Source organism: Anomaloglossus baeobatrachus, chromosome 9 (assembly GCF_048569485.1).
Source record: "Anomaloglossus baeobatrachus isolate aAnoBae1 chromosome 9, aAnoBae1.hap1, whole genome shotgun sequence".
Taxonomy (NCBI): Eukaryota; Metazoa; Chordata; class Amphibia; order Anura; family Aromobatidae; genus Anomaloglossus; species Anomaloglossus baeobatrachus.
In genome coordinates this window covers 112,214,617-112,358,795 of record NC_134361.1, presented here as the reverse complement: position 1 = coordinate 112,358,795, position 144,179 = coordinate 112,214,617, and the positions used below count along the sequence as shown (strand labels likewise).

Here is a 144,179-nt window from a genome sequence, read left to right as displayed (position 1 = left end):
TATTATTACTACACCCACTACATATTGGGATATGCATTATAATAATAAAAATAATAATAATTTATTTTATTATTATTCCTGCTACATATCGGGCTAGGATATTGTAGATAAGCAGCTTCCCCAGGTATTAAAGGGGTATTCTTATCAGTGATGGTCCCATTGTGGTTTTGTGCGGTCTGCCTCTCACTGATTACACAGTATGCAGTATATACAGTATTTAGCTCCATTATATGTAACATTCAGTGCTGCTTCTTGCATATAACCTGTTTGTGTCTCCTTTGCAGATACCGTAGCGAGAAGATGACAATGAGCTATGCCGAGTACCTTTCCCACCGTCAGCACCACCACTTTCAAAATGGCATCGGGCACCCCCTCCCACCATACAACCATTATTCCTGACACTGAGCCGCATGACCAGTCACTAGACCTCTCAGCAGAACTCTTCCCAGGGGACCCCGCTCCCTCTTGGTCTAGCTATCTCTATTACTGTACAATTTTATGATGATTGTTTCCGTTGTCCTGTTTAGACTTTGCTTTTCATGGCAGCGCTAACCAGGGCAACGGGTGGGAAGACATATTAAGTACCCACAATATATTTTTTTTCTATTTTTTATTAGAATTGTTTTGAGCTACTGAGTTTTTTTGCAGCATATACATATATTTTCTTTTACGTCTTACATTATTTTACCGTTTGTGTTTTTGCTAACCTATATCCCTATTGATCAGGGTTTCTCAATGAATGTGGATGGAAGGACGTGTTAAATAATGAAGGATCTGTGATTGCCAGGATAGGCGTTCTCTGTGTGTGCTTAGCTTTAGTCTAGTACATATCACTTTTTTTTTTCTCAATCAGTAGTCTGCTTTTGTCGCTTTACAGTCTTGGGTTTTCTAGAAGAATGTTGGTTTTTCTTGGCATTTCCATTTGATTTTCAAAATCTCGTTGATTTTTTTGTTTGCTAGTTGAGAATTTATGGTCATAAATTTGTCTGGTTGCTAATTTATCAGATGGATATTAAATGGATGACTTTTTCCATCTTTGTGTTTTGACTATGACCTACATTGGTTTTACAGATAATGGCAGCACAAGACATAGATGCATATGATGGAAACACTAGAACTGTGTCGGTCAAATGTTTTTAAACCCTACCTCAGAATCGCCTTGCAGTGTTAATGACTTGCATTTACATGATTGACTGTGTTTGGTTAACCAAATTGTTCTGTAATTGCTTTAATGAAAAAAAATGTTCTACCTATCCGGTGTGATTTCCATCATCTGTCACATCCCGAGTCTGCATTTCCACCTTACAATCTTTGTAAATGCCAAGGGTGTTGGATGCTGCTGAAAAATCTCTTTGCTAAGTTGTATTGATGGCTAATTTTTAGGAATTTCTAGCTTCGATTCAGACCGGACAACTATTGGGGTAGTGGGCTGTGGTCTAGATGAACAGCAACAAGCAGAGACTTTGAGTTTTGTTACTACCATGGAGCGGCACTCTTCTTACTTTTCCTGCTTTTGGTTTTCTGTGAGGCTGTGCTATATATTATAGGAGCTGGACACTTTCTTATTAACTTTATAGAAATCAGCAAACTGTTTAAAAATAAAGTTTTGCGACCTTTCTGGAGTCTGCTGTTCTGCCGACCATAAACATCCCTGTCTTCGCTGGTTTATTTGTTGCCCCATCTACATAGTGGCATGCCCCACCGGTTAACCTCACCGTGATGTCTATCCCATTGCTCACCTCTGGTGTCTACTGAATGACCCTTTTTTGGTAAAATGCGCAGTGGAAAATGTCTCTCACTTAAGCTATTTTGCTGCTCGTGCGCATGCGCCGATTTCTCAGTCCGGCACATACATAGCGTAACCAATAAACTGAGTCAAAAGGAGGTTTAGTGAGCTCACTGATCTTCCTATGGATCCTCGGGCCAGGGACTATGTGGCTGGCATCCACCACATAAGACAAAATTTAGAAAGGAAAAATCCCGTGGTCCGTCTTTCATAAAAAAATTCTTGTCTTTATTGATTCGTATTAAAAAAAATTCATGTACATATTCTGGACAACTGTCCCGACTGACGCGTTTAGGACTACATCCTTTCTTAAAGGCCTTTGAGAACGTACATAGTCTGAAATGCATCAGGCAGGACGGTTGTCCAGAATATGTACATACATTTTTTTTTTTTTTTTAATATGAATCAATGACAAGAATTTCTGAAAGATGGACCATAGCATAATCAGTGTCTTCTGTAATATCTTGGTAAAGCACTACTTCTCGTGCACAAAGAAAGAAGGGCAAGATGCATAATCTACTGCGCATGCGCTAAATCTTTAGAACATTTCCAGTAGACCCCAAAGAGCATGAGCATGCATTGAGATGTGGATATGGTGACCACCCAAGGGGCATGAGGAGCAACACATGACCAGTGAATACAGGGCTGCTTATGGGCCTTGGATAAAAGACTGAACATGCAATACAGGTATATTAGTAATCTTTATAACTGGCATTATAAGAAAGTGGCCAATCTGTGTAAGGAAATGTTGGGACTCTACTTTTGGAGGATGGTAAGCAGGGTGCTGGCTCGTGGCATAGAATATGCTTTTTATAGAAATCGAACTTTACTTTTCTCCAGCACAAGTGCCATTAGCCTTATCATAGCTTTACAGATCTCTCGGGCACATGTGGCGCAGGTGGTTCACTGTCGGCGCAGGTGGTTCACTGTCGGCGCAGGTGGTTCACTGTCGGCGCAGGTGGTTCACTGTCGGCGCAGGTGGTTCACTGTCGGCGCAGGTGGTTCACTGTCGGCGCAGGTGGTTCACTGTCGGCGCAGGTGGTTCACTGTCGGCGCAGGTGGTTCACTGTCGGCGCAGGTGGTTCACTGTCGGCGCAGGTGGTTCACTGTCGGCGGCGTCTACTGTAAGACATGTTAAGCAAAGCTCAGCTGGCTGCTTTTTATAGCAGACCTTGCATGCTGGAAACAGCATTGGGGTCACTGGAGGCAAATGAAATCCAGGTATTGATGCTCCCGGCAGGAGGTTTCTAGATGTGCTTGTCTGTTATGGTGGCCAGGGTCTGTAACCTTATTGTAGCCAGAGCGGCTTATCCTTTAGCATCATAAGCCACTCCTGCTGCAAAGAAGGTAAGCTCTTCAGCAGTTCCTTCATCCACATCATTTGCTTAAAAAAATGGTCATCCTCGCTGCTGCTGACTTCAGTGGCAGGGATCGTTTCCCCTGTTTGGATGCCTTAAATAAGTCACATGCTGCCAGCACATTCTGCAGAGGAGACATTTTGGTGTCTGAGCAGCTTCCAAAGTTTCAGACCAATACATTGTAGGTTCTCCTGGCAACAGGAGTTACCGGGATGTAACTTTGTTTTTTGTTCCTTTCTCTCCGTTCCCCCCATACTCAGGTGCACGGAGTAGAAATCTTTTTTTGATATATTTTTTTTCTACGCTTTGTATCATGTACCATTGAGGAGGAGTTTGAGTGGTTTCTCTTATAGAGTCTTCTACCCATCTCTTCTCTCTTTAGTCTGTTGTTTTACACCCACTAAAGTGAGCACAAGTGAAATCATGGTTTTTGCTGCAAAAAAATGTTGTTTTTTTTTACCAATACTGGCACAGCAAAACGTTTTTTGCTTTTGTTGGCGCAGGTTGCAACATTCTGTCATGAATGAGCTTTAGAATTTTTCCTTTATATTTTTAAACTCTATGTATTTAAAGGTGCTAATCATCCTTGCACAAGGTCCCGTGACTGGTCATGCCAACTCCAAGATCATATCAGATTTTTACTAATTCTCGATATATGCAGATGTTCTACAGATGTTTCTTACTTGTGTAATAATGAGATATTGATGAAATGCCAATCCTGCAGGTTTTGATAGTACAAGGTCAGCAATACTTCCCAGCATGGCTTAGGGGAGATCGAAAAGAAAAAAAAACAAAAAACACAAAGGATTGTTTGTGTGTCCTTTTTGTATACAGCTTAGTGCAAATTGCATCTGTCTCTTAGTAGCTGTTTAATTAACTTTAAAAAAAAAGTTTAAAGATTGGTATACAACTGGGATGGTGTATTGGTTCTGCAGGTGAAATTTAATACACAAGGCCCAAGTCAATGGAACCCCTAAATGTTCAGGGGTGAATAGAAGTAGCCCTAATTAGTGATGAGTGAACACCACCCTGCTCAGGTGTTCAGTGCTCGTAGCGGGCAGTCGCTGGAGACGTGAAATACTAGGTCTAGTGATGAGCGAGCACCACCATGCTCGGGTGTTTGGTGCTCGTAACGAGTAGTTGGTGGAGACGTGAAATAGGTCTAGTGATGAGTGACAAGGGCTCGAAACAAGCAGATGGATGCTTGGATGGGCGCGAGTTGTGTATCGAGTATAATCGAAGTCAATGGGGAACTCTAGCATTTTTCCAGATCTTCTGGAAAAATGCTTGCGTTTCCCATTGACTTCTATTCTACCCTGTACTCAAGTCGTGCTCGCTCATCACTAGCCCTAATATTTCACATCTCCACCTTTTGTGACGCACAGTCACGGTGCCCACGCTGCGGAGAACTACTGCACTGCTATCCAGAACTATTTTTCTGGAGGTCCTATTTCTCCCAGTCTGGTCCTGCAGGGTTAATGATTGGATTTTTATTTATTTTTTTTAATTTTTTCTTTTACCTCCTGAGAAGGGAAATTACCAATCCCAGTTTCCATTGAGGTCTTTGAACAGACAGCACCCTCCATCTCTTCTTCTTGGTGCACCTTGAGTTTCATTTGATGGCATAACTGCATTCACTTTTTAATGGAATTGGGCTATAAAATCTCTTAGAGTTGATGAATTATAGCTAAACTGTACCATATAATTTTTTAATTTCTAGTCAATTAATCTTATAGCACCTCAATAGGACTGTGGTTTCACGAGTCCATGGAAATACTCATACATTGCATTTTCTACCAGAGAATCCAGCTATGCAACTACTTTTTCTTTTAAACTTTATTTTATGTATGCTATTTCTTTATTATGCCACATTTTTTAATTATTTTTCCACAACTATTAGCTGTTTTAGATGCACAGTAAACCATGTAGCTGGAATAATTAAATGTTTCATATTTTAATTTAATCTCTCAGTGGATGTGTGCATTTTAATCCCCGTTCTTGTTTCATGTATGCATTCTTGAACTGATCTGTCACCATTTAGTTCTAGGTGGTCCTGTGGCCTCCATCTTTGGCTATACAGGCCTAATCTACATTTGCTGCCGGTTATAGAAGATTTCTATATTTGTTTCTGACGTTATGCCTTTTTTTATGCACCATCTAGAATTTTTTTTTTCAGTACAAAACACCATGCTGCTATGAAAAAAAAAAAAAGCTGCTGTCATGCAATGGAAATACGACCCCTTGGTTCATACAATGCATACATGAAAAACACAGATAAATGCGCACAACCCCTCCGTAGGCAGCAGGAAGGAGCTAACCACCCCCCACCCCTGGTTCTCCCAGACCAATACACCTCCCACTTGTATAACATTCTTCTTAGTGCTCGTCTTCAATTGTGCAGGTTTCTTAAAAAATTAACTAAATCTGTCTGAGATAGATTTCATCTCTTATGTGTTAGACCAAACCAAAGAAACCTCTGGCCATACTTTTTAATGCTGCTCCTTAAAGCCTTTTCGTTCTATCAAACAATCCTGCAGGATTATAATATGTTCATTTTTTTTTTGTACAGTTTCTAACAATGTTTTTTTTTCTAGTGTTTAAGTGAATCAAGTTTATTTGAGGAGACTGGAAAAATGCATCCTCTGTACAAATAAACTGATTTCTTTTTTTGTTTTTCTCCCCCCTGTTCATTCTTTTGTCTAAGGAGCCCTTCTTGTGTGCCTCTGAGAATTAAAGGGTTCCATGTTACATTCATTCTTAAGACCAGCAAAGATTCTTTCTACAAGATTCTTTTTTTTTTTTTTTGTTTGTTTCATTTTTATATTACTGTTCCGGGAAAAAATAAATAAAAATAGTAAAATATAAAATAAAAAAAAAAAATTATATATATATAAATATAAACACTTTGCGCTGGACCCAGTAACTAAGCTGGTTGAAAAACGCACTGAGAAAATGAGTTTGTTTGAAACTTTTGTATAAAACATTCAATGACTGTTTTTGTATATCAAAGTTGATTCTTTTTTCAGAAATTTTTTGGGATCTAGTTTCTAAGTTTAGTGTTTTTATATGTTACGGAATAAATTGCTTTGACTATATCACCAGCTTGATGTCAATGCATTGGTGATCACCTTCACAGCTAAAGATCCTCGGAATGCATTGTGGAGCAATGTCTTGTGGGCTTCTTCAGCTACGAAGGACCTATATAAAATGGGCCACGTGGCTGCCTGGCGTAGCTGCGCCCCCATAATTTCTCTACTTATTAACTTGATTACAAATTACAATAATGACATCACAGAGTACATGCCCCTCTCCTTTCCATTATACTAGATCCTTCCCTCCACATATAGTTGCTATTAGTGTGAAACTGTTATAATGGGCATTTTATTATGATAGGTAAGGTTAAAAAAAAGGTAAAAATGGAGAAAAAAGGCAAAAAAAATCTAAATATAGAAGGTTATTTGTGGGTCTGTGAGCTATGGCTGTGGAAAGATATTGTAGTAGTTTTAACACTATTGTTACCTTTTAAATTACCCAAATAAAATATGGAAAAAGACCGATAGCTGCTGTTCTGGACTTTTATTGTATGACCTTCGCTTGGGCTTCTGAATGTTTGAGACTTTATGTAGGATGCTAAAAAGATCGGGCAAAATCGACATGTTCTGGCTGTAGTGAACAACCTCTACAAAAGATACTAAGGTGCCCATATACAGTGCCTTGCAAAAGTATTCAGCTCCCTTGAATTTTTCAGGCTTCAAACAAAGACAAAAAAAAATTTTTTATTGTGCAGAATCAACAAGTGGGACACAATTGTGAAGGTAAAATATATATATATATATGTATTGCTTATTTTAAATTTTTGTAAAAAATAAACTGAAAATTGGGGCGTACAATATTATTCGTCCCCTTTACTTTCAGTGCAGCAAACGCACTCCAGATGTTCATTGAGGATCTCTGAATGATCCAATGTTGTCCTAAATTACTGATGATAAATATTAGGCTACTTTCACACTTGGGTTGAACGGCATCCGGCACAATCCATTGTGTAACGCATGTGACGGATGCCTTGCAAAAAGTGTGATAATAAAGGCCACGGATTCCAGTGAAATAACGCGTTGCGTTAAGTTTTCTTTAGCCGAGAGAGCGAGCCCTCATCTTCACCGCACACATCTCGACACTACAGCCCTCATTTTCACCGCACTCACCCCGACATTACCGCCCACATCTTCACCGCACACAGCCTGACACTACCGCCCACATCATCACCGCACGCAGCCCGACATCACCGCACACATCCTGACACTACAGCCCACATAATCACTGCACACACTCCGACACTACAGCCCTCATCTTCACGGCACACACCCTGACACTACCGCCCACATCATCACCGCGCACACACCGGCACTACCACCCTCATCTTCACTGCACACATCCTGACACTACAGCCCTCATCTTCACCGCACACACCCCGACATTACCGCCCACATCTTCACCGCACACAGCCCGACACTACAGCCCTCATCTTCACCGCACACACCCTGACATTACCGCCCACATCTTCACCGCACACAGCCCGACACTACCGCCCACATCATCACCGCCCACAGCCCGACATCACCGCACACATCCTGACACTACAGCCCACATAATCACCGCACACACCCCGACACTACAGCCCTCATCTTCATGGCACACACCCCGACACTACAGCCCTCATCTTCATGGCACACACCCCGACACTAACGCCCACATCATCACCGCACACTGCTGACACTACCGCCCACATCACCGTACGCAGCCCGACATTACCGCACACATCCTGACCCTACAGCCCTCATCTTCACGGCACACACCCTGACACTACCGCCCACATCACCGCACACACACCGGCACTACCACCCTCATCTTCACCGCACACATCCCGACATTACCGCATACACCCCGGCACTACCGCCTACATCACCTCACACATGCACGCACTGCCGCACTCATCACTGTGCACACACAGGCACTACCTCACCCATCATCACCGCACACGCAGGCACTACTGCACCAATCATCACCGCACGCACTACCGCATCCATCACCGCACATGCAGGCACTACTGCACTCATAATCAACACACCTACCCACCCCTAAGTGAATCGCGCTGTCAGCAGGGACATCACTGAAGTTGCAGCGTGGAGCTCACAGGAGGAGCGGTGTTCTACTGCTGCTCCTGTCAGCTTCATGTAGCAGAGCTGGATGCGTCGCGGGACCTCGTATGGATTACGCTGGACCTGGAGGAGTATTTGGGGATTTTAATAAAGTGGTGAGAGGGTTTTTTGTCTTTTATTACAAATAAAGTATTTTTTTCAGGTTTGTGTTTATTTACTTTCACTTACAGGTTAATCATGGAATGTGTCTCATAGACGCCTGCCATGATTTAACCTAGGACTTAGTGGCAGCTATGGGCTGCTGCCATTAACTCCTTATTACCTCGATTGCCAAGGCACCAGGGCAATTCAGGATGAGCTAGGTAGAGTCCCGGGACTGTCGCATCTAATGGATGCGGCAATTCTGGGTGGCTGCTGGCTGATATTTTTAGGCTAGGGGGTGCCCCATCCTGAGAATACCAGCCTTCAGCTGTGTGGCTTTACCTTGGCTGCTATCAAAATTGGGGGTGACTGCACGCCGGTTTTTGTTTTGTTTTTTTTTTTTAAATTATTGTACTGCATGATATAGACCCACCCACCGGCGGCTGTGATTGGTTGCAGTGAGACAGCTATCATTCAGCGTGGGGGCAGGTCTGACTGCAACCAATCATAGGTGGTGGGGGAAGCAGTGTATACTAGATGGAATAATGAGCGGCCGGCTTTTTCAAAAGAGGAAAAGCTGCTGGCACTTTGTGACAACTGTGCAGCGTCGCGCCAGTGTTTGGTGAGTATGAGAGAGAGAGGGGGGGAGAGAGACCAGGAATCATTTTAACGATTTTGATCGTTCTGCTGGGCATGCTGAGCATGCGCAGTAGAACGTGATGAAATCAGTCAGCGGATTCCGCCGCATAGCGGTGGAAACCACCACCATAGACAATCATTAGACACCATGGCGGATTCCAACGGAATCTGTCAAGGTGCGCTATCTTAACGACACAAACAACGCTACATGCAGCGTTCTGCCCGACGCAGCGTCAAAATAACGATGCTGCGTCGTATGCAACGCAAGACCATCTGTTGGTATCCGTAGCTAATAGAAGTCTATGAGGAATATAACGGTTTCCTGCAACGGTTACTATAATTCCGCAAGGCTGCGGATCGCAACGGAAGCCGTCCAACGGAAGTGTGAAAGTAGCCTAAGCCACCTGTGTGTAATCAAGTCTCCGTATAAATGCACCTGCTCTGTGATGCTCTCTGTGCTTTAAACAGAACACAGACTATCATGAAGACCAAGGAATACAACAGGCAGGTCCATGATACTGTTGTGGAAAAGTTTAAAGCCGGATTTGGTTGCATAAAGATTTCCAAAACTTTAAACATCCCAAGAAGCACTGTACAAGTGATCATATTGTAATGGGAGGCGTATTATACCACTGCAAATCTACCAAGACCTGGCGTTTCTCAAAACTTTAATCTCAAACAAGGAGAAGATTGATCAGAGATGCAGCCAAGAGGCCCATGATCACTCTGGATGACCTGCAGAGATCTACAGCTGAGGTGGGAGAGTCTGGCCATAGGACAACAATCATTCGTACACTGCACAAATCTGGCCTTTATGGAAGAGTGGCAAGGAGAAAGCCATTTCTCAAAGATATCCATTAAAGTGTTGTTTACAGTTTGCCACAAGCCACCTGCGAGACACACCAAACGTGGAAGAAGGTGCTCTGGTCAGATGAAACCAAAATCAAACTTTTTGGGCAAAATGCCAAACCATATGTTTTGTGTAAAAACAACACAGCTCATTACCCTGAACACACCATCCCCACTGTCAACCATGGTGATGGCAGAATCATGGTTTGGGCCTGCTTTTCTTCAGCAGGACAGGGAAGATGGTTAAAATTGATGGGAAGAAGGATGGAGCCAAATGCAGGACCTTTCTTGAAGAAAACCTGTTTGAGTCTGCAAAAGACCTGAGACTGGGACGATGATTTGTCTTCCAATAAGACAATGATCCCAAACATAAAGCAAAGTCTACAATAGAATGGTTCACAAATAAACATATCCAGGTGTTAGAATGGCCAAGTCAAAGTCCAGACCTGAATCCAATCGAGAATTTGTGGAAAGAGCTGAAAACAGCTGTTCACAAACGCTCTCCATCCAACCTCACTCAGCTTGAGCTATTTGCAAAGGAAGAATGGGCAAGAATTTCAGTCTTTCGATGTGCAAAACTGATAGACACATACCCCAAGCGACTTGCAGATGTAATCGCAGCAAAAGTATTATCTTAAAGGGGCCGAATAATATTGCACGCCCCACTTTTCAGTTTTTTTATTTTTTACAAAAATTTAAAATAAGCAATAAATTTAATTCAACTTCACAATTGTGTCCCACTTGTTGTTGATTCTTCATCATAACATTACAATTTTTATCTATGTTTGAAACCTGAAATGTGGTAAAAGGTTGAAAAATTGAAGGGGGCCAAATACTTTCGTAAGGCACTGTACATCAGATAAGTTCGAGCCTGCACTTTCCTACCAACACCCATGGTGTAGAGAAGTCCTGATTCTGCTGTAGTGTTTTATGGAGGAAATGGGCATGAGGATTGTTGGATTTTAATAAGCTGTCTTTTTTTCCCTTAGAAGAAAAGAAACGTGAAAAAATTAGTTCTAATTGATTACCAAAATTTGTGTAGTACTTTAATGGCGCACCACCTTTGCAACCAACCTCTGAATACTCGTCACATGAACTCTCACCAAGGAAGAGTCCAAACCTCTTCTGGCTTTAATATCTGCTCCAAAAATATGCAGGGTGCTTCATAGTATGGGCTTACAAGCCAAAAAATGAGAAGGCAAGCCTTTTATTACTAAGTATTAGATGGAGTGGTGTAAAACTGGTGCAATCTAAGCGTGTTCTGTGGAGTGACAAATCTTCTCTACCTAGGAGTCTGATGGTCAAGTCTGGCAAAAATCCGTTACCTGCAAAGCGTGTTTTGTGGAGTAACACTCTTCTTCTCTACCTAGGAGTCTCATGGACGAGTCTCGATTTGGCAAAAATTCATTGCCTGACTCCATTGTCAACTATTTGTGAATTTGGTCTATTATTTTCATTAAAGTGAAGTCTTAATGTTTCAGCCTACTCAATTTGAATAATTGTTGCTTCCAACGTTGAAGTTTTTGAAAGTCTTTCTGTTCATCATAACTCGGGACATGGTGAGGAATTTGGTGTGAAAGAACATGACCGGTCGCACAGAACCCTGACCTCAACCTCATCCAAAACCTAGGGGTGAACTAAAACGTCAATAGCTAGTCAGGACCCCTCATCCAACGTCAATCTGATCTCACAAACTCTCTTCTGGATGAGCGTGCAGATATACCCACATACACTACAAAATCTTGCAGAAAACCTCCCAGAAGGGTAAAAGCTATTAGGGTTTATTCACGTGAAATTTTTGCGGCATATTTAGCATATAAAATACTCAGTGTTTTGCAGTACCAGCCTAATCGATAAGATTACAGAAATCTGATATGTCCATCCGCCGTGCAGGTGGCACGGTGGCTCAGTGGTTAGCACTGCAGCTTTGCAGCGCTGGGGTCCTGGGTTCAAATCCCACTAAGGACACCATCTGCAAGGAGTTTGTATGTTCTCCCCGTGTTTGCATGGGTTTCCTCCGGGTACTCCGGTTTCCTCCCACACTCCAAAAAAACCATACAGGGACTCTAGATTGTGAGCCCCAATGGGGACAGTGTTGCAATTGTATGTAAAGTGCTGTGGCATTAACAGCGCAATATAAATGAATAAATATTATCCTCGTTTCTTTTCCATGCATATTTCGAGCCCTGCTGCATTTCTGCCAATACTCTCCACGTGTCAGTTCTTTCAGCGTTTTTGCTTCACATTTCTACCATTCAAATGAAAGGATGAAAACCAACCTAGATCTGTGCATATTACATGTACAGTAATTTTCTTGCCACCACTTTGGTTATTGGTGCAGAGAAATGCTGCAAAATTGCAATGTGTGAACATATTTTTTTTTTATTAGTTATTTTTACACCGTGATAGAGATGCAGGATCCAAATAGTTTCCTGACAACCCCAGGCCTGGAGTCTGTGCATGGATATTTGGTATTTTGCGCAGTTCTGGATTTTTACAGTCACTTAGAAGGTTATCTCCGGCACACTAATAATTTCCAATAGACCAAAAAATGAACGCAGTAGTTGGATATCAAAATCTTTCTTTTATTTTGTTAGTGCAAAACGTGAAAAAAAGGGGGTGCTGTACAATTGTCCGCCAGGTGTCGACGTTTCGGCCTACAAGCCTTCATCAGGTCGGACAGGCTTGACCTATACTGGAGTAATAGTTTGGTGAGTGTGTAAGATGGCCGCAGGGATATGGAGACCTCCGTGTGGAGACAACCTCTATGGGGTCCCTTGGTGTTGCCGGTATACAGGGTCAGGTCTTAAGAATATGTGTGGTTTCTAATGAGAAGATCCCGGTAGTAGTATATGTCTCTTGCTGGAGCGTCCAGGTATTTAGAAGGTATGGCAACCAACCAGAGGTCAGGTAGCTCCGTTTAATTTTGGTACTATGGTCTGGTATATGGTCCGTTGGACTCTGAAGATGTTGGTCTCTTGGGATTATTGAGGGCAGATCCTGTGGTTTGGAGGCAGGGTCCACAGCTCATGCTAGGAATCAGGGGATTGCGCCTGATTATTATTTGGCTAGTGACTTCAGTGGTATAGCCAGGAAAAAGGTCCGTAGGATTAATAATCATGGGAGAGTCATGTAGAGTGCAGCTCCTGTAGTATAGGGACAGGGTCCAGGACTCGCGTTTGCAATCTGGGGGATGAGTGATCCCACAGGATGAGCGATTCACCTCTGCACTACAGACTCATGCCAGCTACCCTAATTCCCTCCATGCCCATGGACTTTTCCTCCAGGCCATACCTATGAGGGCACTAGCTAAAGCAGCAATCAGACTCCTCACCCTGATTGTAAACGTGAGTCCTGGACCCTGTCCCTATACTACAGGAGCTGCACCCTACATGACTCTCCCATGATTATTAATCCTACGGACCTTTTTCCTGGCTATACCACTGAAGTCACTAGCCAAATAATAATCAGGCGCAATCCCCTGATTCCTAGCATGAGCTGTGGACCCTGCCTCCAAACCACAGGATCTGCCCTCAATAATCCCAAGAGACCAACATCTTCAGAGTCAAACGGACCATATACCAGACCATAGTACCAAAATTAAACGGAACTACCTGACCTCTGGTTGGTTGCCATACCTTCTAAATACCTGGACGCTCCAGCAAGAGACATATACTACTACCGGGATCTTCTCATTAGAAACCACACATATTCTTAAGACCTGACCCTGTATACCGGCAACACCAAGGGACCCCATAGAGGTTGTCTCCACACGGAGGTCTCCATATCCCGGCGGCCATCTTACACACTCACCAAACTATTACTCCAGTATAGGTCAAGCCTGTCCGACCTGATGAAGGCTTGTTAGCCGAAACGTCGACACCTGGCGGACAATTGTACAGCACCCCCTTTTTTTCACGTTTTGCACTAACAAAATAAAAGAAAGATTTTGATATCCAACTACTGCGTTCATTTTTTGGTCTATTGGAAATTATTAGTGTGCCGGAGATAACCTTTTAAGTGACTGTCTAATTTCTCCTGAGCACCTATGGGAGGTGATGCGAGGTCTTTCCTTTTTCATTAACTGGATTTTTACAGTCCGGGTTCGCCCGTCACTAGTGGCAATTTTTGAGAATTTGTCAATTGAATCACCTATACAACACACAGATCTTTACAGCGATCCAAACACTTGATTCATACTGTCCACACCACAGCAGCACGATTCTGAGCTCGTTGGTCAGTTATGTTTTACTCTCAAATGCTGCAGCAGTTTAGAGAAAATCTGCATTTAATGGGAAACTGACATGTTTATTTTATTATATTAAACCGCCCCTAATGTGTTTTAAATGATCCAATCTACAGCACTAACATGGTTTTAAAAAAAAAAAAAAAAAAAATTCCATGTATTTATCTTAATAAACTTTATATTTTTAGTTAACTGTAGTATATACGTTAGGTTTCAGTCATAGGGGCGTCGCTTTTGCTGGGTTTAGTCACTGCCATTCAGGTCCAGGAGACAATAGGCTGAGGCACGTATCTCAAGAGAGGAGATGCTGGGGCTGCCGCTGTGGTCTTCATCTGTGGGATGGGAGAACATTACGCACTAGCGTCAGAATGTCACCCTTCAATGCATGTGCTACAGTGTTCAGTAGTAAATGCGTGTGTGTGACCACAGTGTAAGAAGGGTTTAAAGAGCTAAGGAAGACACCGCTACCTGCCAGCTCAAGCACTGCTATGCGTGGGAATCTATCCATTGGCCAGCGGGAGGTCATTGCAGACTGGAGATTCTCCCCCCCCCCCCCCCCCCCCTTGCCTTATTGCATAGCTGTAATGCCTATGTGCTGGTACCTTTGGCAATGATTATGGGTCTCCAGTGGCACTCAGTAATATGGATCTGCCCAGCTCAAGACACAACAAGCTCCAATTTGTGTGAATTTGTTCTCTAGTAGCTTTCCACAGGCCCTTGAAACTAAATGGTGGAGATTTGCTAAGCTAAATGAACCAGAATATGATCATAAAGGGCTATTCTCAGATTTGAAAGTCATCGGCTATCTGCCGGAGATTGCTGAGGCTTGAGGCTGATCTTCCGTACTGACCCAGGACTGACTGGTGTGGGAGAGCGCAAGGTCGACCACAACTCCATTCAGCCAGGACTCTTGCGAGCTCCAGGTCTCGGGATCAGTGGGGACCCCAGCAATTTGTAAGTTATCCTCCATCACAAGGATAGGTTTCATCTTCAGAATACCCCTTTAATTACATTATAAAGCTGACGCACACCCTTGTTACATAGGTTGGAAAGAAAGACCTAGGTCCTGCTATCCTGCTAGTTCAAGCTTCCTCCACCAATTATACATTTCATCACGAAATCGTTTATAACAGACCAATGTTGTGTGTACTGAGGAAATCATCCAGCCCTTTTTTTTTTTTTTATGCCCTATTGATTATATTATGTCACATAAAAATCGGTTAACTGATTCTACAAGACAGATCAATCGCTGTACCATGTTCCATAAAGTATATCGGTTGTATCTGGTCAGTAGTTATGTTGGCATGGGAAGGCACAGGGCAGCCAAGTTATACCTGGCATTTCAAACCGAGCCCTATGAAATGGAATAATATACCTTTCTTCGAGGGTCCTTGTGTTAATGTAAAATGATGGGTCTTCGTGGACTAGGTCACCCCTGTTGTGATAAGCTTGGTGTCTAGGAGGAAGGTTGAGTAATGGAGCAGATGATGCCGGTCTTCCATTAGCATTGTCTGCAGCGTTCAGCTCTTACTATCTACAGATCATGGAGCCCAAGTGACGTGGGAAGAGTGCGAGGAATGGGAAATAGAGGCTGATGTCTCGGCTGCCGGCGCTCAAGTGATAGGTGCTATTAATCTACGTGATATAAATCTGCTTCACTAAAACTAATCTGTAGCGGTAACAGATGGCTGTAAATATACAATACAGGCGTTTATAAACTTCTAGGAAAGTGCTAACGCCGCTCTTTTACCACAACTGCTACGGCACAGCCTGGAGCGCTGAAGGCACCAACAGCTTTGTTTTTTCATGCATCATTGACTATAGCAATTTTGTCATGAAGCATGAACTGCTTATAATAATAAATCACAATTGTTTAGGATTTATTTTAAAGGAATCTGTCACCAGGTTTATGCTTCCTCATCTGAGACCAGCATAATGTAGAGACAGAGACCCTGATTCCAGTGATGTGTCACTGAGCTGTTTGCTGTAGTTGTGACAAAATCACTTATCTGCTGCAGAACTGCCAGTTCTCTGAATGCTGAGCGTGGTAAACCCCACCCATATCTCTGAATGGCTGATTTCTGCCTATGCACAGTGTACACAGAACTCAACCAATCAGTTGTGGGGGAGCGGTTATACAGAGCTCATGTATAGGGAGAACTATACAGCAGCAGGTTTACTAGTTCTCTAGTGATAATTTCCTGCTGATTGACACTTATTTTTTAATCAAAAATGCACCAAGCAGCCCAGTAAGTGACATCACTGGAATCAAGGTCTCTGTCTCTATATTACATTATTTTGCTTTGATTACATTGCAAAAACCTGGTGAAAATCTTTACAATACGGAGCTTCTTTATTCTTTTATCCCGTGTGTAGAACATTGGACTCTATATACCTTCCCCCAGTGATTCCTGGATATAGAATTTTATCTTATTTGTAAAGTCCAGGATTTGGTGCAGTCTTTTTTTTTCTTCTAAACATTAATTGTAGAATTAAAAATTGTTTAAAAGAACTGAAGTCCTCAGTGGTTGATACCTCAGTAACCACTGAGGACTTCAGTTCTTTTAAACAATTTTTTATCTCTACTGGCCAAGACGGTACAAAGATATATTTTACCTGTTGTAGAATTAACAAACACAGAATGTTGGATCTAAGAATGACCCAATGAGAAAAACTATACATTCACCTTCTGATGATCATGCAAAGTACTGCTGTTAATGTATACCTGATTCGTCAGCCAAAATTTTTTTGGTTACTTTTTTTTTGTCTTGTGGTATTTGCCAAATGAATCAAAATAGTGCACGTGGTCTATGAATTTAATGCAAAATCTAAAATATTGTTTCTTTTTAATCGCTTTAAGCAACTTTTTAAACTGGTATTTATTTTTCACCAAATACATAAACTGCATGCGCTATATTGAAGAAATTGGGGCAAAAAATGTCAGCGACTACTGCAAGACACAAAAAAGGGCTCTATAAGTGTCAATGTACACATTGATCCCAACACCTTATATGATCATCAGCTTTTATCATTGTCATTCTTAGATTCCTAAATTGTTCAGCGTATGTGATTACTAAAGAATAATATTAAGGCTTTTGTATGTTTTCTGTATACATGAATTATCTGATTAAAGTCTGAGAAATGGCGCAATATGCCACTCTTACTGGGCATAAAGGACACTGGATGTATGCCACTTGTTTGGACATGTACCAACTCTGCCAATAGCTTACGGGCAGCATATCCATGAGCTCTGTATAACTGCTGGATCTGCAGCAGAGAAAACATTGATTTTATCAAAATGACAGTAAACAGCTCAGTAAGTGACACATTGCTGGAATCAGGGTCTCTGTCTTTGCATTATGTTGCTCTCAGATGGGGGAGCAAAAACCTGGCAACAGATTCCCTAATAGAATTAGCAAAAATAACAAGAAGAGATAACTATGAATAGCCGCCCAGCTAATATCTGATCCTCAGCTGCTGTCACTCAACAAGCTGCTAATTTTACAAACTAATCAAAAAAGTCTGTGGAGCCTCTGTTAGGAGTCTCAACACAGAAACTAGCCAGATATCCCTCCGGGAAGGACCTAGCCAAGGAGTGGCTAGGTCCTTCCCGGAGGGAAATCTGGCTGGTTTCTGTGTCGAGACTCCTAACAGAGGCTCCACAGACTTTTTTGAATTGCATATTTCCCAGGGGGCAATGCACCTAGGATTTCACTGTCTTGAGCGCCCTCGCTGGCTGCCGGCAGTGTTTTCTCTGGCTGGTATCCCCGAGATCAGTAATTGTTTTGTCTTGTTGGTCTACCAGGCATTGCTCCCACCTGGCCAGAATCCTACTCCACACTGATGAGGGGCAATACCCCGAAACAGCTGTCTGTGGATGGATACCTGGCCTTGGTATTTCCCTTGTCATATCTTTAAACTTGTCAAAAAGTTGGATATTGACTAAAAGGTTCACTTAATATGGTAGTTATGGTGGTCTCCTAAAAAGAGCTACTCCTTGGCTAGGTCCTTCCCGGAGGGATATCTGGCTGGTTTCTGTGTCGAGACTCCTAACAGAGGCTCCACAGAATTTTTTGATTTGCATATTTCCCAAGGGGCAATGCACCTAGAATTTCACTGTTTTGAGCGCCCTCGTTGGCTGCCGGCAGTGTTTTCTCTGGCTGGTCTCCCTGAGATCAGTGATTTTTTTTTTTTGTCTAATTTTACAAACTGTACTTGTTTGTTTTAAAATATTTTTATTAGGGATTATATAACATATATGGGAAAGGTCATATAAAAAACTCATATTAATTTGTAATAAGTCATATGATTTCTTACAAGAAGTAATAAACAATTGTTGATGGATAGGGAAGGAGGAAGACAAGGGGAAGTTAGCATGTGAAAGATTGCAAAGGTTTAATAGGAAAACAGGCAAAAAAAAGGTGGGGGGAAGGGGAATGGGTAGGAACAAGGGAGTAGGAGAACCATATATCATGCATCCTTAAAAAGAAAATAAAATATCATAGCTATTTATAAAGAATACAATTACACACACAAAACCCAAAAACAACCAAATAACTATGTACAAAATGTCTGAAACTACTTTGGCAAATAAAGACCAAAAGTTTGAAGCAATCAAATGGCTGGAGGAGGAGATTTCTTTCAGGCATGGGGAGCAAGCTGACCAAAAGACATGAAAAACATAAACCAGTTGGAAATTCCGATAGACCTTGCTGGTAGCTGTTCCAAAGATGCCATTGTTCGTGGTATCTAGAAAACAAGTTATTGAAAGTTGCATATCTTTCTTCAAATTTATTATTATGTAAGTTTAATGAGTTAGTTAAAATGATACAAGTAAAATATATCTTTGTACCGTGTTAGCCAGTAGAGATAAAAAAATTGTTTAAAAGAACAGAGGACTCTCTGTTCTTTTAAACAATTTTTTTAGTTAAAATGGTAAGGGTTGGGGGAGGGGATTCCTCCGTGAGGCCGCTATCAAAGCTTTAGCTGTTAGGAAAAGATGGATAACCAAATGCCTATAAACTGTGTCCAAAGAATCAGAATCCAGAGAAAGAAGGACCAATTGTGGAGGTAATATTAATTTGAATGTGTGACATCACTAACCGAGTTAGAGACCTCTTTCCAAAAATTCTGCATCACCGGACAGTCCCAAAAAATGTGTAATAAAGGACTACCACAGTTCCTCCAACACATAACTATGCTTGTTTGTGTTTCTAAAACATTACATCCGAGCTGACAGCTAAAGGCATGTAGAGAATCAGCCTGATAGTGCCAGTATAGAACTGGCTTTAGGTTATATACGAAAATCTTGGTGATTGGTGCGGTTTAACTTAAAAATGTTTCATTCTGAAGATATCAGTATTGCTCCCTGATCCCTGCAGCTCCACTTCAGTGAATACTGGAAGAATCTTCTTGTGAGGCCACGGCAGTGAGACTTCCATAGCTAAACCAGCCCCCTTCAGTGTCACATCTGATATATTTTCCTACACACACAGAACTGATCAAACAAAGAAGAAAAAGAGGCGATCAACGGTTCAATATTTATTTTATTAATATTCATAGAAAATGTGGACAAGTGAAGGGAGGAAACAATGGTGTACATCACCGCAACCAGTATAGGTATGGATAATGATGTGTCAATTATATCACAAATCCATGATATAGGTTCGTACCTAGAAAGGGTGAGGGTCCCATAATTTGGAGAAAAAACCACATCAGGCCAACACATCAAAACAATTCCTGCTAAATAGATATAATGTATGATAAAAAATTATATATCTATATACACATATGTAGATAGGAGCAGGAAAGGATGAGACGAGGCCTTTCAATGTGGGAAAGACTCCTTAATCATTATGTAGTCTATGTCATATAAATTGCATCATGCTAGTACACGTCCATATGCATACACATCACATAAAAAAACACTCATAGGTATTCATCCACAGGAACATTTGTTCCATTCTAGCTCTGCTGTAAAAACCACAGCATGTAGACCCCATATACGACCAGTGAGAGACCAAGCAATAATTTATATATATAGAATTAATTTCACACAAAGTCAATACATGGAATTAACAGCAACAAGAGCAGAAATATGGAGATACTTCACACAATAGTTGTAAACATGCATCTGCACATACACACATTTAGTCCCACATAGAGGTCAATGGAATAATCCTACATGGAAGTCAATGTGTGCATCACAGAAAATGATAGTGTATGCATATACACATTGACGTATCATGAAAAAAGCTGCAGCAAGAGGACACACACAGGCTACACCATCATGGCAGCGTGAGAGCAATAACACAAACGCATACATATAACCTCACGACGGTGGCCAATCGTGTGTTCCTACTGCGGCAGTATCGGCAATCACCAAGCTACAGCATGTGCAGGTGTCAGTGTAAAGTAAAGTATATAGCACCACGGGGTAGTAGGGCCAATGATACCACCGGGTAACAGAGACTACAACACCGACACTCCACACAAGCTACCGGCCGGCGACCGCCACCGTACCAGCACAGCAAGATGGAAGAATATGGGGAAATATTCCCACAGGGGGGGACATCAAGACACTCTCTGGACCAACCAGAATATGGATAATGCATTACCTAGAATATCTGGTTTGCGGAGGGAATGCGCCCGATGCGCATTTCGGAGTGTTCCTTCGTCAGGGGGCGTGCACACAGAACTGATGCGGTTCTTACACAAGCTTTTTCCTGTATCATTCATAAGACAGAATTGGATCTGCCAGGAGTATCCTTTATATCTAGCGATATGGACACCTCTATTAGTATAAGTATATTTGTACTCTACATTCTTGTATTTGGGACACATATAAACATTATTTTATTTACCTAATAAAAGAAATTAGTCAATGTCTCTTGGTATTGACTGCTGGTTGTCAGCAGGGCCGCCATCAGGACATTACAGCCATGACTGGCGTACGGGGCCCAGTGGAGGAGGGGGAGAGGGAAGGGGGGGGCAGGGTAATTACTTAGCTTCACCGGGCCCCAGTCACAGCCGCAGCAGCGGGGCCCGGTGGTGTGCTTCAGCCAGTGCACACATGACTAAATTGCATACGAAGCCCTTTTAGGGAGCCAAATGCAAATTATCCATGTAGCTGGAAGCAAGGCGAGTACAGCAGAGCAGGGAGGCGGCACCGCGGCCCACTGTGATGAGGTCATCACTCTGTGACCTTATCACCGTGCTGCGGGCAACGCGGAGGTGGTGAAGATACTGCATTCGTCAGGGAATGGTAGGCGCACCGTGAGCTGAAGATCCCCAGGGGTGGTGGTGGGGGCCCATCCAGCTGAAATCCATCGCAGCTCAGAAAGGACGCTGCATGTCGTGGGAGCCGGGGAGGGTCAGTAAAATGTTTAAGAAGAGGAAATTCCGGAATCCAAATTCCATAAAAGGCAAATTTATTTGAAACTGTGTAAACTTGGATATTCCTTATTTTTTCTTCTGTTTTTATGAGATTAAAGTTTTTTAAGAGAGTTTCAAATAAATTTGGATTTTATAGAATTTGGATGCCGGAATTTCCTCTCCTTCTATATTATATAAAAAACTTTTTTTTGCCTTGAGTAAAATGTTTGATTTTTTTTCTTTGTGCGGCAGACAAACATACAAGGAGAGGCCCTGGAAGGGGATATATATACAAGGAGGACATATATCCCAGGAAGGGGAGAAAAAACAGGTTGGGAACATTATACCAGAATATTCCCGGGAGGGGGACATGTATACACCAGCAGAGGCTATGGAAGGGGACATATATATACAAGAAGAAGGTCATATATACCAAGAAGGGGACAAAACCCAGGATGGGGACATTATACCAGAATGTCCCAGTAGGGTGAGATATATACACCACTATGGACCCTGGAAGGGGACATATATACACAACAAGGAGAACATGTAAACCAAGAAGGGGACAAAATAGGGCCCAGGATGGGGATATATATTCCAGGAAGGGGACATATATACCAGGAATAGGACATATATACCAGGAGAATGTTATACAGAGGGGTAATTTGTGTCTGTGAGGGGGATACTATATAGAGAGCTGTGTGTGTTATATATATGAGGGGCAGCTTGTGTGGGGGGGATAGTATACAAAGGGGCAGCGTACTTGAGGGAGAGATATTATGGAGAGGGGTGCATTATTAATTTTCTGAGGGAAATACTTAATTTTCCGGAACAAAGGTGCTAACACTTTTTAGCCATGACACTGCGTGTGTATGTAATATATACAGTGTGTGTATGTGTATATATATATATATATATATATATATATATATATATATATATATATAAATAATATAAAATTACCTTCTCACCCCCTGTGGGTGGTTATTTGTCCTTCCTCATTCTCGGGTCCTCTACCAGAGGCCTGGGAGTTTGAGGGTTCTGCGCAGGATCTTAGTTGTTCCCAGCCCTGCGCTTTTCTGGACAGAGAGCTCAGATGTTGCTCCTGGAATCTGTTGCAGCCATTTTTCCAACTTAGGGGTCACTGCTCCAAGTGCTCCTATCACCACTGGAATGACTGTTACCTTCACCTTCCACATCTTCTCCAGTTGTTCTTTAAGGCCCTGGTATTTCTCCGGCTTCTCATATTCCTTCTTTCTGATGTTACTATCATTAGGCACTGCCACATCTATTATCATTGCTGTCTTCTGACCCTTGTCTACTATCACGATATCTGGTTGGTTAGCTACCACTTGCTTATCTGTCTGGATCTTGAAGTCCCACAGGATTTTAGCCCTTTCATTCTCCACCACTTTTTCTGGGGTCTCCCACCTGGACGTAGGGGGACTTAGCCCATACACTGTACAGATATTCCTGTATACAATTCCCGCTACGTGGTTGTGGCGTTCGGTGTACGCTGTTCCTGCTTGCATTTTGCATCCTGCCACTATATGTTGGATTGTTTCCATGGTTTCTTTACATAGTCTACACCTTGGGTCTTGTCTTGTGTGGTAGATCCCTGCTTCTATGGATCTGGTACTTAGCGCCTGCTCTTGTGCTGCTATGATTAGTGCCTCTGTGCTGTCCTGGAGTCCAGCTTTCTCCAGCCATTGGTAGGATTTCTTCATGTCAGCCACCTCTATTATCTGTCTATGGTACATCCCATGCAGCGGCTTGTCTTGCCATGGCACTTCATGTTCTTGTTCTTCCTTCTCGGACTGTTGTTGTTGCTGTCTTAGGCTCTCCTTCAGCATTTCATCTTTTGGTGCCATTTTTCTGATGTATTCCTGGATACTTCTTGTTTCTTCCATGATGGTGGCTTGGACACCTATCAAGCCTCGACCACCCTCCTTTCTGTTGGTATACAATCTTTGGGTGTTTGACTTGGGGTGGAGACCACCATGCATTGTGAGGAGCTTCCGGGTCTTCACATCTGCAGCTTCCATTTCTTCTTTTGGCCAGCACACTATGCCAGCAGGGTATCTGATAACTGGCAGAGCGTATGTATTGATGGCGTGGATCTTATTCTTCCCATTGAGCTGGCTCTTTAGGACCTGTCTTACCCTTTGATGGTATTTGGATGTTGCTGCTTTCCTTGCCTCCAGATATATATATAAATATATATATATATCTATGTTTTTCCAAGAATGGCGGTGAGTGTAGAAGGATTGTGAGATGGAGGCAGAGCTGGGGTGGAGCCTGGGCGGAGTCTCATTGAGGCCCAAAAGTCTGCCACTATGGGGCCCTGAAATTCATAGTGGCGGCCCTGGTTGCCAGAATTGTACAACATTACTCCTTCACACATCTGTGAAAAAAACCCAAACATTTTATAGAGTCCGTGGTGTAGGTACGTATGTCTGTCTGTCCATGTTTGTTCCATGTGCTATCCATGTGACATCCAGATAGCACACGAACTTGTCTACCTACCCATCCCCGGCGCTCGTGCTTCCGGGTCTGCAGTCAGTGCAGTGAATATTCATGAGCATAATGAGCGGGCCTGGGAGCAAGTGTGACAGCGGTGCCAGAGACAAGTATAAAAAAAATACATTTATTTCTCAGTGACATATGTTTCCTCCGGTATGTGGCACAGTCCTTGTGATATCAGTGCTGCCGGCAGAAAACTGACACGTGCACACACACCACATTGTCGGTGTCAAAACACACGCTTGGTCAAACACATTGATTTTAACAGGCCTACCTGTGTCCGTGTCTCTGTTACATATGAAAACAGACGTCACACATACCGGATAAACGTGTGAATGGGGCCTAAGGGTACTTTCACACTTGCGTTATTTTCCTTCCGTTACAATCCGCCCTTTTGGGAAACAGCGGAATCCGTTAACGGATTCCGCTGTTTCCCATAGACTTGTATGGTTGACGGATTGTACCAAAAGGAGCTGCGTTGCTTCCGCTGGGCGACGCTCCGTTGCTTCCGCCCAGCGGGAGGAACGCAGCATGTAACGTTATTTTGAGCAGCGGAATCCTCTGGATTTCACTGCGCATGCTCTTTTTTTTTTTTTTTTTTTTTTTTTTTTAAATCAAACTTTATTTTGGCTCGCGGTGGCCGAACGTTCAGCTGAGCGCCCGGCCGTCGGCAAGCGACAGCGCTCAGCTGAATGACCGGCCACCAGCATACCCGGCCGCCGGCAAGTCACAGCGCTCAGCTGAGCGCCCGCCCGCCGGCATGCCCGGGCGCCGGCAAGTGACAGCGATCAGCTGATCACCCGGCAGCCGGCTGCAGGGAGCGATCAGCTGATCACCCGGCGGCCGGCTGCAGGGAGCGATCAGCTGATCACCCGGCGGCCGGCTGCAGGGAGCGATCAGCTGATCACCCGGCGGCCGGGAGCGATCAGCTGATCACCCGGCGGCCGGGAGCGATCAGCTGATCACCCGGCAGCCGGCTGCAGGGAGCGATCAGCTGATCACCCGGCAGCCGGGAGCGATCAGCTGATCACCCGGCGGGCGGGAGCGATCAGCTGATCACCCGGCGGCCGGCTACTGGGAGCAATCAGCTGATCACCCAGCGGCCGGCTGCAGGGAACGATCAGCTGATCGTTCACTATAGTCTGCCGCTGGTAAAACCGGGAAAAAAAAAAAAAAAAAATCAAAACGAATTGCGTTGTTTTGCAGCATCCGTTGCATCCGTTGTGTCACTATATGCAACACATCCGTTGCATCCGTTACACAACGCAATGCAACGGATACCGTTCAACGCAAGTGTGAAAGTAGCCTAAGACTGTACTAGAAATGTAGAGCTTTTAGAGGAAAACCGTAATCAGAAAATGACCTATTCCTAACATGAAGTTCGTTTTACACTTTACTTTTTTTTTTTGTTTTAATACTTTCAAAACAGGATATTATTTTTTTTTTTATGTCCTCATGCAATTTTCACCCTAGCCACTGGGGGTTTTTAACCCCTCCACGACTAAGCTATTTTTTTTTTCTTTTTGCGTTTTTTTTCCCTCCTTCTTTTTGATTTTTCTGTCCACATAACTGTACGTGGGCATTTTTTTTTTTTTTATTGCTGAACGGGTTGTACTTTTGAATGACAACATTCATTTTTATCATGTGATGCACTGCAAAGGGGGGGAAATTCAAAGTGCGCTGAAATTGTAAAAACAAAAAAGTGCAATTTAACAATTTTTTTTTTTATTTACCATGTTCACTATACGGTAAAACTAACCTGGCAATATGATTCTCCAGGTCAGTACGAGTATGCAGATATCAAATATATAGGTTTGTTGTTTTTTTCAAGTGGTAAAAAAAAATTGGAAATTTGTTAAAAAAAAAAAATAATTTGTTCTCATTTTGTGAGATTTAGTTTTTTTGCTCCCTGAGCTGTGTGTTTTACTGATATCATTTTGTTGTAGATACCATATTTTGATCACCCTCTATTGCAATGTTGTGGTGGCAAAAATACCTGTAATTCTAGCTTTTTCAATGTTTTTCTCTTTACACCATTATGGATCAGATTACTTAATTTTATATTCTGCTAGATTATACTTTTACAAACATCAATACTATGTGTATTTTTTAACTGATATATTTTTAATGGGGCAAAAGGGGGTGATTTGGAATACACACACACACACACACACACACACACTTTTTAACTGTATTTGTTAGTCCCCTTACGGGATTTGAATTTACCATCATGTGATTGCTTATACTATACATAGCGGTGAACTAGCACTGCTATGTATAGCAAGTCACTGTACTTAATATCAACGCCAGATAAACACTGGCTTTCACAGGAGAACTGTCCTAGAAAAGAGGGGTCTGGATCTGATTATTGTGGATAATGTACATGATGTTTCCTGATCCAAAATCTGCAGCACTTTACAATTCAAAGGGGACATATACAGGCAATAAAGATATTACAGAGTAACACACAGCTCAACATATCAAGAGAAGTGAGGGCTCTGCTTACAATCTATGAATATGTAAAAATGTAAAAAAAATAATTTTACCACAATAAAAATAATTGGTTTTATTCAAAGAATCCATAGTCAAATAATATAAATATATAAGATTCAGAGTTCTGTGCTTGTCCATTGTGTTGCACAGCAGCTTGCACACTGTTGTACCTTTCTCCATTCAATGTTATCCTGACACAGGTCATCTGGTTGACAAGCTGTAGGGACAGGAACAGGGTCCTATTGTTTTCTTTATATTTGTATCAATGGCAAGTCACATTCTGCAATGCAGAGTAATCTGATGTATAGATAGATGTTCACAATAGACTTTGTTCAGGCTGCAATTTAGGCCCCTTTCACACGTCAGTGATTCTGGGACGTTTGTGCTTTTTTTAAACGTACCAGAATCACTGACATACGCAGACCCATTATAATGAATGGGTCTGCTCACACATCAGTGATTTTTCACTGCACGTGTCTCCGTGCGGCGTACCCGCGTGTGCGTGATTGCCGCACGGAGATATGTCCATTTTTTTCTGGCATCACTGATGTCCCACGGACCACGCAGTGGTGTGGTCCGTGAAACACGTGCCAGAAAAAAACGTGCATTTAAAATAATAAACATTTTTACTCACCCGGCTTCAGCCGCGCTCTCTGCAGCCCATGCAGCTCGCTGCTTCTAAGCCGGCTGATTACTGTCACGCATATTAATGATGCACGACACAGCCGACCCGGAAGCAGCTGCTGCGGGGGTCACCGCCGGCCAGATACTGCACCACGGGAGCGATCAGCACCATGGAGAGCGGGAGTGGGCGCAGGTGAGTTGATTTCTAAGTGCAATCACTAGCCACGGAGAACGGAGCCCGGATTGCACTTAGACAACCCACGTGTGCCGTGATTCACGGCACACGCAGGGACATGTGCGTGTTTTACACGCCAGTGAAAAACGTCTGTGTTTTTCACTGACGTGTGAAACGGGCCTTAAAGTAACAGTCTTCAAAAACCATTGGAATTTTTTTGTAAGGTAGGTAATATATATTGCATCAATTAAATCTACTTTTATTCTTGCCTGCTATAATTGGGATGACATGAGGCTTCTTTGTAAGAATGTCTGCATCATAAGCAGGAATATAATGCAACCACATCCCCCACGAGCCCTAAGAAGAAGAAAGTGAGGCGTTTGTACTAAGGGTGAATGAGTGTGGACGATTGTAGTGTAACAGCTTCCCAGCAATCTCCTATCAAAGGGGAACGTAAAATGGTTCAAGTATATTTATATACAGTGGGTACCTAAAGTATTCAGACCCCTTTACATTTTTCACTTTGTTTCATTGCAGCCATTTTGTAAAGTCAAAAAAGTTCATTTTTTCTCTCTCATTAATGTACACTCTGTACCCTATCTTGTCAGAAAAAAATCCAGAAATGTAGAAATTTTAGCAAATTTATTAAAGAAAAACTGAATTATCAAATGGTCATAAGTATTCAGACCCTTTGCTCACTCATATTTAAGTCTCATGCTATCCATTTCCTTGTAATCCTCCTGGAGATGGTTCTACTCCTTCATTGGAGTCTAGCTGTGTTTAATTAAACTGATAGGACTTGATTTGGAAAGGCATTTTCAAGATAAAAATACAAACAATATCAAATCAAAAGTTATCTAAATTGCAATACCACACATTGCATACCAAACATGTTGCTAAATAAACAATGTGTATTACGTCGGTAGTACTACCTGCATTATGAAGAAAAGATTGTCTGAACATACCGTATTACCGCATCCAATCCAGAAAATAATAGTTTCCAACGTTCCATCTCTGGGTTATCTAAACATTTTTGTGAGGTGCATGGGGGTGAGATGATGGGATTAAGGGGCACTTTACACGCTGTGACATCGCTACCACTATATCGTCGGGGTCACGTCGTTAGTGACGCACATCTGGCGCCGGTAGCGACATCGCAGCGTGTGACAGAAATGAGCGACTATCAACGAGCGCAAAAACGTGTAAAATCGTTGCTTGTTGACACGTCGTTCATTTCCTTAATATACTGCTGCAGGTACGATGTTGTTTGTCGTTCCTGTGGCACCACACATCGCTATGTGTGACACCGCAGGAACGACAAACATTGCCTTACCTGCTTCCACCAGCAATGAAGAAAGAAAAAAAGAAGGAAGGAGGTGGACGGGATGTTACGTCCCACTCATCTCCGCCCCTCCGCTTCTATTGGATCCAGTGACAGCGGGTAACCTCAGTGACAGCAGCTGATCGCGCGGCTGTCTTCATTACCTGCGTGGAGGTGACCGGAGCGGCTGTGTCTTCTGCAGCTCCTGTCACCTCCATGCAGCAGCGCTGGATGCGACGCTGGACCATCCTGGAGTACGCCGGACATGGAGGGCTTTTTGGGGCTGATTAAAGTGGTGAACCAGGGTATATGTGTGTGTTTTTTATTTCTAATAAAGGATTTTTTCTGGTGTGTGTGTGTTTATTTACTTTAATTTACAGATTAATCATGGAAGGTGTCTCATAGACGCCTGACATGATTAATCTAGGACTTATTGGCAGCTATGGGCTGCCAATAACTCCTTATTACCCCGATTTGCCAAAGCACCAGGGCAAATCGGGAAGAGCCGGGTACAGCCCCAGAACTGTCGCATATAATGTATGCGGCAATTCTGGGCGGCTGCTGACTGATATTGTTAGGGTGGGGGGCTCCCCATAACGTGGAGCTCCCCATCCTGATAATACCAGCCTTCAGCCGTATGGCTTTATCTGGCTGGCATTAAAATTGGGGGGAACCGCACGCCGTTTTTTTTAAATTATTTATTTATTTATTTTACTGCACAGTATAGACACGCCCACCGGCTGCTGTGATTGGGTGCAGTGTGACACCTGTCACTCAGCGTGGGGGCGTGTCTCACTGCAACCAATCATAGGCGCCGGTGGGCGGGGAAAGCAGGGAATAGGAGATTGTTTAATGAGCGGCCGGCTTTTTCAAAATAGTAAAAGCCGCCGCAGCAGTGTGAATGCCGTGCAGCGCTGCGCCGGAGATCGGGGAACGGTAAGTATGAGAGAGGGGGGGAAACTGACCGACAGACTGTGAGAGAGGGACAGACAGACAGAGAGACCGACAGAGAGACCGACCGACGGACTCAGGGAGATTGACCGACATACACAGAAATAGAAAGAATAGCCGACATCACTAGAAATAAAAACACCAAACGGACACGGACTATAGGTAGATGCATACGTGTTTACTAACGTGTGTGCACATACCCATAGACTTTCATTGTGTCCACGTGTGCGTGCTCCGTGCAGATAACGGACATGCATCCGTGCAAAACGCAAACACATACGGATCACGGACACGCACACACGGACATAATGAAATAACGGACGTGTGACCACAATCATAGATTAACATTGGTGCACGTTTGGCTGTGTCTCCGGTATATACGGAAACGGACCAAACACGCACGTGTATCACGGACGTGTGAAGGGGGCCTCAAAAAGGATTTGGATAACATCATGCATTTTGTGCATCATTCACACATGGGATTTTTTTATTTTTTTTTTTTATTCTAAGTTTCAAATGAACATGTTATTGAGGAATATTTCCTACTGAGTATAGTGGGAGGATATATGCACATTATAAATTCAGAGGGGGTGAGAGGCTGAAATACTTTTATTTTATTATGAAATTATATACAGTATGTATATAAAAACGTGTGGTATGCAGGCAGAAGAAATGTTTGTGGTTGAATATTATGTGATCTGTCTCATTCTAGGGAAAATAAATATGTATTTAATCTGTTGAATTTATTATCCTTATCATTAAACACCTTTTTAGGTATACAAATAGTGTGACTTTATAGAATTAGAGGTAGTGGGGTGTTTCTCCAAAAGAGTTAATTTTTGAAACATTGTTAATTGATTATCACATTCATGTGTGTTTTGTACTAGGTTGGTTTTATTTATGGATTTGTTTTTATTTATTTGTATATGCCTCTATGAGTAAGGAGTCCTCTCCAAAACACACAAGGTGGGGGCATTAGATCCACATCATGGGACATGTTTGATTTTATTATGTATGTGATTTCTCAATTAAGAAGACAGAATTTTTTATGGAAAATTTTGGTGCTGGACCTTTCCTTTTATTCTATTTAACTTGTGGTAGCCAGCCACGTCCATGCACATGTGGGTCTGCAGACCCAACTATGAGTTTTCTCCCCACTCCTGGTTTCCTTTGGATTACATATTGGAAAGGCGCACACCTGTCTATATAAGACCTCACAGCTCACAGTGCATGTCAGACCACATGAGAATCATGAAGTCAAAGAAACTACCCAAGGAGCTCAGAGACATAGTTGTTGCGAGGCACAGATCTGGCAAAGGTTACAAAGGAATTTCTGCAGTACTTTAGGTTCCTAAGAGCACCGTGGCCTCTGTAATCCTTAAATAGAAGAAGTTTGGGACCACCAGAACTCTTCCTAGACCTGGCCATCCAGCCAAACTTAGCAATCGTGGGAGAAGAGCCTTGGTGAGAGAAGTAAAGAAGAACCCCAAGATCACTGTGGCTGAGCTCCAGAGATGCAGTAGGAGATAGGCTATGTGCGCACGTTGTGTACAGTCACTGCAGAAATTTCTGCAGCGATCTGAAGAGCACATGTGCGCTTTAAATCGCTGCAGAAATGTCCGTAGTAAAAAAAAAAAAAAAGCCGATTCCATGCGCTCTGCCTGCAGCTCCTCCCATAGACAGAGCAGGAGCTGCCAGCAAGGCGCACGGAAGAAATGACATGACACGTCACTTCTTAGAACGCAGCGCTTCGGCAGAAGCCGAAGCGCTGCGCTCTAAAACGCCACGTGCGCGCGGCCCCTGCACAATCTCCATAGACTGTGCAGGGGACGCAGGACGCATGCAGTTACGCTGCGGTACAAAGCGCAGCGTAACTGCATGTATTTACGCAACGTGCGCACATAGCCATAGGAGAAAGTTCTGCAAAGTCAACTATCACTGCAGCCCTCTATCAGTCGAGCCCTCATGGCAGAGTGACCCGACGGAAGCCTCTCCTCAGTGCAAGACATGAAAGCCCGCATAGAGTTTGCAAAAAAAACCACATGAAGGACTCCCAGACTATGAGAAATAAGATTCTCTGGTCTGATGAGACGAAGATAGAACTTTTTGGTGATAATTCTAAGCGGTATGTGTGAAGAAAACCAGGCACTGCTCATCACCTGCCCAATACAATCCCAACAGTGAAACATGGTGGTGGCAGCATCATGCCATGGGGGTGTTTTTCAGCTGCAGGGACATGGTCACTGGTTGCAGTTGAAGGAAAGATGAATGCAGCAAAGTACAGAGATATTTTGGAAGAAAACCTCTTCCAGAGTGCTCTGGACCTGAGACTTGGCCAAAGGTTCACCTTCCAACAAGACAGTGACTAAGCAAACAGCTAAAATAATGGCTTCAGAACAACTCTGTGACTATTCTTGACTCACGCAGCCACAGCCCTGACCTGAACCCATTTGAGCATCTCTGGAGAGACCTTAAAATGGCTGTCAAACAACGGTCACCATCCAACATGACGGAACCAAAGAGGATCCCCAAATCCAGGTGTGATAAACTTGTTGCATCATTCCCAAGAAGACTCATGGCTGTACTAGCTCTAAAGGGTGCTTCTATTCAATACTGAGCAAAGGGTTTGAATACTTATGATCATGTGATATTTCAGTTTTTCTTGTTTCATACATTTGCAATAAGTTTTACAGTCCTGTTTTTTTCTGTCAAGATAGAGTGCAGAGTATACATTGAGAAAAAAAATAAACGTTTTTGAATTTACCAAATGGCTGCAATAAAACAGAGTGAAAAATTTAAAGGGGTCTGAATACTTTCCATACCCACTGTACATGAGACCAGAAATGAGAGAGCTAGGAACAAGTCCACCCCACTGGCAACATATCACCTTTGGAAGCAGATCCTATGAAACAATTAGTTGGATATCTAGGGACCGTATGTGCTATATACAGAGGAACCATGTACCACAGTATGAGAACTTTGTATCATACTTGTATTTTAATGAGAATAGCCAGGCACGTGCCTGACTTTTTGAACTAGAGAAGTGAACGGAGAGAGCATGCACAGCCACATTTTTTTTGTTCACAGAGCTATGAGACGAGGAGTTGGGTTCTTAGGGCTCGCTCATAACAAGTATCTGTTGCTTTGTCATCTACAGACGCTGAGTATATGTCCGCAGCCTATGCAAGTCAGGAGATCATTTGACTAAGACAACTGATGGATGATCTTGGTAAACAGTTAACTCAGCCAACGGTGATATATGAGGACAACCAAGGATGCATTAAACTTGCATGCAGTGAAAAGATCAGTGCTAGAACTAAGCACATTGACGTCAGATATCTACGTGATTTGATAGATCGTGGCATAATTCAGTTTGTTTATTGTGAGACTGATAAAATGATAGCTGACATTTTGACCAAGCCATTGCCACGACTTAGGTTCCAAGGATTGAGAACCACTATGGGACTAACAGAATAAGTAGTTGTTGAGTGGGGGTGTTGGCCTAATGCATATTGATCTGTATGTATTGCAACAACTATTGTTTGTTTAATATGATGTGATTTTATGTCTGCATGCTTATTGTTCAGATGTTAAAGTTTAAAAAAAAAAAAAAAAGTCCTCATTCTCAGACAGGATGTTCCTCCTCCTTCTCCCAGTGTGTTCTTTCTAGTGTGGAGCTGGAAGCTGAAGGTCACAGCAGATTTTCTCTCTCCCAGAAACCAGACTGATCCTATTCTCATGTTGTACGCTGGATGTTCTTAATTCTCAATAAATGAACATTCTCTGTTGCTCGCTGTGGACATCACGCTGATTAACCCGCTGCTAACATATTTGGATATAAATTGGACAAGTGCTATCTGCTGTTTTATTGGATAGCACTCGCTCAAATCATATTATGGACCAGTGCCGATCAGCATTTTGTTTCTCATGCCGATTTGGCATGATCAAAAACCCTGCAGCAGAGTTTGAGCCAAGTGTCATTAGCAAATCGCATCCAATTCTCTAGAAATGTGAGCTCAGCCTCAGCAGCAAAACAGACATTTATACTTGGAAAAACGATACATATTGTACCAAAGAATTTCTTTACTGAATAGATAATTTTATGACCAATGAACAGCTCACTAGTGTCTTAAATGACTGTTTAAATTATTCATGATCTGGGGCCCGTGGATAACACATGCACATCCTCATGAATTCCTGAGCCTTACTTCTTTGTCTGCCCCTCATATTATTCCCTTCCCCCATCTCCTCTCCCTCTTTTGTTTTCTTTGTATGTTCTGCGTTATCTTTGTATGCTCATTATTATATGATCTGTTAACCTATTGACGTGCTAGATTTGACTATTCTCTTTGCTCTATTCATAAAGCCGGAAATCCAATTGTCAGAGAAAAATTGTAAAATCCATAGATATTTGCAGAGAAGGGAAATTTCACCTCCCACATTGAACATATGGTATAAATTACAACCCCTGGCAAAAGTTATGGAATCACCTGGCTCTGAGGATATTCATTCAGTTGTTTACTTTTGTTTAAAAATAGCAGATCACAGACATGGCACCAAACTAAAGTCATTTAAAATGGCAACTTTCTGGCTTTAAGAAACACTAAAAAAAATTATGAACACAATGTGCAGTAACTGTTACTTTTCAAGACCTAACGGGGAAAAAATTATGGAATTACTAAATTATGAGGAAACAAAATATGGAATCACCCTGTAAATTTTCATTCATAAAACTAACACCTGCATCAAATAAGATCTGCTCATTAGTCTGCATCTAAAAAGGAGTGATCACACCTTGGAGAGCTGTTGCACCAAGTGGACTGACATGAATCATGGCTCCAACATGAGAGATGTCAATTGACATAAAGGAGAGGATTATCAAACTCTTAAAAGAGGGTAAATCATCACGCAATGTTTAAAAAGATGTTGATTGGTCCAGATTTTAGACACAACTGACTGAACAATTACAAACAACATGGGAAGGTTGTTAAAGGCAAACATACTGGTAGACCAAGGAAGGCATCAAAGCGTCAAGACAGGAAACTTAAAGCAATATGTCTCCAAAAACAGGAAATGCACAACAAAACAAATGAGGAACGAATGGGAGATTTGACTGGAGTCAAATGAGGAACGAATGGGAGATTTGACTGGAGTCAATGTCTGTGACAGAAATGTAAGAAACCGCCTAAAGGAAATGGGATTTACATACAGAAAAGCTAAACAATAAAAAGATGACACGTAAATTTCCACAGTCATTGATAAGATGTCTGTCATTACATCTTCAATAAATGCCCAAGTTTACATTGAAATTTTGTACACTTTTCTTATCCCATCAATTGAAAGGATGTTTGGGGATGAGGAAATCATTTATCAAGATGATAATGCATCCTGCCATAAAGCAAAAACTGTGAAAACATTCTTTCAAAGAAGATACATAAGGTCAATGACATGGCCTGCAAATAGTCCGGATCTCAATCCAATTGAAAATCTTTGGTGGAAGTTGAAGAAAATGGTCCATGACAAGGCTCCAACCTGCAAAGCTGATCTGGCAACAGCGATCAGAGAAATTTGGAGCCAGATTGATGATGAGTACTGTTTGTCACTCATTACGTCCATGCCTCAGAGACTGCAAGCTGTTATAGAAGCCAGAGGTGGTGTAACAAAATACTAGTGATGTATTGGAGTGTTCCTTCATTTGTTTGTTTTTCATGATTCCATAATTTTTTTCCGTGTTTGGTCTTGAAAAGTAACCTAAGTAATCCTGGCTAGTACATTATGTTTTCATGATTTTTTTAGTATTTCTTAAAGCCAGAAAGTTGCCATTTGAAATGACTTTAGTTTTGTGCCATGTCTGTGATCTGCTTTTTTTTTTTTAAACAAAAGTAAACAACTGAATAAACATCCTCAGAGCCAGGTGAGTCCATAATTTTTGCCAGGGGTTGTATAACTGAAAGAGGAGAGAGCGGACACTTCAGTCTTTCTTGAAGTAGGACCCCCTAGTGGGCAGGTAATTGAAATGGGTTATCTTCTGAGAAACCCACACAAACTATATTCAAGAAACCATTACTAAAAAAAATAAAAATTTCACCTTTTTGGAGAACTCTTCCCTCGTCAAAAGAAATACAGCAAACAGACAGGCACAGGATTTTCAACTATGAATATTTGGGTGTGTGTGGAAGACAGATTTTCAGCATCATGATCTCAAGTGGAAGAACATGCATATTTTTACACAAATGTGAGGCCGGCTTATAAACTCTAAATTAATACATATCATATTTACTATCTATTGAAAGGTAAAATTATGATAGGAAACATGACCGTAAAATACTCCACCTGAGACCTACAGAGGCAAAAATATCCTGAATGTTTTGGATCCCATAAACTTTTCTAAAAACCGGAGCCACATTTCATGATTAATTCCATCTGAGGTCACCAAGGAGAGGTGTGAGGAAATAGGGATATATTCTGAGCTATTAAGCCATATTCCTATAGCCACCATCTTGTCAAGGTACGTAAGGCCTAAGGAGGCTTCAATCAGTATGCTAATTAATTTGAGGAAATTGTCTGTTAGCAGTGGTGTGACCCAAGGCAAACTCCAATGATATGGAAATTAGATGAGCTGGTTAGTCCTTGAGAACAGTAAAGGGAAGGAAGACCCCCCCCCACTGTGACGCTGCAGAATAAGTGACAAACTAATTAGAGGCATCCTGTACACCTGAGACAAACAGGCACCAGGAATAAATGTTTAATATCTCATGAGCCGTGCTTCCTATAAACATGTCAAGCAGAAATATTGCATCCAGACATCCCGATGATTCTAGCACATATTTTATATAGGTGTGGGACCTCTGTAGGTATCCCAAACTTTATATTGGCCAGTGGGGTACCAGCAGACTAATCATGTGTCCTATCATTGTGAAGATAAAATCATAACTATAAATATGAAAGCATTGTCGTCTGCCTACGACATTCCCAGGCAAAGTTATGGCCAATAATCACTTTGGGATATTGTTTAAGACCCAGGACAGGGGTGGGGCAGTACTCCCCTGTGAGGTCACTAGGTAGGAGGGGTCATGGATTGTAGCCAGTTTGATAAACACAGTACGGACACTTTTGGGTGTTCTTCGGGTGGTCTCGTGTGGTGCATGTGGGGGAACATGCAGGAACAGTGTAGCCACACAGCGCCCCCCTGTGTCCGCTAGGGAATAAGGTAATTGATACATCTGTATACCTGCTTGTGATCCATAACTTACCTGTAAATGTATTCTGACTAATTATATATATATATATATATATATATATAGTTCTGTAAATTCCATATTGTATATATTGTAGTTTCTAGTGTGCCTTAGGCAGATTATAATATATAATTTAATCTTGGGCGGTTCTGTTATGTCGATCCTGAATTCCACGTCTGTGTGCTCGGCCTAATAGTTATCGTTTTATTGGTGGCAGCGAGTTTATAACAAGGATCATTGTGGGGCAACCAGTGAGATCTGGGGAGGTTTAGATATATTCCGTCCGCAGACGTTGGGGGAATATATACCTTACTCTCACCGGGAACCCTTCAATCATCGGCATAGTAGAATAGCGGCCTCCTTGCTTATTGTTGGGCAATTTGATAATTGGCATGACTATAAGAGGGGCGCTAGAGAGCAAGTCACGTGCTCAGTCTGTCTGGTGGAAAGGAGGGGTGTACTTCCACTCCTTTTCCCTGGTTCGTGACATATTTGGCGGCAGCGGTGGGATATCTGAGTGACTCCCCCGGCTGTTCCTGACAAGAGGTATGTGGGAGTGACTGTTCTTTAACAAATAAAGTTTGAGTTGACACTTTTAGTTCAATGCAGGAAGATGCACTTCTGTGTAGGACTGTTCCATATTTTCTTAAAGGCGTTACTCCCTCTGTTAAGCTGAGCCATATACATGACACAGGTTTAATACCTTTCTTTTGTTATCCCTTTTATTTTATGTAACCTTATAATACTGTCCCCTTTGTAATGATGTGTGTGTGTGCATGTGTGCACGTGTGTTTTATAAATATTTTTTTTTTTTTTATAAACCCTGCCTACTTTTTAGATTAAACACATAAAATGTAAATGTAATAGTTTCCTTCCTCTTGCTCTACAAACCATACCCCTGATGCCATATGCTACCTGTAACAGGTGTCCAATCGGCCTGTATTAATGATTGGTGGTGGCAGCTTTACTTAGGTTATTGTGGAGCTTGGCAGTGACTGTACTGGGGTACAGGGTATCAGGGTATGTTGGGATGACCGAGTCTATAAAACTAGGGAAGGCCTGCAAAATTTGGAAATAAATTCAAGAAGTTACTAACGTTCTACTTTGTAAGATGGAGTCAATAACTGCATCAGATACTTTTTTTTTTTTTTGCAGATTATCCTTTTACGTTCCAGGATATTACCGTATATGGAGATCTTTCACCTGTGGATGAAGAATTGGACCCCGATGTTGCACTAGACACTGACAGGTAGTCCAATAGGGAGGACCAGGCACACTGAGGCCAGAAAGGGGCTATCACTAGGACTGGCTTTGTCCTACGATTTTCTTCAGTACCCTCAGAATTATCGCTAGAGGGTGAGAAGGGGCAAGTCAGATTCCAAGACCATTTTTTGAGACCCTATTCAAGCAGACCATATTCCTTGAATCCTTCAATGTCCTAAATTCTCTCCACCGACCCCAAACCTTTGTGGTAAAGTAGTCTAAGAACAGACATTCTAAGAAAAACTTTTTTTGTTCCTCCTTGTCCATTACTGCATTGTCTGATACAGAAACAAATGAGGATTCAAGTGAACAAGAGCACCTAAACTTCACCCATGGACCTACGGTTCAGGGCAATGTTCCCCAATTCCAGTCATCAAGAGCCACCAATAGTGCATGTTTTCAGGGTTTCCTTTGTATTATGCAGGTGATAATTGTATAATCTGTGTAATACTAAGGAAATCCTGAAAACATGATCTGTTGGTGGCTCTTGAAGAGAATTAAGGAACACTGGTTTAGAGCATTTCAACCAAGTGAGAGATCAGGCACAGGGGAGCTCCAAGATTCGTGGTGGTGGTGGGGGGGGGGGTTTGGTACTCACCGTAAAATCTCTCAGAGACTTCATCGGGGGACACAGGAAATCTTGGCAGTTTCCTGTGTCCCCCAGTGAAACGATAGAGAAATACAGCTCTGAGTAATTCTTCCAATACACCTGCTAAGGTGGGAGAGACAGTCAATGTGATGACCATCTCTGTAGTGCTTTACCTTTCTCCCATCTCTGATCACCCTAATTTAGCTGGATGACGACATTTTTGAGCTTTTACATAAAAAAAAAAAAAAAAAGATACGTGCCTTGTTCACAAATAACATTTTATTTTCAAATATTAACAAAAGTTTTATTTCACAATTGTAGTAAAAACAAGTTAGAAATACCCCATACACGTACACCCACTATACAACACACAGTTACATACATTACGCTTCCTTGTAGGAATAAATAGTAAAATAGGTTTTCTATTAAACACGCGCTAAGCATTATAAAACGAATACAAATGCTTACACAAGAAAACATCACCTTGACAGAATCTTTTGCTCTAATGCACTGCTCACAATGTAGGCAATATGGGTTTTCAGCAGGATTTGGACATAGCAAATCCAGCTAGGAAGTCCAGGAGATGGATTCTTGGATATCTAGATGCTTGACCTGTTTATTTCAGAAATCACAGAAGATCCCATCTCCCAAACATGATCCTGTCATAACTATACACTATAAGTTATAGGATGCCTAAAGAAATCCAAGAAGGATTGTGGCACGTGGGGTTCTGAGCCAGTTTCAGTGGGAACTTTAATCATGTAATGGTTTTTGTTTGCCTATCAATGCCATCTACATTTAGGTGCCCCCAACCTCACAGGAGCAATGATGGGCCCCATATATATTCTACTATAGGTTTGGAATAAAATAAACTAGCGGTCACCTCGCTTGTACATGTTTTAGGCAGCATTTACCTAAATTGCATCCTTCATAGATGGACCAATTCCCAGTATGGAGTGTTCTTGCGACTATAAAGTGGATTTTTTTTGGCACTGGACTATATGGCACACCCCAAAACTCATGTGCTAACTATAAGCTTTTATAAGAGTAATCTTAGAATTGTAATGGAGGAAAATAACGATCATCCCTCGATCTCCAAGTAATTTAGGACAACCACCAAGAAGAGTTCGAACAAGGTGATAAATCGGTGGATGGGCGTCCATACTTGTACTCATTCCAGATTATCTGGCCGTGTACATGTTGGAGGTGATCCACCAGACAAGCAAAATGTTGGCTTATGCCACACAAAAAAAAAAAAATTGCAATTGACAACACATGGCCCTATCTGAACAGAAGATGTGCAGCCAATAACATGATGCTGTATGGGGACAGAACAATCAGATTAGTGATCACTCTTGAACGTTGTTTGATAAACGACAAACTTGTAAATAGTCGATAAACGCTCACTAATGGGCCAAAGTCAGCTTGTCTAAATGCACCATAGGTGGTCCAACACATCTTCAGCCATTGTCACTTTTACTTCGGCTATACTTTACTATAAAAAAATGCCCATGGAGATCAATTATTACACACGCTTGTCACATCAGTGTCCAAAGAATATTAGAAGTGCTTTTTTCCACCTGGAGAAATGAATTGTAACACATCTCTGATACATCCTACAAAATATGGACCTCTGGGTGTTCAGCTGCCTGGATCCCACAAATTTTGGGACATCTTTGGTCATGGCCACTTGGAAAGAGTAGGCTCTACAATTAGTATGGCACACAGTAAGTAGTGAATGGATAATTTACTGTTGATGCACCTAGAATTTAGCTAAAAACATTAAATGTAATCTATAGGATTGAGGGGTTGGAGAAAATTCTAAGTCATCGGCCACCTTCCTGCACAACTCGAAAGAAAAGGGTTGCATCTTTAGATCTTTATGAAACAAGGTTAGTGGAAGCCATACAGGGGCACATAGTGTACTCTATGTACCCATGAAGTGGGGCTATGGCATACGACGGATCATGGCACCCAAACATTTCACAAATCATGCCATAAAATGACTCCAGTGTAATATATGCCAGATATTGTACTCACATTCTCAGTCTCATGAGCTAAACTCTAAACACGCCTAACGGAAGAGTATTACTATCTACGTCTGACAGTCCGGTTCTACAACGTTATAGTGTATGATTAACACTTGTTTGTTCACAGTAACCCAACTTGACTATGAAGACTGAAAACTCTTAGGACCTCCTTCTGTATTTACGGAAGATCCCTTCAATAAACACAGCACATGGCTATACTCATAAGAGCACATCACTAAAATCACAAAATATAGAAAACACTTGTACACCAAGTCCAGAAAAGGATCCCACAAAGAATCCAAATTCTGCATAGAAAGTGTAACCTTTTTACAATGTGAAGATTATGGTATCCACTCTATGGGCAAAATGGGTAGGCCGAGAAAGGTTATAGTCACATACAAGCGGCGCAAAGAATTTCCACTTCATTACTACTCAGACTTCCATTAATACAGAAATATGTATATATTTTAGGTTTCATGTTACAATTGTCTGTGCATATATAGTGTGAGAGATAATGGGGTTCATTAGTAACCAGAAACCCAGTTTTGTAATCCATCTGGTCTTTGGTGGCAATTTCCTATGTAGCTACATCCATAACAGGATAGTAAAACAGTAAGGGTGAGTGACACGATCAGGACACACTGCGTCCTGGACGCAGCATGTCCTCTTTGGGGTTGCAAGTGCTGTCTGCAGGAGATCACAGCTCCTCGTGCCCACAATCAGGGTTCGGGACGCTGCGGTCTTTCACTGTTCTCCCTGCGAAGAACACTCACGCCTCTGCAGCATAAATTGATATGTGCGGCTCGGGAAGCTGTACCACGTCAGGTTACGCTGCAGAGAAAAGAAGTACAGAGGGCAAGGGATTTCTATAAATCCCATCTACTGTTGTTGTACTGTACAACGCAGCATTTTGGAAGCAGAAAAACACTCTGTATTCAAAACACTGAACACTGAATATGGGCACGCACCCAGATTTATTCTTAAGCAGCTACTGACAGCGGGGACCAGATGGATTCATGTGCACATCCACTTACAGATCTCCGTGTAAATGCAGCGCCACTTGTTACCACCGTAGAATGTTACGAATGAATGCTCCATGTAATCCCTTGCAAGCTTCATCCATTTAAATATGGTGCAGTTAGAGAACTAATTCTAGCACTTTACTTCCTCCCTGCTGCTCTTATATATATTACCTTGAGTTTATTACCAAAACATGTAAATAAAAGCTGTTAGCGTGTTTGTGGAGTGGTCGCGCTAGGTGAAAATGTCCTGTGATTACAGCAGCCTCTGCAATGATTCAGCAGTGTACTAACAGGAGGAGTGTGATGTGCTCTAGTAAACCATTAAAAATAATGGCAGGGGACAGCTCCACTGCATCTACAAAATGGTCAACAAAAGCTAAAACTAACGTGTGTTAGTAAATTAGGTACAAGAGGTCCGTAGTACAAACAAATGGACTTTGTATAGAAGGGTTTACAAAACAAGGAGCTAAAAGCAAGACACTGGAGCTACACTTCAAGTACTCAGAAAATCAAGACATTGCAACGAAGATACATAAATACCAGCAGCTTCTTGATCACCATCAATATAACATTCTTTAGGAGTTCCTAAATTTACTGCAGTTAAATAGTGTTTTTAGGCCCAAAAGATACATAAATGTTAATTATTTCATAATGAGGAAAAATAAAAAAAAAGGTGGTAAAATATAAGTAACATCCACATGAATTATTTTGTTAAACATTTGTATACAATTTTTTTTTTTCTTTCAGAAGTTGTAGTAAAGACAAATACACAAGTGATGCAGGACATGACAATGTGATGCTTTGCACTAATAGGCGGTAATGAAGGCGACCCAGGGGTCGGGAACCTATGGCTCACAAGCCAGATGTGGCTCTTTTGATGGCTGCATTGATTGTTTGCATCTGGCTCGCAGACAAATCTTTGATAAAAAAAAAAAAAAAAAAATACCGTATTTTCCGGTTTGTAAGATGCACTTTTTTTCCCCAAAACTGGGGAGGAGAAAAAAAAAAAAAAAAAAAAAATCAGGGTGTTTCTTACAAACCGCATATGGCTTACCAGAGCGGAAATGGTGGCAGAGGGTTAGCGATACTGTGGGCTCGTGGTGTGTCACGGCGAGCACCATTGATTTATCGGTGGACAGCGGGCTGCTTCGAATCTCCCGCAGTTGAAGAGATCAACTTCAAGAAAATGGCCGCAGAGGCAGCACGTGTGCAGATAAGACTCCGCGGCCATTTTTTTGAAGTCCATTGCTTCAATCTGCTCATGCACCAATGCCGTTTTCTTGATGTCGATCTCCTCAAGTGCAGGAGATTCAAATCAGCCAGTTGGCAAGATCAATGGCGCCCGCTGCTGTGACACCCCAGGAGCCCGCAGCAGTATTGCTGACCCTCCTCACACTGACCCTCTCCTCTGTGCCCGCAGCATTGCCTACCCTGCCATCTAGGACCTTCTGAGCCGCTCCACCACCGCCGCTCCCCCCTGTGATTCTGTGAGAGTATGGCTCTCACAGAACTACATTTTAAAATATATGGCATTCATGGCTCTCAGCCAAAAAGGTTCCCGACCCCTGATCTAACCTATATGTAAATATAGATATATGTAAATGTGAGTAGATGGCTCACATCTCACAGATGGGTAGAAAAGTAAAAATATAGTAAAGGAAATGTGAATCCTCTTAAAGGGCTTGTCCAGGAGTGACAAATTGATGTTCTATCAGCTATATAGGTATTCTCAGATGGGTGGACACCCAGCGCCTGATACCCTGTGCTGATCGGCTGATACCTGCGCCGTACGATTGTTTACAACGTACAAAGCAGGAACATGGCAGCTCCATACATTGTTTAGTGGCCGCTCCCAGGTACTGCAAGTCACCTGAATAGGAGATATGGATTGGTTGTCAATTTGCTGGACCCCAGACAGCCACTTTAATGATACCTGGGTGCTTGGAATGTGAAAGGTGAAGCATACAACGTACATTGCTAATTTACGGCACTTGTGGTCTACACTAACCAGCGACCTGAGAATACATATCCTATACGGGGTCGTCACTGTTTATTTTTTTCCCTTTTCTATGAGAAATTAATACAAATAAAGGCGAAGAGCTGCGGTTAGGAAAACGGCTTACATCTGAATTGGGAGCGTTACATACCCACTCACCGACACAGTTATTGTATCTTCCTATGTAATGGCTGAAGTGCTGGTGAGGGGCTATAACCCTTCTGTACGAGTGATATACAAACCTGAGGTCATCCTCCTCCGGTCTAATCTAACTAGGCTGCGCACCTACAATCTGCTCAGTAAAAACAAAAAAGGCATAAATGCAATATAACCCTGGAAATGATATATTACAGATGTCGGTTCTCTCCAGTTGTGCCCCATCTGCAGATGTAGCAGAGCTCTCTCTGTTGGGTATCTACTGAGGATTGTCTTGCCGTTATATAATAGGCTGTGCTAAATGATAACGCCCGGTCACGTCTGTAGATTTTCCCCGATGGGCCCTGTAATCCTGCAGATAAGAAATTATGTAAACTATTTCTTATGGAGTCTAGATTTATTTGCCACCATTGAGGCTGGCACAACACAAGAAAGCTAATGCTGCTGACATGTTGGTAGTTCTGGTGGCAGCTAACGTCCCAAAAGAAAAAGGATTGGGCATATTAAAATCCACATGCCTGATCCCCCCTCTCCCTCTACATTTGTCCTTAGGGGAATGTGAGGACCATTAGATAGTTGACCAGTCTGATTGGAATAAGAGATTATGGATACGGTGCTGTCCTGATGGCAGATGTAGGGGCAGAGAGGGATCATCAGGGGGCACTATGCTCACTTTGAATTAATGGCCCGTGGTGTTGTACAAGTCCCTATAGTATAGGCCTGGCCTCACACCACATAAGTCTGGTGAGGTTTCCATGCCATGGTGCTTTACTAGAGTCATTTTCCCACAATTCACATTTATGACATATAGATTGGAAGATTGGTCTGTACAATGGCGGGGACGCCAAATCATGGCTAAAACAGTCAAGCTGCAGTACTCAGGGGACACCAGTTTGGTCCATTATAGTCTGTGGGATGTCCTTGTATCCCCGAGTAAAGCCTAGCACAGTCGACAAATGCTGGAAGTGACTAAGGGCAGAAAAGCTCTGCAGCCTCCATTATTTTAGCAGTCTGTGACGATCCCCCACTAATTGTACATTCATGGCAGATCCAACTAATATGTCCTAATGTAAGTGATGGGAATCTACTACTGATACTTCACCATGTGTAGATGTAGCAGCGTCGTCCTCATCGTACGCCTCCATGGCTGGGCCTTTGTCTCCGATGACGTCTGCAGATCTACTATAGCAGGATTATGATATGTGCAGTTAGTAGAGGTATATTTGGCATTATGTAAATCTATGCAATATCATAACTGGACGCTTTGAAGCTATTCCTATTTTATAAACTGAAGTGTTATTATATTAAAAAGCTATTTTTGGATCTATTTAACCCCCCATGTGATGGCCGTTCAGATGACCCTTCATCCAGCCGGAGTGGTAGTAATCAGACACATGGCAGGGCGCACTGGCACGTGTGTCCGTCTGGGCTAAAAAAGCAAAATCCCTATAAAAATGTATAAATAATATAATTCTTGTAACAGACTATGCATATGAAGTAAAAACGAGCTATGTCCACTGTGCAAAAGAGATTCCGCCACCAAAGCCCTCAGGTTTAACTCTTCGGCTGCTAGAAAACAAAAGCATTTTGGCTCAAAGGGCAGCAAAGTGTTGAAAAATTAAAAAAAAAATAAATAAAATAATCTGGAGTTAGCCATTGTGGTCCGTTCTGTAAGGTCACTTGTTTTTGTGATTGGAAGTCCTTAACACTGTTTAACCAAAGTGCTGGTAGCCCTTTAACCTCCATTTGCTTATTTTGGCTGTAGGAGGTTAAGAATGATTCATCCAGTAGTGACTGTTTAATCCACTTTCTTTCCAGAAAAGGGAATCAGCTCCAATAGGAATTTATATCCCGGCAGCCCGGGTGAGAACAGCGCCACAATCAGCTTCCCATGGATCATGGTCATGAGGGTTTGATGCCCCGAGGCCCAGATGCGATACCACGGCCCGTAGAAAGGATCCGAAATGGCCGGACACAGCATGTTATTCAAGTTCACCTCCGTCATCTAAGGAGAGAATACATGGAAATACATTAATCCATCTAGAAGCCTATAGTCCTCCTTATACCAAGTCCTCTGGACGTCAGCCCCCCAAAATCTATCTTATACATAACTACAGATATAAGACAAGGAGGGGTGCAGCATCTTTCCTTCTGAGTCTGTGGGACTACACGCCTCTACACCACAAGTATAACCTCTATCCAATCAATCTTATATCTACTAACTCAATAGTGAAACTGCAACATCAAGAAGAAAAGATCTATAGACAAAATGTTTAAAACCTCTTGATTTAGCCATTAGTTGGACATCGGGCTTGTAACAATCTCGAGCAGACATCATCTGATAGATTGTGTAGACTGACTCCATAGGCTCGATGCCTGATGTCCAAATTCACTTGCAGGATAGAATGGATTAATCGTAGAACCGGTGGTACGGCCATTTGTCCAAAATGTCCCAGGAGTCATTTTTTTCACGATCAGGCCACATGTTGCCCGTGCTACTGTGGGTAGCATTTGTGACCTGAATATGCAATCATGGCCTGCAGCATCTCCAGACTTGTCTCCCACTGAGCACATCTTGGACAGCACAGATTGGCAATTGCAAAATGAGCTGGCAGCAGCAGATCTTGATGATTTGCCCAAGTGCATTCAACATAGTGGAATGTTTGTCAGACAATCATTGGTATCTGATCTGAGAGCAACCAAGGTGTGTAAGTGCAGGAATTTCTGCAAGTGGCTCATACTCCATAATGAATAAATAGAGATGTTTTGACAGGTTTGTTTCCATTTTTCAGAATTTGCATATCATTAACTTGTTTATTCATCCTGTGATTTTGGCTTTCAAGTGAAATTTATGTAAAAAGTTAATGATACAGTAATATGTTATCATGAAAGTCGGGTATTTGTATAAGCCGCAACAGTGATTTCCTCGTCTCAAACAATTTATTGAAACAAAGCCGACACCAGTGGTGGTATACCCCCCCAAATGTCAGTGTCTCAATGTCATGTGGCCTTGACCATCAATTACAGCTGACAACGACGCCTCCTGCTGGTCACAAGTCAAGTGGAGATACTGTCTGCTGAGGCATGGCATCTCACTCTTCTTGAAGGGCAGCCCTCAGGCTTTTGAGGTTCTGGGGTACAGAGTTACAGCCTCTACACAGTGACTCAGCTGATCCCATAGATTTCTATGAGATTCTGGTCTAGAAAAAGTACAGGCCGCTCTATTTGAGGTTCCCGAGACGCCAACGGCCATTCCCTAAGGATGCAACCTCAATGGAGTTTGAGCATTGTTGTCCATGTAGGTGATATTTGGCTTGTGGTGTTCATACAGAGGCACAATGACTGGATTAATGATGTTATTCCAGTAGTAGGGGCTGTCACTGACATTCACACAGTGTTGGGCAGGTTTGTATTGACTGCACACACGAGCCCACACTGTAACAGCACCACCACCAAAGGCCCGTCTGGTAACAGTGTCTAATACGTAGCGCTCTCCTTGACGTCTCCAACATGGTTGGTGGCCATCATTTCTGCTCAGCATGAATCGACTTTCATCAGTGACCAGCACTGAGGCCCGCTGGTCCCTCATCCAGCATAGATGATGCCTGTGGCTGGTGGTGTGGACAGGTACCTTGCAGGTCATCTAGCACACACCACGCTGATGTAAACGGTTTCACATCGTCTCACCTGATGCTTTGGTGTCTCTCACCTCCCTTAACCGTGCCTGGAGTTGTGTGTCATTCATCATCTGGTTCTGTAGGGCCTTGTTCACAATGAAGTGGTCAACCAAGTGGGATGTGGCCAAAGGACGTCCATGTCTATGACTGTGACTCTTCCAGTCTCTCTGTATCTCTATTGCAACCTGCAGCTGACACTCTGTGACTCTAAGCTCTGTGGCCACTTCTGTCTGAGAATATCCTGCTTGAAGCCTCGCACGCAATGGCGAGGTACTGATGATCTATTGTTAGGTGTTTTCTTGGTCTCATGATGTCAAAATGCACAGCATGATGAAAAAGGCTGTTTAATACCAATTCTAATTGAACCCCAAAATGTATTGGGCGATTCATGAATCAAACACATTATGAATTTTGCCATACAGCTCCTTGTAAGAGAACGGCAAGTTCTGCAAAAAGAAACATTGAACAGTTGGACGAGTGCATCCACAAGTTTAGAGAAGGTCACATTAAGTTCACCTAAAAAGGTCAGAGGGCATTTTAGTATCATCCTGAAATTTCATCTGAATAATATCCCAAACGTTTTCTGAATGGTGTACATGCACACACTATATCTTGTGTATATATAAGATGCATTACATTTACTACTAATGTGCACATAATGTGTGTGTCTACATACAGGCATGATATTTTTTGCACATTACCAATGGTAAATCTGATATATCTTCTATAAGTGTAGGGACCCTTCGTTTACACTGAAGCCCTTTCTTTTTCAGATACTTTGTACTCACCATGCCTAGGATCTGTAGAAAGCTGAAATGGTAGAAAAACATCAGTCCAGTTGATAAAATTGACCACCAAAAGTTACCAAGTGGCTCTGGAGTGTAGGCGCCTATAAAAGCAAATATGAAAGGATGCAAATTATCAGACTATGAAAAATATTGAAATAAAATATAAAGTAACCACCTTTTCAAGAAAAGCCGGGGACCTATAACAATCCTGCAGCCACTACACTGCCTGCTAACAGCTACTCACAGTGTCTCCTGGCCCCTTACTTTGTAGATAGTCTTTTAGCAATGTCTATCCTACTTGTACCTTGGCTTATATACTGATGTTATGTCCCATTACTGTACTGTTTGCACCTTTATATATTTATGTTGTCCCTGAGCTACTCATATTGTCATGCTGTCCATTACACACTGTGCAGATAGGGGCGCAGGATTCCCCCTTCTATCTCTCCATACTGCACCATCAGGGGCAGCAGCTGCATAGATGGTACTATGTAGTAGAATTGTAAATCCAGCACCTGGGTGAAATAAAACACTTACTAAGGGCTCATTCACACTACTGTACCGTTTTTGTGGTCCACAAAACACGGTTTGTTTTTTTCACAGATGCATCCATGTGACATCCGTTCCGTTTGCGGGCTGTGTCATCTGTGTGCCTTCCGGGTTTTTTTTGCGGACCGCAAAACACAGACGCAGCTAGATAGATAAATAGATGGATGGATATAGAGAGATAGATAGGATACACAGAGACATAGAGGGATAAATAAAGGGATGAATGAATGAAGAGGGACAGATAAGAAAGACAATGTCCCACTCCCCAGCATTTTGTAATCTTGCACCCTTTAGTGCCTTTCATGTGAAGCATAAAGGGAGCTTAGCCTTGTATTTAGCCAAAAAAAAAAAAAATAATTAAAAAAAACAAATGACATGGGGGGGCCCCCCTATTTTTTTGTAGCCAGCTCGGGTAAAGCAGACAACAGCTGGCAGCTTCACTTTGGCTCGTAATCCAAAAAAGAGGGCACCCCATGCTATTATTTCAAATTAAATAAAATATTTAAAAGAAAAACGTTGGGTCCCCCCCAAATTGAATCACCAGCCAAGGTAAAGCGGACAGCTGTAGTCTGGTATTCTTAGACTAGGGAGGTCCGAGGTTCTTGGACCCTCCCCAGCCTAATAATAGCAGGCTGCAGCCGCCCCAGAAGTGGCGCATCCATTAGATGTGCCAATCCTGGTGCTTTGTCAGAGCTCATCCCGTTGCCCTGGTGCGGTGGCAAACGGGGTAATATATGGGGTTGATACCAGATGTGTAATGTCATCTGGCATCAAGCCCTGGGGTTACTGATGTCACGGCGTCCATCAGATATCCGACATCAGTAACCTAGTCAGTAATTAAAAAAAATAGACAAATTTTTATTTGAAAAAAAACTTCAAAACATTCCCTCTTTCACCAATTTATTGAAAAGAAAAAACAAATCCGGGTCTGGCGTAATCCAATAAGGGTCCCACGACGATCCATACTCACTGTCCCAATCAATGAAGAACAGAACGTTCCCCATTGGTTGGGAGAGCAGTGCAGTGACCTGAGTTAACATCATGAGGTCAGCCCAGGTCACTGCAGGGGATGATGAGCGCTGACATCAGGAGGTTAGCTAGGTACAGTACCTGCGGTAATGGAAGCTGCTGCACTCCCGACGTCAGCGCTGGTCACTGAGTTCGATGCCTGTCGCCATCTCATCACCTCTCGCGAGCGGCCTGTGACGTCACCGCTAGTCACAGTCTCGGGACGGCCGCAAGAGGTGATGTGAGAATGCGGCTGTCAATGACTAGCGCTGACGTCAGGAGTGCAGGACTTCAACACCGCAGGTAATGAACTTTACTAACCTCCTGACGGCAACGCTCATCATCCCCTTGGCTGTTCACACCGCAGGGCGGGCAGATGCTGACACACCGCAGGGTGGCCAGCTGCGGGGCTGGCAAGGAGCGGGACACAGACGGCATGGGCACCCAACGGAAGTCACACGGAAATGCTTCTGTGCGGCTTCCGGGGATTTTGCGGACCTATTTACTTGTGCTGAGTCACGGTTTGATATTACAGAACAGAATAGGACATGTTCCATAATAACGGAACAGACATACGGCATCCGATGTGTTTTTTTTGTAGAATCGGATGCACACGGAAGTGCTACTGTGTGCCATCCAATCCTACACAAAAGACATTGAAAAGATTGTCCTGTCCATGGGTCCGCAAAAAAACAGGAACTGACCAGGACAGACGGAACGGTCATGTGAATGAGCCCCAAGAAGCAGAATCTGCAGCTGCCTTCTCTCTGTAGCACTAGAAGCATCAGGTAACCCAATGCTGTAATAAGCTAAAACGTTACTCAAGACACAGCTGAGAGATGGATTTTCTTTCTCTAAAAACATATTAAACAAAGTTTCTTATTTGTGCGTATACTACAGATTTACAAAAATTGTATTCAGTAGTTTAAATACTTGGGGACAGAGGGTGGTCACCTTGGGCCCCGCGATCTCAGGGGCCCACCTGGAGCTACTGTGAGAACTGCTACAGCTACTACTCTGAACTGTAGCAGTGTGTGCAGCACCAATGCAGGTAAACTCTGTGGTGGAGACAGGATCTCACTGCACCACTGCTCTCCGCTCTGTAGACAGCAGGTGGCTCTAGGCCCGCGGTCTACAGAACAACAGGGAGACGCCTGAAAAAGGCAGGAACAAGGAGCATGCTGGGACTCTGGCACGACGACATCACCGTCCTGTCTGCCAAATCCATGGGTAGGTGAGGGAGATGTTTTTTGGGTTTTTTATGGGGACTAGGATACAGTGTAGGGGAAACATTGGGGACCATATTACAGTTTATGGGGAAATACTAGGGGCCATATTACAGTGTGGGGGAAATACTAGGGGCCATATTACAGTGTGAGGGAAATATTGGGGGCCATATTACAGTGTGAGGGAAATATTGGGGGCCATATTACAGTGTGAGGGAAATATTGGGGGCCATATTACAGTGTGAGGGAAATATTGGGGGCCATATTACAGTGTGAGGGAAATATTGGGGGCCATATTACAGTGTGGGGGAAATATTGGGGGCCATATTACAGTGTGAGGGAAATATTGGGGACCATATTACAGGGTAGGGTAAACATTGGGGGCCATATTACAGTTTATGGGGAAATACTAGGGGCCATATTACAGTGTGGGGGAAATACTGGGGGCCATATTACAGTGTGAGGGAAATATTGGGGGCCATATTACAGTGTGGGGGAAATACTAGGGGCCATATTACAGGGTAGGGGAAATATTACAGTGTGGGGGAAACACTGGGGCCATATTACAGTGTGAGACAAATACTAGGGGCCATATTACAGTGTGGGGGAAATACTAGGGGCCAAATTACAGTGTGAGGGAAATATTGGGGGCCATATTACAGTGTGGGGGTCAACACTGGGGGCCATATTACAGTGTGGGGGAAATACTAGGGGCCATATTACAGTGTGGGGGAAATACTAGGGGCCATATTACAGTGTGGGGGAAATACTAGGGGCCATATTACAGTGTGAGGGAAATACTAGGCGCCATATTACAGTGTGAGGGAAATACTAGGGGCCATATTACAGTGTGAGGGAAATACTAGGGGCCATATTACAGTGTGAGGGAAATACTAGGGGCCATATTACAGTGTGAGGGAAATACTAGGCGCCATATTACAGTGTGGGGGAAATACTAGGGGCCATATTACAGTGTGAGGGAAATACTAGGGGCCATATTACAGTGTGGGGGAAATACTAGGGGCCATATTACAGTGTGGGGGAAATACTAGGGGCCATATTACAGTGTGGGGGAAATACTAGGGGCCATATTACAGTGTGGGGGAAATACTAGGGGCCATATTACAGTGTGGGGGAAATACTAGGGGCCATATTACAGTGTGGGGGAAATACTAGGGGCCAAATTACAGTGTGAGGGAAATATTGGGGGCCATATTACAGTGTGGGGGTCAACACTGGGGGCCATATTACAGTGTGGGGGAAATACTAGGGGCCATATTACAGTGTGGGGGAAATACTAGGGGCCATATTACAGTGTGGGGGAAATACTAGGGGCCATATTACAGTGTGGGGGAAATACTAGGGGCCATATTACAGTGTGGGGGAAATACTAGGCGCCATATTACAGTGTGGGGGAAATACTAGGGGCCATATTACAGTGTGGGGGAAATACTAGGGGCCATATTACAGTGTGGGGGAAATACTAGGGGCCATATTACAGTGTGGGGGAAATACTAGGGGCCATATTACAGTGTGGGGGAAATACTAGGCGCCATATTACAGTGTGGGGGAAATACTAGGCGCCATATTACAGTGTGGGGGAAATACTAGGGGCCATATTACAGTGTGAGGGAAATACTAGGGGCCATATTACAGGGTAGGGGAAATATTACAGTGTGGGGGAAACACTGGGGCCATATTACAGTGTGAGACAAATACTAGGGGCCATATTACAGTGTGGGGGAAATACTAGGGACCATATTACAGTGTGGGGGAAATACTAGGGGCCAAATTACAGTGTGAGGGAAATATTGGGGGCCATATTACAGTGTGGGGGAAATACTAGGGGCCATATTACAGTGTGGGGGAAATACTAGGGGCCATATTACAGTGTGGGGGAAATACTAGGGGCCATATTACAGTGTGAGGGAAATATTGGGGGCCATATTACAGTGTGGGGGAAATACTAGGGGCCATATTACAGTGTGGGGGAAATACTAGGGGCCATATTACAGTGTGGGGGAAATACTAGGGGCCATATTACAGTGTGGGGGAAATACTAGGGGCCATATTACAGTGTGGGGGAAATACTAGGGGCCATATTACAGTGTGGGGGAAATACTAGGGGCCATATTACAGTGTGGGGGAAATACTAGGGACCATATTACAGTGTGGGGGAAATACTAGGGACCATATTACAGTGTGGGGGAAATACTAGGGGCCATATTACAGTGTGGGGGAAATACTAGGGACCATATTACAGTGTGGGGGAAATACTAGGGGCCAAATTACAGTGTGAGGGAAATATTGGGGGCCATATTACAGTGTGGGGGTCAACACTGGGGGCCATATTACAGTGTGGGGGAAATACTAGGGGCCATATTACAGTGTGGGGGAAATACTAGGGGCCATATTACAGTGTGGGGGAAATACTAGGGGCCATATTACAGTGTGGGGGAAATACTAGGGACCATATTACAGTGTGGGGGAAATACTAGGGACCATATTACAGTGTGGGGGAAATACTAGGGGCCATATTACAGTGTGGGGGAAATACTAGGGACCATATTACAGTGTGGGGGAAATACTAGGGGCCAAATTACAGTGTGAGGGAAATATTGGGGGCCATATTACAGTGTGGGGGTCAACACTGGGGGCCATATTACAGTGTGGGGGAAATACTAGGGGCCATATTACAGTGTGGGGGAAATACTAGGGGCCATATTACAGTGTGGGGGAAATACTAGGGGCCATATTACAGTGTGGGGGAAATACTAGGGGCCATATTACAGTGTGGGGGAAATACTAGGGGCCATATTACAGTGTGGGGGAAATACTAGGGGCCATATTACAGTGTGGGGGAAATACTAGGGGCCATATTACAGTGTGGGGGAAATACTAGGGGCCAAATTACAGTGTGAGGGAAATATTGGGGGCCATATTACAGTGTGGGGGTCAACACTGGGGGCCATATTACAGTGTGGGGGAAATACTAGGGGCCATATTACAGTGTGGGGGAAATACTAGGGGCCATATTACAGTGTGAGGGAAATACTAGGGGCCATATTACAGGGTAGGGGAAATATTACAGTGTGGGGGAAACACTGGGGCCATATTACAGTGTGAGACAAATACTAGGGGCCATATTACAGTGTGGGGGAAATACTAGGGACCATATTACAGTGTGGGGGAAATACTAGGGGCCAAATTACAGTGTGAGGGAAATATTGGGGGCCATATTACAGTGTGGGGGAAATACTAGGGGCCATATTACAGTGTGGGGGAAATACTAGGGGCCATATTACAGTGTGGGGGAAATACTAGGGGCCATATTACAGTGTGGGGGAAATACTAGGGGCCATATTACAGTGTGGGGGAAATACTAGGGGCCATATTACAGTGTGGGGGAAATACTAGGGACCATATTACAGTGTGGGGGAAATACTAGGGGCCATATTACAGTGTGGGGGAAATACTAGGGGCAAAATTACAGTGTGAGGGAAATATTGGGGGCCATATTACAGTGTGGGGGTCAACACTGGGGGCCATATTACAGTGTGGGGGAAATACTAGGGGCCATATTACAGTGTGGGGGAAATACTAGGGGCCATATTACAGTGTGGGGGAAATACTAGGGGCCATATTACAGTGTGGGGGAAATACTAGGGGCCATATTACAGTGTGAGGGAAATACTAGGCGCCATATTACAGTGTGGGGGAAATACTAGGCGCCATATTACAGTGTGAGGGAAATACTAGGGGCCATATTACAGTGTGAGTGAAATACTAGGGGCCATATTACAGTGTGAGGGAAATACTAGGGGCCATATTACAGTGTGAGGGAAATACTAGGCGCCATATTACAGTGTGGGGGAAATACTAGGGGCCATATTACAGTGTGAGGGAAATACTAGGGGCCATATTACAGTGTGAGGGAAATACTAGGGGCCATATTACAGTGTGGGGGAAATACTAGGGGCCATATTACAGTGTGGGGGAAATACTAGGGGCCATATTACAGTGTGGGGGAAATACTAGGGGCCAAATTACAGTGTGAGGGAAATATTGGGGGCCATATTACAGTGTGGGGGTCAACACTGGGGGCCATATTACAGTGTGGGGGAAATACTAGGGGCCATATTACAGTGTGGGGGAAATACTAGGCGCCATATTACAGTGTGGGGGAAATACTAGGCGCCATATTACAGTGTGGGGGAAATACTAGGGGCCATATTACAGTGTGAGGGAAATACTAGGAGCCATATTACAGTGTGGGGGAAATACTAGGAGCCATATTACAGTGTGGGGGAAATACTAGGGGCCATATTACAGTGTGGGGGAAATACTAGGGGCCATATTACAGTGTGGGGGAAATACTAGGGGCCATATTACAGTGTGGGGGAAATACTAGGGGCCATATTACAGTGTGGGGGTCAATACTGGGGGCCATATTACAGTGTGGGGGAAATACTAGGGGCCATATAAATACTAGGGGCCATATTTCAGTGTGGGGGAAACACTGGGGTATGAGCAGGGTGAGGGGTTTGTGCAGTTTGGGAATAGATGGGAACGGAGCTGAAAATGTGAGAAGTCAGATGTCTTATGTCTGTTTTTGTGGTCTCTGCAGACGAGTTATGTTGTCTGGGCCAGATGGAAAAGATGTGAACAGTGAATGACTCCATCAGAAAGAACGTCATCTGTAAATCATTGTCTAAAACTGTACTGTAATCTCATATTCTGCAGTACTGGCATCTACCACTATATAGTCAAAATATAGCAGTAATATTGGTGTTAATTTATGTATTGTAGTTTTTAGTAACAGCCCAGTCATCTGCTGAGGTTCTCCTATACCCACGATTAGCCTGAGCCACCGCAGTTACCATGGTTACCTGGTTAGGGGCCCACTCAGATGTTTCGCCCCCCTGAGCTGACCCCTAGCTACGCCTCTGATTGTATTGAAATAACAATTCCCAATTAAGGCGCAGAAAAATAAACTCACTTCAGACCCTTCCAGCAATGACCACTAGATGGCAGCAAAATACAAGGTTTTAAAAATGGAAAAAACAATGGTTTACTATTTGTCATTGCTGGCAGACTTTTGTTTTTACTAAATGACAATGGTTTTGTTTTATTTTTTACTATATGGCAACTGTGACCATGGTGGACGCAGAACGTACCTCCCTTCCTTAGTAAGTAGATGGGCACCACATACAGGAGGATGTGCTGGATATAATACACTTCTACTTCAAATGGCAACTGCAATGAAACAAGAAAATGTTATCAGCGGCTATCATTACACTGTACATCAGGAAAGAACACAGAGCAGGGATACGGAGGGAACGCCGGGGATATCAGAGGAACAAAATGCTTAACGTCCTATTATATCCAATACAAATGGTACATGTGGCCTCGGGAAAACTCCAAGAAAATAATCTATGACTAGAATATGTCAACAGCACCGCTAAATTTATGGGTTTTTGTTTTTTTTTTTACTTAGGCGCATATATTTGGTGATAAAAATAAAATTTTTGCTTTTACAGGCTTTGCAATTCCCTGTAAGTTTATCTATGGTGAGGTCTGTTATCATAAATAAACTGAGAGGAGGCGCAAAAAGGTAAAAGACCTACAAGCTTTCCTGCTCAGAACCAGCTCACTGATGGATTTTAAGTTAACTCATTCTGCAGGCAGCAATAGATGGTACCACACGGGGGCTATAGCATGCAAAAAGGTGCAGTAGTTTTAATGAAATCCAATTAAAAGAAATGATTTTGCCAAAAATACATGAATTTAAAGTTGGGGGGGGGGGAATAAAAAAAAAAAAAAAAAAAAAAAAAAAAAATGGCCAAACACATAAATGACTGCCAACCGAGACTGTTACACCGCCAGCACCTCTCTCTAATAGCAATGATCAGAACTACCCAACTATGCACGATGTGGTAGGGCATAATTGTGGTACACACTGCCAATCCCTCGCATGATGCCATCCTAGTGTGCCAGGGGATTGCATTGGGTCCAGGGTCCAGTTCCTGCCATCTCAGGGCTCCTTAGAAGCTCAGCCACAGACTGGGCTTCATAGGAAGATTGTTCTCCATACTATATATTGCAATACTGAAGCACTGCAGTATATAGTACAAGTAATCAATATTACAGCCTCAATTGAAGGGGCAATCAGCAATGAAAAGAATGAACTGTGTTTGAAATAAATAAAAAATAAAATGAGAGAGGGCCCAGCCAGTCTAATTAGCCGCTCCCAGCCTGATGGTAAAATATATTTTATTATATAGAGACACACACATTATAATATATATATATATATATATATATATATATATATATATATATATATATATATATATATATATATATATATATATATATATATATATATATATTCTCCCCCTATCCCTATTTCTTTATACTGTATATCTATATGTATCTATACCTCTATATCTATCTATATATATATATCTCATATATAAAAATAGTTTATATAGCTAACGAACACAATTTAAAAAAAGTGTCCTTGCCTGTGCTATATGGTCATTAAAAAAAAACACATGATAGAAAAGTCACAAAATGTAAAAAATAGACGACATTTCTAATTTTTTTTCCACCACAATATGACCAAAAAAAATAAAGGAATAAAAATATCAAAATAAGCCACATGTATTAACAGAAAAAGGGAAAGATTATTATTTAAATAGCTGCAAATAGTAAAACTGTTAAAAGTGCATGTACAATAAAAACCCCAAAATGGGCCAAGTCAGGAATGTGGTAAATCGGCCCTGTCCTGAACTGGTAAAAACAAGATCTTGCAGGTTAAAAAAAACCAAGACGGAACCCTATTATGCATGGAATGGGCGTCTTCCTGGGTTTCCGGCTCCGCTCTTCTTCAGGCCCATGTGACTGTTCTGCAGCTGTACCGGACCGTGCTGTGCAGAGCTGCTTTCCCAGTGTCAGGGCGCGCTCACATGAGTGTATAACTTGGCTACTGCTATCGGACTGTACTGATGACACAGGAGTGCAGTGTGATATACACAGACAGACAATGGAGAAGCTGGAGAAACTAATCTTCCATCTTCTCGGCACCGGTGCTCGGATTGTCGCCCATGAGAGTATCAGATAACAGTATAATGACACTCGGCCACGCTCGCAGCAGCAGTTAAAGTGTCCTTAATACATAGCATCCAATACTCTCACATGAAGGACTAATCTGATACTCACGCTAGTGTGAGTGAACCATTAGTCTGAGACTCGGAATAAGACTCCTCAGACCGTCATCCAGAAAGCGGTTTCCAGGCCATAGGACCGGAAGAAACCGGGGAAAGACGGTGATCGGTCTCTGAATACACTTGCACTAAGTTACATACATAATTAGGAGGAGACTAGAGAAAATAAAGGCGGAAACAGCGTCTTTAAGGAGTTAGTGTCTACGTCTCCCTCGTATACAAGCCTGAGCCATGTGCAGGTCTCATACTAAGTAATCACCCCTCCATGAACCAGTATCTTGTGAGTGCTGCCTCTAGCTTTATTAAGGGGCTTTCTCCGTGCTGTTAGTGCATTGGTTTCAATAACCTGGGCAGGTAAATACTGTTGCCCTTTTTTGCTCTGTTAATTATTAAATTTTTGGGGAGGGATTTTAATTCCTCTTTATGTGGCTTTGCTTATATTTTACATTGCAGGTGACCTACAAAAGGCCCTCTCTAATTCTAATACATAAGGTATGCAAGACACATTCTCTACAATCTTTCTTCACATTTACGGCTCAAAGCCTGAGGCTGCACTACTGAAAGCAGCGGAGCTCAAGCCTTCTCCGGCTTCGGTCAGGTACAGCATTTTCATGGAGCCCTTGTGTGGGGTTTGTGCTGGTTTGAAAGCTTTAATTTGCTTTATAAAAAAAAAAAAAATAAAAAAAAAAAATCGCTTAAACTACTAAGGTCTTTTGTAAAACCCCTCTGCTGGTCATATTTTCAGGCTTTTGGACCATTTTTCTCCAAAATCAGGTTTTGAAAAACACCTGGTGGGAAAAATATCACGCCAGTCAAATGGCCGATAATGGAACCAGCCACAACACACACTTCCATAATAATAAAAAAAAAACAAAAACAACTCAGAGGCGAAGAAATAAAACTCAGCAAAAACGACTCCTGTGCACACACCTTAAACAAGAAGTGTTTCCTGAATTTGAGAGAAATGGTGTGATTCTCCGCTTGTGTACTTCTCCCCTAATGCTACAGCTTCTTCAGTTTCACGCTATGTATTCTGACTATATACAGTATATTCTAAGGTTTCTGAAACAAATGGACCAAAGAGTGTATTTTATTTGTGACATTAAACCAGTGTATGTCAATTATCTTTGCAGGATCTTCTACTTCTTCTTCTTAAAGGGAACCAACCACCAGGATTTTGTGAAATGCAAGGCAGTGCTGTACAGGCACTAGGATGCTGAATCCAGGCATACCTGTTTTAGAGAGAACCGATGCTTTTTTTGCTGAATTATCTGTAATCAAAAGGTCCAGAAATGCACTGCACCTTTGATTCACGTGCAGAAGTGCAGGCCTTTATGGGTCGGGTTCTCATTGTAAATTACTCCTCCAGCGCCCTCTATAGAGTGACCCCTCTTACTTTACTTACATTTTGTGCTGCGCTGCGCCTGTGCTGCTGTTGGCGGTGCATGCACATTGCCACAGTAATTACCGTATTTTTCGCTGTATAAGACGCACCCCCAAATTTGGTGAAGGAAAAGAGAATTTTTTTTAATGTTAAATGGGGTCCATCTTATAATGCCAGTGTCCGTCTAACAAATCATATATGGTATATGTCCCTCATAGCCCCCCATCCTAAAATTAGCCCCCCTTAACCTGTATATGGCCCCCTTATATTGAATATAGCCCCCTTGTGATGGCACACGTTCCCCTGTGCAGCCCATGGCCCCTATATAGATCGCACAAGTCCCCCTGTGTTAGATATCGCCCCCATAGTGCAGCCCATGGCCCCTATATAGATCGCACAAGTCCCCCTGTGTTAGATATCGCCCCCATAGTGCAGCCCATGGCCCCTATATAGATCGCACAAGTCCCCCTGTGTTAGATATCGCCCCCATAGTGCTGCCCATGGCCCCTATATAGATCGCACAAGTCCCCCTGTGTTAGATATCGCCCCCATAGTGCTTCCCATAGTAAAATAAAACACTCTTTCCTTACCTCCTCCAGCGCTGATCTCCCTCCGTGCTTCTGTTCTTCCACTTCCTGGTGCCGGTCATGTGATCGGCACAGCAGACTGAGATCTCTGCGTGCCTGATCACAGTGGAAGCAGGACACCGGGGAGAAACGCTGGAGCGGGTAAGTAAATCTTTTTTATTTTAGAATGAGTAGCAGCACGGGGGCCATGGACATATAATATGCACAGCTCCCCCAGCCCATCACTGCGGTGCGATTTCAGCACCACCGGAGATGGACAGCAGCTGTGCTTATTATATGAGCGGGAGCAGGAGATCAAACGCTGCAGCCCGCAGCGTTCACCTGCCCCCAAGCAGCATCCCCACTTCCCCTGGGCCCTGCAGTGTGTATTATATGTATGTATGTGTGTATGTATATATATATATATATATATATATATATATATATATATATATATATATATATATATATATATATATATATATATATATATATATATATATATATATATATATACATAAACATAACAAAAGTGCGTCTTATAAAGCGAAAAATACGGTATGTCTTCATTAAAATGGCGCCAGAGTCCGTGCATACGTGTACTGCAATTTCTGGCGCCACTTTATTGAAGACACTGCTGAGAAAATTATGATCAGCAGGGGCGCATGTGCAGATGTATATAAATAAATAAGTCTGCACAAGCGCTGATGCTGCTCATAGTCTTCTCCACAGTGTCTTCAATAAAATGGTGCTGGAAATTGCAGTACGCGCATGTGCGGACTCCACCATCATTTTAATGAAGACATCTTCACTATAGCAATGCTCACGCACCGCCCACAGCAGGAATGGTGACGCAGTGCAAAATTTAAAGAAAAAGGGGTCACTCCATACAGGACGCAGGAGGAGGAATTTACAGGGAGATCCCGACCCATAAAGACCTGCACTTGTGCACACGTCAATCAAATTGCAGCGCATTTCTGTAACTTTGATTACAGATATTTCAGCAACCAAGCATCAGATCTTTCTATAACAGGTATGCCTGGATTCAGCATCTTAGTGCCTGTACGGCACTGCCTTTACTTCATATTGCAAAATCCTGGTGGTTGGTTCTCTTTAACCTCTTCAGCCCCCGGGCACTTTCAGTTTTTGCATTTTTGTTTTTTGCTCCTTTTCTTCCGAGAGCCGTAACTTTTTTATTATTCCGTCAATCTTGCCATATGAGGGCTTGTTTTTTTGCGGGACGAGTTGTACTTATAAATGAAACCATAGGTTTTACCATAGATTGTACTGGAAAACAGCAAAAAAATTCCAAGTGTAGAAAAACTGCAAAAAAAAGTGTGATCGCACAATAGTTTTTGGGATGTTTTATTCATCGTGTTCACTATATGGTAAAACTGATGTATCTATGTGATGCCTCAGGTCGGTGCGAGTTTGTAGACACAAAACATGTATAGGTTTACTTGTATCTAAGGGGTTAAAAAGAATTCACAAGTTTGTCCAATAAAAGTGGCGTACGTTTTGCGCCATTTTCCGAAACACGTAGCGTTCTGATTTTTCGGGATCTATGGCTTAGTGACGGCTTATTTTTTGCGTCTCGAGCTAACATTTTTAATGGTACCATTTTTGCGCAGATGCTACGTTTTGATCGCCTGTTATTGCATTTTGCGTAAAACATGCGGCAACCAAAAAACGTAATTTTGGCGTTTGGAATTTTTTTGCCACTACGCCGTTTACCAATCAGATTAATTGATTTTAGATTTGATAGATCGGGCATTTCTGAACGTGGCGATGCCAAATATGTGTATATTTATTTATTTTTTAACCCTTTAATTTTCAATGGGGTGAAAGGGGGGTGATTTGAACTTTTAGGTTTTGTTTTTTTTAAAACTTTTTTTGTAACTTTTTTTTATTTTACTAGTCCCCCTAGGGGGCTATAGCGATCAGCAATCCAATCGCTGTTATCTATCTGCTGATCACAGCTATACAGCCGTAAACAGCAGATTCAGTCACTTCCGGTTTCCCTCTGCTCCGTGCCGAGGAAAAACGAAAGTGAAACTTCGTAGCTGCAGGCGTCATCACATGACCCTGTGCTACGATGGCAACCACCGAACGTCACGTGATCACTCATGTGACTTCCAGTGGGGGCGGCGGTAAGTAAAAAACATGGCCGCGCGCATATAGATCTCGCTGCCAGACTTTGGCAGCGAGATTTAAGGGGTTAAATGTTGCGAGTGGAAGCGATTTCACTCGCAACATGCAGGCACACATGTCAGCTGTTGAAAACAGCTGATATGTGTGCTGACCGCCGCCACCTGCCCGCGGCAGGGGGTGGGGCTTAACACGACACGATCCTTGACAGATAGAGCCGTCCAAGGTCATGAAGGGGTTAAGGAGTAGATATGGAAGGAAAAAGGGTTTGGGACTCAGCCCCAATGCAATAATATAAAACTTGGAACTTTATTAGAAAATCTAAAACGAAGGTACACAGGTCATCTAAAACAATCACCATGCGATTTGCCTAGCGGCTTTACGCGTTTCGGACAAACAGGGGAAATTAAAAGCAGTCCTTAGTCATAAGGACTTATGACTAAGGACTGCTTTTAATTTCCCCTGTTTGTCCGAAACGCGTAAAGCCGCTAGGCAAATCGCATGGCGATTTTTTTTGGATGACCTGTGTACCTTCGTTTTAGATTTTCTAATAAAGTTCCAAGTTTTATATTACTGCATTGGGGCTGAGTCCCAAACCCTTTTTCCTTCCATATCTACTCTGAATCACGGACCGGCCTGTCCGGGGGACTGCGGGCATCCATTCTTGCCTTGGAGACTTCATATGGGTGAGCTGAAACCTTCATTATTTTTCTCTTTAAGGAATGCAGTGCTTTATATCAAAAAATATCCTATTGCATTATAATGTTCATTATTAAAAGTATGATATAACATTTGTAACATGGCGTTGCATAGATAGAATACTTTCAAATTATTACAAACTATGTTACTATATGTTTCGAAGTTTTATCTTGTGGAATTTTTCAATAAAAAAGAGAATTTTGTTACTTACCGTAAATTCTTTTTCTTATAGTTCCGACATGGGAGACCCAGACCATGGGTGTTTAGCTTCTGCCTCCGGAGGACACACAAAGTACTACACTCAAACGTGTAGCTCCTCCCTCCTAGCATATACACCCCCTGGTAGCCAGTCCTAGCCAGTTTAGTGCAAAAGCTGAAGGAGGACATCCACCCACAAGTAGAGACAGAGCCAAACCCGGAACAACCGGAACCTCTGTCTACAACAACAGCCGGTGAAAACACTCGGAACAAGAAACCTGCCAACAGGCAACAGGGAGGGTGCTGGGTCTCCCATGTCGGAACTATAAGAAAAAGAATTTACGGTTAGTAACAAAATTCTCTTTTTCTTCATCGTTCCTTATGGGAGACCCAGACCATGGGACGTTCTAAGGCAGTCCATGGGTGGGAATAAACAGAAAAACTGAGAAGTAAGCGAAACCTAACTTCACAAATGGGCGACAGCCGCCTGAAGGGTGCGTCTGCCCAAGCTCGCATCTGCCGAAGCATGAGCATGCACTTGGTAGTGCTTGGAAAAGGTATGCAGACTAGTCCAAGTGGCAGTCTGACAGACCTGCTGAGCCGTAGCCTGGGCCTGAAAGCATAAGAGGGACCGACAGCTCTGGTCAAGTGTGCCTTGATCCCCGGCGGGAGAGGCACTTGAGTACACTGGTAGGTATCGGAAATGGCCGACCTAAACCAATGAGCCAGGGTCGGCTTAAATGCCGAGAGGCCCTTACGCTGACCAGCGGTCAGCACTAAGGAGAGGTGCACCGCCTAAGAACAGCGGTGCGAGACACATAGATCCGGAGCGTCCGCACCAGATCCAGAGTATGCAACTCCCTTTCAAAGCGATGAACAGGAGCCGGACAAAAGGAAGGCAGGGAAAATGCCCCGGTTAAGGTGGAAGCAGCAACCACCTTAGGGAGAAAGTCCGGAGTCGGACGGAGAACCACCTTGTCTTGATGAAGGGAGGACTCCGAAGAGAGTGCAGCCAAAACAGAGACTCTCTTGAGAAGTTATGGCCACTAGAAAGACCACTTTCTGTGAAAGACTAAACAAAGAAACCTCCCTAAGATGCTCAAAGGGGGGTTTCCGGAAGCCGTGAGGTCCGAATTAAGGTCCCAGGGCTCCAAAGGCCGCCGGTAAGGCGGAATGATGTGAGATGCGCCTTGCATGAAGGAGCGCACCTGGACCAGCCGGGCGATACGCCGCTGGCACAACACTGACAGAGCCGAGACCTGTCCCTTAAGTGGAATTGAGGGATAGTCCTAGCTGCAGACCGGACTGTAGAAGGGACAGGAGGGTCGGCAAGGCCAAAAGGCCAAAGGATACTTCCGAGCTCGAGTCATAGTGGAGATGACTTCAGGAGGGATACCAGAGGTCGTCAAGATCCATGACTCAAACGCCACGCCGTCAATCTGAGAGCCGCAGGTTCTGGCGGAAAGACGGACCTCGTGAGAGAAGGTCTGGACAGTCCGGGAGATGCTATGGCATCTCTACGGACAGACGGAGCAGGTCAGGGTACCAAGCTTGCCTGGGTCAGTCTGGAGTAATGAGAATGACCCGACGGCCCTCCTTTCTGATCTTGCGCAGGACTCTGGGCAAGAACTAGAGAGTGAAACACGTAAGACAGACGAAGCTGGGACCAAACTTGAACCAGTGCGTCTGCCGCAAAAACCTGAGGATCGTGGAGCCACGGTTTGACGGCTGAGACAATGTGGGCTGCGGATATGGTGGACTAGGAGTCCTCCGTCCACTGAAGAATGCGTGAACCTCCAACATTGCCAGGCGGCTGAGTGTCCCGCCCTGGAGGTTGATGTAGGCAAACGCTGAAGCGTTGTCTGACTGGACTCGAATGTGCCTGGCCGCCAACAGATGGCGAAAGGCTTAGAGAGCTAGAAACACAGCTCCGATTTCCAGCACGTTGATCCAGAGGGCTAATTCGGACAGAGTCCAAGTGCCCTGCGCTCCATGGTGGAGATATACTGCTCCCCAGCCGGATAGACTAGCATCTTGGTGAGGATCACCCGGGACGGAGCCAGGAAGGAGCGTCCCTGAGACAGAGGGGCCGAAGCCACCACTGAAACGAGCCCCTGGTCTGTGGCGAAGCCACCACCCCGTGGAAGGAGGAAGTCCGCTTGTTTCAACAGCGGAAAATATCCAGCCGCAGAGGACGCAGATGGAACTGGGCAAGGGAATCGCTTCCATTGACACCACCATCTGATCCAGCACCTGTATTAGGTGCCTGATGGAACGACGTCGACCGCCAGCAGAGGGGCTGCTGTTTGACGAAGGGCAGCCTCACAAGTGCCGACAGAGTCTCGAATTGCGTCCCTGGGAATATGAACTTCTGGGACGAAGTCAGAGTGGGCTTGGACAGAATGACAAACCACCCGAATTGGTTAGAGTGGCGAGAGTGAGCGAGGCACTCCGCTAACAGTTTGCACTGGATGAAGCCCAGACTAGAAGGCTGTCCAGGACAAAAGGATCACTGCCAACCCCTAGAGGTGCAGGACCGCAATCACAGCTGCCCCGACCTTGAGAATACTCGAGGGGCCGTGGCTAACCCCAAGGGAAGAGCCACGAATTGGACCACTCTGATTGCAAAACGTAGCCAGCGCTGGTGTGAAACTGCGATTGGCACATGCAGATAGGCATCTCTGATGTCGATGGATGCTAGGGAATCTCCTTGGGTCATTGATTGATCGCAGAGACTCCATGCGAAAATGCCGCACCTGAACATGCTTGAGAAGCTTGAGATCCAGGTCGGAAGGCATCGCCCTCTTCGAACTAGGAATAGATTTCTCAGAACCGTTCCCAGTCGGGAACCGGTACAATTACTCCAGTGGCCTGCAAGAATGCCACAGCCTGTGAGAAGGCGGCGGCCTTGGAGCAGGGGGGAGTTGCAGAAAAAATCTGTTTGGCGGGCTGGATAGAATTCTATCCTGTAGCCGTGGGAGATGGTATCTCGCACCCACTGATCGGAGATGTGGTAAAACCATACGTCGCCAAAGTGGGAGAGCCTGCCACCGACCAAGGACGTTGCTGGCGTGGCCAGATAGCCAGGAGGAGGCTGACTTAGTGGCAGCATCTCCTGCGGTCTTCTCGTGCGCCATTTGGGTTTACGATCCTTGGCTGAGCCAGTGGACAAGGCCGAGGGCTTAGAGAACGATCAGATGGAGGAACGAAAAGAACGAAACCTCGACTGATTCCTGCCCTGGACAGGTTTCCTGGTTTAGGTTTGTTGCATGGAAGAACTCTTCCCGCCAAGAGCTTCCTTAATGATTTCATCCGGTTGTTCCCGAATAGTCTGGTCCCAGCAAAAGGGAGCCCAGCAAGGAACTTCTTTAGAAGCATCCGCCCTCCACTTCCGAAGCCACAGGAGCTTGCGGATAGCGAGGAAATTAGCCGAGGCCACCGCAGTGCGGTGAGAGTCTCCAGCATGGCAGACATGGCATAGGATGAAAAGACTGAAGTCTGAAAGTTAAGGCAACCATTTCGGGCATAGATTCCCTGTGAGGGAATGCATCTCCTCTAGAGAAGCAGAGATGGCTTTGAAAGCCGCACTGCTGCAAGAGCTGGGGAGAACGAGGCCCCTGCCGCCTCCATACAGATTTGGCCAGAAGGACAACCTGGCGGACAGCAAAGCCATAAGTGAGGAGCCATTAGCCACTGATACAACGGTCCGGACTGCTAAACACCGGAGGGACCACCTTTGGTGAATGAGCCCACTCCTTGACCACCTCTGGTGGAAAGGGAAAACTGCCATCAGAACCACGCTTTGGGAAGCGTCTGCTAGAGCAGACCCTGGGCTTGGTCACAGTGGCCTGAAAACTGGAGTGGTTAAGGAACACACTCCTTGTTCTCTTAGGCAAGGTAAACTGTGGATTGAGGTCCAGTACAGAATTAATGTACAGTGGGATCCTTAGAGAGGTGCCGTCAGCCACTGATACAACTATCCGGGCTGAAATACTAGACACCGGAGGGACCACCCTTGGTGAATGAGCCCACTCCTTGAACACCTGTGGTGGAAGGGGGAAACAGTCACCAGAACCACGCTGTGGGAGCGTCTGTCAGGACAGGCTCTGGGCTTGGTTCAGTGGGCTGAAAACTGGAGTGGTTAAGGAACACACTCCTTGTTCTCCTTAAGGTATACTGATGCCTTCCTGCCAGAGGGGGATACGCCCCTGATACAGGCGGATTGAGGTCCAGTACAAATATAATGAACGCAATCAAATCATTAGCATCTGCATCACCCTTGGACAGATCAATGGTACATTAAGTAGCGTCCGAGCCCCCAGTAAAGACAACCTCCTCGTCCAGTGAGTCAGCTCGTGAATCAGAGCTGTGGGACGGGGAAGGACAGGGGACCCTGCGTCTCCATTTTAGGAGGACGGGGACTGAGACCAGATGAAGAGTCCTCTGAGAGCTTTGCTGAGCGAGCCGTAGCAGCAGAAGCGCCCTGAGAAGGGGGCTAATGCATGCTCAGCACCACCGGAGCAGCTGGAGGGATCACTGATGAGCCTCCAGGCTGAGGGACCACTGTGTTTGTGTGCTCAGTACAGGCAGTACGAGTCTACATGCAGTGCATATTAAGAACAGCCTTGCAGCCTTGCTCTGATGTGAGACATGCTGCAGAAGTGGGGGCTCTGTGAGGGAATGCATCTCCAGAATGACCCCCAACAGAGTATATAAACAGAGGATATAAGCAGCTGCACAACTGGAGGTTGTGGCTTGCCAGACCGTTTAACATACATTTCTGTGCCCTCCAGTCCCCCAGCCCAGGCCCCCATTTGTCACAATGTGGTATCTCTGTGCCTATGCAGACATCGAGAACGCTGAGAAAATGGCGACCGGAGCGAGGAGAGGGGGCGGGGCCTACTCTGAGAGCGGGCAAATGAGGTATACAGGGGATCGAATCCTTCCTCAGTGAGGAGTGTCCGTTCCCTGTGCTGCACAGCCGCTGGGCGGAGCCACACTGTCCCTCTGCATAACTAATATGCAGGGGCAGTGAAACTGAAACGGGGCCTAGATTTAAACATGCGGCCAGCGTGCAGGCACCATCGGCGCGGTTCTCCAGTGAAAACTGGAGAACCGGCCGGAAATGTTACCACAGTCATAAAACACACTCCCCCCAATAAATAAAGTACAAGGGACCCCTGGAACGACCACTTTCTGTGGTAAAAACGTCTCAATACTTAGCTTTGAGACGCAGGGCCATGTCCCTGGGGGGGGGGGGGTTAAACGCTCCGTCCGGCAGAATCCTGAACAGGGCTGCGGATGGAGACCGGTCTCCTGCAAAGCAGTGAGAACCGTGAGGGCTCCCACTTCAAGCCAGAGCCCCAGGGGATGGTGAAGGAGCGCGGCATGTGAAGGCTCCAGCCTTGTAAAATCAACCTTAACAGCACCGCCGACACAGTGGGGTGAGAAGGGACATGCCGGGAGTCCAGATTGGACCCGCTTTTCTTCCAAATCTTTGAAATCCAAAAAATCAAAAATCAGAGAATGCATGTGTGTGTGTGACCTCCTGAACACAAAGCATTGAAACTGGCTAGGACTGGCTACCAGGGGGTGTATATGCTAGGAGGGAGGAGCTACACGTTTGAGTGTAGTACTTTGTGTGTCCTCCGGAGGCAGAAGCTATACACCCATGGTCTGGGTCTCCCATAAGGAACGATGAAGAAAAGAGCTTTTATAAAAGGAAGTGTTTCCTGAAGTTCCATTTAAAAACCTCTTTTTTGACCACCTAAAAAAAAGTTACTCAAAGGATCCTCGGGGGCGTGTCTGTAGGCTGCTTTGCATAGTTAACCTGTGAGCCACACCCCCTTGTAAAGAGCATAAAAAATAGCACTAAATAAAAATGTTGACATCTCTGGAAACATATGTTGGATAAAAAAAAACAAAAAACAACAACAAAAAAAAAACCCCAACCCACAATACTCAGGGGATCAGTGAGAATAAAAAGATTAAAAGCGGGCAACTTTTTTTGTGGCGCGACGTCTTCTTGAAATCACAATAGGCTGTTGTACTTTTTTCACCACTAATTGGGAAAATAGTTAAAGAAATTATAGTATAAATCACAGGTGAATAGAAGCCCGATAAGAGGAGTATGTATTTCTTACCATTCGGGTGTTGAGCACTGGGAACAACAAGGCAAGAAGGGCCCCATTCAACATATGCATCTGCAGCCTTAAAAACAAAAAGGGACAATGTTATAACCAAGTACTGAAGTCTCATCTCTGCATATTTAGGAGGCGCTGACGACCCATATAAAAGGTCAGCCCCCCAAAACTATTTGCTCTACTTGGAGGAGTATTAAAGCAAGTCTGTGGTCTGTACACCCCACTGCGTGTAATCCTGAAGGGACTGTGCAATTCAGAGCAGTGTTGAGAGCCCCTCTAATCAGCAACACTTTCCAGTCTCTATTGTTTCCAAAATTTTACAATGTAAGTTACACTTTAAGATAAAAATATTATTTTTGTTCTGTCATCAGAAGAATCCCTTGGGAGAACATGGACAGAGACACATATTCAGTAATATCCCTTAAAGGGAATCTGTCAGATTTTTTTTCCATGCAATCTGAGAGCAGCATGATGTAGGGGCAGCGCGCCTTATTCCAGAGAGGTGTCAATTAAAGGACTGCTTGATACAGTCTTTCTTCTCTGCTGTAGATCTAGCAGTGCTCAGACTACTGAGCTGTGTATAACTCCACCCACACTACTGATTACACAGTGTACACATGATGCTGCCAATCAGTGCCGTGGGCAGGGTTACACAGATGAGGAGGACTGCCTTGCAGGAACCAATTAGCCTGGCAGTGATAATCACCTGCTGATAAAACATTGATTGAAACAACAGAAAGCTGCTGAGCAAGTGACATCCCTGGAATCAGGCTCTCTGTCCCAACATCATGCACCTCTCAGATTAAACAGCAAAAACCTGCTGACAGATTCCTTTAAGTTTCTATGTCACCATGCACTATAGAGATATTGTTTACACCTGCCAATCTTGGCAGGAACTTCTAATACAAAGGTCTCCTGGCTCACTACCAATGGCAGATAATAAAAGAGACTTTGAATGTCTGGTTTCAATGTGCCAGTCCTTTATCTTAAAAGATATTAAGCCACCTCCAAGTGCCAGGTTGAGGCATATTGCCCTCTCCCTATTGAGAATACAGGCACAGCCGATCAGAGCTATACATGCATATGTATGGGGTGTCAGAAAGAATAGCTGCCGGCCAGAGAACAGTGCCATCCTCTAATAGTACAAGCGGTCCATTCATCCCTGCCTCTAATAATAAGGTCCCATTAACACAGGACAAGAATTGTGCCAGCCCCGCCGTAAACTGGAGAAGAATGAAGGGGGCACTCCGGTGCTATTCATAAAGGGGCAGACTATAGTACAACACAGCTCACAAGTCATAAGAAAGGCACCGAGTGGAGCCGAAATATTACACCCCATCCACGGAGTCCATATAAGTATGTACAAGACTGTCTGAAAGAAGAAATCTACTTTATGTTCTAAAGTGGAATACTCACCTAAATACTATGGTGGCAGCTTTACAGGGGGGACATGCCAGGAGAAATATCTGCAGAAAAAAAATATATTAACAAGTGTAGAAAATATAGTGAATTTATATTAAATTATGGCAGATCTGTCCCCAAATATGCTGGGAGGGGTCGGCCCTACTGCCGGACGGCTGCGGTGTAGGCTTCACCGGGCTGAGCCGAATCAGACAGATTGGTGGGAAAAATGCACTATGACTTGTTACATCAATAATTCCCTCTACTTTAAAAAGCACGCTATCATAAGTATTCAAATATATTTAACAAAAAATTTATTCACTTATTTTTCCAAAAGTACAGTGGGTACGGAAAGTATTCAGATCCCTTTACATTCTTCACTTTGTTTCATTGCAGCCATTTGGTAAATTCAAAAAAGTTCATTTTTTTCTCATTAATGTACACTCTGCACCCCATCTTGACAGACAAAAACAGATGTAGAAATTTTTCCAAATTTATTTAAAAAAAAAAAAAAAAAAAAAAACCGTGAAATATCACGGTCATAAGTAATCAGACACTGCTCAGACACTCATTTAAAGAGAACCTTACACCATTGTTTTCCCTATTAAACCAAATATATCACCTTCTGCAGCTCCTAGGCTGCATTGTATGAAGGTGCATCTTGTTGCTGGCCCCCCTTGCAGACCCCTAAAAGAACTTTGTAAAATCTTACCCTTTCATATGCAAATGAGTGCATATGATGCAGATGGGCAGGCTCTAATTAGACTCCTGTCCCCCCTCCTGCTGCTTCTGTTCGCCATCCCCAAATCATGATTTCCATGGATGTCACCGCCCCCGTGATTGCCAACGCTGCTGGAATGTCGCGCAGGCGCATTTCGCTATGCACCTATGGCGGGGCTGAGCATAAAAAGTTTCCCTCGTGCAAGTGCCGGTGATGTAGTTGCGCAGGCGCGAGATTATGGGCGGGTACGAGGATGACGCTGGTGATGTCATACACTGCGCCGCCCATAATCTCAGGAGTCTAATTAGAACACGCCCATCTGGCCAACCAAACTCATTTGCATACCAAACGGTATGATTTTATAAAGTTCTTTTAGGGGTCTGCAAGGAGGGCCAACAGCAAGGTGCACCTTCCTAAAATGCAGCCCAGGAGCTGCAGAAGCTTCCCTTTAAGTCCCATGCTGTCCATTTCCTTGTGATGGTTCTTCTCCTTCATTGGAGTCCAGCTGTGTTTAATTAAACTGATAGGACTTGATTTGGAAAGGCACACACCTGTCTATATAAGACCTCACAGCTCATGGTGCAGGTCAGACCAAATGAGAATCATGAGGTCAAAGGAACTGTCCAAGGAGCTCAGAGGCAGAACTATGGCAAGGCACAGATCTGGACATGGTTGCAAAATAATTTCTGCAGTACTCAAGGTTCTTAAGAGCACAGTGGCCTCCATAATCCTTAAATGGAAGGACATTTGGGACCACCAGAACTCTTCCTAGACCTGGCCGTCCAGACAAACTCAGCAATTGTGGGAGAAGAGCCTTGGTGAGAGAGGTAAAGAAGAACCCCAAGATCACTGTGGCTGAGCTCCAGAAATGCAGTAGGAGATGGGAGAAAGTTGCCCAAAGTCAACTATCACTGCAGCCTCTACCAGTCGAGCCTTTATGGCAGAGTGGCTCGACGGAAGCCTCTCCTCAGTGCAAGACATATAAAAGCCCACATAGTGTTTGCAAGAAAGGCACATGAAGGACTCCCAGACTATGAGAAATAAGATTCTCTGGTCTGATGAGATGAAGATAGAACCTTTTGGTGATAATTCTAAGCGGTGTGTGTGAAGAAAACCAGGCACTGCTCATCACCTGCCCAATACTATCCCAACAGTGAAACATGGTGGTGGCAGCATCATGCTATGGGGGTGTTTTTCAACTGCAGGGACAGGACGACTGGTTGCAATTGAAGGAAAGATGAATGCGGCCAAGTACAGAGATCTCCTGGAAGAAAACCTCTTCCAGAGTGCTCTGGACCTCAGAATTGGCCAAAAGTTCACCTTCCAACAAAACAATGACCTAAGCAGACAGCTAAAATAACAAAAGGAGTGGCTTCAGAACAACCCTGTGACCATTCTTGACTGGTCCAGCCAGAGCCCTGACCTAAACCCAATTGAGCATCTCTGGAGAGACCTAAAAAAGGTGTCCACCAACGATCACCATCTAACCTGACTGAACTGGAGAGGATCCGCAAGGAAGAATGGCAGAGGATACCCAAATCCAGGTGTGAAAAACTTGTTGCATCATTCCCAAGAAGACTCATGGCTGTACTAGCTCAAAAGGAGGGGGCTTCTACTCAATACTGAGCAAAGGGTCTGAATACTTATGATCATGTGATATTTCAGTTTTTCTTGTTTAATAAATTGCAAATATTTCTACTTTTGGTTTTTTTTCTGTCAGGATGGGGTGCAGAGTGTACATTAATGAGAAAAAAAGAACTTATTTGAATTTACCAAATGGCTGCAATGAAAGAGTGAAACATTTAAAAGGGGTCTGAATACTTTCTGTACCCACTGTAGTAAAGGTTTGGTTTTTATTATATCTTGTAATTTTCACAATGGTCACTGGGGATATTTTGTCCTTTCAGGAAGAGTTTACAGCACTTTCATTATCAGAAGCAGGATTACAACAACCGGTAACACACATCACATCACAATAGCGATGTCACAGCTCCCCTGCTGCCCCTCCCTTCTCAATGACCTCAGCACATGCTCATTAGATGCTTCAACAGGAAGACGGAGTTGGGCGTCCATTCATTGTGGCTAATATACCTGTAAATTATTGGAAACAAGATGTTAGTGCCTAAAAAAGCCCTAATGAGTGTGAAAAGAATTTCAAATTTTGTTTTACGAAAAATGATAAGAAAAATAAAACATCGCCAATAATTTTTTAAAAGATACATCAGAAAAAAAACCATTTAAACAAATCGGTCATTTTTTGATGATACAAGCAGACCTTTCCCCTACCTTTATATTTCTAGATAGGTTAGAAAAACGATACCAAACTTCCTAACAGTTTCCTCAATTTATACACAGATCAGCGATGTGTCCGTGGCACTGTCAGCAGATTACAGAGACGGCACAGGACGTGTATACAGCCGACCAGTCATCATCACTCAGAGAATATCATATCCCAGTACAGCAGGTGTATACAGCCGACCAGTCATCATCACTCAGAGAATATCATATCCCAGTACAGCAGGTGTATACAGCCGACCAGTCATCATCATCAGAGAATATCATATCCCAGTACAGCAGGTGTATACAGCCGACCAGTCATCATCAGAGAATATCATATCCCAGTACAGCAGGTGTATACAGCCGACCAGTCATCATCACTCAGAGAATATCATATCCCAGTACAGCAGGTGTATACAGCCGACCAGTCATCATCATCAGAGAATATCATATCCCAGTACAGCAGGTGTATACAGCCGTCCAGTCATCATCATCAGAGAATATCATATCCCAGTACAGCAGGTGTATACAGCCGACCAGTCATCATCATCAGAGAATATCATATCCCAGTACAGCAGGTGTATACAGCCGACCAGTCATCATCACTCAGAGAATATCATATCCCAGTACAGCAGGTGTATACAGCCGACCAGTCATCATCATCAGAGAATATCATATCCCAGTACAGCAGGTGTATACAGCCGACCAGTCATCATCATCAGAGAATATCATATCCCAGTACAGCAGGTGTATACAGCCGACCAGTCATCATCACTCAGAGAATATCATATCCCAGTACAGCAGGTGTATACAGCCGACCAGTCATCATCACTCAGAGAATATCATATCCCAGTACAGCAGGTGTATACAGCCGACCAGTCATCATCACTCAGAGAATATCATATCCCAGTACAGCAGGTGTATACAGCCGACCAGTCATCATCATCAGAGAATATCATATCCCAGTACAGCAGGTGTATACAGCCGACCAGTCATCATCACTCAGAGAATATCATATCCCAGTACAGCAGGTGTATACAGCCGACCAGTCATCATCACTCAGAGAATATCATATCCCAGTACAGCAGGTGTATACAGCCGACCAGTCATCATCATCAGAGAATATCATATCCCAGTACAGCAGGTGTATACAGCCGACCAGTCATCATCAGAGAATATCATATCCCAGTACAGCAGGTGTATACAGCCGACCAGTCATCATCAGAGAATATCATATCCCAGTACAGCAGGTGTATACAGCCGACCAGTCATCATCACTCAGAGAATATCATATCCCAGTACAGCAGGTGTATACAGCCGACCAGTCATCATCACTCAGAGAATATCATATCCCAGTACAGCAGGTGTATACAGCCGACCAGTCATCATCACTCAGAGAATATCATATCCCAGTACAGCAGGTGTATACAGCCGACCAGTCATCATCAGAGAATATCATATCCCAGTTCAGCAGGTGTATACAGCCGACCAGTCATCATCACTCAGAGAATATCATATCCCAGTACAGCAGGTGTATACAGCCGACCAGTCATCATCACTCAGAGAATATCATATCCCAGTACAGCAGGTGTATACAGCCGACCAGTCATCATCACTCAGAGAATATCATATCCCAGTACAGCAGGTGTATACAGCCGACCAGTCATCATCACTCAGAGAATATCATATCCCAGTACAGCAGGTGTATACAGCCGACCAGTCATCATCACTCAGAGAATATCATATCCCAGTACAGCAGGTGTATACAGCCGACCAGTCATCATCATCAGAGAATATCATATCCCAGTACAGCAGGTGTATACAGCCGACCAGTCATCATCATCAGAGAATATCATATCCCAGTACAGCAGGTGTATACAGCCGACCAGTCATCATCACTCAGAGAATATCATATCCCAGTACAGCAGGTGTATACAGCCGTCCAGTCATCATCACTCAGAGAATATCATATCCCAGTACAGCAGGTGTATACAGCCGACCAGTCATCATCACTCAGAGAATATCATATCCCAGTTCAGCAGGTGTATACAGCCGACCAGTCATCATCACTCAGAGAATATCATATCCCAGTACAGCAGGTGTATACAGCCCACCAGTCATCATCACTCAGAGAATATCATATCCCAGTACAGCAGGTGTATACAGCCGACCAGTCATCACTCAGAGAATATCATATCCCAGTACAGCAGGTGTATACAGCCGACCAGTCATCATCATCAGAGAATATCATATCCCAGTACAGCAGGTGTATACAGCCGTCCAGTCATCATCAGAGAATATCATATCCCAGTACAGCAGGTGTATACAGCCGTCCAGTCATCATCAGAGAATATCATATCCCAGTACAGCAGGTGTATACAGCCGACCAGTCATCATCAGAGAATATCATATCCCAGTTCAGCAGGTGTATACAGCCGACCAGTCATCATCACTCAGAGAATATCATATCCCAGTACAGCAGGTGTATACAGCCGACCAGTCATCATCACTCAGAGAATATCATATCCCAGTACAGCAGGTGTATACAGCCGACCAGTCATCATCACTCAGAGAATATGATATCCCAGTACAGCAGGTGTATACAGCCGACCAGTCATCATCATCAGAGAATATCATATCCCAGTACAGCAGGTGTATACAGCCGTCCAGTCATCATCAGAGAATATCATATCCCAGTACAGCAGGTGTATACAGCCGTCCAGTCATCATCAGAGAATATCATATCCCAGTACAGCAGGTGTATACAGCCGACCAGTCATCATCATCAGAGAATATCATATCCCAGTACAGCAGGTGTATACAGCCGACCAGTCATCATCATCAGAGAATATCATATCCCAGTACAGCAGGTGTATACAGCCGACCAGTCATCATCATCAGAGAATATCATATCCCAGTACAGCAGGTGTATACAGCCGACCAGTCATCATCACTCAGAGAATATCATATCCCAGTACAGCAAGTGTATACAGCCGACCAGTCATCATCACTCAGAGAATATCATATCCCAGTACAGCAGGTGTATACAGCCGACCAGTCATCATCACTCAGAGAATATCATATCCCAGTACAGCAGGTGTATACAGCCGACCAGTCATCATCAGAGAATATCATATCCCAGTTCAGCAGGTGTATACAGCCGACCAGTCATCATCACTCAGAGAATATCATATCCCAGTACAGCAGGTGTATACAGCCGACCAGTCATCATCACTCAGAGAATATCATATCCCAGTACAGCAGGTGTATACAGCCGACCAGTCATCATCATCAGAGAATATCATATCCCAGTACAGCAGGTGTATACAGCCGACCAGTCATCATCAGAGAATATCATATCCCAGTACAGCAGGTGTATACAGCCGACCAGTCATCATCAGAGAATATCATATCCCAGTACAGCAGGTGTATACAGCCGACCAGTCATCATCACTCAGAGAATATCATATCCCAGTACAGCAGGTGTATACAGCCGACCAGTCATCATCACTCAGAGAATATCATATCCCAGTACAGCAGGTGTATACAGCCGACCAGTCATCACTCAGAGAATATCATATCCCAGTTCAGCAGGTGTATACAGCCGACCAGTCATCATCACTCAGAGAATATCATATCCCAGTACAGCAGGTGTATACAGCCGACCAGTCATCATCATCAGAGAATATCATATCCCAGTACAGCAGGTGTATACAGCCGACCAGTCATCATCAGAGAATATCATATCCCAGTACAGCAGGTGTATACAGCCGTCCAGTCATCATCAGAGAATATCATATCCCAGTTCAGCAGGTGTATACAGCCGACCAGTCATCATCATCAGAGAATATCATATCCCAGTACAGCAGGTGTATACAGCCGACCAGTCATCATCAGAGAATATCATATCCCAGTACAGCAGGTGTATACAGCCGTCCAGTCATCATCAGAGAATATCATATCCCAGTACAGCAGGTGTATACAGCCGACCAGTCATCATCATCAGAGAATATCATATCCCAGTACAGCAGGTGTATACAGCCGACCAGTCATCATCATCAGAGAATATCATATCCCAGTACAGCAGGTGTATACAGCCGACCAGTCATCATCACTCAGAGAATATCATATCCCAGTACAGCAAGTGTATACAGCCGACCAGTCATCATCACTCAGAGAATATCATATCCCAGTACAGCAGGTGTATACAGCCGACCAGTCATCATCACTCAGAGAATATCATATCCCAGTACAGCAGGTGTATACAGCCGACCAGTCATCATCAGAGAATATCATATCCCAGTTCAGCAGGTGTATACAGCCGACCAGTCATCATCACTCAGAGAATATCATATCCCAGTACAGCAGGTGTATACAGCCGACCAGTCATCACTCAGAGAATATCATATCCCAGTACAGCAGGTGTATACAGCCGACCAGTCATCATCACTCAGAGAATATCATATCCCAGTACAGCAGGTGTATACAGCCGTCCAGTCATCATCAGAGAATATCATATCCCAGTACAGCAGGTGTATACAGCCGTCCAGTCATCATCAGAGAATATCATATCCCAGTACAGCAGGTGTATACAGCCGACCAGTCATCATCAGAGAATATCATATCCCAGTTCAGCAGGTGTATACAGCCGACCAGTCATCATCACTCAGAGAATATCATATCCCAGTACAGCAGGTGTATACAGCCGACCAGTCATCATCACTCAGAGAATATCATATCCCAGTACAGCAGGTGTATACAGCCGACCAGTCATCATCATCAGAGAATATCATATCCCAGTACAGCAGGTGTATACAGCCGTCCAGTCATCATCAGAGAATATCATATCCCAGTACAGCAGGTGTATACAGCCGTCCAGTCATCATCAGAGAATATCATATCCCAGTACAGCAGGTGTATACAGCCGACCAGTCATCATCATCAGAGAATATCATATCCCAGTACAGCAGGTGTATACAGCCGACCAGTCATCATCACTCAGAGAATATCATATCCCAGTACAGCAGGTGTATACAGCCGACCAGTCATCATCATCAGAGAATATCATATCCCAGTACAGCAGGTGTATACAGCCGACCAGTCATCATCATCAGAGAATATCATATCCCAGTACAGCAGGTGTATACAGCCGACCAGTCACAATCACTCAATAACAGAGTACCTGATATAACTCCATGAAGATGAGGGCGTCCATCTCTACATTAATTACTGAAGAAAGATTAGCCATTGGGTATCACCTAGAAAAGTTTACTAATGAAAATGGCAGCAATGCCTTGGGCTCGACCCCTTTACCCATAGACTGATTCCCGGCAATGTCCAATACTACAAGCCGATCTTGGCCCATTAAAGGGAATCTGTCAGCAGGTTTTTGCCACCTTATCTGAGAGCAGCATAATGTAGAGATAGAGATCCTGATTCCAGCAATGTGTCACTAAGGGTGGCTTTACATGCTGCGATATCCGGCCCGATATCGCTAGCATGAGACCCGCCCCCATCGTTTGTGCGCGACGGGCATATCGCTGCCCGTCGCGCACAAAATCGCGCACCCCCGTCACACATAGTTACCTGCCCTTTGACATCGCTGTGACCGGCGAACTGCCTCCTTTCTAAGGGGGCGGTCTGTTCGGCGTCACAGCGACGTCACAAATTGGCCGCATAATAAATGCGGAGGGGAGGAGATGAGCGAGACATAACATCCCGCCCACCTCCTTCCTTCCGCATTGTGGCCGGAGGCAGGTAAAGAGATGATCCTCGTTCCAGCGGCGTCACATGTAGCGATGTGTGCTGCCGCAGGGACGAGGATCAACTTCACCCCAGCGACAGCAGCGATAACTGGCAGCGGACCCCCATGTCAGCGAGGAGCAATTTTGGACGTTTTTGCAACGATCCAAAAATCGCTCTTAGAAGTCACACGCTACGACATCGCTACAGCGGCCGGATGTGCGTCACAAAATCCGTGACCCCAATGAGATCGCTGTAGCGAAATTGTAGCGTGTAAAGCCCGCTTTACTGGGCTGTTTAGTGCAGTTTTGATAAAAATCCCAGTTTAATCAGCAGGAGATTATCATTAGAGGACTACTTAGCGTGCTGCCAGGTAGTCCAGCATATTCATGATCTCTGTATAACTGCTAGATCTACGGCAGTCAAAACATGATTTTATCAAAATAACAGCAAACGGCTCAGTAAGTGACAGCGCTGGAATCAGGGTCTCTGTCTCTACATTATGCTGCTCTCAGATGAGGGAGCAAAAATCTGGTGACAGAGTCCCTTTAAATAAGTGCTGATAAACTAAAGAAGTCAATAGTCGCTCATTTACAGGGCAACAAACCAGTGATGGGACCAGAACAATTGGGGACAGGATGGCCTTATAAACATACTGTATAATGTTACCAAAAGACAGTGTATACACAGGACATGATATGTATGCCGGCGTAATCACTCCGATCACCCAACAAACAAGCCACTGATCACTGATGTGCACACAAGCCAATAATTGGGAGCAATTGATTGACAGCTGCTTTAAATGCACATTTGCGGTAGTGACCCCCACCCTGGGACTGAACATTTCTCCTGCATAGTGATCCCACCCTGGTGTCCTCAGTTTGCCTCTACGGCTCAGATCTGTATACCATTCCTCCTGCTTCCAAAATGACCACCATGGGGAGTCTGAAGGCTCTGCCGCCTGTCCTATCCCACAGCACAGGTACAACATGGTTTGGATTGTGGAAGCAAATGGAGGGCACCAGCTATCGGGACTATGCATGTGAAATTTTGGAAACTTTTCAGTTCCAGGTTGTAGTCGCTTTACAGCATCTTTGCATATTCATTTATAAGAAGAATATATATTTTATAAATGCTTTGACGTATAACCTATTACTAGGCATTTGCTAATCTCGGGGGGGAGGTTCGTCTGCACAGGCTCCGAGCCCACAAAAGTGGAGGGGCCAAACGAGAGCAGTCAGCAAAGCGTTGGGCGCAGCTGCTGGGCGCCATGTCTCAGACAGCGGGGTGTGGTGCTCCGCAACCCTTCAGGGCACCAATTGGTGGCGGGGTCTGCTAATGATCAGCGAGCGTCGGCACGAGCTAGAGACCTGAATCGCAATACGTGGCAGTGACGCCCTTTGGAAGCAATAATTTGTCATGTAGTCGGTCATTAGTAAATTGATGATCCGGCTCTGCAGCAGCGTGACATTATTTACATTACTGAGCGCGCACCCTATAAATGTAGCAGGTTTCTACTGTTAATTCCAGGCCATAAACTCGTCATATGCGGTTTGTGTTTAGGGGAGGAATGTCTGACCGCTTTTACAGGAGATCTCACATTTCATTCTGCACAGACCAGACCTACCGCTTGTGGCCACCGCCAGCAGCCACTATCCGCTGCGTAACCTTTCCCCTACAATAACCGGGCTGAAACATTACACAAACCCTCAATGAAGAAATACGCTTCAGTTTGTAATCATTATATCATTACTACTGTTCTAATCACATCCCTATGTAAAGGTGCCGAAACACAGAAACCAAAGGGATTAAGCAGAGCTGCACCCTATCCATCCCTATACTTTACACTACAGGTAAGGATGAATAGGCTGCAATCTAAAGAGAACCTTTCACATTTTTCATGCTGAACTGGACAGAGAATGAAATAGTTTTGTTTGTTTTGTTTTTTTTTCTTAATTCTACCTCTCTGTTGCAAGGATATTAGCGATCGCAGTATTTGATCCCCAATGAGTTAAAAAAAAAAGTGGGTGTTGTCAGACAGCTTTCACTGGGGGCGTGTACTTCTCCCCCTGTATGAAGCTGACCAATTATAATCAGGCAGCAACACACAAAGAACAGAAGTACACACCCTGATAGTTTTCACATGGGGATTGTACTTCTTGTATGATGCTGATCATAAGTACATGGCAACACTCAAAAGGGAAGAACACGTCCCCATCATAGCTTACAGCAGGTTTCCCAGAGTGCGAGATGTAAGTATACAGCTCTGATCTCCTGGTCTAACCTCCTGCATGGAGGCAAAATTACAAAACAAAAACATTTTATTCTGTTCTGCAGCTATTATACATGGTGTCAGGTTTAATATGAAACATTTGGTGAAAGGTCCTCTTTAAAGCATCACTCCAGTGTGCGTTCTTTTTTTCAGTGCTAATTTAGTGCTCTGAATCTAAGCCCTCTGTCTCCTGTCATATACTCACCTTACGGAGTTTTAACCATTTACAGATGCAACTCCAGTCCCGAGCTGCTATCTTGTGACAGTAACTTTTGACTGGCTGGAAGTTACATCACAAGCTCTCAATACAACTCTATAAGAGCCACAACAAGTAAAGTATGAGGCTCTCATTATTGTTATGTATTGAGCTGTGCGCTCGTCACAAATCACAGGAGACAAACCGGAGTGAGGGCGATAGTGGGCGAAGCCGCCGAACGGTGAATATAAGACAGGGGACATAGATTTAAAGCACAACTCTGGCAGGGCAATAAAGGAAATGCTGAAGTGGCTCTTTAATGCAAATCTTTGTACTGAGCTCCATCAGTACTGCAGGAAGTGTAGAGTATGGAGGTGCCTGGTACCAGAGATGAGAGCGGCCGAGTGTTCAGTGCCTGTGGAGGGCAGATGTGTCACAGACGAGTCAGCGCTGCAGGCATCAATGACCTAAAACAAATCTGAAAAACCCAGATGAGAAATCAGAGCTATCGATTCCCAGCTCCAGCAGAGGACAATCCCAACCCAACAATCATTATCGATTCCCAGCTCCAGCAGAGGACAATCCCAACCCAACAATCATTATCGATTCCCAGCTCCAGCAGAGGACAATCCCAACCCAACAATCATTATCGATTCCCAGCTCCAGCAGAGGACAATCCCAACCCAACAATCATTATCGATTCCCGGCTCCAGCAGAGGACAATCCCAACCCAACAATCATTATCGATTCCCGGCTCCAGCAGAGGACAATCCCAACCCAACAATCATTATCGATTCCCAGCTCCAGCAGAGGACAATCCCAACCCAACAATCATTATCGATTCCCAGCTCCAGCAGAGGACAATCCCAACCCAACAATCATTATCGATTCCCAGCTCCAGCAGAGGACAATCCCAACCCAACAATCATTATCGATTCCCAGCTCCAGCAGAGGACAATCCCAACCCAACAATCATTATCGATTCCCAGCTCCAGCAGAGGACAATCCCAACCCAACAATCATTATCGATTCCCGGCTCCAGCAGAGGACAATCCCAACCCAACAATCATTATCGATTCCCGGCTCCAGCAGAGGACAATCCCAACCCAACAATCATTATCGATTCCCAGCTCCAGCAGAGGACAATCCCAACCCAACAATCATTATCGATTCCCAGCTCCAGCAGAGGACAATCCCAACCCAACAATCATTATCGATTCCCAGCTCCAGCAGAGGACAATCCCAACCCAACAATCATTATCGATTCCCAGCTCCAGCAGAGGACAATCCCAACCCAACAATCATTATCGATTCCCAGCTCCAGCAGATGACAATTCCAACCCAACAATCATTATCGATTCCCGGCTCCAGCAGAGGACAATCCCAACCCAACAATCATTATCGATTCCCGGCTCCAGCAGAGGACAATCCCAACCCAACAATCATTATCGATTCCCAGCTCCAGCAGAGGACAATCCCAACCCAACAATCATTATCGATTCCCAGCTCCAGCAGAGGACAATCCCAACCCAACAATCATTATCGATTCCCAGCTCCAGCAGAGGACAATCCCAACCCAACAATCATTATCGATTCCCAGCTCCAGCAGAGGACAATCCCAACCCAACAATCATTATTGATTCCCAGCTCCAGCAGAGGACAATCCCAACCCAACAATCATTTACCATACAAGTGATAGTGAAGATTTTACGAAAGATTTTGTTTTTTTTACTTTACAATACACATGACGTAGTTCTATAAAGACTAGTTACTGACTGGGGCAGGGATCAATATTGCTCTAGTTTCCTCATCTCAAACTTATCTCCATATTAAAATTTTATGAAAAGTCAACACAAAAAACAGACGCTAATTACCACTTGTAAATGGCTGCACACGGGGCCAAAGATCAGTGTCACAGCCAACGATAAAGGCCCATATTCACATTAGACGAAAGTGGGCCAATCATCCGCCATTCACACTACAAACTATCTGGGGCTATGTTGCATTTTTCATGGATTATGCAAAAAGAAATTGGATTCACCCAACAGATTTTTAAAACAGAGTCCACACGATCATTTGGTTCATCAATTATTGATTTCATCAAAACCAATAATTCTGTCTACAATGAACAATCTGGCCATTCCATATAACTTTGATCCAATGAGCAATAGCTGCGTAATAGACCATGTAAAAATGCCTCTACGGGAGGTGGTAGTGCCCAGACGCCAATTTATTCATACATTTCCAGGGAGAATAACAGAGGAACCGCACAACAGATTATAAAGAAAAAGTTGTTGCAGGGTATTTATTTGATTGGGAACACAAACAAAAAACTGCATATTTACCAAACAGAAAAACTGTAGTAGTTATTAGGAAACAGAATATTATACAAATAAGCGTGGTAGATGTAAGACGTAGAAGACAGAAATTACAGCACGGACAGATACGTCCACAGCACTCGGTGACAGCCTTTGGCTTATAGTGCTCAGTCCTGACTGATGTAATTAGATGTGGGGAGTTTAGCTGCTGCCACGACCCTGAGCTTATTACTTGTTAGCTGTGGAGGGATTACTGCACCCGAGGAGAACAAGCCATCCGATAGAATCTCCGAGATCTCCCAATAGAAGACAAATAGGAGAAAATCTGGCAGCATCCTCCTGTGTCCGACATAATAGCTGGAACAAAGATCAATTTCCTAACAGTCAGTAATATCACGACCCGCAGCACCTTCATCTTTTGGAAATTGTGCCTCACCATAAAATGCAGGGACAGTGCGAGTCTGTGGGAGTGTCAGCAACAAGGACTAGATATCGTTGCTTGCACAATTTATGGTTTTATTATGATTTTTCAGGACTTTTATATTATTGACGACCTCTCCTTAGGATAGTTTTTCTTTGGTTAGGGGCCTGACTGTCAGCTCCCCATTAATTAATGGAACAGGGGTCCACAAGAATCGAGACACCACTGCACTCCAGTCGTGGTCTTTATATGATCAGTGGCCCAGACAGACAGATGGCGGCCCCCCACAAGAGAGCAGAGACGCACCGTCATGGTGAATGGACGGCCTCCATGATTATCTTCCGCCTTATATGCCAATACCAGGGAGCAATACCTCACGTGTTGTAATGAAGGTGGCATGGCACAAAAATAGTCTGATACGGACTCACTGGCGGACACACACAGAAAAGGGCCAACACCTCATCACAATGCACAATGCCATCTGCTTTGGAGGTTGACGCTTCCCACCTTATCTCTTGGTGCAGCTGCACAGGTTGCACCAATGATTAGTTCTCCGCCCACCGGCTGTCCTGGAGTCTGTGATTGGTTGCAGCCAGACACAGTCACACAGGATGGGGGAGTGTCTGACTGCAACCAAACAGGCGCTGTCTGCGGGTTACAAAAATAAATTGTTACAGGGTCTCCCCCATATTATGATACTCTGCACAGATAAAACCCACTGCTACAGGCCCCAGCCATGCGGTTATCTTGACTGTATCAAAATAAGAACTACATGTGCCTTTTGTTTTTTAATTATTTAAATAACTTTTTTTTAAAAACAGCGTGAGGTCTCCCCAATTTTGATACCCAGCCATGATAAAGCCCAACAGCTGGGGGCTGGTATTCTCAGACTGGGGAGTTCCATGGTCATTGGGGACCCCCAGGCTAAGAATAGCAGCCAACAGCCGCCCTAGAATTGTTGCGCGTCGGACTGCAACAAATTACAGGCGCTAGTGAGCAATGCAAATGCATATGAAATAAGCCTAATGCACGGCCTGGGAGCAGCGTATAGTTGTGACAGTGTCTCGGTAAGTACAGCACACTTGCTCCCATTCCGATATCGTTTCTACCACCATTTTTAGTAGCTGGATTCTAGTCCCCATAGACTTACATGGGAACAAGAAGCAGGCCTCAAACCGGATTTTAGAAACTGGTCCGCTCATCGCTACAAATGATATGTCTGCCCCTGGTATGGCTGCAGTTTTCCTCTGCTGCACCATTCAACACTGTGTGAATTTCGTCTGCTGGTGACCGCACTTATATTGGTTACATCAAATCAAATGTATTTTTAAACAGATATGAAAACAGAGACGAGACCAAACATCACAGATGTCACAATTCTATGCATCGTATTGTTTCCCCCTACCGCATGAGCCTGCAGTACAATTTAGGGACTGCCATGTCTTGAGCTGTCAGTCCTTTACTCAGCTGGTGTTGAGAGTTGGATACCCACCTAATTTTGATTGCTAACCCTAAGGATACATCATCAATATTAAAAGTACCTATGGGATGGTGTAAGTTGCCAGCGATCTTCACACAAAAATTAGCCTCTATTATGATGGTTGCGACCTGCTGCAGACACAGCCTGACGTGCATTGTGATCAGACTGTATAGACCCAGGGAGTGCGTCCTATCCTGATCCTCAACATCCCATCACAACAGCAATTTCACCGATGTGTGACTGGATCTGTGACTCTATGGTTCCCAGTGCGGTCAGATTAAAATGAATGAATCGGAGAACACTCTGACATTTCATGTGGATGTGTGAAGGTTTTATCCACTCAATCATGAAATCTTGGCCAGACTGGGGTCAGGGAAAACAATGTGCTGAATTCAGCCCCCCCAGATTCCAGTTGCAGGCGTGGGTGTTGATGAATTTTTACATTGCTGTAAACTGTAGCATTGAACAGGCAGATCTTTTCTTCTCTACAAGTAGGTTAGGACCCTGCTTCACCAATTAGGTGCTCTGGAGAAAAATATATATATATGTAGGAAAGAACTCCGGCACTCTTAGTAACCCCAATAAGAGACTTTAAGCAGTAGTGATGTTCAAATAGAGTTTTTTTATTCAGAGAAAAAGTCCATAAATAAATAAACGTTTTCGACCTAATTCGGTCTTCCTCAGAAAGGACTTATCTATAACCAAGGTACAAACAAGAAAAAAATATATAATTATCATAAACAGAGAATTTGTCATATGATAGTAATGATACAAAATAGAAAGTAAGATTAATAAGAAAAAAATAAATAAACTACCCTTATAGCCATGGAGAAGAATAGTGCTGTGAACGAACGTGGAAATTTTGTGTATATAGACAACAAACCGAAAAAGATAAGTACAGGGGCATAAGCCAATCTCAAAGATACTTTTCTTCTCTACAAACTGCCACAATAAGTGACAGGTAAACAACTCAGAGTGAGAAGGGGATGGTATGGAGTCACACACGTTATGCTCCCGAAGACACTGAAGCAGTCCTTCCGGGACACCAGATCTGTCCGCAATTCATTCTGGCAGTTTCACAGAAACACAGGCACATGCAGGGACCAGGAGGAGGGATGAAGGCACCGCCATTGACGAGGATTGTTTTTCTCCAACAAAGAGCAATTATTTCATTATATTTGGCTTAAAAGGGGTATTCCAATCTACAAGATCCTATCCCAATATGTAGAAGGTATTATTATAATAGCAAATACATCTAATTAGAAATGTAGAATAGTTCTTCTGGTTAGTTATGTTGCTTACCTTATGTGCAGGGCATTGCAGTAGCTTAGGTTTCCATAGTTATGACCACCCATATAGTGACAGTTAGGTATCCATGGTTAAGACCACGTTCCACTAAGGTCCTGCAATGCCCTGCACATGAGTTAAGTAATTAATCAGGAGAACTATACTACATTTCTAATTGGAGGTTTTTGCTAATATTCTTATTATTACACCTACTACATATTGAGAAAGGGTCTTGGACATGGGAATAACCCTTTTAAATTAAAAGGTATAAAATCATTCATGCACACTAATGACTTTTGTATCGCATCTAGGGCAAAATATCAACATTTCAGAGCAGATCTTTCCCATAATATATAGGACACTTGATTCATTAAAAAATTCTGGCATAAAACCTTTGAGTTTCACCTACATATCGTGATTTTTTCAGAGTTGAGCGAAAATTTTGCGACACTTTTTTTCACACTGGTTTCTCCTAGCTCCAATAAAATTGGCAGAAACGGGCACTGGATGGGGCGCAGCGGCAGCAGGAAGCCAAAGGTCGCCTAATTCATGGTGAGCTGCGTAATCCTGTACACCAGAATTCTGGAATAGGGAACAAAGGCACCGGCCGCTCATCAGACGCTCCAGGTTCATTACAAAGTCATTGTGACCCACAGTATGATTGCATTTGCAGGGGGGGGGGGATTATTTCTATTCTTTGGAATGGTTTTTTTTGGGCTCATTTTTTTTAAGTTACCATTGGGTTTCACAGATGTTACCGGCTCATAAAATTCTAGTCCTCCCTCCCTACAGTGATTTTATGTACATCCTATATTTTTGTGCAAATTTTGGGACATTTTACCAGGATGTGTGACTTTCTGCACAGTCACAAAACAGCTTGCACCGAAAATAAAAGCATTTATTTATTTATTTTGCAGAAAATTGATGGACAGATTGTGCCATGTTGATGAAATCTGTGACCAAAATCTCAGAAAAAAACAAAGCAAAAAAAAAAAAAACCAAACAAAAACACAAAAAAAACCCCAAAGTGACATAATAAAAATAAAAAACACCCCCCCACAAACGATGATTGGAGCCTTTAGCATCCCGGAGTATTACCAGCAAATTCCCAGGTCGTTTTCTGGTGAAAAACAAATGTTAACCTGCATCAATAAAACACAAAAATAATGTTCCTTCATTGTGATCATAAGAAGGAGACTTTGGGATTTGTACTTGTAACAAAAAAAATGTTAAAAATCTATAAATATGATGAAATGTATCATGGCTGCAGTTTTACTGCAACAAACAAGTCAGATGCCCAGCGCAGCTGAAAGTGACGGCTACATGTACAGTAATTATTCTGAGAGGCTACAACACAGGCCTACAATATGTTAGGCTGCAACTAGGCCCAGAGGAATTCAGCGCTGCCATATGATAACCGAGCATATGTGATCTGCTAAGTGGAGTAATAGTCCCAGTGCGACTTCTCCTCTAGTCTCCCGGCGGTGCACACAACCAGAAAGCATCCACTAGAACACATACTAGGGAGCGCCGTTATGTTACAGAAAATCCTCAGCAGCTTTCTGGAGAGAAAGTATAAAAGCAGATCAGTCGACAGATTTTACAAAACTCTATACATTACTAAATAGATTTTACACCTGATTAGACTGATGTATTTACTTTGAAAATTCATATCAGAGTGACTTAATATAACCCAGATTTTAAAACAGGCATGTTAGTCCAGATATAGAACAAAAAAACATTATAAATATATTTCATAAGTCCAAAAATATTCAGTCTGCGCCCTCCTTCCCTTCTGACAGCTGCAGCTTGTACTGAGCAGTGTGAGGTCTGAGCAGCAGCAGGGAGGAAGGACACTGAGGAGCTGTGAAGCTGGGCAATAAGAGATCGAGTTAAACTTTCTTAAGGGATTATAAGACTTTCCAACATGGATTTTTCTACTATATACACCGGCCTCATCAGGTAGGAGAAATTGATTTAGTAATGTATATATTCCATTGAGAAATGGTGAAAGCCGTGTTGTGCACCCTGACATCTCCAGTTTTAATCCATTTAAAGTCCCCATCAAAACTGTACCTTGCAGAAATCAGTAGCGGGCTTCTTATTGGACTCTAATATTGCAGCCTCAAAATTTGTACAAAGAAGAAAATTAAAATGATTTCCATTTTGAATGCACATTAAAGTGCCATTATTCAACATGATACGGGGCTTACTGAAAATTTGCCCTAACCTAAGATTGCCCATAATCATTTCATGCCTTCCGCATCAATGAACACCCTATTGATATAAAACTGATGGGGGTTGATCACCAAGACCCCCCCCCCCCTGATCCCAAGAGCAGGGAAATGCAAAGTGTGACTAAATGAATGGAGGGGGTAATGTGTATGTGACTATAATGCTTTATTCCCTGACCTAGGACTGATGGCTCAGATACCTCCAGCAGCCCCATAGAAGTCAAGAGAGGCTGACAGGTAATGGCATTACTCCATTAATTTACTTAGGGGTCTCCTGTTAGAGGGAAAGGTACAGATGCCAAAAGCTGTACCCTATTTATTGCTAATCTGTGGGTAAATTATAAAAGGAGTTTTCCTATAAAGGGGCACGAAAGTGAGATAAGAGGGAAAACAAGTGTTAGGCTAGTTTCACACTTGCGTTGAACGGCATCCGTTGCATTGCGTTGTGTGATGGATGCAACGGATGTGTTGCATATAGTGGCACAACGGATGCAACGGATGCTGCAAAACAACGCAATTCGTTTTTTTTTTTTTTGTTTTTTTACAGTTTTACCGTCGGTAGACTATTGTGAACGATCAACCGATCGCTCACAGTAGCCGGCCGCCGGGTGATCAGCCGATCGCTCACAGTAGCCGGCCGCCGGGTGATCAGCCGATCGCTCACAGTAGCCGGCCGCCGGGATATCAGCCGACCACTCACAGTAGCCGGCCGCCAGGTGATCAGTTGATCACTCACAGTAGCCGGCCGCCGGGTGATCAGCTGATCGTTCAGTCGCCGACAATGTGTGCGGGGGGCGGAGTGCGGTGGGTGGAGCCGAGCAGGGCCATGGCTGAGAATGTCAGTGCCGCGGGAACTGCATCGCTGGGGGACAGGGGAGTGTGAGAGTGTGTGTGAGTGAGTGTGTGTGCGATTATGTGTGTGTGTGCGATTGTGTGCGTGCATGCGATTGTGTGCGTGCGATTGTGTGTGTGTGTATACATACGAAGTGCGGGGAGGGGGTGGAGCCGAGCAGGGAAGTGTCGGGCTCCCGGCACACGTAATCAGGGTTCCTTGGTTACCCGATGTGTACCCTGGTTACGGGTGGAGTCAGAGAGAGCATGCGCAGTGAAATCCAAAGGATTCCGCTGCTCAAAAAAACGTTACATGCTGCGTTCCTTCCGCCCGACGCAGCGTCAAAATAACGACGCTGCGTCGTCCGGCGGATGCAACGCTGACACTTGCGTTACAGTGCGTCATCCATACAAGTCTATGGAGAATAGCGCAGCGCGTTAACGGACTGCGCTATTCTGCATAGTGACGGACTCCGCTGAACGCAAGTGTGAAACTAGCCTTACAGTGCGTGCAGAGGTGTTAGGCTATGTGCCCAAAGGAGCTCGCACCTGCGGATTTTGCCGCAGAAAACCTGCGGATTTTCTAGATAAATCCGCAGGTTTTAGCAAGTAAAGACACTCCCCATGATATCCTATGGGACATGGGGAGTGCTGTGTCCATGCTGCGGAATGTGCGGCTGCAAAATATGCTGTGGATGTCCCGCAGCCACACAACTGCATGTCAATTCTTCCTGCGGATTTACCTGTGGAAATCCCGGCCCTCCACTATGGAGATACAGGGCGGGAATTCCGCAGGCAAGTCACCTGAATGTCCGCAGGTTTTCCACAGATATTTCGCTGGAATCCCTGGAGCTGCTGCGGGAAACCTGCGGATGTACCTGTGGAAATATCCACAGGTGCGAGCTCCCGTGGGCACATAGCCTTACAGTGTGCACAGCATCCAGAACTACAAACTAGATGATGACCCAACCCCAAAATATATGAGGGAGGCCAATCATCTCAGGGGTGGGAACTCTCGCTGAAAAAAAATCTCTGGGTAGGTAGAAAATGTCCTTAAGGAAGAAAGCCAGCTATATACAGGACACTACTGACTTAAAAAAAAAAACAAAACAAAAAAAACCCACACCATCTGCAGTAGGTCCACTACCCAAGAGTACCATCTTACCATCTTAGCCACCATGGATGTGGAATCCTTATACTCTAACTTCCCACATGAAGATGGACTAACCGCCTGCCAAATGTTTCTTGAAGCCAATGGGATCCCTTCTGAGTCTGTATTAAGACTCACCAGATTCATCCTCACACACAACTTTTTCCTCTTTCGCCGAGGAGCACTGGTACTGCTTTGGGGAGAAAATGGCACCCCGCTATGCCAACCTTTTCATGGCTAAACTGGAAAATGACTTTGCATCCTGCTCCATCAAACCATTGGCCTATTTCCATTACATGGATGACCTCTTTATAATCTGAACTGAGTCTGAACAAGAGCTTCTAAAAGTCCATGCCAAATTCAATGCATTTCATCGTACCATAAACTGGACCACTCAAAAACAGGAATCAACTTCCTGGATACCCCCATAAAAAATTCAAAATGGTTCACGCCAGACATCGGTGTATCGGAAACCAATTGACCGTCCTACATACCTCAGATGGGAATACACTGCGTCACACCTAAAAATCAGAAAACCCCAATAACAATTTAAATTGGTTGTTGCTAACAAAGGACTGTAGAGAGACCTACGCCAAGACATGAATATCCAACAAACATTGCGTACCACGATCAATAATGATAAAACAATTTTTATTAAATATTATATAAACATAAAAATAATACTTATATAATAAGGTGGAAGGGACCCAACAGTGTGGTAAACAACAAAAAAAAGGGGGAAACCAACCACAACAATGTTGAGGTAATTATATAATTTTAAGATTACAGCAAGCGACTGGTCCAACAATCACACAGCAATATAGAGCAATTATTAAAGAGCCAACACAATTGGAAGAAATAGTGCAGAACGTTATTACATATAATAAGCTGGGATCAATAGATTAAACATAATACTTATGGGTGAAAGATAATAGAGTGATTATATTGAACTATAACCTGTATATAAAAAAAATGTATGTCTAGTTATCTGTATACCTATCTATAACACACAATGTTCTTGCACAACCCCAAGGCCTATGTAAACACACACAAGCTGCCAATCGTATTAATAGATAATAAGCTTGGTACTGTTACCCAGCACTGTCAGGTAAAGGTTATTATGATGTAACATTATTGCAGTGTTAGATATCGTATTTTTTGGACTGATCGGCCTCTGATCTCACATGGATATTGGGACAATAAAACTTTCACACCACTCATCTAAGCCAATTAGGGATTCACTAGCTCAGGGTTTATTTATTTAGACATCCATTTATTATACCATGCCACTGCTCTGTGTATATATTTGTGTTTCTTCAGATACTCTGTTATACCATGCCTGATGAAGAGACCTGCAAAACACGAATATCTCCTTAGCAATTGGTATTCCTCACCAGAAACCTCAGACAGGTAAAAGATATGGAGACTAGAATTAGGACACCTCCACATTACACCTACAAGAGCGTTTCTCACATCCCGTTATAAATGGGAGGTGAATGAGTGAATATCCAACCATTAAGAGTCCTCACAATCGCCAGTATAGTGGATACTCAGTTCCTCCTCATCCAGATGGCTATGGAGGAGAGGAATTATACAGAGCAATGCTGAGACTATGCACCCCTCCTCCACAAACTTGACACATGGCTTCTACAAATTGATAACTATCCTAAACACACATCAAAATCCACAATGACCCTCACAGCCCACAGATCTGAACATCATTGAAAACCTGTGGCTAGACCTCAAAAGAGCAGTGCATGCAAGACGAGCCAGGAATCTCACAGAACTGGAAGACTTCCAAGGAAGAAAGGATGAAAATCCCTCAAGCAAGAACTGAAACACTCTTGGCTGCTACAAAAAGTGTTTACAAGCTGTGATACCTGACAAAGGGGGTGCTACTAGGTACTAACCATGAGGGTGCCCAAACTTTTGCATTGGCCCATTTTTATTTATTAATTTAAAAAAATGTAAAAGATGAATAACAATTTGTTTCTGCCTAAAATACAAAGGAAATCTGTCATCTTTAACTTTATGCCTTTTAGAGATCATTTAATTTTCAACTTGCTTAACTGTTCACAATAACAGGAATTTTGAGTAGGGGTGCTCAAACGTTTGCATGGCACTGTAGCAATGGAAGCCATTAATGGACATGATAGCCAAAAGAGATTGGTAGAAAGTCTTATCACACAGAAACACACACGTGGAGTACTCACCAAGTCATCCCGGAGATTACATAGGTATAGATCAGCCAAACCGCAGACTTGTGTACTGTCAGCCCTTAGTGGGTAAATAGTGAGAGCACACAACACTGACAACACCAGACTGAAGATCAGGAACCAGACAGGGCGGAAATACTACATGCAGATTTATGAGCAAATGATACAATACATAATGTTCCACAAAAGACATTTAAAAGGAAATGTCTCATCAACATAAATCATTTTTCCAATTAAAAATACTTAAGAACACAAATTTGTAATTCCAATGTTTACCAGCAGCCCTGCAGGCCACCACCAGGGGCCGATCTCCTAGGCAAGGAGTGCAGCGCTTACAAGCTCTCTTCTGTAGAGCTTATACTTGCTGCTTTGAAGTCAGCCAGATCACTGATGCTCCTCCGATGCTGCATCTGAAAGGGCAGAATTTGGGCCGGAAGCTCAGCGGTGCCACAAGTGAAAACTAAGAGCACGCGGCTTTCCACAGAAAAAGGAAAGACAGGAGACCTAGGAGCGGCGTTTTCCTGGAGAGGAGATTAGGCAGCCCCCCTAATCTATGTCAATGCAAAAGTCTCCTCATTCTTTACATGAAAGAGATTTTGTTTTGGCTATTTTGTCCCCATTAGTATCTATCAGATATGACAGTCTACAAAAGGGTTACTTAATAGATTACATTTTAATTTTTTCAGAAGATCAAGTTAATTCCACATCATACCCCTTAGGCTGTATTCACACGTTACGTTTTTGCTGTGGTTTTTTCTGCAGCCAAAACCTGCTCTCGACAGCAAAAAAGCTTCTTCCAAAAGCAGGTTTTTGCTACGGTTTTGGTGTGTCATTTGTCTACAGTATATGTTTAAATAAAGTTAGTTTCATTCACCAAAAAAAGCAAAAACCGCTGTTGCATTTTTTGCACTCATTGTTTTCAATAGTTAAAAAAACAAAAACTTCAGGTTTTGCTGGTACTGTAAAAAGCAGCCTCATTTGCATAAGACTCATGAAAAAAATGCTGCAAAAAAAAAAAAAAAAAAAACCTGCAACAAAAACGTAACGTGTCAACATAAGGGAATCTGTCGGCAGGTTTTTGCTACATCATCTGAGAGCAGCACAATGTTGGAAGAGAGACTCTGAATCCAGTGATGTGTCACTTAGATCAGGGTTTCCCAACTCCAGTCCTCAAGGCACACCAACAGTGCATGTTTTCAGGATTTCCTTAGCATTGCATGGGTGTTGGAACCAGCACCTGGGCAGGTAATTACATTAACACCTGTGCAATACTAAGGAAATCCCAAAAACCTGCACTGTTGGTGTGCCTTGAGGACTGGAGTTGGGAAACCCTGACTTAGATTACTGGCTGCAGCCTGACAGATTTTAGCTGTAGCAATGCAGCAGAGCTCAGAAAGATGTTCCCACCCGCCACAGGCTCTCTATACACAATGTACATAGACAGTGAGGTGTCAGAGGAGGGGGTGGGGGGTGCCGGACAACATGGCAGAGTCAGCTACTCACAGCAATGATTAGGTCCTGATGGTAAAACAAACAGTGCAAATAACACCACAGCAACTTGATAAGACAAGCATCCCTGAATTCTGTGTTAACCTCTTCAATATGCTGTCTTCATATTACATAGCAAAAACCTGCAGACAAATGCCTTTTAATAATATACAGCTATATTGATGTTCCTGGGACTGTGAATATCACCACAAATCTCGTCCACAGCGCATTTACTGTTCTACATATGTTCCCTAGAAGGCGGAGGTTGCTATAAACTATGCCTTGCACATGCAGTAACGTTATAACATCAGCAGAGGCGTCAGGATAAAGGTGGGAAATCTGTGCCCCGGACCTTACAGAATCCTAAACATGTGACCTGATGGTGCAGGCGAACATCACCGTATTCATATTATAGGAGAAATGCCATACATGCTTCTTCATGGATTCCAGATCAATCTGTGAGAAGTAGAGTTGAGTAAAAAGATTTGCCGGCGTCCAGATCAGTAGTCCATGGCTCTCGGCCAAGAGATCTGCAGACCTCCGGCTACCAGACAGTATATTGGATGGATCACATGGACAGTAATACATCCACTCCATGTAGCCACACACATTTCCCTCAGCAAAATTGTATGACTGGGTATAATTTAATGGAAATACATAAATTGTATAAACATGTTACTCACCTATTATATAGATTGCTATATTTTTTTGTGTTGCCCGACCATTAAAATGCTCCTCCGGGAAGAACTAGGCTCTATCATGTCTCATCTTTTTGGCCATTACAGGGGTTTCCTCCTAAATCCATTGTCGCCCCTCTACATGCTAGGACCTCAGTTATTCTACATTTGCCGCCTATTCTGTGGCTAGGCTGGAGATCTATTTTGGTGGAATGGTTCCCTTCATCTTGTAGGCATCTCTGCTGGTTCTTGCCAATAGACAAAGTCTTCCCCAGCATAAGCAATGTTTTGCCTTTGATAGAAGTTATGTAATCAGTCAATAAAACTATTCCATGAAGGCCACATCCCGAGAGGAGACACCGCGCCCGCCCGAACCTGCTTCACATATTATCCCAAAGCAGTTCACTAATAACGCTACGCTCTTCAGTGGAGGTGTTGGGAGTGTCACCAGATGTCTATGTGCCGCCCAAGGTTTCATGCGAATAGAGGACCAAGAACATTACTTGATCAGATCCTCTACCGGACAAAACCACTGAAAATGAAAGAAATAAAAAAGGTCTGGAAGGTCCTTGTAATAACAGAGTCTTCCCTTTTTCTACAGAAGACAAATACAGCGGAGAAAGGATCCGAGTCCCAGAAAGCCTCATGGAGTAGATGACCATCACACGTACAGGAAACCACTGCTGGAAACCGCTCCGACCCCTGCACACGGGGAAAGCGGCTCTACTGGTGGAAGTAGGGTCAATCATGGGACACATTATGCAGGAAATATATATTAATATCTATTACACACTATTTTTGCAATCCATGTAAAGAAATTTAAAAAAGGTCATTTTTATAGCATATATGTTACTGCTCACATTTCACATCACCTGTTAATTCTCCAGGTTGTTTCGGTTGTGCGGATACCCAACATGTGGAGGTCTTTTAATATTTTTGTGGTGGGGACTTTTTACTCTGTATTACACTTTTTTTTTTTTTTTTTTTAAACATAATGTGTTCCCCAACCAAGAGATAAAACCTCCAGGGAAAGAATGGAAAGAAAGAAAGAATGGAAAGAAAGAAAGAATGGAAAGAAAGAATGGAAAGAAAGAAAGAATGGAAAGAAAGAAAGAAAGAAAGAATAAAAAGAAAGAATAAAAAGAAAACAATAAAAAGAAAAGAAGAATAAAAAGAAAAGAATAGAAAGAAAAAGAATAGAAAAGCAAAAACACACCTTTTTAAAGGGAATCTGTCACCATGTTTCTCCCCTATAACCTGTGGCCACCACCTTTGAGCCCTTATATGCAGCATTCTAGAATGCTGTATATAAGATCCCAGGCCACTGTAGAACGTAAAAACAGATATAATCACCTGAGGGGTGGTCCAGTCCGATGGGCATCGCTGCTCTCGGTCCGGCGCCTCCTCTATCCTGTGTAGTCGCGGTCCTCGTTCCCAGCCCCAAGTGGATGACACGTCCTACGTGATACACACAGTCCTCCATTGCGCTTTTGCATTCTTTGCTCTGCCTGCTGACGGCAGAGCAAAGTATTGTAATGCGCAGGCGCGAGGAAAGACAAACCTGCACATGCGCACTACAATAATTTGATCTGCCCTCAGCCAGACAGTGAAGTGCGCAGGAGTGCAATAAAGGACTCTGTGTGGATGACGTAGGACGTGTCATCTACACAGGGCTGTGAATGAGGATGGCGGTAGCACAAGATGGAGAAGGCAATGGAACGCCCCTCTAGGTATTATAAAGGTGCTTTTTACGTTTTACAGAGCAGCCTGGGCTCTTATATACAGTATTCTGGAATGCTGTATATAAGGGCTCACAGGTGGTGGCTGCAGCTTATAAGGGAAAAACCTTGGCGACAGGATCCCTTTAAAAAGAGATGCCTGTAAGAAATGAAGCAAACAAGTTGTGCTCTGCATTGGAAACGTGTTACTGGCGTCTGTACACAATGTTTTGGTGGATCTATTGCTGCCCCTATAACACATTTCACTGAACCGGTCACATATCCCCACATATGACCAGACTAAAGCTGGACATACATCCGGTCATGTGTCCCAGAGCACGGCATTAGCGTACAATTATCCGGTAACTGAAAACACAAGTTGTTCACATTTTACAGAAATTACGCTTTACATCTTGCCTGGGGTGGGATTTTCAGCTCTCAACACCTTCATGGCCATTATTTTTTTCTTACATACGGTAGTTCTTATGTATGTAAAATTAAAAATTAGCAAGGTTGCAAATTTCAATTAAAAATGTAATTGTGTACAGCTGGTATGTTTCCATGGTAACACACACACACACACACACACACACACACACACACACACACAAACCCGGTGTAGTCAGTACTACAGTCACACAGCCTTCCATCATACTTCTTAGGCTATGTGCCCACGCTGCGGATTTACCGCGGATTTTGCCGTGGATTTGCCGCGGATTTCCCAAAAATCTGCAGCAGCGGCACTTCCAAGCCATTTCAATGGCATTTTGGAAATGCTGTGTCCATGCTGCGGATTTTTCCGCTGCGGATTTGCAGCGGATTTTGATGCGGAAAAATCTGCAGCATGTCAATTATTTGTTGCGGATTTTGGTGCGGATTTTGGGTATAGAATGGGGGGAAAAAAAAAAAATCCGCATCAAAATCCGCGGCAAATCCGCGGATGCGGATTTGCCGCGAAAGTCGCGGATTTTCCTGCAGAAAAATCCGCAGGTACATTCTACCGTGGACACATAGCCTTTGCCTTCCATAATTCTTAGGAAAGTCCCGTGCTCCGCCATCTTCACCAGTACGGCTGACTTTGACTGGAGGGGCAGACACTCAAACTTGCCGATGGGTGAAGGTGGGGGCCGAGGGTCACGCAGCAGTTTAAGTCCCGGGGTACTGGCACCGATCACCTATCCAGGATATTATACAATGTTCTCACTCCACACCTCTAAAACCTTATACACTGGATGAGTGTATACTACCTCCCTTATGTGGTGCATCAAACGCTTCCAATGGAGCACCTACAGCACCTGGGGTCCCAAAAGACCACTATGGGAACATGAAATCACCCAGTATAAGGGGAAGCTCCACACCCTTCTGACACTACAATATCCCTAGGAGAGCAGAGAAGTCGATCTCGCACTACCACACCAACATTAGATTCCTGCTAAGACAAACAGACCAACACCCTGGCAATGCTGCCAGCACAGAGAATTGTACCGCGGCCAGGATCCTCAGCCACCGGGAACCTGCCTCCCGTCACACTGCATTATGAGGGCAGAATAGCAGGCAACAACACGGAATCCTGGAGCTGACAACTGTCTGACGCTCATTGTTTTTCTATCTGGTTAAGCTACAGGATTTGTAAATTAATAATAAAGGAGATATTCATAGAATATGCAAAAACACAAGTAGAAAGCTGACAGTAAGTAGGACGAGTCTAGGAAGAGAAGTCATCAGATAAGCTAAAATCAGAGAAGAGGCCCCATCAATTCAGACCAGCGGAGGCCGCACACGCCAATCTGCTAATGTGCACAAGGCCTCCCGAGTCTCCCCTGACACATGATGTTGGGGGAGAAAAGGATCCGGTACATGGGATTTTTGACAACCAGTCCTTTTCTTCTCCAGGTAGATAAGCTGCCACCAGAGGAGTCTGGCAGAGGCTCTAAGAGAACACAAGGGGATCAGAAATGTCGAGTATTTGTGTGTGGGGAGTCAGGACAGATGCCTGTCACCAGGAGCGGAACGATCGCGGTCGCAGTGATCACAACCGAGCCCGGAAGTGCACCCTGCTTCAGCTGGCTGTGCAGTAAAGGCCCCACATACAACTAAAATGCATCGCAGTGCACAGACCCATCGGGTCCCTGAACTGCAATACATGATGCTGGACAAACAGAAGCCGACAGCTTTGAGGCGGTGCATGACAATGACATCATGTGTTGCCATAACATGAACGCCGATGAAAGCTGCCGGCTGACATGGGAGCCAGGGAGGGCAAATACAGTATATATCAAGGACAGCATATACCAGAAGGGGCCCAGGAGAGGAACATATATACACCAGGAGGGGGACAGTATATACCAGAAGGGCCCAAGGAGGTGGACAGTATATACCAGGAGCGGGACAGGAGAAAAAAAGAAAAACAAAAACATACCAGGAGGGGGACAGTATATACCAGAAGGGGCCCAATATATAACAGGAAGGAGTCCAGAAGTACATTAGAACAGGATGGGGGACATTACTACATAATGGGGTGGCAACTAGTATGTCTGTATAGGATTTAGAACTGTATACACACATCTGACTAACATGTGGGGATGATGGGGACCAAAGTCCAAATTTTGCACCGGAGCCCATCAATCTCTAGTTGCGCCACTGCCAGTCATGCAATCGATCATTCGGCTGATGGCTATGTATTGTGTAGGGGGCTATACAAGAGCACTGGCCAGATTAAATAGGTTATGGTTGGACCACACTTAGTTCAGTGGGGTCCTAAGATGATCCATTCTTTTTCAGTAGAATTAGAAGATACTCTGATGAATACATCTCATTAGGATCCTGCCCGTTCCCAGATATGTAAAGGCCACAACCTAGAGTCACTAGGTGACATAATATCCTCTGATGTCCTCATAATGGCACAAGAGTGTGACCACACTGTCCATAAGCGCATCCTGCCTGTGTCCTAACCTGACGGGGATGCAATCTGTATATTGCAGTTACCCTGTGCACAGACAAGCTGCGGCTGCGATGTGGTCGGCTGTATTAGAAATGGATTACAAATTGCTTGCCAATTGTTAATGGCCATAAGGTTTCTGGACAACTTCGGAGCCAGGCAAGAAATCTGCACAGGACCCAGCTGTGTATTACATGTGTCGGTCCCAACTAGTCACAGACACGGCCACTGACAGCTTCAGTTTCGGAATGATCAGATTCCTTATAAAAATAGGTTGTCTTGATGAGTCAACTCCTTTAAGTACGCTTTGAGCAAGAGTGATTAAAGGAAAGTTCCTGCCTTTGATGTCTTCTTAGGATAGACCGTCGTGTGATCTGTGAAGCACCGGTCCCCTGGGATCCTGCATGTCTTAACCAATATAGTACCGACCCTCCAAGTCTTCCCGAGTAGAGTACTGACCCCCTGGGACCCTCCATGTCTTCCCGAGTAGAGTACTGAGCCTCTGGGACCCTCCATATCTTCTGGAGTAGAGTACCGGCCCTCTGGGACTATCCATGTCTTACCAAATAGAGCACAGACCCCCTGGAACCTCACCTGGCTTACAGAATAGTGCAACAACTCCTGGGACCCAAAATAGCTTACGGAATAGATCACAGATCCACTGGGACCATCCAACTCTTACCGAATGGGCACCGACCCCCTGGGACCCTCCATGTCTTACAGAATAAAGGACCGACCCCCTGGGACTAGACACATCTTACAAATTTTAGCACAGACCCCCTGAGACCCTCCATGTGTTACTGATGGCGGGCAGTGGTGCTTCCTTGCAGTAGTGGGACCTCTCCGCTGACGTTCTCAGCGCAGTGCTTTGTGTTCTTGCGCCCCGAGATCTTCTTCTCCGTCCAGCACATTGTGTGGGTGTTTTCATACATACTCGGAATTCAGGGGATGCCATGTAACATTTCCCAGTGACCACAGGGACGGCATTGTTAGGGGGCTGCAGAACGAAACGGGTCTGTCCAAGCGCAGCATTTAACCAAGCGTGAATCCCACCCTAAGGAAACCCTACTGATAACTCCTCACACTGGCAGCGGGGATAGGGGACCCCAGTATTTGGTGGCACCCGTACCCTTCTCATACTGCCTCCGACATCATGTGTACAACATTAGGATAATGTAACAAGGTTGGTGTTCCTACAGCCGCAGGATGGGGCGCTCTCATTGTGGGGCTCATCGTCAGCATGTGCAGCCACCGATGGGGTCTTAGCCCGGACCCCCCCACATCTGACAGGTGACGCCGCCATCCCCAGAGAACGCAATGTGCGCTGTACCCGAGATGCCTGCTGGGAGTTGTAGTCCCACAGCTGATGGCTCACACACTCACCTGTAGCATGGTCACCACATGACAGGGGTTCAGCAGGTAGATGATAGTCCTGGTGGCAAATTTAAAGCCGACCTCCACCCCGAAGGTGAGGCAGAGCGCCCCCAGCAGCAGGTTGTGTCCCAGGCGCTGCGGGCAGTCAGTGACTGTGGGCAGCGCGCCCCCCGCGATCTTCCTCAGGGACAGCCCGATCTCCAGCACGGACAGCAGCAGCAGCACCAGGCTCTCCAGCAGCCGCTGGCCGGAGGGCAGGAAGGCGGCACACTCCGGGCCCCCGTTACCGGCCAGGCTGGGGTCCACCCCGCCGTACAACCACTCTGTGTAGCGGGACATGGTGCTACCACTCAGTAATCCCAGCACACCGCCGCCGCCTTCCTGACGGAACATCAAATGCCCGGCCTGGAGCACTCAGCAAGGAGGCAGGAGGGGGACGGCCGGGGAGTCTCCGGGAGGGAGGAGGAAGATGGCGGCAGAAGGAGGGCGCACGTGTGGGCTGTCAGTGCGGGGAAACGGGGCTGCTACACGGTACATGTGGGCGCCATGGATGTTCTTCTCTGTCCGTCATGTGCTGAGCGCCCCCGTGCGGCCTCCTCCTCACACTGCCCTCCCGCGAATCACCCCACCGAGCCGCCCGAATCACCGAGCCTGGCTCTGCGACCACTGCGATTGGCCAAGACGCCTCTCCGGAGCTCCGCCCACTGAATGACGTATGCCACTCATTTACAATGCATCCTCAGAACCGGATGTGTCACACAGGGGCCGCGGGTTGTTATTGTGCTGGGACAGTGCGCAACAGGTGGAGCCGTGTCCATAGCAACCGAGGAGCGCACTTCGCATCTTCTTAAGCACCTGGATCTGATTGGTTGCTGAGCTCTACACATCCTATACATGGTCTTACCTGATGCTGCAGCCACTGCCTGTGAGCACAGGATCACTGTTCACACCAAGTACAGGCGCCATGGAGCCACCAAGCAGTTATGTACACCTTTCTGCTGCTTTTCCATCTATCTCCACCCCTTTCCCCCGTCATTGATTGACAGTGCTGATTTCATTGAGCCTGAGAAGGGCAGAGATAAAGACAACAGAGTCCCTGAGAAGGGCAGAGATAGAGGCAACAGAGTCCATGAGAAGGGCAGAGATAGAGGCAACAGAGTCCCTGAGAAGGGCAGAGATAGAGGCAACAGAGTCCCTGAGAAGTGTAGAGATAGAGGCAACAGAGTCCCTGAGAAGGGCAGAGATAGAGGCAACAGAGTCCATGAGAAGGGCAGAGATAGAGGCAACAGAGTCCCTGAGAAGTGTAGAGATAAAGACAACAGAGTCCATGAGAAGTGTAGAGATAGAGGCAACAGAGTCCCTGAGAAGGGCAGAGATAGAGGCAACAGAGTCCATGAGAAGGGCAGAGATAGAGGCAACAGAGTCCCTGAGAAGGGCAGAGATAGAGGCAACAGAGTCCATGAGAAGGGCAGAGATAGAGGCAACAGAGTCCCTGAGAAGGGCAGAGATAGAGGCAACAGAGTCCCTGAGAAGTGTAGAGATAAAGACAACAGAGTCCATGAGAAGGGCAGAGATAAAGACAACAGAGTCCATGAGAAGGGCAGAGATAAAGACAACAGAGTCCCTGAGAAGGGCAGAGATAGAGGCAACAGAATCCATGAGAAGTGTAGAGATAGAGGCAAAAGAGTCCCTGAGAAGGGCAGAGATAGAGACAATAGAGTCCCTGAGAAGGGCAGAGATAGAGGCAACAGAGTCCCTGAGAAGGGCAGAGATAGAGGCAACAGAGTCCCTGAGAAGGGCAGAGATAGAGGCAACAGAGTCCATGAGAAGTGTAGAGATAGAGGCAACAGAGTCCATGAGAAGGGCAGAGATAGAGGCAACAGAGTCCATGAGAAGGGCAGAGATAAAGACAACAGAGTCCCTGAGAAGGGCAGAGGTAGAGACAACAGAGTCCATGAGAAGGGCAGAGATAAAGACAACAGAGTCCATGAGAAGGGCAGAGATAAAGACAGAGTCCCTGAGAAGGGCAGAGGTAGAGGCAACAGAGTCCATGAGAAGGGCAGAGATAAAGACAACAGAGTCCCTGAGAAGGGCAGAGATAGAGGCAACAGAGTCCCTGAGAAGGGCAGAGATAAAACAGAGTCCCTGAGAAGGGCAGAGGTAGAGACAACAGAGTCCCTGAGAAGGGCAGAGATAAAACAGAGTCCATGAGAAGGGCAGAGATAAAACAGAGTCCATGAGAAGGGCAGAGATAGAGGCCACAGAGTGCCTTTAAAGAAGACTGTTAGCACCAAATGACTGATCAAATCAAGTACAGGCGCTCGGTGCATCATAGCGGGGTAATCATTGATATCCTCCTTCCTGCTGGTTTTCCCTCTATCTCCGCTCTCCTCTTCTGTGATTGACAGCTCTGGCTTCATAGAGCAGAGCAGGGAGGCGATAGAGGGAAAACCAGCATGTGAGAAGGTGGATATATGTTTCGCCCCACCATGATGCACCGAGCTCCTGTACTTGGTTTGATCAGTCGTTCTGTGCTGACAGAGTCCCTTTAAAGAGGACCTGTGTCTGGGTAAGGGCGGCCAGGTGTTTGTCTTACTTTATTCCCACTGTTCCCCTAATTATTCCGTTTTTGCGGATCACAGATTTATCGGGGGCGTGGCTTTATACTGCTTTACATAATTACCATGTAGCCACATCCCATTCAGAAAGACCATATCATTAGCTCTAAATAAAAAGCAATAAGTAGAACGAGTCCGGCTCCAGTCAGCTGCTTCTTTATTGCTTGTATATTTCACACGTGAATGTGGTAACTCAGCGCTTGCATCTACGCATTTCATGTCGCCACTGTTAATCATGATGCTTTCACATTAAAATATTAGCTATAAGTACTGTTGTGTTCCCATAGGGCACCAATTACAGTGCCTTGAGAAAGTATTCGGCTCCCTTGAATTTTTCAACCTTTTCCCACATTTCAGGTTTCAAACATAAAGATAAAAATGTTAATGTTATGGTGAAGAATCAACAACAAGTGGGACACAATTGTGAAGTTGAACGAAATTTATTGCTTATTTTAAACTTTTTTTAAAAAAATAAACTGAAAACCAGGGCGTGCAATATTATTCATCCCCTTTAAGTTAATACTTTGTAGCGCCACCTTTTGCTGCGATTACAGCTGCAAGTCACTTGGGGTAAGTGTCTATCAGTTTTGCACATCGAGAGACTTCTATTCTTACCCATTCTTCCTTTGCAAACAGCTGGAGCTGAGTGAGGTTGGATGGAGAGCGTTTGTGAACAGCAGTTTTCAGCTCTTTCCACAGATTCTCGATTGGATTCAGGTCTGGACTGTGATTTGGCCATTCTAACACCTGGATACGTTTATTTGTGAACAATTCTATTGTAGATTTTGCTTTATGTTTGGGATCATTGTCTTGTTGGAAGACAAATCTCCATCCCAATCTCAGGTCTTTTGCAGACTTCAACAGGTTTTCTTCAAGAATGGTCCTGTATTTGGCTCCATCCATCTTCCCATCAATTTTAACCATCTTCCCTGTCCATGCTGAAGAAAAGCAGGCCCAATCCATGATACTGCCACCTGTTGTGAATGTCAGTTATGCTGTTGCTGCTGTGGGGCTCCCTCTTGTGGCCAGGAATGGTTTGACAGAGACCAGGTGTTTTTTTAGCAATGGGCGTTTCCATTGCTAACTCTCTGCCTATTTAAGCCTTGGTCTCCTGGCTGTCTGGGCCGGTTATCATTTGTTCTGTGCTTCACCAGCCTTTTCATCTTGCTCCAGACCACTTCTACCCCAGATAAGTGCTTGGTTCTTTCTTATGTTGTTTTTGTTCTTTTGTTCTTTTCTGGGTTGTCAATTATTGTGGTTGTTTTCAGCTTATTTGCATGCAGGAATCTTCCCTCTCTGTTGCTTTGCTGGGAAGCTCCCTGCAGCTATTTTTGGAGTTTTGCTCCTATAAGTCCATGTGTTTGTTGCTTCTTGAATTTGTAATTGTTCCTGTTTTCTGTTCATTGGTTTGACAAGACTGCCTAATATAGGACGGAGTGCAGATCATGCAATCTGAGGACCTTTTTTGTATTAGGTATTTGGGTTTTTGTAGGGTTTTTCTCTGGCCACCATCAGCCCCTTTCCTATCCTTTCCTATTTAGTTAGTGGGGCCTCACCTTTGCTAATCCTATCCTCCATCTGTGTATTGTATTTTCCTATATCACTGTAGTTTTTTAATGTGGGTGGCTTGCTATACCTTTTGCGGTCTATTTCTGAGGCAGAGAGTTATTCATCCTTCCTTCCTTTAGGATAGCTAGTTCTCCTGCTGGGTTCGCGGTGCATAGGATCATAGTTCACCCCTCAGCTACTTCTAGTGTTGATGGTTAGTAAGGGGATGGCGGCCAGATTAGTTGCCAATGCTCTTATCACCTTTTTTGCCAATGATAAATTGTGATCTTTCATGGTTCCGGATCATAACAGCCACCACCATGTTTGACAGTGGGGATGGTGTGTTCAAGGTGATGAGCTGTGATGATTTTATGCCAAACATATCGTTTGGTATTGTGCCCAAATAGTTCAATTTTGGTTTCATCTGACCAGAGCACCTTCCACATGTTTAGTGTGTCTCCCAGGTGGCTTGTGGCAAACTTTAAACAACACTTTTTATGGATATCTTTGAGAAATGGCTTTCTTCTTGCCACTCTTCCATAAAGGCCAGATTTTGCAGTGTACGACTGATTGTTGTCCTATGGACAGACTCTCCCACCTCAGCTGTAGATCTCTGCAGTTCATCCAGAGGGATCATGGGCCTCTTGGCTGCATCCTCTGATCAGTCTTCTCCTTGTTTGAGATGAAAGTTTGGATGGACGGCCGGGTCTTGGTAGATTTGCAGTGGTATGATACTCCCATTTCAATATGATCACTTGCACAGTGCTCCTTGGGATGTTTAAAGTTTTGGAAGTCTTTTTGTAACCAAATCCGGCTTTAAACTTCTCCACAACAGTATCACTGACCTGCCTGTTGTGTTCCTTGATGATGCTATCTGCGCTTTAAACAGAACACTGAGACTATCACAGAGCAGGTGCATTTATACGGAGACTTGATTACACACAGGTGGATTATATTTATCATCATCAGTTATTTAGGACAACATTGGATCATTCAGAGATCCTCAATGAACGTCTGGAGTGAGTTTGCTGCACTGAAAGTAAAGGGGACGAATAATATTGCATGTTCCAATTTTCAGTTATTTATTTATTAAAAAAGTTTAAAATGGGGCGTGTCCAGGATGCTGAGCTGAGTGGACGTGGGGAAGAGGAGCTCCTGTTGACCCTCAGCTAAATCAGCACTTATCATAAGCATAAACCTACTCACCGGCTCTCAGGATGGGACCACGGAGGATTAAACCATCGCAGCAGGCATCGGTGCCCCCCCCGCTGCACACCACGGCGCTGGATACTTTCTTGGGCCTGGAACAGGGTCCAGGGGAGGCCCGGACGCCATCTTTCCAGGAGCATGGAGGGGAAATGGAGGCACTGGCCCGGCCTGCTAAGCAGCAAGAGAAGGAGGAGTGGGTGAGCGGGGACACAGGGGGGAGTGGAGGAATCTCTGCAGCAGATCCAACAGGGGATGCCTTGGCTCAGCAGCCCTGCACTGCATCAGATCCTCAGGCACAGCAGCAGCAGGCCCAGGAGCACATAGTGGCTGTGGGAGATAAGGTGGAGGTCGGGGGGCAGCCCTCCCCACTGCCAGGAGAAGAAGGGACTGCAGCTACAGCTGGTAATATCAGGGAACAGAGCAGCCTGCTTCCCCCCTCTGGGCCTCGGTGTGGAGATCAACTTCCCCAGCTTTCCCAGCACCAGACTAAAACTCCAGTGTCTATTACTGCAGGTGCTCACCTTAAAGGGCCAGACACCTTCTATAAGGACATGCATGATTTCATAAGTAAACTTCCTTCTAAAGAGGACTTTCAATGCCTCATACATGAGGTTAAAGCAACTTGCAGGTCAGAAATAGCTGAAGTGAGGAGAGATTTGCAGCAATTGTCTGGCAGAATTGAATCCCTGGAGGAAGACCATGACATCACCAGATCCCATGTATCAGAATTACACAAACTGGCAACATCGCAACAAAAAATTATGGAGGATATGCAGTCTCACATAGAGGATCTCGACAACAGAGGACGCCGTTGCAATGTCCGTGTGAGGGGGGTCCCAGAGTCGGATGGGCCCGAGGACACAAACTCCATACTACAATCCATCTTTAATGAAGTGTTGGACGCTCCCCCTTCTAACATCATCAAGCTGGACAGGGCACACAGGGCTTTACAGCCGAAGAATTTATCCACCCAACCCCGGGACATCATTTGTTGCATTCACGACTTCTCCACCAAAGAACTGATCATGGCTAAGGCTAGAATGAGGCGCACGGCATCTGTGTTCAATGGCAAGGAAATCCAGCTTTTCCCGGATCTTTCTCGCATCACACTCCAGAAAAGGCGGCACCTCAAACCCCTCCTCACGAGCCTGAAGGAGCACCAGGTTCCATACCGCTGGGGTTACCCGTTTGCACTAACAGCGCGCAGAGGGGGTAAATCGGCGACCCTTCGCACTCCAGCAGATACTACTCTGTTCTGTGAAGCATTGGCCATTCCAGCGGTCTGTATCCCAGATTGGGACTTGCAAAGGTTGGAAGGTCCGCCCCCTCCCGTGTGGTCCAAGGTGAGGGGTGGAGGGCGTGGGGCTTTGGGGGGGAGAGGAGGTAGGGGCCGCGGGTCGCTCCCCTCCCCGGCTCGCCGTTGAAGACACTCCTTAACCTGGTTGGTGCCTATTTCTTATACCCTCTGAGTTCCAGTGGCTGAGCATGCTTTGTGATACTGTGACTCTCTCTACAGCAAGCCTCTGACTGTCCATTGTGTCATCTGCGGCCCTCTGGGTCTGTTGAGCTGCATAAGGGGGGGGGGGGGCTGTAGCCACAATGATGCCGTGGGGGGTAGGGGGGTTGGCGGGAGCCCGGTCCCCTTACTTGGAGTTAGTGGTTGAGGTTTTTTTTTTTTTTTCTCCCTTGTTTCCTTTAGGCACGGGCCCGTGCCCACTGGACTGACCCCCGTAGGAGGGCTACTGGGGAGTGAGGTGGGTGGCTCTCTCAGCCCAGACGGGTTGGGGAACCTTCCTCTAGGTCTCTCCCTTCCGGGTTTACCCCCCGGGAATCTATGCCTAAGGTTTATGCATTTCGGTTAATGTTCTTAATTCATGTTCATTTCTATGTTTGTCCTTGTCTTCCCCCCTCCCCGATGTTTTTTCCTTATGTGTCCTTTCAGGTACCACCCCTTCTAGAGTCCCTGGGAGCTGCGGCCCTTTGTCGTATGGACCGTCTCCTCTGGCCGGCTTCACAGGGGAAGTCATGCCCCCGACGGTATAGGTGTGCCATTAGCTTTTTCTTACTTCTAAGTTTTAGATATGACCCGCATTATCTCTCTTAACGTAAAAGGTCTGAATTCACCCCGTAAGAGGAAATTGCTGCTACAGGAACTGAAAACATCAGGTGCAGACATAGCCTTTATCCAAGAAACACATTTTGTGGAATCCAACACTTTCAAATTTGCGTCCCACCGCTTTCCCATCCATTACTCGGCTTACTCGGGCTCCAAGAGGGGGGGAGTTGCTATTTTAATATCCTCCAGTTGTCCTCTACAAATTACGGGTTCTCACTGCGATCCAGAGGGTAGATATGTGATTCTGGAGGGCCAACTGGGGGGATCCCCGCACATAATGGCCAACATTTATGCACCTAATGAAGGGCAGATACGCTTTCTTAAGAAAATACTCGATCTGATAGGCGGACTGGCACCGGCCTCTACGGTGTTGGGGGGAGACTTTAACATCCCCTTTTCGGAGGTGGCCGACAGACTCTCTGTGGGTGGACACCCTCCATCGGGTGCTTTGAAAAATTTGTCCCGGGACTTTCGTAGGCTCATTAGATCAGGCGCTTTATACGACGCTTGGAGGGTGGACCACCCGGGAGAGAAGGCCTTTTCCTTCTACTCGCATCCGCATCAGACGCACACCAGAATAGACTATTTTTTCATTGACTCACAGCTGCTGGGGCGTCTTGAGCGGGTGGAGATGGGATCCATTACGTGGTCAGACCATTCCCCACTCATAATGGACTTCAAGAAAGATGGTCCTCGACCTAGGCCTCAGCATTGGCGCCTTAATGAATCTCTGATCAAAAATCCCGACACTAGGGCCTTTTTAAATAAGCAACTGGTCGAATTCTTTCAGTTGAACACGGGCACGGTCACGTCGCCGGCAACACTCTGGGAAGCTCACAAGGCAGTGATGAGGGGACTATGCATTAGAGAGGGCGCCAGGGCTAAAAAGAATGCCACAAGTCAGCGGGACTCTATAACGGCCCATCTTAAGCTACAGGAGGGGAGACTGGCGGCTGCCCCATCACTGACTATTCTTAGGAGAGTCATCAGCCTTAGGGAAAAGTTGAGAGACTTGGCAATTGGCAGAGCAGAAAAATTGCTAACCTTTTCCAAACAAAGATACTATGAAAGGAGTAATAAGGCTCATACCTTACTCGCCAGGCAGCTTAAGGAGCGCACTACATCCTCATGCCCTCAGGCTCTGCGCGACGAAAAGGGCACTATCCACTATCACCCCGCTTCAATAGCTGACATTTTTTTCAATTACTACAACAAGCTTTATAACCTTCCGGTTCCCCCGGGCATGGCTTCGCGCGGGGCTGGGGCACTTGGGGACTATTTTTCGGCCCTTGAGCTCCCTTCACTGCCTTGCGGAGCAGCCGCGGCTTTGAATGAAGAGATTACTACAGAGGAACTGGAGCAAGTTCTGGAAGCCCTGCCTGGCGGGAAGTCACCGGGCCCGGACGGCTTTACTTATTTTTATTACAAGGTGTTTGCGGCGGAGCTCCTCCCACACATGGCCGCCTTGTTTAACTCTTTCCTTCAGGGTGACCCTATCCCTCCATCCATGCTACACTCCCATTTAATCCTCCTGCCCAAGCCACCCAGGGACCCATTGGACTGTGCTAATTATAGACCAATAGCCCTTTTGAACTCCGATTTGAAGATGTTCACCAAGCTCTTGGCGGCCAGGCTTAATCGATGGTTGCCCCAACTCGTGTATAAAGACCAGGTGGGTTTTGTCCCTTGCCGTCAGGGGGGTGACAACACCAGGAAGGTCATAGACCTGGTGGATGTGGCAAATCGGACGAAGCAACAGGCGTTGGTGTTGAGTCTAGATGCAGAGAAGGCTTTTGACCGCCTTGCGTGGCCTTTTCTCTTCAAGACACTGGAGGTCTTTGGGATCTCGGGTGGTTTTATGCGGGCCTTGAAGTCCCTGTATAGCGCTCCTACGGCCTCTATCAAACTCCCCCTCCACATCTCTAAGCCTTTTCTCATCTCCAATGGCACCAGGCAGGGGTGCCCCCTGTCCCCCCTCCTTTTTGTGCTATGCATAGAGCCCCTCGCGGCCTCGGTCAGGAGCAACCCAGACATCTCGGGGGTCCTGGTCAGGAATAAACCGTTTAAAATCTCGCTTTTTGCCGACGATGTGCTCATTACACTTACTAACATCCATGTGTCCCTTCCAATTTTAATGTGCACCTTGGGTAGGTACGGGAGCCTTTCGGGGTATAAGATCAACTCTAGCAAAACTGAGGCAATGCCCTTGAATCTCGACCCGGTGGCCCTGGATTACCTGCGTTTGAATTTTAAGTTTCGTTGGAAGACAGATGCGGTCAAGTACCTGGGGGTTAACCTCACATCTACTTATGATTCCCTCTATAACCTTAACTCCCCCCCCCTTTTCCGAGAGCTGAGAAATCTTTTGAGCAAGTGGTTGCCCCTCCCTCTTTCGTGGATGGGGCGCATTGCTGCGGTTAAAATGAGCTTGCTCCCAAAATTATTATATTTTTTTGAAACCCTCCCAGTTAAGGTACCAATAAAGGAGCTGAAGTCCCTTCAGGCGGCTATCCTTAGATTTATTTGGTGTAACAAATGTCATAGGGTGGCCAGGGAGGTGTTGATGGCTCGGAGAAACAGGGGGGGGCTTTCTGTCCCGGACATCCTAAAATATTATTGGGCGGCCCATCTTAGGAGGATCCCCTGTTGGGTGTCCCTTTGGGCATACAACAGGTGGACTGAGATTGAAAAACTTTGGCTGGCGCCTATACATCCAAACACGCTCCTGTGGCCCCCGGCCCGGTGTGATTCGCCCCCCCCTCTTCTTGGACCGATGCAGTTCACTAGGGACCTCTGGGCATTTTGCATTAGAAGATTTCCTTTGGCATCCCCCTGCTCCCCTCTGGTGTCCTTCATATACCAACCCTTGCTCCCAAGCAGTCTGGAGTCGGACATGGTGCACCCCTGGCTCAAGGCAGGTCTATTCAGATTTGCAGACATTATAGATGGAAGTACAATGCAGATCCATTCCTTTGAGTACCTTAGAGATAAATTCTCTCTCTCTAATCGAGAGTTTTTCCAATATCTGCAGATCAGAGACTTGGCTGGCTCCTTGTTTGGCAGGGCAGGGGCCTCGATTCCCACAGATTTTGAGAAAATTTGCAGAAGGGGCACTGATACTAAGGGACTAATTTCGGAAATTTACATTTTGCTTTCTGAGTCACGGGAGGGGCCCGAGGGGTCTTTTCCATACATGCGGAAATGGGAGTCTCTATTGGGAAGGCGGATACTTCCTCAGGAATGGGCAGCAATCTGGGGAAACGCCGCCAAGACGTCAATATGCACACTATATAAGGAAAATATCTATAAAATTTTGCTATTTTGGTACCACACTCCAGATTTCCTTCATGGCATAGACCCCTCCATACCGGCTTGTTGCTGGAGATGCGGGGGAGGCAGGGGCACCATTCTGCACATATTCTGGTCCTGTCCAGGGATAGTCCCCTTCTGGGAGCGGGTTAGAGGGTTGATCCATAAAGTACTATATATAGAGGTTGATCTTGATCCCCTGATCTATGTTCTGGGTCTTGGGAATGGGGGATTGGGAAAAACGGCCTCTAAGCTTTTGTCCCACATCCTTACGGCGGCCAGATGCTTAATTGCAAAGAATTGGAGGCAGCCAGGGACACCCTCACTCCAGAGCCTCAAGTATAGATTACTGGACGTTAGACGCATGGAACATCTCACGGCACTATTGCATGACACAGTTGACCGTTTCCAGGCCGTGTGGGCACCATGGGACTACTTTGCGGGACAGGAGGATCTGTGAGACTGAGGCCTATGGGTCCTATGGAAGGAGCATGGACTCTTGAAACCCTTCCCTCTTCCCTCCTATTTCTCCTCTCCCCTCCTAACCCTCCTCACCTGTCCTGTCATTGTTTGTCTAGGTTCGATAAGAATTGTCAATTTTATGTTTTATTTTATGTATGAAAAACGTAAATTGAAAATCTCAATAAAAATTCAAAGTTTAAAAAAAAAAAAAGTTTAAAATAAGCAATAAATTTCGTTCAACTTCACAATTGTGTCCCACTTGTTGTTGATTCTTCACCATAACATTAAAATTTTTATCTTTATGTTTGAAGCCTGAAATGTGGGAAAAGGTTGAAAAATTCAAGGGAGACGAATACTTTCACAAGGCACTGTAGCTAATTCATAACACAGTAAGGCCTAAGCCACACGGTGAGAAAATCGGTGCGAGTGGAATGCGCTAAAACATTGCATTCCACTTGGACCAATTCTAGCCTGTGTGTCAGCGCACATGAGCGATTATTTCCTCAGTCCTAATCGGACCGAGAAAACAATCGCAGCATGCTGGGGGTGTAATGCGAGACTCTTTCTCTCGCACCCATTCAAGTGAATGGGGCGAGAAAAAAAAAAAAAAATCGCACTGCACTCGCGGTACACCGGTGTATCGCACATGCAGAGCGAGAATCGCAATAGCCGGCTACGGAGGAGAGAGGGAGAGAAATCCCTCCCTCCTCTCCTCCGAGACGGCCCTCCCCTCCGCAGCACTGGCCCGCCCCTCCTGAGAGCCGGGCCGTCCCCCGCAGCTGTGGTCCGCTTGCACAGTCAGACCGCAGATGCAGGGATACTAGCATGAAACTCGGCTCCTGCTGTGCTGCCAGCGCGAGTGCCCCGTGTGGCCCCAGCCTAAGGCGCTACATAGTGAGAACCACACTAAATACTGTGAGAGAATACAGTCAGTTTTGTTTATATAGAATCTTGTCTTAGGCCCTGTGCGTACTAGAAAAAATAATTTTCTTAAGAAAATTCTGGAGGCTCAGTAAGATTTCTGCACCTGCGGGAAAATACATCACCGAAATCCGCATCCAAATCCGCATGCTGTTTGTTGCGTTTTGCTGCGGATTTTGTGCGGATTTGTTGTGGAAATGCCGCAGCCAGCGTCGGACTGGCTGCCGTTACCTGCACTGAACTCCGGAGCTCCCACCTGAGCTCCGGGGTGCAGCCTAGACTAAACTGTGAGCGCCGAGTGATTGATTCCCCGGCGATTGCAGCCTAGACTAAACTGCGAGCGCCGAGTGATTGATTCTCCGGCAATTGCCGTTTAGTTCAGGCCGGGCTGATCTCCGGAGCTCAGGTGACAGCTCCGGAGTGCAGCCTGGCCTTTCTACAGCTGTCACCTGAGCTCTGGAGAACAGCCCGGCCTAAACTAAACTGCAATCGCCGGGGAAACAATCACTCGGCGCTCGCAGTTTAGTCTACGCTGAACTCCGGAGCTCAGGTGACAGCTCCGGAGTTCAGTGCAGGTAAATGAATCCAGGCCTGGCATTACTGGATATTCCTCCAGTAGCCAGTTCCGCAGCTACCTGTGGAAAAGAAGTGACATGCAATTGTTTTTGCTGCGGGAATCCCGCAGCAAAACATGCAGCTGTCAAAATCCGCCTAGTGCACACAACATTTTTTTCCCATAGGACAGGGGTGGGCAATTAATTTTCCCATGGGTCCGCATGAGAAATTGGGATGGTTTTAGAGGGCCGGACTAATATAATAAAATCAGTTTTACCCAATACTGTATATAGTATATACACTAACCCTCCATAAACAAACAGTAAGTTAAACAATACAAAGATTCAATGAAAATATGGAGATCAGTGGGAGCATATATAGTGGCCCTGGTGGCCAGTGGGGAGCATACATAGTGGCCCTGGTGGCCAGTGGGGAGCATACATACTGGCCCTGGTGGCGAGTGGGGAGCATACATACTGGCCCTGGTGGCGAGTGGCATACCTCCCAACCGTCCCGGATTCTGCGGGACTGCCACGATTTTAGAGGGCTGTCCCGCACTCCTGCGGCTCACAGCTGATGTCCCGGCTCCTCCCCTCAGTGGAGTGAATAAATTAAATTAAAGTATCATCGGCTCTGGATTTTCGGGGCGGCCGGGACTCGAACAACTGTGAGTTCATTGTTTCAAAGGCAGCAGCTTTACCACTGAGCTACTGCCTCTATTGAAACCAATAGGAAGATTTTGTTATCTTGACCTCTATACTGCAGACACCAGAAGCAGGTTATTCAGCTGCAAAGACCGATGGAGGGATGGATGAATGGAGGGATAGAGGGAGGGATGGATGAGGGAGGGAGGGATGGATGGATGATAGAGGGAGGGATGGATGATAGAGGGATGAATGGAGGGATGAATGGAGGTATTATTATTATAGGTATAGAGGGAGGGATAGAGGGAGGGAGGGATGGATGGATGATAGAGGAATGAATGGAGGGATGAATCGAGGGATAGATGGAGGGTTGAATGGAGGGATAGAGGGAGGGATAGAGGTAGGGAGGGATGGATGGATGATAGAGGGATGAATCGAGGGATAGAGGGAGGGATGGATGGAGGGATAGAGGGAGGGATGGATGGATGATAGAGGGATGAATGGAGGGATGAATTGAGGGATAGAGGGAGGGATAGAGGGAGGGATGGATGGATGATAGAGGGATGAATGGAGGGATGAATGGAGGGATAGAGGGAGGGATGGATGGATGATAGAGGGATGAATGGAGGGATGGATGGATGATAGAGGGATGAATGGAGGGATGAATGGAGCCATAGAAGAAGGGATGAATGGATAGAGGGATGAAAGGAGGGATAGAGGGAGGGATGGATGAATGGAGGGATGAATGGAGGGATAGATGGAGGGATGAATGGAGGGATGAATGGAGGGATGAATGGAGGGATGAATGGAGGGATAGAGGGAGGGATGGATGGATGATAGAGGGATGAATGGAGGGATAGAGGGAGGGATGATAGAGGGAGGGATGGATGATAGAGGGATGAATGGAGGTATGAATGGAGGTATTATTATTATTATTATTATAGGTATAGAGGGAGGGATAGAGGGAGGGATGGATGGATGGATGATAGAGGAATGAATGGAGGGATGAATCGAGGGATAGAGGGAGGGATCGATAGAGGGATAGAGGTTGGGATAGAGGTAGGGAGGGATGGATGGATGATAGAGGAATGAATGGAGGGATGAATCGAGGGATAGAGGGAGGGGTGGATGGAGGGATAGAGGGATGGATGGATGATAGAGGGATGAATGGAGGGATAGAGGGATGAATAGAGGGATGAATGGAGGGATAGAGGAAGGGATGGATGATAGAGGGATGAATGGAGGGATGAATGGATGGATAGAGGGAGGGATGGATGGATGATAGAGGGATGAATGGAGGGATGAATGGAGGCATAGAAGAAGGGATGAATGGATAGAGGGATGAAAGGAGGGATAGAGGGAGGGATGGATGGATGATGGAGGGATAGAGGGAGGGATGAATGGAGGGATGGAGGGATGAATGGAGGGATGAATGGAGGGATAGAGGGATGAATGGAGGGATAGAGGGAGGGATGAATGGAGGGATAGAGGGATGAATGGAGGGATAGAGGGAGGGATGGATGGATGGATGATAGAGGGATGAATGGAGGGATGAATGGAGGGATAGAGGGAGGGATGGATGATAGAGGGATGAATGGAGGGATGGATGATAGAGGGATGAATGGAGGGATGAATGGAGGGATAGAGGGAGGGATGGATGGATGGATGATAGAGGGATGAATGGAGGGATGAATGGAGGCATAGAAGAAGGGATGAATGGATAGAGGGATGAAAGGAGGGATAGAGGGAGGGATGAATGGAGGGATAGAGGGAGGGATGAATGGAGGGATAGAGGGATGAATGGAGGGATAGAGAGCGGGATGGATGGATGATAGAGGGATAGAGGGAGGGATGGATGGATGATAGAGGGAGGGATGGATGGATGATAGAGGGAGGGATGGATGGATGATAGAGGGAGGGATGGATGGATGATAGAGGGAGGGATGGATGATAGAGGGATGAATGGAGGGATGAATGGAGGTATTATTATTATTATTATAGATATAGAGGGAGGGATAGAGGGAGGGAGGGATGGATGGATGATAGAGGAATGAATGGAGGGATGAATCGAGGGATAGAGGGAGGGATCGATGGAGGGATGAATGGAGGGATAGAGGGAGGGATAGAGGTAGGGAGGGATGGATGGATGATAGAGGAATGAATGGAGGGATGAATCGAGGGATAGAGGGAGGGATGGATGGAGGGATAGAGGGAGGGATGGATGGATGATAGAGGGATGAATGGAGGGATAGAGGGATGAATGGAGGGATGAATAGAGGGATGAATGGAGGGATAGAGGGAGGGATGGATGATAGAGGGATGAATGGAGGGATGAATGGAGGGATAGAGGGATGGATGGATGATAGAGGGATGAATGGAGGGATGAATGGAGGGATAGAGGGATGAATAGAGGGATGAATAGAGGGATGAATAGAGGGAGGGATGGAGGGATAGAGGGAGGGATGGATGGATGATAGAGGGATGAATGGAGGGATGAATGGAGGCATAGAAGAAGGGATGAATGGATAGAGGGATGAAAGGAGGGATAGAGGGAGGGATGGATGGATGATAGAGGGATGAATGGAGGGATGAATGGAGGATAGAGGGAGGGATGTATGGAGGGATAGAGGGATGAATGGAAGGATAGAGGCAGGGATGGATGGATGGATAATAGAGGGATGAATGGAGGGATGGATGATAGAGGGATGAATGGAGGGATAGAAGGAGGGATGAATGGAGGGTTAGAGGGAGGGATGGATGGATGATAGAGGGATGAATGGAGGGATAGAGGGAAGGATGGATGGATGATAGAGGGATGAATGGAGGGACGAATGGAGGGATAGAGGGAGGGATGGATGGATGATAGAGGGATGAATGGAGGGATGAAGGGAGGGATGAATGGAGGGAGGGATGATGGATGATAGAGGGATGAAAGGAGGGATGAATGGAGGGATAGAGGGAGGGATGGATGGATGAATGGAGGGATAGAGGGAGGGATAGAGGGATGAATGGATGATAGAGGGATGAATGGAGGGATGAATGGAGGGATAGAGGGATGAATGGAGGGATGAATGGAGGGATGAATAGAGGGATGAATAGAGGGAGGGATAGAGGGATAGAGGGGGGGATGGATGGATGATAGAGGGATGAATGGAGCGATGAATGGAGGCATAGAAGGGATGAATGGATAGAGGGATGAAAGGAGGGATAGAGGGAGGGATGGATGGATGATAGAGGGATGAATGGAGGGATGAATGGAGGGATAGAGGGAGGGATGAATAGAGGGATGAATGGAAGGATAGAGGCAGGGATGGATGGATGGATAATAGAAGGATGAATGGAGGGATGAATGGAGGGATGGATGATAGAGGGATGAATGGAGGGATAGAAGGAGGGATGAATGGAGGGATAGAGGGATGAATGGAGGGATAGAGGGAGGGATGGATGGATGATAGAGGGATGAATGGAGGGACGAATGGAGGGATAGAGGGAGGGATAGAGGGAGGGATGGATGGATGATAGAGGGATGAATGGAGGGATGAATGGAGGGATAGAGGGAGGGATGAATGGAGGGAGGGATGATGGATGATAGAGGGATGAAAGGAGGGATGAATGGAGGGATAGAGGGATGAATGGAGGGATGAATGGAGGGATAGAGGGAGGGATGGATGGATGATAGTGGGATGGATGGATGATAGAGGGATGGATGATAGAGGGATATATAGATACACGACAGATAATAGATAGATAGAGATAGAATCATAGATAGATAGATAGAATCATAGATAGAGGGATAGAAATAGATAGAGATAGATAGAGGGATAGATAAATACTGTATCTCAATGTAGGTGAAAGAGTCAGATTCATTTGTTCCCATAAAACTACTATAAAGAAATGAGGAAAAAAATACAAATACAATTTTATTTTTTTTTTTTTATCTTCACCACCTTGGATTCAAACCAGCAACGTTCAAAACTTGTGTCCAGCAGCCTCCTGGCTTTCCTAGCTGCAGATTACACAGGACACAGCTACATTGTACAGAGCAGCATCTCTATGTCCTGTATTCTAGAGGGAGAAGAAAAGAGGATTTTTTTTTCTTCTAATAAAGTTACTAAAAAATATAAAAAAAAAAATAGAATAATGTAATTTTATTGCACTTTTTTTATAAAATAATAAACATCACAAATCAGCAAATAACATGGACATATTTGGTGTCCCTGTAATCGTAATGACCTGAACAACACAGCGATCAGATTATTTATGGGGATCGGTAAATGGCGGGAAAAAAAAGGCGCAATTTATTATTTTTCTTTATTAAAACCCATAAAAAATGTAATAAAAATGGATCACTGAGGTCATGTTCACACATAGCGTAAATGCTGCATTTTTTCTGCAGGTGTCCGCGCCAAGAGTGCAATAACAATGTTCTCTGATTATTGCGTGTTTGCAGTATTTTTTATACATTGTCCCCTTATTTGATACATGTTTGTTGCTGATGTGAATCCTGCAAGCTTATAAAGAAAGAAACACCAAATCCGCACAGTTCAGCGGCGTCTTTCCACGCACCAGGGGCGGAGATTTCAGGACGTCTCATCCACTTTGCTTGGACAATTAGTCCATATTCACATGTAGTGTAAATGCTGCATTTTTTTCTGCTGTTTCTTTGCACATTTATTCTGCTGTGTTCAATTGTCCAAGTAAAGTGGATGTGATTCCATGAAAAGACGCCACTGAATTCTGCGGTTTTTTGGGGGGGGGGGGGTTTCTCTGGAGGTTTTTTATGTGGAGCTTAAAAAAATGCAGGAAAAAGCTTCTCTGTACAATAAAAACACTTAAAAACGCAGATTCACATCTGAACCAAAAACGCATTAAATAATGGAGAAAAGGCAGAAAAAATGCAGCAAAAATGGAAAAAACAGAGAAGATAGTTATTGTGTAGTTTGGTGCAGAGAGAAACAAAAAGAAACAGAATTTATGCAACGTGTGAACACGGATTGATAGGCACAAATAAGCAACATGTCATATAGTGACACAGAAATATAAAAAATTCTGACTGCTATAAATATGAATGAACAGTCCGGGGCATCTGCTGATGACCCTTACTGCCAAATGGGTGTGGCTAGGGGCGTGGTCAAAACTTGCCGCGGCGCGCTCAGCGCGCCGCATACTTTTTCCCTCTTTCCTTTCTTGAAAAGTTGGGAGGTATGCGAGTGGGGAGCATACATACTGGCCCTGGTGGCCTGTGGGGCATACATACTGGCCCTGGTGGCCAGTCGGGAGCATACATACTGGCCCTGGTGGCCAGTGGAGAGCATATATACTGGGCCCTGGTGGCCAGTGGAGAGCATACATACTAACCCTGGTGGCCAGAGGGGAGCATACATACTGGCCCTGGTGGCCAGAGGGGAGCATACATACTGGCCCTGGTGGCCTGTGGGGGGGGGGGGGGGGGGGGGGGGGAGGGGGGGGGGGGGGGGGGAGGGGGGGGGGGGGGGGGGGGGGGGGGGGGGTGGGGGGGGGGGGGGGGAGGGGGGGGGGGGGGGGGGGGGGGGGGGGGGGGGGGGGGGGGGGGGGGGGGGGGGGGGGGGGGGGGGGGGGGGGGGACATACTGGTCCCTAGGGGGTGCTGAGGGCACAGGGCTGGTATCACTGCAGTAGCAGAGCCTGAGGTTCCTCTGGCTGCCTTCTCTGAGTCCCCTCTGTGTCTGCTTCTTCTATTGCAGGCACAGGGGGGACCTGAGAAGTGCTGCTCTCTCTGCTCCCCCCTCTGCAGGCACTCTGCACTGTCCTCCTGCACTCACACTGCTCCCCCCCCTCCTGCACTCACTCTGCACTGTCCTCCTGCACTCACACTGCTCCCCTCCTCCTGCAGGCACCTGCACTGTCCTCCTGCACTCACACTCGCTCCCCCCCTCCTGCACTCACTCTGCACTGTCCCTCCTGCACTCACACTGCTCCCTCCTCCTGCAGGCACTCTGCACTGTCCTCCTGCACTCACACTGCTCCCCCCCTCCTGCACTCACTCTGCACTGTCCTCCTGCACTCACACTGCTCCCTCCTCCTGCAGGCAACTCTGCACTGTCCTCCTGCACTCACACTGCTCCCCCCCTCCTGCACTCACTCTGCACTGTCCTCCTGCACTCACACTGCTCCCCCCTCCTGCAGGGCACTCTGCACTGTCCTCCTGCACTCACACTGCTCCCCCCCCTCCTGCACTCACTCTGCACTGTCCTCCCTGCACTCACACTGCTCCCCCCTCCTGCACTCACTCTGCACTGTCCTCCTGCACTCACACTGCTCCCCCCCTCCTGCACTCACTCTGCACTGTCCTCCTGCACTCACACTGCTCCCCCCTCCTGCAGGCACTCTGCACCTGTCCTCCTGCACTCACACTGCTCCCCCCGCTCCTGCACTCACTCTGCACTGTCCTCCTGCACTCACACTGCTCCCCCCTCCTGCAGGCACTCTGCACTGTCCTCCTGCACTCACACTGCTCCCCCCCTCCTGCACTCACTCTGCACTGTCCTCCTGCACTCACACTGCTCCCCCTCCTGCAGGCACTCTGCACTGTCCTCCTGCACTCACACTCTCCCCCCTCCCTCCTGCAGGCAGTCTGCACTCTCCCTGCTGCTACTGATTTCACATTACCTTCCGTTTTTGAAGTGGCCGCTGTGCAGATGAGCCAGTCACATGTGAGGATCCTGGGTAGAAGGGGCACTGGTAGCAAGAGGGTGCGTGACCGGCAGAGTGGGGGGCGTGGCAGCTGCTTATCACTGCACTGCGGGATACATAGCTCCCGACAGTGAGAGCGGGACTGAGGCATAGATCAGGCCATGCCTCCAACTCTGAGCTGAGACGGGCGGGCCGGTCACAGACAGTAGACGGGCCGCATCCGGCCCGCGGGCCGCCCCTTGACCAGGTCTGCCATAGAATTTGCTGGTGAATCACTGCAGAGATGTTATGAACAACATGCAGCAAATCCGCGGGTAATCCGTGGGAAATTCCGTCTAGTGCGCACAAGGCCTTATAACTCATTGATATCCTAGGGCTCAGCTAACACTAATAAGCAGGGAAGTTTCACATTTCTACACACACCCGTGCAGCTCTTATTGGTGCATAGTTCTGAGAAGTTATTTCTTTGTTTGGGATACTATATAAACTGGTCACATAATGTAATAAAGCAGAAACTCTCAGTACACCACAAAGAGTGTGTGCTGCATTGATTTCCCAAGCGCTTCTAAAACAAATCTTACTTATTTGGAGTTCCTATGGCGTAGAAGGAGTGTATTTTGGCACAATACAAAACGTTAAGAAAACTGCAAAACCCTATATAATATTTGCTGGATTAAATAATACACCTTGGAACAGTAAAGATTACATGCCATTATGTACTAAATCAATAAATGTGGTCACTCTCTCGGATTGTGGTGTATTTGAGGATTAACATATGTTATAACTATTTTAGGGTTTTTTTTATGGGAAAATAGAGTAAAATCACTTTCTATTTTGACATTTAAGCTTTACATTTGTCATTGTATTACAGAGAAACTGGCCAAATATTTATAACGGAAAGCAATTGCATTGTGACATACGCTGAGCAATATGAATATAGATATCTGTGTTTCACTGAAATAAGACACGGTTTTGTATTATTTTTTTGCTCCAAAAAAAAATGTGCTATGGCTTATTTTCAGAGTAGGTCCTGTTTGTGGGGAATTTCCTATGCACTCCTAAGTTTACTCCTCCTCAAAGAAAGCAGACTCCTCAGGAGAGTTGCACTTACCAGACCCCGGACATGTAGTGTTGGTAAATAAATGGGCTCTCACATACAGGTCCGCACCGTCACTGTCATGTCCCCCTGCGTTCCACAGCAGTCACTCCCCCAGCTGACCGGAAGCAGTATCAGTGCTATAGCTGCTCCCCTCCATGGCCTGCTATTGCCGCCCTCCTCCATATAGTGCTTCTTATATACAGTATCACTGAGCTGACGTTTTTAATTATACAGTGGAACCTTGGTTTACGAGAACAATCTGTTCTGGGAGTGTGCTTGTAAACCAAGTTACTAGTCTAGCAAAGCAAGATTTCCCATAGGAAATAGTGCAAGCTCAGACAATTCATTCCACAACTTGTTCAATGTCCCATCCTGGTCCCCTATTATGTCATTCCACACACGCACAAACACAATATTATGCTCACCTTACCTTCTGTTCCCTCACCGGCCTCCTGGTTCTTGTAGTTCGCCGGTACAGGATGTGTATCGGGTAACAATCGCGACGATGGAGGAACTTCCACTGCCAGAGCGCTGAAATCAAAAGGCATGAGCCACTTGCCTCTGATTGGCCAGCGCACTTGCCTTTGAGTAGCGGCTGACAGCGGAAGTTCCTCCATCGTCGCGATGGTTACCCGATACACATCCTGTACCGGCGAACTACAAGAACCAGGAGACCGGCGATGGAACGGAAGGTAAGGTGAGCGTAATATATGTGTGTGCGCGTTTGTGTATATTTGTGTGTGTTTGTGTGGACTGCAAGAGCGGGTCAGAGCGCGGTGAAAGTACAGAAGTGTGTGCGGTGAGTATTTGCTCGTACAGCAAAGCTTACTCATAAACTGAGTTACAAATTTACAGCAAGCTTTGCTCGTATAGCGAAATATTCGCACACAGAGTTACTCGTAAACCGAGGTTCCACTGTACCATTCTTGGCTAAGTAGCGACCCGCCAGCACCCTGCGACAACGTCACAGGGCTGGCAATGGGAGCAGGGAATCCCGCTTTCGGAGATTGACAGCGAGATGTAACTAGTTAACAGGTGTGGGCATACCTCAATCTTTGAAGAACAGAAAGAGGGACAAAGACTGTGGCCCGCCCCTAGCCACACCCATTTAGCAGTAGCGTTCAGCAGACGCCCTGGACTGTTCATTCATTCATAGTCATATCAGCCAGAACTTTCTCATCTTTATACAAGCTTCACTGTATGACATGTTGCTTTTTTTGTGTCTATAAGGCAGTGTTCGTACGTTACAGAAATCCTGAAAATAAATTTATTTTTGTCATATTTTTTTCTCATTTCTTTATACTAGTTTATAGGAACAAAAGAATTTGACTTTTTCCTTCACCTACATAAATATACAGTATATATCTATCTATATCTCAATGTAGCTGAATAACTGGCTTTCGGCTTCTTTGCCTGTTACACAGGTCAAGGTGACCAAATCCTCCTATGCCACTCAGTACAGGCAGTGGCAATGCCTAAGGACAAAGAGCTCACAAGGTCATGAGTTCTAGCCTTGTCCCGGGAAACTAGAGCAGATGAGAATTTAATTTATGCACTGCTCATCTTGAGTTAATTTATTCACTGCACTGAGAGGAGGAGCCAGGATAAGTGCAATGAACAGTGGGACTGCAGGAGAGAGCCCTCAAATCGGGACAGTGCCGCTGAATCTGGGACGGTTGGGAGGTATGACCACCTGCGTCTGTTAGCTGCACATGTTGGCGGATCAGATCAGCTTACATGTGCGGGGAAACATGTGGGCTTGCCACATAAGCCTGCATCAAAGGAACAGACTTGACCTTGGATGTACCTATGCATTCAAGGTTTTAAAGGGGTTAATTGACAACCTGCTCTGCAGTGTGTCTGTGCAGGATGTATGTGCAGAGCGAGCTGTCAATCTAAAGGAGGCTTTACACGGTAGCGATATCGGTAACGATATCGCTATCGTGCGTACCCGCCCCCATCGTTTGTGCGACAAGGGCCTGTTGCACACAAAATCGCACTCCCCTGTCACACGGCTTACCTGCCCTGCGACGTCGTTATGGCCGGCGATCCACTTCCTTTCTAAGGGGGCAGGTCGTGCGGCGTCACAGCGACGTCACACGGCAGCCGTCCAATAGAAGCGGAGGGGCGGAGATAGGTGGGACGTAACATCCCACCCACCTCCTTCCTTCCGCATTGCCGGTGGAGGCAGGTAAGGAGATGTTCCTCGCTCCTGCGGTGTCACACACAGCGATGTGTGCTGCGGCAGGAACGACAAACAACATCGCTAATGAGAGGTGAACGATTTTTGGTTTTAGGACAACCTCTCCACGGCAAACTATTTTTTGCCACTTTTGTGATCGTTTTAGGTCGCACAAAAGTGTCACACACTGCGATATCGTTAATGACGCCGGATGTGCGTCACTAACGGCGTGACCCCGACGATAAAACATTATCGTAGTGTGTAAAGCCTGCTTAAGTGTTGGGGAGTGATTACAGCCGCCGCTCACAGAATAGTCACCACCTCCCTTTGAAGTGGTTGCTACATATTTCCTACTCTGACAAATAACTGAAGGCTGCCACAATCATGTGACCCCCATCCCCGATGTTAGAGGAACACATCCCCGATGTCAGAGGAACGCCGCTGGTCCAGGAGGTAAGTATGGCATTTATTTTATTTTAGACTGCACTGTTGAGCTATTTGTAAGATGTTGTACAGTAGTGGACTACCCCTCTAAAACAAAATATGATGACCTAACAAAATCCGCCATACTGATGCCCCTTTAATGTCTCCACACAGTATGATGTCCCCAACACAATCCCCCTTCACATAGTTTACCACCCTCCACGACACCCCTCCATACAGAATGATGCTATCCATAATACCCCTTCATACAGAATGATCTCCCCACACACCATGACACCCCTATAGTGCCCCTGCACAGTATTATACCCCACAAAGTGCCCCCCCACACATAATAATTCACCTACTGCCCCACTAGTGCCTGCAATGTGCCCCCTTAAACAAAAGGAATGATACCCCCCCACCTAATATCCCAGTGCTCACACCACACAGAACAATGCTCCCAGTGTGTCTCCTTACACCTGCAGTATGATGGCCCCACACACATTATAATATCCCTAGGTGCTCCTCACACAATAGCAGCTTATCCCCAAAGTCAGTGAGACAATAGTGTCGAGCTGACCTGTCACTGCCATCAACTGTACTCCAAATGAATACTTCTGATATCAATGCAGCTAAAGACAAATAGAGGTTGGAAGCCACTTACATGCATTTTGTTTCCACAGGAATGAAGGTAGATCCCCTAATAAAGTGACTTAAAAAGTTTCATAACTCTCCATAGTGAACAAAATTAGTAATAAAATATATAAAGTTTTGTTACTTTTTAACATTAGTGCTAAAGGGTTATTTTCATGTTTAGAAATGATCACCTATAGGGTTCACTAACACCACTATATAATTCAGACGAGAGCTATCCGATGTTTTACTACTCCAAGGTTATACTATGAGGCAGTGCCGACCAGCAAGTTTTTTTTCTCATGTCAATTTGGAATGAGAAAAATTAGTTGCATATTGCAATTGGCAGCATATCTCAGATCATGTGCACCCATACAAGTCTATGGGTGAGTGGGAAACATCAGACTGCACCAATAACATCCGAGTACAGTCCAATAAGCCCTGAGACAATGGAGAAGGTGGAGAAATTACAGTCATATGAAAAAGTTTGGGCACCCCTATTAATGTTAACCTTTTTTCTTTATAACAATTTGGGTTTTTGCAACAACTATTTCAGTTTCATATATCTAATAACTGATGGACTGAGTAATATTTCTGGATTGAAATGAGGTTTATTGTACTAACAGAAAATGTGCAATCCGCATTTAAACAAAATTTGTTGCAAAAACCCAAATTGTTATTAAGAAAAAAGGTTAACATTAATAGGGGTGCCCAAACTTTTTAATATGACTGTAAGTTCTTAATCTTCACACCTGTGATCTGATTCTCACAATGGGCGAATTAGATTACATTAAATGACACTCAGCCATGCTTGCAGCAGAGTTTGAGACGAGTGTCATTAGCATATTACATCCGATGCTATATGCTCGTCTGCCCCCGACCATACATAGATAGCTAAGAACAGCACTCAGCTACTTCTGGCTGTCCCATAAAGATGAATGGACTTGTAGTGGGCATGTCTGACCATCACTCCATTCCTTAGATGCCCTGTTCTCATGATCTGTTGGGAGTTCCATAAGTTGGACCCACCCCTCTCCCATTTAGAAATGCATCATCATTTCAACAGATAGGTTGATAGATGAGTTCTGAACATGGGAATAACCCATGTGCCGTACTGATATAGTATCAGTTCCAAGATTAACACATAGATACAGCAACATAACCAAGAATAACATACAGCACCACAATCCACCTCAGAACATAAATACAGCACCAGAACCAATTTCAGTACATAAATATAGCAAACAGAATCCAATTCATAATAAATACAGTAGAAGATCTAATTTACAGTATATACTGCACTAGTCGATGCAGAACTCAATGTCGAAATTTATATTCACATCCGTGTTGAAGCTCACATTGCAGTTTCCATCTTAAATACTGGACACAAATAATGCAGTAAGCTGTACCATTTTGTCCAGTTACAGGATGAGCACCATGCTGAAAGGTAAACATATGTCAGCATAGACAATGGAACCCCTCAGACTGTGCTAATCAGCATCATGAGTTTTTGAGCAGAAAAATATTCATATGATCTAAAGCAAAATCACTGAAATAATTGGCGTGTTACAGACTACATGTGCATGAGACTTCAGGATTCTCATTCACTTTGCTGTTATCAGGAAATGCTTCAGGATTGGTGACAAATCTGCACAGAAAAAAATGTGACAAATCTGCAACGTGTGCACAGGCCCTTAAGCCTGCTTTACACGGGACGGCCGATCGTGCGATTTCACGATCGATCGTACCCGCCCCCGTCGTTTGTGCGTCACGGTTAAATCGCTGCCCGTGACGCACAAAGTCGTGAAACCTCTGTCACACGTACTTACCTGCTGAGCAACCTCGCTGTGGGCGGCGAACGTCCACTTCCTGAATGGGGAGGAACGTTCGGCAACACAGCCGCCGGCCAATCGAAGCGGAGGGGCGGAGATGAGCGGGATGTAACATCCCGCCCACCTCCTTCCTTCCGCATAGCCTGTGGGAGCCGTGGGACGCAGATAAGCAGAGGTCGTCGCTCCCGTGGTGTCACACGGAGCGACGTGTGCTGCCACGGGACCCATGAACAACCGGCACAAGTAAAAATAAACGATATTATGAAACTGAGCGACGAGTACACGACTCACGATTTGTGAGCGATACTGCGTCGCTTAGAGGTTTCACACGAGACGACGTCGTGTATGATGCCAGATGTGCGTCATGAAAACCGTGACCCCTGACGATGCATCGCACAATCCGTCATCTCGTGTAAAGCACCCTTTAGAGTTCTGCTCCGAAAAAATAGAACGCAGTATGTGGATGAGATTAAGTTAAAACTCTTCCACTTTACTGTGAATTTTAAGGTTGGAAAATCCACAACAAATAAGCGTGAACCTACTGTAAATGTGACATTGTTTATTTTATTACAGGCTAGGAAACCTCATCTTTCGCTGCTCGTAAGATGTATGAGATGTTTCATTTTTGTATAGTGATGTACATGTTTTGCTGTATATAAAGCTCATTATGGGCAATGATAAATCTCATCCACTGTGTGTGATCGCAGTTCTTCTTGTGCCGACTGTCCTACCCTGAGATAGTGATCCCAAGAGCTAGTTGGCCCCGAGCTGTCACGTAGGATAGTGAATAAGATGATTGCAGTTTTATTTCCCAATACATTTGGCAGACTATTTATGTACAGAACTTCTGCACAGGATAATATTTACTCTTTGATTGTAATCTTTTTAAATACACTTGGAAATATTTTGAGTTAATTGGATACAAATGAATTTCACATGATCCTTAATATAAATAAAACAAAGAACTAGTCCTTATAGTCTAACTAGTACACATATGGTTCAAAGCTGCCCCTCAGCTATAGTTAAAAGTTGCAAAAAATATATATATTTTTCTAAAGTATCAGTTCCTAAAACATCTTTTTTGGAAAACTGCAATTGTTTTTATGCTTTGCAGTAAAAAGATATAGCATGTCCTAAAAAAAATCCAAATGCATTTATTAAATGTGCTTTTTTTGTAAGGCATAAAAATATATACAACAAAGTTATATTTTCTGTAATCCATTTAATAAATTAGAATGGTGCAGACCCTGCATGAGATTCCAAGCTGCCAGATCCGAGAGTGCCCCTACCATTATGAGTCAGAAGGTAAAGCCACTAATAAATCGCAGCTCTGGTGACTCGGGCCATGCATGTCTTTTACAATAACAAAAAGATAAACACAACACTTTTGTTTTTATTATCCCATTTTTTATGGCCTGAACTCAAAGATCTAAGACTTTCTATGTACACAAAAGGCCTTTCCCCCCTTTATTGTTCACAATTTTGTCTAAATCTGTGTTAAAGGGGTGGTTCACCCATTTTTTTTTTTCCCCAATGATTCTCACTTACCATTGTATGCATCTTCTCCATTGGCTTCTGTTTCCATTTCTGGCACTGAGCAGCGCTATCCTGCACGCTCAGTGCCAGTCACATGACCCCCTGGAGCTGTGGCCGCCGGCATCCTCTGACGTCCCGGCATTTCCGGGCTCTCAAACAAGACGTGTACGTCACAGGATGCCGGCGCCACTCACACTGATTGACTGGGCTGTGGGCGGTGACTACCTGACGTCACAGCCCAGCATCGAGGGGAGGATCCGGAGGACGCCAGTGTGGAGCAGTGAAGGCAGAGCGCGCGCTTACCAGCATTCAGCTGTGGGAGGTATGGGCTCCAGTGTGGAGTACAGGGGGGTTTCCTCCACTGAAATCCCCCCTGTCACGCAAGTATGTGATCACACTGTCCACCCGCCCGCTGTGCTCAGCTGTCAGGAGAGCGGGCGGTGTCGGCAGTGTGATCATATACTCCCCCCAGCAGCACAGGTGACCGGACGCTGCATGGGACCAATCTGCTCCACTCTGTCACCTGCACAACAAGTCCCAGAGTGGAGACAGTGACATGCTCTGCTCTGACACATAGTGTGCTGCATGTCACTGTCTCCATTCTGGGACTTGTTGTGCAGGTGACCGGATGCTGCATGTCACTGTCTCCATTCTGGGACTTGTTGTGCAGGTGACCGGATGATACATGTCACTATCTGTCTACACTCTGTGATTTCTGCTGCATAGTACCAACTGTATACACTCTCACCTGCAGAACAAGTACCACAGTGGAGACAGTTAGTGACATGTAGCATCCGGTCACCTGCACAACAAGTCCCAGAGTGGATACAGTGACATGCAGCACACTATGTGTCAGAGCAGAGCATGTCACCAACTTGCTCTGCTCTGTCACCAGCGATGCTGCATGTCACCAACTAAGAGTAAGTTCACACAGTTTTTCTGGTGCGTTTTTACTCAGAAAACTGCATGACTTTGCTTCCCGAGTAAAGTCTATGCCATTGTGCGCACTAGGCGTTTTTGCTGCGTTTTTTGCTGCGTTTTGTACCACATTTTTGTGCTGAAAACGCAGTGACATTGCTTCCCCAGCAATGTCTATGGGTTTTCAGAAGTGCTGTCCGCAGACAGCGTTTTTTTGTAGCTGCGTTTTTGTGTTGACCACAAAAATGCAGCATGTCAATTATTTCTGCGTTTTTCACTGCGTTTTTCACCCATTGAGTTCAATGAGATGTTCAACAACGCAATGAAAAACGCATATAGCTGCGTTTCCATGACTAAAAACGCAGCTATAAACGCAAGGGGTGGGTACTACAGTGACGTGTACAGGAAGAGGATTCCTTCTGTTGGTAAACACAGAAGCATGAATCCTCCCGATACCGTCACCGCTGCGTCCACAACCCGCCCGGTGCCATGTCAGCTCCGTGCGGCGCCATGTCTGGGCGGGAGGTGGAGGCAGCGGCGAAAACCAAAGTGAACAGTAGAAAAAAAAAATGTCATACTCACCTGTCTGCAGGGTCACGGTGCCATGTCCGCTCCCAGCCCCTGTCTCGGTACCGCCGCTCTGGCTGTGTGCAGTCTCCCCGGGGCACATACGAAGCTTGCAGGACCTGGCGGTGGATCAGCTCATCGATTCTTGCGGTGTTGCCGGCTTTTTTGCGCCCGGCCGGCTATCAGCTGCTCCTGCCGTCAGGGGACTTCATCAGCTGATTACCGGCAGCTCCTGCAGCGATGGGACAGGATCATACTCCTGTCCAATCGATCGCTGCAGGAGCTGCCGGTAATCAGCACATAAGTGAGTATGTATTTATTTTTTTTTTTTTTTCGACTGATGCATCAGCTGATTGTATAAAAGCCGATTATACAATCAGCTGATGTGTCATGTGATTCACGTAGTTTAACCTGACACATCATCTGATCGCTTTGCCTTCCAGCAAACCGATCAGATGATATTGGATCCTGTGAGACTGTGACCGGGGTTATCTATGACGGCCGGTATGTCTCACCCAGGTTGTGCTCACTCCATGATAGAAAGTGAACCCACTATAGGGTTAATGCTGTTTCCCTACAGACTGAAGGAAGGGTTAAATAGAATCAGGAACAAGGGCAGGTGTGCCGGGTGTGGGGAAGTGAACAGAACTCCCTGAGTTTTCTGCTGGAGAGGGACCTGTATTGTGTTATGGACTTTTGTTTTGGACATTAAAACCGTGTGCTGTGAACCTTGATGCCTGGATCCCGTGTCTTCTGCTGCGCAGCCGACCGTGCTACCTCACATATGGTGGAGAATGCGGGCATCACAGCCGGTGAGGTGTAGCATCCATCCCTGGTGACCCAGCAGCGCATGTCCTACATTCGAGCGGCTATACTACGGCCCAAACCAGGCGACGCCATGGAGGACATACTAAAGCATTTGGCTCAGGCTAATGCACAGCAACAACAGGCTAATGCACATCAACAACAGACCAATGCACACCTGCTCCAATCCTTGCAAGTGCAGGAAAAAAAATTCCAAGAACAGATGGATCAGGCCAATGCACGTCAGCAGCAATCCTTGCAAGTGCAGGACAAAAGGCACCAAGAACAGATGGAGCAGGCCAATGCACGTCAGCAGCAAGCCTTGCAATTGCAGGAAAAAAGGCACCAAGAACAGATGGTTCTCCTGGCCAAGTCGATCCGTGCCGGACCGGCAGCAACAACCCCGGGACCGGGTGATGACGGCAGCGTCCGGAAAGCGGTGAGACAAGCGTTGCAAAAGATGACCCCGGGGGACGATGTGGAAGCGTTCCTGGCGGTGTTTGAGCGGGTGGCCGAGCGGGAAAAGCTGCCGACCCCCCAGTGGGCTGAGGTATTGTCACCCTATCTGACGGGGGAACCCCAAAAAGCGTACCTGGACCTCGGTACCGAGGACGCCATTGACTATGTGACCCTAAAAGCCGAAATACTGGCACGGTTGGGGGTGAATACCTATGTACGGGCTCAGCGGGTAAATCAGTGGTTCTATGAGGAAGCCAAACCCGTACGCTCCCAGGCCTATGACTTGTTGCATCTTGTAAAAAAAATGGTTGCAGCCTGACACTCTGAGCCCGGCGCAGATGGTGGAAAGGGTAGTAGTGGATCGTTTTGTGCGCACTTTACCCGTCACCGTTCAACGGTGGGTAGGACAGGGTGACCCGAGTACCCTGGACCAGTTAGTGTCCCTGGTAGAGCGGCATGTGGCTACGCAGGACTTGATACGGGACACTGAGACTTTGCGTACCGCCCGTCGGTCCGGCCCCTCCAAGCCTAGGGCCAAGGACCCACCGCCGACAACGGTGCAGGAGTCCCCTACCGTCCCGTCTGAGGCCGCGGCCGCCAATCCTGAGGTCCGGAAGGTTCTGTACCCTAAACGACAACCCGTCAAGGGGGTTTTCGTCCCCATTAGATGTTGGCGGTGCCAGCGGGTGGGACATATGGAAGCCCAGTGTCCACTCACCACGGAGCCCATGGATTGTGGGGTTACCCGGCGGGGTTCAATGTATGCTCAGGTGGTGTGTACCGCTGACCTGGTCTCCCCAGAGACGGAGCCCCACTTGTGCCAAATACAGGTGAATGGATGTCCGGTTACAGGATTGTTGGATTCCGGAAGCTTAGTGACCCTTGTGCGATCCACCTTGAGGGCTAAAGTAAAGGCCACAGGACGTACCGTGGGGGTGGTTTGCATACATGGGGACCGCCGAGACTATCCCACGGGGATTGTCACCATCACAGCACCTTGCGGTCAGGTGCAACATGAGGTGGGACTTCTTAACACTCTTCCTTATGACGTGATCCTAGGAAGGGATCTGCCCTATTTTTGGACTTTATGGAAGGGACCCCCTAAGTCTCCTCAGATATTGGTCAGTCCGGGACCTGAGCCCTACAATCCTGAATCCGGGACACCTGCCGTAGGGGTCCCCATGATAGGGACAGAATGTGAACCCGATAGGTCGCCCCTAGAGGTATTGGCAGGAGAGGCTGAGACGGTCGAACCCATCCCGGAGTTGGAGGCGTCCCCGGATACGTTTGGGACTGCCCAACTCCAGGACCCTACATTAATACATGCCCGGAGTCAGGTGACAGTAATTGACGGGGTGGCACAGCTGCCCGGTGCCCAGGTAAGGTACCCCCATTTCGCTCTTAAGCAGGATTTACTCTACCGGGTAGATGAAATACGGGGCGTGGGGGTAGAGCAGTTGGTGGTGCCCCAGCCGCATCGTCGGCGGGTCCTCGACTTGGCTCATAAACACCTGATGAGTGGCCACCTGGGGGTCAAGAAAACGCAGGAGCGAATATTGCAAAGGTTCTATTGGCCCGGAGTCTTTGGGGAGGTAAAACGGTTCTGCGAAACCTGCCCGGAGTGTCAGCTTACCGCACCCCTGACCCATTTTCGCAGTCCGTTGGTACCGTTACCCATTATAGAAGTCCCTTTTGAACGGATAGGGATGGATCTGGTGGGGCCCCTCGTAAAGTCCGCTCGAGGGCACCAACACATCCTAGTGATCGTTGACTATGCCACCCGGTATCCCGAGGCGATACCTCTCAGACATACTGCAGCAAAGCTTATAGCTCGGGAGTTGTTTGCTGTGTTCTGCCGGGTGGGGTTGCCCAAGGAGATCCTTACGGATCAGGGGACCCCATTCATGTCTAAAGTGACCAAAGAGCTATGCCGGCTACTCCAGATCAAGCAGTTGCGTACGTCTGTGTACCATCCTCAAACGGACGGTTTAGTGGAGCGTTTCAATAAAACCCTGAAAACCATGCTAAAAAGGGTGATTTCAAAAGACGGGAAAGACTGGGATATGATGCTTCCCTATTTGATGTTTGCCATCCGTGAGGTGCCACAGGCATCCACGGGGTTTTCGCCTTTTGAGTTGTTATACGGGCGACATCCCCGGGGATTGTTGGACCTGGCAAAGGAAACATGGGAGCAAGAGCCCACCCCCCATAAAAGTGTGATTGAACACATTTTGGGTATGCAGAACCGCATAAGCGCGGTCAGGCCAATTGTGAAGGAGCATTTACAGGAGGCTCAGGCCGCGCAAAGCGGCCGCTACAATAGACAAGCCACCGTGCGGACCTTTAAACCCGGGGATCGGGTGTTGGTATTAATCCCCACGGCGGAGAGTAAATTCCTGGCTCAGTGGCAAGGCCCCTACGAGATAAAGGAAAGAGTCGGGGTGGTTAACTATAAAGTATTGCAGCCCGGTAGGCGGAAACCTGAACAAATATACCATGTCAACCTATTAAAACCCTGGCAGGAACGGGAAAGCCTGATGGCTGTTTTTTCCCCATCTCCCTCCCCTTCGGGTCCTTCACCTCCGGCTCCAGCGACCTCCGGAGAGGACGAACCGGAAGTAAGGATTGGAGAAGCCCTCACCAAGACTCAGAGGCGAGAGGCCAGACGGTTGGTTCAGCAGAACCCCGATGTCTTCTCCGAGCTGCCCGGTAGGACCAGTCTGATACGACATGATATTGTCACCGAGCCCCACCTGAAGGTACGCCTGAAGTCATACCGGGTACCGGAGGCTCGACGACAAGCCATATCGGAGGAAGTAAAGACAATGTTACGCCTGGGGGTCATCGAAAAATCCCGGAGTGAATGGGCTAGTCCGATCGTCCTAATACCAAAACCCGATGGCTCCTTAAGGTTCTGCAATGACTTTAGGAGATTGAACGAAATATCCAAGTTCGATCTCTACCCCATGCCCAGAGTGGATGAGCTGATTGATAGGCTGGGACAGGCGCGGTATTTTACCAAGCTCGACCTGACCAAGGGGTACTGGCAGGTGCCACTGACGGAGTCCGCCAAGGAGAAAACCGCTTTTGTTACGCCGGAGGGTCTCTTCCACTATGTTGTCTTGCCTTTTGGGTTACATGGCGCTCCAGCCACGTTCCAGAGGTTGATGGACTTAGTGCTGGAACCCCACCAGGCGTATGCATCAGCGTACCTTGATGACATCATTATTTACAGCTCCGAGTGGCAGACCCACTTGGAACAGGTACAAGCGGTGGTGGACGCGCTTCGAACAGCCGGACTGACAGCCAATCCCAAGAAATGTGCATTGGGACTCACGGAAGCCCGCTACTTGGGCTACGTGATAGGCCAAGGAGTGATTAAGCCCCAAATTAACAAGGTTGAGGCGATCCAGAAGTGGCCTAGACCCCTGACCACGAAGCAGGTTAGGGCCTTCCTGGGTATCGTGGGGTACTACAGGAGGTTTGTAAAGGATTTTGCGGGACTATCAGCCCCCTTGACGGACCTTCTCAAAGGCAAGAAGTCCGTCATGGTGCGCTGGACTCCGCAGGCCGAGGACTCCTTCCGGGCCCTGAAGGAGGTCCTGTGCGGACAGCCCGTTCTGGTACACCCTGATTTCCGGAAGGAGTTCATTGTACAGACTGACGCCTCGGAGGTCGGCCTGGGGGCAGTACTGTCTCAGGTGGTTCAGGGGGAGGAACACCCCGTCACCTTCTTGAGTAGGAAGCTCACCCCTCCCGAGCGGAATTATAGCGTAGTGGAGAAGGAGTGCCTGGCGATCAAGTGGGCCTTGGAGTCCCTACGCTATTACCTGCTGGGACGGCAGTTTCGCTTGGTGACGGATCACTCTCCACTGGTCTGGATGAGGTCCGCCAAGGAACGGAATGCCCGGGTTACCCGGTGGTTCCTTTCTCTGCAGAACTTCCGGTTTACGGTTGAACACCGGGCCGGTAGGTTGCAGGGCAACGCCGATGCCTTGTCCCGCGGGCCGTGTTTGATGGCTGGAGTTCAACCCCGCGCGCTTGAACTGAGGGGGGGGTATGTGAGACTGTGACCGGGGTTATCTATGACGGCCGGTATGTCTCACCCAGGTTGTGCTCACTCCATGATAGAAAGTGAACCCACTATAGGGTTAATGCTGTTTCCCTACAGACTGAAGGAAGGGTTAAATAGAATCAGGAACAAGGGCAGGTGTGCCGGGTGTGGGGAAGTGAACAGAACTCCCTGAGTTTTCTGCTGGAGAGGGACCTGTATTGTGTTATGGACTTTTGTTTTGGACATTAAAACCGTGTGCTGTGAACCTTGATGCCTGGATCCCGTGTCTTCTGCTGCGCAGCCGACCGTGCTACCTCACAATCCGGATTGGACGGCGCGGGACCCTTACCCAGGATTACTGCGGAGGGGGGTTTATTTCAATAAAGATGGAGTCACTAATTGTGTTGTGTTTTATTTCTAATAAAAATATTTTTTGTTGTGTTTTTTTTTTTTTTTTTTATCATTACTAGAAATTCATGGTGGCCATGTCTAATATTGGCGTGACACCATGAATTTCGGGCTTAGGGCTAGCTGATAATATACAGCTAGCCCTAACTCCATTATTACCCGGCTAGCCACCCGGCATCAGGGCAGCTGGAAGAGTTGGATACAGCGCCAGAAGATGGCGCTTCTATGAAAGCGCCATTTTCTGGGGTGGCTGCGGACTGCAATTCGCAGTGGGGGTGCCCAGAAAGCTTGGGCACCCTTCACTGTGGATTCCAATCCCCAGCTGCCTAGTTGTACCCGGCTGGACACCAAAATTAGGCGAAGCTCACGTCATTTTTTTTTTTAAATTATTTCATGAAATTCATGAAATAATTAAAAAAAAAAAAAGGGCTTCTCTATATTTTTGGTTCCCAGCCGGGTACAAATAGGCAGCTGGGGGTTGGGGGCAGCCCGTACCTGCCTGCTGTACCCGGCTAGCATACAAAAATATGGCGAAGCCCACGTCATTATTTTTTCCTTTTTTGGCAAAAAACTGCATACAGTCCTGGATGGAGTATGCTGAGCCTTGTAGTTCTGCAGCTGCTGTCTTCTCTCCTGCTTACACTAGTGAATGGAGGATGCTGAGCCTTGTAGTTCTGCAGCTGCTGTCTGCTCTCCTGCATACACTAGTGAATGGAGGAGAGCAGACAGCAGCTGCAGGACTACAAGGCTCAGCATCCTCCATTCACTAGTGTATGCAGGAGAGCAGACAGCAGCTGCAGGACTACAAGGCTCAGCATCCTCCATTCACTAGTGTATGCAGGAGAGCAGACAGAAGCTGCAGAACTACAAGGCTCAGCATCCTCCATCCAGGACTGTATGCAGTTTTTTACCCAAAAAGAAAAAAAAATGACATGGGCGTCGCCATATTTTTGTATGCTAGCCGGGTACAGCAGGCAGGTACGGGCTGCCCCCAACCCCCAGCTGCCTATTTGTACCCGGCTGGGAACCAAAAATATAGAGAAGCCCTTTTTTTTTTTTTAATTATTTCATGAATTTCATGAAATAATTTAAAAAAAAAATGACGTGAGCTTCACCTAATTTTGGTGTCCAGCCGGGTACAACTAGGCAGCTGGGGATTGGAATCCACAGTGAAGGGTGCCCAAGCTTTCTGGGCACCCCCACTGCGAATTGCAGTCCGCAGCCACCCCAGAAAATGGCGCTTTCATAGAAGCGCCATCTTCTGGCGCTGTATCCAACTCTTCCAGCTGCCCTGATGCCGGGTGGCTAGCCGGGTAATAATGGAGTTAGGGCTAGCTGTATATTATCAGCTAGCCCTAAGCCCGAAATTCATGGTGGCACGCCAATATTAGACATGGCCACCATGAATTTCTAGTAATGATAAAAAAAAAAAACACAGAAAAATATTTTTATTAGAAATAAAACACAACACAATTAGTGACTCCATCTTTATTGAAATAAACCCCCCTCCGCAGTAATCCTGGGTTAGGGTCCCGCGCCGTCCAATCCGGATCCAATATCATCTGATCGGTTTGCTGGAAGGCAAAGCGATCAGATGATGTGTCAGGTTAAAGGATGTGAATCACATCATACATCAGCTGATTGTATAAAAGCCGATTATACAATCAGCTGATGCATCAGTGCAAAAAAATAAATAAATAAATACTCACGTCTGTGCTGATTACCGGCAGCTCCTGCAGCGGAGTCTGATCCTGGCCCATCACTGCAGGAGCTGCTGGTAATCAGCTGATGAAGTCCCCTGACGGCAGGATCAGCTGATAGCCGGCCGGGCGCGAAAAAGCCGGCGAGGCTACGATCAGCTGATGCGTCAGGTGACTGCATCAGGTGATCCACCGCCAGGTCCTGCAAGCTTCGTACGTGCCCCGGGGAGACTGCACACAGCCGAAGCGGCGGGACCGGGACAGGGGCTGGAAGCAGGCATGGCACCGGGAGTCTGCAGACAGGTGAGTATGACATACACACACACATACACACTCACTCACACACTATATATATATATATATATATATATATATATACACACACACACACTGTATATACACACACACACTGTATATACGCGCACACATACACATACACTGTATATACGCGCACATACACTTTCTTCCCCTGGCTGTGTAATTGATCTCAGTGCATCCACTGGGAAGAGGCAGGGAGGAGGGTTTGGGTGGGAGCAGAGTGGGTGTATTAGACACAATGGGTGTGTTAGATAAGCCAGACACCGCCCTAGAGCCACAAAGAATTCTGGGACTTGTAGGAACTGAACACAGGAAGTCAGAGGAGAGATTAACCCCATCAGAGCTGGAGCCAGCAATGAGCATGTGCTGCTAGTGCACAATGAAAGGTAATTTTGCTGAAAAAACATAATAGATGTGTTGAGGGGCACATATTAGCAAGATTTATCAGAAAAAAAAAATCAGTTTTGGTAACTGGACAACTTCTTTAAGGCCGCTTTACACGCTGCAGTATCGTTACCGATATTGCTAACGAGCGTACCCGCCCACATCGGTTGTGCGACAGGCAAATCGCTGCTCATGGCACACAACATCGCTCGGACCCGTCACACTACTTACCTGCCTAGCGACGTCACTGTGACCGGCGAACCACCTCCTTTCTAAGGGGGTGGTTCATTCGGCGTCACAGTGATGTCACTAAGCGGGCGCCCAATAGAAGGGGAAGGGCGGAGATGAGCGGCCGTAACATCCCGCCCACCTCCTTTCTTCCTCATTGCAGGCGGCCGCAGGTAAGGTGAGGTTCCGCGTTCCTGCGGTGTCACACATAGTGATGTGTGCTGCCGCAGGAACGACGAACAACATCGTACCTGCAGCAGCAACAATAATTGGGGAGAGGGGGGCATGTCACCAATTAGCGATTTTGAACGTTTTTGTGACGAGTCTAAATTGCTCATAGGTGTCACACGCAACGACATCGCTAAAGCAGCCGGATGTGTGTCACAAATTCTGTGACCCCAACGAGATCGCTTGAGCGATGTCGTAGCGTGTAAAGCGGCCTTTAGTGAGCACTTCACCTTTGCCAAAAGTAATCCATCCAGCTCACAGGTGTGTCATACTGATATAATGATTAGATAGCATGATTATTGCACAGGTGTGCCTTAGGCTGGCCACAATAAAAGGCTACTCTAAAATATGCACTTTTACAGTATTGGGGGTCCGGGGCAGTCAAAAAACCAGTGTCACGGTTGTCTCTCTGTTTTTGCAGACTTGTGATAGATTCAGGGTTGAGGTCCCTCATTTCCATCTTGGACTCTACATTTAAATGTTGTTTTGTTTCTTTTGGCGCTGAAACAGTTAATGTCAGTTTTGCTGCTAGCAGGTCTTCCGCATTGCATGACAGCTGCTCTGTAGCCACGCCCCTTTGTGTTTAAGCAGCAGAGTTTACCAGCAATTTTTGCTGATTATACAAATCCATTTGTATTCTGGCCCCATTTCTCCTGTTTGTCTTACCTATTCTTGTGTAATCTTAGTGCAATGGTAGGGCTAGCGTCTCTCACCTGCCAACACAGTAGCCAGGGCAACTACCGGGTTTTTTCTGGGTCTCAGGTTTCTGTTCGGCGACAATTGAGGAGACTGTATAAGGCTTGGCTATGAGTGTAGGGTCTGCTGCAGGTTAGGAGGTGTCCCATCTAGTCTTATACTCACCTTACGACATCTTCACTTTTTACGCCACTCTAGTCTCGCAGTGCCATCTTCTCACTGTAACTTCTGACTGGCCAAAAGTCAGAAGTTAAGTCACAAACTCTCAGTGCAAGTCCATGAGAGCCAGAGCGAAGCCAGAACGAGGCTCCCATAGACTTGTATTGAAGAGAGACCTCTGATGCGCTCCTTGAAATACTGGAGCTCACAAATCACTGGAGACTTACTGGAGTGGTGGTGATAGAAGGCGAAGATGAAGGTGGGTGAGTATAAGAGTAGGGTAGGGCAGGGAACTTAAATTTTAAACACCACTCCAGTGCAGAGTATCAGTTTGTGGAGTAAGCTGGGGAAAAGTCAAGCCAAAACAGCACTGGGTTTTGGGTACAAATGCCACCAAGTACAACATCTGTAAGGAGTTTTTATGTTCTCCCTTTGTTTGTCTGGGTTTCTTCTGGGTTCTCCAGATTCCTCCCACACTACAGAGACCTACTAATAGGGAACATAGATTGTGAGCAGTGGCGTAACTAGAGTTTGATGGGCCCCGATGCAAAGTTTGGACCTGGGGCCCCCCTACGTACACCAACACTTTGGGTATGGGAATAATGACACTGACACTTGGCTCTTACCCAGAGCACCCAGGTTTCCTATGATCTGAAATCCCTCTATCAGCACCCAACTTTCCTATGTTCCGATATCGATCTTGTCCTCGGCACCCAGCTGAAACGTCCGCGCCGGGGCTTGCAGGGCTCACACGGTCACCGTGCCGGTGATATTTGGGGTCAGGCTGTGAGTGGCCTGACCCGGCTTCCGTGACCCCCGGCGGGTTTCAATAAAAGGAAAGTCCCAAAGTCAGTCCGGTGTTACAAAGGGGATGGAAGGAGGGTAACGGGGTTCCTGGGGAGCTTGCCATCGCTCTCCCCCAGGAAACGGTACGGGACGGGGACGGGGGATGCTTGCAGTGCCACCCATGGTTTGCGGCCAGGTGTTCAGCTGCTGCTGCGCAGTCTCTGTCCGGGGAAGGTGTTACGGGCAGCCGGATGGAATCGCTCCCCATGGGTGGAGCGGGGTAGCCCCGGGAGGTTTATGAGACCCAGGGCAACAGTCCTCAGGGACACCGGGGGCACAGGGCGGCGGCATTACTCACACCAGTCACGGAGTGCGGTTCCAGTTGTTCTCTATTTAAAGTCCGTTCCACATCGCACAGGTGCTGGTCCTCGCCGCCTATAGCCTTTGGTCGGTCCCGGGCAGGTAGGAGGAAGGGGGGTCCGGTGAGGTGTTCTGGGGGTCTCTCCCTTTCGTGTGCGTAAGTGCCGTTCCCGTGGCATGGAGCATCTTGGGAACTCGCTGCCTCTCTTTCTCTCTCCAGTAGCGGACACCACCAACCGCCACCGGGTACAACTTTCTCCAGGGATCCCCAGTCCTCAGCTCCATTCCCTTCCTCTAGATTTTATCAGTCCTGGTCTCGTGGCATCTCCTCAACAGGAGCTGTCCTGTAGACGTCTGCACTCTCCCGCAGCCTCTGACGTTCTGACTAAAACTTCTGTATGCTCTGCACTAAACTCACTCCTATTCAGGACCCCTCCCCTTGAGTTGTCATGGAAACCTGCCTGTGTGCAGCCACCTGCTCATTAAGGAGACAGGATGAGTCATAGGCTCAAAACTACATGCTGCAAAAGCTATTAACTCCTTCCTGCCAGTGTGATGTGAGTGTGTGTGTGGACTTCACTCCTCCTGCCCGGGAAAAAATGGGGTAACATTTAATACCCTGTAACGACCCAGTTGCAGGGGCGATACACTCCTCCAGACCAAAAACGCAACACTCCGGGGTTGCGACAACAAACAACACCGCAAAAAAAAAACTTTTCATAGATAAACAAATGAACACGTTCCTTCTACCGGGACCCAATAAAGGATAGGAAGAGACAGGAGATAAAAAGAAGAAGAAAGAGAAGAAAAGCATGGAAAAAGAAACATTTGCACATATCAAAACAGTTAAACTTTCTGGAACAGGCCTCCTACGATGCTCTAGGGCCCTCCAGGTACCCAGGTTTAGGGAGTAAACTCAGTAGTCCAAATCCCGGTATGGGCTGCGGTGCCGGGCTCACCCCTCCGGCCACCACTCGCTAAAGCTCACACCCGGGCAGTCCATATCATCTCCCCATCTTCTCCTGCGCCTGGGGAGGCAGGGTTCCTGGCTCCTAGTAAGTGTTCAACAAAGGGGCGGGCACGGATTTTCGCGCCCCGCTGCAGCCCCACCCACGAAGGGTGGGCAAGTCCAGTCCTTGTTGGTACGTGTCATGCTCCCCGGGTCCCCTGCCCTGCTCCCCGGCTCACCTGCCACGCTCCCCGGCTTCTCTGCTCCTCTCCCCGGTCTCCAGCCTCCTTTTCCCGCGGTCCCCAGGCGTCCCGGTCCCCGCTCCCGGCGCCCATCTGCTACACACCGCCAGCCCGGCTCTCCTGCTTCTTCCTCACCGCTCCCTGCCCTGGCTTCTGGCACCCGGGCCGCGCACATGCGCATTAGGGCGCGCGCACGGTCATTGACCCTTTCTTAAAGGGCCAGCGTCCACTGACAGGAAATGAAGCACACAGGTACAGGGTATAAAGGGGTTTAGTGTCCAAGTGGGCGGGGCCTGTTCTTCGTGTTTCCTAAGCTAGGAGTCAGGTCTCCTTGTGTTTCTGTGAGATACTCACCTCTCTCTCTTCTAGAGCCGATCCTGCCTCGTCATCCGGTCCTACCGAATCCCGAACCCCGAACGCTGCCTATCTGCCATCCTGACAGTCCGTTCCATCTCTGATCCCTGCGGTGACCCGTCATCTCGCTCCATCGGTTCCGGACTCCGCCTGACACCATCTCGGCTTCCGAACCTGAGCTCCGTCACCCGGACTACCATCAGTGACTCCGTGGTCCCAGGGACTTCTCCATTCTTCTCTTGTGCACGGACTGTCCTGCTATCTTTAGTGCTCCAGCTACCGGACCCCTTACCATCATCAAGGAGTTCGGCCCAGTGGATCCACCTCCTGGGTCTGCCCGTCCACCTGGCCCTAACAGTACGCATGGCGCCCATCCCATTCTCAATGGACGCCATTGTACAGTCCAAGTCCATTTGTCGCATGCCCGCAGCCGCGGGCACCAAAATAAAAGTTAGACAATCCAATTTTGCAGATGGTTTACACAAGGCACGCGTCACCCGGTGTTACCGGGTCTTGTCCGG

At 45.6% G+C, this 144,179-nt stretch overlaps 2 protein-coding genes across 2 annotated transcripts in view; one reads left to right on the top strand and one right to left on the bottom strand.

The window, feature by feature from the left end:
- The window catches only part of AMMECR1 (AMMECR nuclear protein 1), a 248,158-nt gene extending 241,463 nt beyond the window's left edge, over nt 1–6,695 (top strand). The window contains exon 7 of the mRNA XM_075323940.1: nt 285–6,695. Coding sequence (XP_075180055.1) covers nt 285–399 — 115 coding nt within the window. The 3' untranslated portion in view covers nt 400–6,695. The remainder of the gene's footprint in view (nt 1–284) is intronic.
- A 32,290-nt stretch (nt 6,696–38,985) lies between these two features.
- Nucleotides 38,986–102,982, bottom strand: TMEM164 (transmembrane protein 164). Its single transcript, XM_075323939.1, has 6 exons — nt 102,296–102,982; nt 70,962–71,011; nt 69,546–69,612; nt 56,356–56,434; nt 48,396–48,496; nt 38,986–45,935 (listed from the first exon to the last, which is right to left on the bottom strand). The coding sequence occupies exons 1-6, from the start codon at nt 102,677–102,679 to the stop codon at nt 45,729–45,731; spliced, it is 888 nt and encodes a 295-aa protein (XP_075180054.1). The 5' UTR covers nt 102,680–102,982; the 3' UTR covers nt 38,986–45,728.
- Between the last annotated feature and the right edge of the window lie 41,197 nt (nt 102,983–144,179).

Bases quoted from the DNA above. Each gene is read 5' to 3' on its own strand.
- TMEM164 (XM_075323939.1), bottom strand. From the start codon at position 102,679: ATGTTCCGTCAGGAAGGCGGCGGCGGTGTGCTGGGATTACTGAGTGGT. The intron at 48,497-56,355 runs GTACGTTCTGCG...TTGCTTTTATAG, and splicing joins CTACTTACTAAGGAAGGGAG to GCGCCTACACTCCAGAGCCA. The intron at 45,936-48,395 runs GTGAGTACAAAG...TTCTCTCCTTAG, and splicing joins TTCTACAGATCCTAGGCATG to ATGACGGAGGTGAACTTGAA.